The sequence below is a fragment of the Ornithorhynchus anatinus genome, chromosome 15, assembly GCF_004115215.2.
Source record: "Ornithorhynchus anatinus isolate Pmale09 chromosome 15, mOrnAna1.pri.v4, whole genome shotgun sequence".
NCBI classification, from domain to species: domain Eukaryota; kingdom Metazoa; phylum Chordata; class Mammalia; order Monotremata; family Ornithorhynchidae; genus Ornithorhynchus; species Ornithorhynchus anatinus.
Window position 1 is genome coordinate 15,421,203 of NC_041742.1, and position 138,576 is coordinate 15,559,778.

Below are 138,576 nucleotides of genomic sequence, written 5' to 3' on the forward strand. Positions count from 1 at the left end.
AGGTTCTGTTTGAGGGGAGATTTTTCCACATTGCGAGTGAAATGATGCTCCAATTGAAGAAGAATACGGAGATCCAATTTACCTCAGGGATGTAAAAGCAGGTCATTTAGGTTTCTAAAATATATGGCTGTTAAAAAACAAAAAAAAAAAGAGAAATCTGGGCTCCTGTGACTGCGAAACGTCGGCGACTCCGTTCCCCGCCGTGTCTGCCGGAATCTGGAGGTGTGCAAGATTGAATCGATTGTTAAAATTTTTACCACAACGAAGAGATGGCCCCTTAGACTCTTCCAGGTGGCAACAAGACGATCAAATCGGATTCTCCTGTATTTTGTTTGGGAAGCCCGATAGGTGTTGGATAAATCTACCGATGGATAGGTCGTTTGGAATTTTTCAAATCGTTTCACAAGATTCTGGCGTATTTTTTGGGCGGTTTGTTCCTCTTTCTCTTATCTGGGGCTGCTGGGAGGCGCGGCTCTCGGACCAACCTCTAGGCCGGGGGTGATGCTCGGCCTTAAATCTATATTCTCTCCAACACTGCTCCCTGCTGACCTCGCACTGAATTTCACCGTTGCCTCCTCGGACTCGTTGAACTCCAACGGGTCCTCTGGGCCTAAGTTTATTTTCTCAAGCCAACATCCGCATTTAGGGAGCCCCGACAGTGTGTACGGCGCGACCGTAAACGCGTCACGGTAATTAAAAAAAAGTCAAAGGGCACAAAGAAACTCCTCCTTGCCAAATCCAAAGGCCTCTTCTCCTTCCTAATCCCCCTCGACCGCTCAGCTGTCTCGGACGCCGTCGGCCACCTCGCCGACGCTGTCCGCTCCTGGTTCTCCTCCCGTCTCTCCCGCTGCTCCTTCTCGGCCTTTCTTCGCGGGCTCCTCCTCGGCCTTCCACCCCTGAACTGTGGGGGGTCCCTCAAGGTTCAGTTCTGGGTCCCCTTCTCTCCTCCCACCCTCTCGAACTCGTTCGCTCCCGTGGCTTCAACGACCACCTCTATGCGGACGATTCCCAAATCTCCATCTCCAGCCCCGGTGTCTCTCCCTCTCTGCGGTCTCGTTTCTCCTCCTGGCTTCGAGTCGCCTCTACTCGGATGTCCCGCCGTCACCTCAAAGATAACACGTCCCAAACAGAACTCGTTATCTTCCCACCCAAGCCCCGTCCTTCCCCCGTCTTTCCCAACGCTGTAGCTGGCACTTCCATCCTTCCCGTCTCACGGGCCCGTAACCTCGGCGTTCTCCTCCACTCATGTCTCCCTTTCAACCCTCCACCGAACCCTGGCTGTTGACCCTTCACAGCGCTGCTAAAATGAGCTCTTTCCTCTCGGTCCAAACTGCTTCCACATTAATCCAAGCTTTTATCCTTTCCCGCCTGGATTACTTACCGGCCTCCTCGCTGACCTCCCGGCCTCCTGTGTCTCCCCACTCCAGTCCATAGTGCACTCTGCAGACCGGATCGTTCTTCTTCAACTTATCAAAAACTCCAGGGGTTGCCCAACCGTCTCCACTCAAACAAAAACCCCTTACCGTAGACTTTAGAGCACATTGACCTAGTGGTTAGACCATGGGTCCGGGAGTCAGAGGGATCTGGGTTCTAATCCCAGCCTCCTCCCTTCCCTGCTGCCCGGCCTCAGGCCGGTTGCTTGACTCCTCTGGGCCTCGGTTCCCTCATTTGTAAAATGGGGATTAAGACTGTGAACCCCACGTGGGACAGGGCGGGACCCAGCCTTGTATCTACCCCAGCACTTCGCACAGTGCCTGGCACAGAGTAAGTGCTTAGCAAATACCATAAAAACCCCCCACAATCAGCTTTCCCCCTCGTACCTTACCGCCCTGAATTTCGACTCCAACCCAGCTTGCAGACGTCACTCCTCTAATGCCAACCTCCTCACTGTACCTCCCTCTCCCCTACCTCGCTGCCGACCTCTCGCCCGAGTCCTCCCTCTGGCCTGGAAGGCCCTCCCTCCTCAAATCTGACCCTCTCCCCCATTTAAAAGTCTTATCAAAGCCACATTATCATGATAATAGTATTTAAGTGCTCACTATGTGCCAAACACCGTCCTAAGCACCGGAGCAAATACAAGCTAATCCGTTGGGACGCGGACCCTGTCCCATCTGGAGCTCACACTCTGAATACCCATTTTACAGATGAGGTGACAGAAGCCCAGAGAAGTGAAGTGACTTGTCCGAGGACACAGAGCAGACGGGTGACGGGGTCAGAATTAGAACCCAGGTCCTTCTCCCAGGCCCGGGCTCTATCCACTGAGTGACACTGCTTCTCCACGCGCTGAGGTGCATACAAGCAAATCCCCTCCAAGAGGCCTGCCCCAGCGTGGCTCGGTGGAAAGAGCAGGGGCTTTGAAGTCAGAGGTCATGGGTTCGAATCCCGCCTCTGCCGCTTGTCAGCTGTGTGACCGTGGGCGAGTCACTTAGCTTCTCTGTGCCTCAGTTACCTCATCTATAAAATGGGGATCAAGACTGTGAGCCCCACGTGGGACAACCTGATTCCCCTGTGTCTACCCCAGTGCTTAGAACAGTGCTCTGCACATAGTGAGCGCCTAACAAATACCAACATTATTAAACCCTCATTTCCTCCTCCCATTCCCTTCTGGGTTGCCCTTCCATTTGGATTCACCCACTTCTTCATCTCTCCCTCTGCCCCACGGCACTCATGTCCCCACCTCTAATTTATATTCATTTATATTCCTGTCTCCCCCTCTAGACGGGAAGCTCCTCGTGGCCAGGGAATGTCTATCAATTCTGTTATATCGTCCTCTGCACATAGATGATCAATAAATTCAATTATTACTATTATTAATGATATTTGTTAAGCACTTACTATGCCTCAAGCACTTTACTAAGCATTAGGGTAGCTGCATTATCTTTTTTATGGTATTTGTCAAGCCCTTACTATGTGTCCAGCACTCTACTAAGCACTGGGGTAGATAAGATTATCTTTTTTTATGGTATTCGTTAAGCGCTTACAACCTCTGGCCTGGGGGTAATGCTTGGCCCTAAAATCTATTTCCGCTGAGCTCGCACCGAATCTCACCGTGGCCGCACGGGGCTCGTTGAATTCTAACTGGATTTCGGTCCCATTTCATTTTCTCCATCGATCGATCGGTGGTATCTATTGAGCCCTTACTGTAGGTAAAGCCTAATAACGATAATAATATTTGTTAAGCGCTTACCATGTGCCAAGTACCATTCCAAGAACTGGAGTAGAAACATTATCTTTTTATGGTATTTATTAGACACTTTCTGCGTGCCAGGCACTACTGAGCACCGAAGTAAACGCACAGTCATCTACCCCTGGAGCTCACCATCTTAGTTCCCATTTTACAGATGAGGTAACATTTGTAATTTATTAATTTTTAAGTTATTCTTATTTTTGGTCATGTATTTATATATGTTTCTAATGCCTGTCTCTCTCTCTCTAGGCTGGGAGCTCATTTCGGGCAGGAAATATATCTGTTAATTTTCTGTCGTCCTCTCCCAAGCTTTGCAGAGTGAGTGTTCAATAAATTCAAAAGAATGAAAAGTTAACTGAGGGGCAGAGCGGTTAAGTGACCCTCCTAAACCCACTCAGCAGACCAGCGGCACAGTCAGAATTAGAACTCGGGGCCTTTGGACATGCGGGCCTGTGCTTTTTGCACGAGGCTATGCTGCTCCTTCCCTATTTAGACCGTCATCCCCCTGTGGTCGTGGACAGTCCCTTCGCTCCAGCTGTTTAGTAGGGTTCAAGCTAGACTGAAGAGAGAAACGGGTGGGAGGGGTCCTCTACACTCTCCCCAGCTTCCAGCCTCCATCATCATCCTGACTGTGCTATTTGTTAAGCGTTTACCCTGTGCCAGGCACTGGAGCTCTGGGGTGGCCACAAGGAAATCGGGGCGGACGCAGTCCCTGTCCCTTGAGCGAACTCACCGTCTCAACCCCCGTTTTCCAGAGGAGGTCACTGAGGTCCAGAGAAGTGAAGTGACTTGCCCGAGGTCACACAGCGGACGCGTGGCGGAGGCGGAATTAGAACCCAGGACCTTCCGACTCCCAGGCCCGGGCTCCACCCGCTACGCCGTGTGGTTTCTTCTCTGCTCTGCTGCATACGCCTATCACTTTTGGGGACAGAAGGGCTGGATGATGATGATGATGATGATGAATGTGTTATCTAAGCGCTTACTTTGTCCCAGGCACTGTACTAAGCACTGGGGTGGATACAAGGAGGATTCTTCAGGAAGTCAACATGAGCTTTGGTTTGAGGGAGTTCTTTACTGCCATGTGACGGGAACAGTAAGAAGACAGATAATAATAATGTTGGTATCTGTTAAGCGCTTATTAAGTGCAGAGCACCGTTCTAAGCGCTGGGGTAGATACAGGGTCATCAAGTTGTCCCACATGAGGCTCACAGTCTTAATCTCCATTTTAGAGATGAGGTAACTGAGGCGCAGAGAAGTGAAGTGACTTGCCCACAGTCACACAGCTGACAAGTGGCAGAGCCAGAATTCGAACCCGTGATCTGACTCCCAAGCCCGGGTTCTTTCTACTGAGCCACGCTGCTTCTGCCTCTCAGGCCCATCCTCTAATGATCGCTTCGCCAATTGTCTGCTGGGTGACCTTGGCCAAGTCACTTCACTTCTCTGGGCCTCAGCTGCCTCATCTGTAAAATGGGGATGAAGACTTTGCGCCCCACGCGGGACAGGGACAGTGACTTAGCTGATGACCTCGTATCTACCCCAGCGTTTAGTACAGCTCCTGACGCATAGTACGAGCTAAACAGGTGTCATGAAAACCCAAAACCCCCCAAAGACAGTCCCGGAACGGAAGGACCCTGCCGACATCTATCTTTGCGTCGATCGGTCCGTGGTATTTTTTGAGTGCTTATTGAGTGAAGAGCACTGTTTAAGCGCTGGGGAGAGTACGCCGCGACTGAGTTGGTAGGCGCATTCTCTGCCCACGACGCACGCAACGCTTCGGTCGCAGTAGCCCCTCGATAGGCCCCGGCCCTCAGAAAGGGTACCTCTCACAAATTCAAGATACACGGACGCTTTGAAAGCTCGTAAGCTGTAGGCTCGTCGATAGACTGCAAGCCTGTTGTGGGCAGGACATGCGTCTGTTGCAGTGTACTCTCCTAAGTGTTTAGTACAGTGCCCTGCACGTAATAAGTCCTCGATAAATAAGACCGATTGCAAGCGGAAGAGCCGGAACAAAAATTACATCCACTCTGTCCTATTCGATCTGCTGGAATTTTGGAAGACGAAACCTATTGTACTTAGGCTAAGGCGTGATCCCTTTTCCCTACAAAACCTTATAGGATTCAGAGCTACCCAAAAAAACACCCCCAAAACCAACTTCGACTTTTCCATCACGCTCCTCTCTCCAGGTAAATTAGCAAGCGCCTTCTTGGTCGGGGACTCTGAGGGGTGCAGAAATCACCCATCCTAAATCGGTTCCTCCCCCAAACCCTCATTTCTCACGTACCCCCCGGGGTATCTTGGTCGCGTCTGTGCTTGGTCATTAAGAAGCGAAACCGGCCCCCTTACCTTTCCACAAAACTTACATCGATCTTCAGGAAATTTAGACAGGCGCTTAAAAAAGAACCCCGGGGACCGTCGAAAGAAAGGTACGTTCCCTCCTCCAGTGGGACACGGATTTTACGGGACCACCCCAACATAACGCCACGCCTGGTTATCTGTGCCCGAATCCTACATTCCGAGCGCTTAATACAGTGCTCTGCACATAGTAAGCGCTCAATAAATACAAAGGAATGAATGAACGAAGAGACGTGGGTCTCAGATCAATCACTGCCGCCCGCAAACAGAAGCAAAAGTCAGAATCACTCGCTGAAGAGACTGAACGAAATAAGACATAGGTCGGACCGGTCTTCAGACAAAGTTTATTCTTCTTAGAGTTCTTTCACCGGTGGAACAATCTTTGCAGCCCGGGAGACTTCAGAAGCAACAAGAAAATGATCATGGATACTTTTTTTTCAAAAAAACAAAATCTGGTTTCCCAGCTTCTTCTACAGCCAAGGTGGCTTAGGGGCTGGACTCATCTGGCCCTCTCTCTGAAACCCGCTAGGATGGGTGGGGTTTCAGGCTGATGATTCCTGCTGAAATGCCGATCCAACCCGCGAAGAAGCCAATTTTGTCGTCGGTAGCGGCCACCTTGTGAATTCTAGGGGGTGAACTTTTCCTCACAAGGAGAGAGAGAGAGCGAGAGAGCGAGAGAGAGATAGAGAGAGGGAGAGAGAAGGAGAGAGACAAAGAAAAAGAAGATGGTCAAACCGCTTCTCCTGAAGTTCAGGGAGGGAGAGACCAATTTCTGTTACTGCTCTGAAAAGAGGCTCCCGGATCTCTGGAGCGGAAAACCTCCTTGGCTTCTCTGTCTCTCCCCGGGGAGTCGGCCGGCCACGCTTCAGTCTTCGTCCACGGTGGGTTTGATGGTGACTCCTCTTCTTATCTGGCCCCAACCGATGAGACTGGGAAACCAATACGAGAGGTCACACACGAGCGACCGCCGGTGACGCGAGCTTCCAAGTTCACTGGAAGCTGGTGATTCCAAAGCCGGTTTTTCCAGGAGAGAAACGTTGGGGGGCGGGGGAGGGGATCCTATCACCTTGGATCCCCTGGATCCAGGCTCTATCATTTAAAGTACATTAAGCGCTTATCGTATGCCCCTGCTTTGAAGTTTCCCTCTTGTGAGGGGTCTCACTCCTCGTAGTTGGGGAGTATTCTCTTCTCTAGAGGAGGCAGCGGGCCTCGGTGGATAGAGCCTGGGCCTGGGGGCCCCAAGGACTTGAGTTCCCATCCCGGCTCTACCACGTGTCTGCTGTGGGACCTTGGATAAGTCGTTTCACTTTTCTGTGCCTCAGTTACCTCAACTGCGAAATGGGGATAAGAGTGTGAACCCCATGGGGGACATGGACCAAGGTGACTAAGGTGTGCCATCCGGGGGGCTCCAAACAGTGCTTGGCACAAGGTTAGTGCTTAGCAAATACCGTATATATATATATATATATACACACACACTATTTTTTTCCTATATGGGAAATCCTGCCACAGTTGCCCAAGTGAGAAAAGCAGCACAGTCTCCTGGATAGGGCCCAGGTAGTCAGAAGGATGTGTGTTCTAATTCCGGCTCTGCCACCTGTCTGCTGTGTGATCCTGAGGAAGTCCTTTATCTTCTCTGTGCCTCGGTTCCCTCGGCTGCAAAATGGAGATTAAGACTGTGATCCCCAGGTGGGGCAGGGACCGTGTCCAACTTGATTATCTTGTACCTACCCCAGCGCTTAGTACACTGCCTGGCACTGAGTAAATGCTTCAATACCACTAAAAAAACCAAAAACAACCAACCCAACATAGCTGTTTCTGCTTAGAGGAAGTGGTTGCGTTCTGGGAGAATTTTGATTTTAAATGGTATTTGTTAAGGGCTTACTATGCGCCGAGCACCGTTCTGAGCCCTGGGGTAGACGCAAGCCCCACGTGGGGCTCACAAGTCTTTAATGCTCATTCGATGAGGTAACTGAGGCACAGAGAAGTCAAGTGGCTTGCCCAGGGTCACACAGCAGACGGGCGGACGAGCCGGGATCAGAACCCACGTCTTCCGTCTCCCAAACCCGTGCTCTTCCCACAGAGCCACACAGCTTCTGCAACTTCCCCTCTGGGGAAGAGTGGGGGAGAGCGGTCGGCGATCGACCGGCCGCTCCGAGCCAGGGACAAGGCGGTGGTTAGCAGACGGGCTCGGCTGCCTGTCTCCGTCCCACCGGCCGGGTCGGTCCGAGGGCCGGCGCTGATTCCCGGCTTTCGGCCCAACCCCTTCGGGCCCGTCCGACACCCCCCCCCCCCCGATGCCTCACGGCTATTTCGCCCTAGAACGGAAGCCCCTCCGAGGGCAGGATGGGCGCCTTCTCCCAGTCTAAGAGGGAGGATTTAATCCCCATTTTCCCAGTGAGGAAAACGGAGAAGCGAAGCGACGTGCCTGAGGTGACCCAGCAGGGGAGTGGTGGAGCCGAGATTAGAACCCAGGCCCCTCCGATTCCCAGGACTGACCGGGACGCCGCCTGATGGGTTGGAGCTGCAGCAGGCTTTTTCCTTTTTCTTTTTAAACGCGCGGGGGGGAAAGGGTGAATGGGTGTGAGGCGAATTAGTACCTCGCCGTGGGGGTGAGGGGGGACGAGGAGGAGCCGGGACAGCTCCCGGGAAACCGTAACCTCGGCTCCCCGTCCTAGTGCCGGCTCAGTCCGACGGTGGCCCTTCTCTTTAACGGTAATGACGACGACGGTATCCGTGGCCCGGTCCCGGCAGCGTCGCGCTCACCAGGTTGCCGGGGCCCAGGCTGCCGGCGGACGGTCCGCGGGCCGGAGACTTACCGCCAGTGCTTCTCGACCCTCCGGCTGAGGGCTATCTTCTCTCCCACTTCGGTGCACACGGGGTTGGTCAGGACGATCTTGCCCAGGTCGGCCTTGACGGCGCTGACGCGGCCGCCGGTGGACAGGGAGCCGATGTTCACCATCAGCACTTCGTTCTTGGACAGCTTTTGCACCTGGGAGAGGCGGCGGGCCGTTCAGCGGGCGCGGCCGGGGAGGGAGGGGCGGCCGAACCGAGCCGCCACCCCCGGCCCCGGTCCCGCGGGCGGAGGGTCCGCGGGTCGGCCGCGTCGCTACCGCCCAGTCGGGGAAGTCAGGCGGTGAGGGACGACGGGTCTCTGGCCAAGCGGAGGGGGTCCCCGTCACATCCCAGTGCGTCGAGCGCTTACTGTGTGCAGAGCGCAGTACTGAACGCTTGGGAGAGTACGGCAGAACGCTAGAACAGACACATTCCCTGTCCACAGAGGGCTCACGAGTGGTAACTGGCTCTGACAGCTGCTGTCCCCGCCCAAAGCCTTACGGAGGGTCCGTCTCCTCCAAGAGGCCTTCCCTAAGCGCTCCTTTCCTCTTCTCCCGCTCCCTTCTGCGTCGCCCTGACTCGTTCCTTTTATTCATCCCCGCCCCCGGGCCCACACCGCTCATGTCCATAACCGTCATTTATTTATATTAATGTCCATCTCCCCCTCTAGACTGTCAGCTCACTGTGGGCAGGGAACGCGTCTGCTTATTGTTCTTTGGTCCCCTCCCAAGCGGTCAGTACGGTGCTCTGCACACAGTAAATGCTCCGTAAGTAGGAAGTGAACAAATGGATACGAGTGTACTGAGACCCAACTGGGTCGGGCCAACGCGAACCACCCCAGAGGCTACTGTCCGGCCCAGTCCTCGAGCGGCCACCTGCCAGGCTGTTGCAACCGGAGCCCCGGTTCCGAGGAGGCGGCGGTCCCCCATCCGTCCATCCCGGCCCGGCACTAACCTTGGCGGCCTTCTTGTCTCCTTCGGTGCGAACTCCGAGCAGCCTTCGCAGGAGGAAGTAGGAGATCTCCAGCTCGGTGAAGATTTCGGGGAGGGCGCCGACCGCCCCCAGCACCTGGCCCACCATCCGGTCCGCTCGACACAGCGTGGGGTCGATCTTCGTCCCGACCCCTACGAGGACAGACGGAGGACCGTGTCGGCCGAGAGCCCCTGGGCTAGCCCAACGCCGGCGGATCCCGCGGTGGGCCTCAGTCTTGCCCATCTCGCCGTCGGCCGCTAGTCTACGTCCTGCCCGTCTTCCAACGCCCTTCCTCCTCGTATCTGAGAGACGATGACTCTCCCCCTCTTCGAAACCTTACTGAAGGCCTCGCTGCCGGGCCATTAAACGACATCAGAGAGAGAAGGGGGGGGGGGGGGTCCACCTTGGGACCCTGGGAAACCTCCACTTAGGAATCCATTTAAAAACGGTTACGGGGCATTCGGCCCCATTCCGGTTCGGACCATCTTTTGCCCGCTGTGGAATTCTACGGGGTCTCTGCTGTTTTCCGGGGAAGAGTAACCAATCGATGGCATTTATTGGGACTTATTAAGTTCGGAGCACTGTTCTAAGCGCCTTGGGAGAATTCAACAGAATTAGTGGACACGTTCCCCGCCCGCAGCGAGATTACTCTCTAGGGGGAATCAAGGCCAAGAAGCATCCACGCTTGGCTCAGTGGAAAGAGCACGGGCTTTGGAGTCAGAGGTCATGGGTTCGAATCCCGGCTCGGCCACTTGTCAGTTGTGGGACCGTGGGCGAGTCACTTCACTTCTCTGGGCCTCAGTTGCCTCAACTGTAAAATGGGGATTAAGACCGTGAGCCCCACGTGGGACAACCTGATTCCCCTGTGTCTACCCCAGCGCTTAGAACAGTGCTCTGCACCTAGTGAGCGCTTAACCAATACCAACATTATTTTTATTATTATGCCGTCTGACTCTGGGCAAGTCACTTCCCTCCTCGGGCCTCGTTCTCTCATCTGGAAAATGGGGATGAAGACGGTGAGCCCCACTTGGGAAGTTATTGCGTCCCACCTTCTACGTACCCCAGTGCTTACTACGGTGCCTGCCACACAGTGAGCACTTTCTAAGTATCGTAAACAAAAAAATCCTTTTGACTAGCGCTTACTGTGTGCACAGCACCGTCCTACATGTCCGGGAGAGGATAACATAACAGAGTTGGCAGACCTGTTGTTTCCTGCCCAGTGGAAGCCGCCTCCATTCAGCCAATCGTATTTATAGAGTGCTTACTCTGTGCAGAACACTGTACTCCCGTGTTTGGGAGACTACAATATTCCTCCCTATATTCACTTATTATCCTTCTTTTATTCAACCCCGCTCCCAGGCTCACAGCACTTGTGTCCAGATCTGGTATTTACTCATTTTAGTCATGTCTCTCTCCCCCACTCGCGTGTAAACTCTTTGTCTGTCATATCCTTCTCTTGTCCTCTCCCAAGCGCTCAGTACAGCGCTCTGCACTCGGTGAGTGCTCAATAAATACCATCGACTGACTGGGGACTCACCGATGAGGCCTCCCGGGGCGGCGTACTGAAGGTCGTTGTGCTCGGCGAAGAGCGACACGATCTTGGAGAAGATGGGTTTGCACATGAGCTTCCCTTCGCTGTCCTTCGAGACGATCCCGGGCCGCACTTCCAGCTCCTGGCCCACCTGGGAACCCCGACGAGAGACACCCGACGTCACCGAGCGTTTCGCCCAGTGCCCCGCACGCAGTACGCGCTCCATAAGTACCGTGAGATGGGTCAGCGTCGCTGCCGGCCGGTCCCAGCCCACGTGCGGGCAACGGGAGAGGCCCGGGGCCACTGCTGTTGTACTTTACTTTCCCGAGCGCTCAGTACAGTGCTCCGCACACGGTAAGAGCTCAATAAAACCGACTGAACGAACACGACGGCCGCCCGAGCAGGCCGGCTTTAAGACGAGCGAAGGGGGTGTCTACGGAGCGAGTTGGAGCTCACCTTCAATACCCCCTTGAGGATACTACCACCGGCCACGCCCCCCTTGAGGTCGTCCACTTCACAGCCGGGCTTGTTGACGTCGAAGGACCGAATGACTGAAGAGAGAGAGAGCGCCGCGTGAAAAGCCGCCTCGCCCCGGGAGGCCCCGGGGGCCGGCTTCTCTCCCGCTTCCGACTCGGCGCGCGCCCCTCTCGGGGGCTTGAGACGAGAGGCTTTCGCACCGCCCGGCACAGTGCCTCGCACGCGGGACGGGCTCAATAAATACGACCGGATGACTGAATCCGAGGAGGCCGGGTGGCACAGTCCTCGTGTCCCCCCCCATCCGGCGGTGCCATCCCCCGACCCCGTCCTCCCACCGCGTGCGACCGCCTTCCGCCGCTTGCTCCCTCCGGGCGACCGAACGGACCCAGTCGACGGGGAGAGACTCGGGCCCGGGAGACGGGCGGCGCCGGACCCCGGGACCGCGCCGGCGGCGCTCACCGATGAGCCTGGGTTCCGACGTGAAGTCTCGGAGCGGGATGGGGATCTTCTTCACGATGTACTCGCAGACGACCTCGATGTTGTACTTGAGCTGGGCGGAGATGGGGATGATGGGGGCGCCCTCCGCCACGGTACCTGTCGGAGCCGACGACGCCCCCCGCGAGTCAGGATGACCCGCGGGGCGGCCGGACGCTCCCCTTTCTCCCCCCGGCGAGCCCCGGGCGGCCGACTGATCCCGCAGGAGGTTGAGTCGTGAGGCGGCCGGGGGCGGGAGGGCACATTCCGCCTACACCGTCAGCTCCTTGCGGGCAGGGAAGGTGTCGGTTTATTGTACTGTCCTCTCCCAAGCGCTCAGTACGCTGCTCCGTGCCCGGTGAGCGCAGTAAATACGACAATGCATGAGTGAAGGAGTCGCGCTCCCGGCTCTGCCACTGCTGTGTGACCCTGGGCAAGTCAGTTCCCTCATCTGGAAAACGGGGATGAAGAGCGGGAGCCCCAGGTGGGACGGGGACTGGGCCCAACCCGATTAGCCTGGATCTACCCCAGCGGCCGGAACAGTGTTTGACGCAGAGTTGGCATTGAATACTATCATCGTTACTGTCACTGACTGTAATGATAGCAATAATTCTGGCTCCGCCTACGTGGGTTTGGCTACGTGACTTCGCTTCTCTGGGCCTCAGTTTCCACATCTGGAAAACGGGCATTAGGATTGTCGTCAGCCCTGTGAGGGACAGGGACCGCGTCCAACCCGATCAACCGATCGACCGAGACCGGAAGCAGCAGCCGTGAGGCCTACGCAGAAATCCATCCACCGTGGATATTAATCGAATGCTGATTGTGCGCACGGCCTTGTACTAAGCACTTGGAACGGCACCTTTATGAAAGAATTAGGGGACAAAAAAATGTACCGTGACGGGTTGTTTGGACCAACCGCAGCAGAGCTTTGTCAAAGGACCTTATAAATGTTTCTGAAGCCCGGGAGGTGAGGTGTGTAAAATGACGAAGATAAAAGCCGGGATGGGTGGGAGAGTACACTCTCCGTGTAATTAAAGGCCTAACAAACGCGAGCCTGCACAATTAGTCATTTAACCCAAATCATCGTACGGGGTCCTAAAAAGAAAACCCCAGAGGCCTGGCTATTCAGAAAATGAAAGGGGATGAGTCTCGGTGAGACGGGGCGCTCTTCAAATTCTCCTCCCGTCCCCGTGGTTCTAAGAGTCTTCAGTGGCTTGGCATCGGCTATTAAAGACCTACTCTCACGGGGTCAACTGTGACCGCCCGAATTCACTGCTAAGTCAGTCACTCGCCAGTACTTATTGAGTGCTTACTGCGTGCAGAGCACTGTGCTGAGCGCTTGGGAGAGGACAACGCCGTAATAAACGAAATACGAGCTTCCAGTCTGGAGGACTCTAAGTCCCTGGCGCTCCTTGATGAGGCAGTTCTGGGTGAAGACTCTCTTGAGGAGCAGCGTGGCTTAGGGATCGGAGTCAGAAGGACCTGAGTTCTAATCCCAGCTCCGCCAAGTCTGCCCTGTGACCTTGGGCAAGTCATTTAACGTAGCTGGGCCTCGGTCACTTCATCTGGAAAATGGGGAAAGGAGTGTTTCCCCTCCCCTGAGGGAGGGGAACTGTGTCTAACCTGATTACCATGTATCTACTCCAGAGCTCGGCACAGAGTAAACCCTTAACAAGAACCATTTTTATTAGCAATTTTAATACTAATCTCAAACAGAAGGCAGTCGATGCCAGGAAGTATGTTTTTTTTTCCCCAAGCCCATAAATGTTCGTTTCTGCACGAGAGGGGTTGGGAATTTGTGCCTTGGGAGTTTTCTGTTAAAATGCTCGATAGTGAGAACGCTTATAGGACGTAGACCGTACGCTTGCTGCGGCGAGGGAATGTGTCTGTTTTTTTTGTTCTGCTGTCCTCTCCCCAGCGATCTGTCCTGGTAATGTGCTCGATAAATACGACCGAATGAACCGGGGAGCGCGTTGGAGGCTGTCGAAGATGCTTCCCCGGCTTTACCTTGGACGAACGCGAGGATCTGCTCGTACTGCTCCTTGGCCTGGCTTTCTTTCACCAGGTCGATCTTATTCTGTAGAATCAGAATGTGTTTCAGCTTCATGATTTCGATGGCCGCCAGATGCTCCGAGGTCTGAGGCTGAGGGCAAGACTCATTCCCCGCTGGTTGGAGAGGGGACAAGAGAGAGGAGGGAGGTGGGAGATCAAGACACGGGCAAAAGACCCGATACGGACGGAGACGATCGGAAGCCGTGCGTCTACTCGGAGAAAGTTTCTCAGGACACCGCTTAAAAAATAACTCACTGGGCCCCACTCCCCAATCTTCGCCTTAACAGCTGCCGTCAACCCACCCCGCAAAACACCGGCCCTAAAATCAGAGGCAAAAATGATGCCAGTCTTTCAATAATATCGATAATAATATTTGTTAAGCGCTTACTCTCTGTCAAGCGCTGTTCTGAGCGCTTGGGGTAGACACAAGCTAATCCAGCTGGACACAGTCCCTGTCGCACATGGGGCTCCCAACTTTAACCTCCCTTTTCCACAGGTAACCGAGGCCCAGAGAAGTGACGTGACTTAGGCCCGAGGTCCCCGAACGGACCAGAGGCAGATCCGGGATTAGAACCCAGGTCAACTGACTCCCGGACCTGAAAACGAGCACTCAGACTGTTGCACCCCGGTGATTTCAGGCTTTTATCGCCTTTAAATTTGCCGGCGAAACGATCGTACGTTCATCTGCGTCACTCAGCCAGCTCAGCGCTCCTCAAAATCCGAGATCCTTCCAGACAGAGAGCGGCGGAGCCTCTCGCTTATCATCACCGTATTGTGGGTTCCTCCTTGGGCGGTGCCCAGCCCAACGCCCACTCTCGAAGAGGGTGGGAAAAATTCCCTTCCGAGATCCGGCCCACCTCGGGGTGGGACTGAGCCTGGCGCTGACACCAAAGGGCTCCCTCGGCTTCAGAAGGACCCGAGTCCTTATCCCGGCTCCGCCTCTCGTCCGCTGGGTGTCCCTGGGCAACTCGCTTTACCTCTCTGGGCCTCGGTTACCTCATCGGCAAAATGGGGGTTAGGTCTGTGAGCCCCGTGAGGGACGAAGAATGTGTCCAAACTCGATACCTTCTATATACCCTTGCGCTTAGCATAGCGCCTGGCACCTAGTGAGTGCTTAACAAATACCACACAGAAAAACCCAAGAAACAACAATCAAAAAAACTACAAAGAACACCCTGCGTCCTAGGAGAGTGGGTGGCTTTGTGTCTTCCAGAGCGACGCTCCTGTCAACGTCACCTTCCCAGAATCCCCCGCCCCCCCGCCCCCGTTACCTATCAAAAGCAGAGCGGCGTCCATGACGGCGGCACCGTTGAGCATGGTCGCCATCAAGATGTCGTGGCCGGGACAATCCACGAAGGAGACGTGCCTGGGACGGCCGGAGGAAGACCATCAGTGACCGCCCACGGCTCCGGCCTTCGCCCCGACCCACAAACCGCCCCCCGGCCTCTGCGGGCAGGGAACGTATCCGTGCCTTCTGAGGCGGCGGCCTCTCCCAGGAGTTTAGGACGGTGCTCTGCCCACAGCGAGCGCTCAGGAAATACCAGAGACTGATTCGTCTATATCCGGGAATGGTGCCGGCCACCTTACGGTCCCTCTCCATTGCAAGCTCTCCGTGGGCAGGGAATGCGTCTGTTTACTGTTGTATTGGACTCTCCTGAGCAGGAGTACAGTGCTCTGCACACAGTAGACGCTCGAGAAATATTACTGACTAGCGAGCCCTCCAAAAGCAGGCCTATCCAACCTATCTTATGCCAACCTGCATCTGATTTGATTCGGGGCGTCACGGGGTGGGAAGAAACGGTTTTGTATCTGCCCCGGGTAAGGCGGTGAAGACTAAAGTCTGACTTCTCCCGGATGGTGAATTCTAAGAAACCGCCACCCTCATGCTGTGAGCGAGTCACTCAGCCAATCCTAATTATTTCATCATGGTATTTGTTTAAGGGCTAACTCTGGGCCAGGCACTGTAGTAAGCGCTGGGGTGGAAACAAGCTCATCGGGTTAGACACAGTCTCTGTCCCCTGTGGGGCTCACAGTCTCCATCCTCATTTTACAAATGGGGGAACTGAGGAGTAGGGAAGTAAAGTGACTTGCCCAAGGTCTCAAAGCGGACAAGTGGCGGAGCCGGGATTAGAACCCATGACCTGACTGCCAGGCCTGTGCTCTATCCACTACGCCATGCTGTTTCTATACTTTGTGCAGTCCACTGTACTAAGAGCTTGGGAGAGGACAATACAACGATAAACCGACACATTCTCTGCCCACGAGCTGACCGTTTATAGGGGGAGACAGCCAATAATACCTAGATTAAGGTGAGTAAATCACCGTATTATAGAACAAACACACCTGGCTCTAGAATACGATTTGAAACCAAATATCTCTTTGTAAGAGATGCTGGGGATGGAATGTTTTTCACCAAGGACCGTATTTTCGACTTGGGGAAAAAAAACGATAACTCGGTCTTTACTTATCTGTGAGTACAGATCTGTAATTTATTCTCTATATTCACATCTGCCTCCCGCTCTAGTCTCAAAACTCGTTGTGGGCAGGGATTGTGTCGGTTCTATCGTTACATCCTACTCTCCCAAGCACTTGGTTCGGCGACTCTGCCACTTGTCTGCCGTGTGACCTTGGGTAAGTCACTTCATTTCTTTGGGCTTCCGTTACCTCATCTGGAAAATGGCGAGTAAAACTTCAAGCTCTATGTGGGACAGAGACTGGGTCCAACCTGTCTCTCCCCCCAGTGCTTAGAACGGTGCTTGGCACATAGTAATCGCTTAACGAATCCGATTATTATTATTATTATTGTAGTGTTCTGCACACGGGAAGCACTCGATAAAACACGACTGATAGATTTGAGAGAATCTGAACGGCGAGTTCGGATCATCACCAAGGCCACATGAAATTGCACGTGAACAGGTTACGGGTGCCGAGGAATTGTTTCCTCTCCTTTTGGCCACCATATAGGAATTTAATCTTCACATACACGGGCCAAAAAATCCGTGCCGAAGTCGCTTCTCTAAGTTCCCTGCTTTCTACACTGTAACCTGGTTGTGGGCAGCAAAGATTTCTACCACCTGCTATACTGTGCACTCCCAAGCGCTTAGTACAGTGCTTTGCACACAGTAAGCGCTCAATAAATACCACTCACCGATCCATCTGGCCGACTCGTAAACTGTGGGCCCCGGGCGGGTCTCTCTGTCTTGTATCCACCCCAGTGCTTGGCATAAAATAAGCACTGAACTAAAGCTGCGACTGAGGAATTTGGCAAGTTTAATTCCAACCAAGTTCCCACTCGGGCCTGAAAGAACTGAGGAAGCTCCAGTGGGAAAAGGAGATACAGGACGAGTGAACGGGGCAGCCCGATTTGCCCGTGACATTTTTATATACGGAAATCCAAGTGGAACATAACCTAGATTCCCGGGACGCTCCTTTACTCCCACAGACCCAGAAGGCCCCGTAGACTGTAAGCTTCTAGAGGGCGGGGAGCGTCGTGTTATACTTTCCCAAGAGCTCGGCACACCGCTCTGCACAAAGGAAGCGCTCCATATACGTCGCCGTTGGAGGTGATGCATTTGTACACTGCTTCTCAGGCGGGGCAGGGGATTGCGTCCCATCTCATAAAACCTTTCACCTACGCCGGTGCCGAGCATATAGAAGACGCTTGATACGTGCTCTAATTATAATTATTAAAGCAGGGTGGTGACGGAAGGGAAATAACGAGAGGGAAAAAAAACCCCTGCTTCCTGAAGGAGGGGAATAATCCCGGGAGACTAGGGCATTTTCACGACTTCACTCTGGAAATGTACCCATTCGAGGCTATAATGACGATAATCTAATCTAACCACCGGACCGAGAAAGTTCCCAAGAACAAGGTAATCTCTGGGAACTGCCTTTCGGGGAAGCCAAACCGAACCCTTAATTTCGACGCACTGAATATATCCGCACATCCAGCTGGACCTAGCCAGGATTCAGCTATTTAACCGTCAGTCGACGGTATTTACTGAACGCTTACCGTGAGTACGGTGTAACCATATAACAGACCCGTTCCCTACCCACAACGGGCTCTCCGTCTAGAAGGGGAGACGCATTTTAATATACATAAATAATACCGGCCGGTGTTGATCGGAAGCCGGTATTTTCCCATCGGGGCCGGGGAGAGGGTGGACCCGAAGAAGACGGAAGAGGGGAAGGGCGTTGGGAGATCCAGGCGCTCACCTGACTAGCTTGAAGTTCCCTTTGGTCCCTGGAATGTCCGTGGGAAATTCGTCGGGGGTGCTACTGCCGCAAGACCGGTAACATTCTGGCCGGGAGCAACTGGGATCATCCAGTTGGTAGATCTAAACGTTTCGGGGCGGGATGGGGGAGGAAAAGAGCCTGGGGTCAGCTGCCGCCCGGGCCCGGGGAAAGCGGAAAGCGAAGCTCCGCGTGGAGGCCCGACCCCCTCCCAGGCGACGCCTCACCTTGGCATTGGCGTAGCCCAACTTGATGGTGATGTTTCTCTCCAGTTCGTTCTTGAATCGGACGGTGTGCACTCCCGAGATGGCCTTTACTACTGTCGATTTGCCGTGAGCCACGTGCCCAATTGTACCTAGACGGGAACGGGGTCGTATCCATGTCCCTCCGCCACGGCAAACGGAGTGACGAAAAGCCCCCCCCCACCCACTGGGACGGGTCTAATAATAACAATAATTGTGGCATCTGTACAGGGCTTACTGGGTGCCGGGCGCCATATTAATAATAATAATGTTGGTATTTGTTAAGCGCTTACTACGTGCAGAGCACCGTTCTAAGCGCTGGGGGAGATACAGGGTCATCAGGTCGTCCCACGTGAGGCTCACGGTTAATCCCCATTTTACGGATGAGGGAACTGAGACCCAGAGAAGTGAAGCGACTCGCCCACCGTCACACAGCTGACAAGTGGCAGAGCCGGGATTCGAACCCATGACCTCTGACTCCCAAGCCCGGGCTTCTTCCACTGAGCCACGCTGCTCCAGCCCTACTAAGCGCTGGAGCAGCCACGGGGTACTTGGGTTGGACCCAATCCCCGTCCCACGTGGGGCTCACCCTTTTAATTTTAAAGAAGAGGTAACTGAGGCACAGAGAAGTGAGGTGACTTGCCCAAGGTCACACGGAGCCGGGATCAGAACCCACGTCCTCGGTCTCCCAAATCCGTGCTGTCGCCCCTCAGCCGCGCTGCTTCTCTGAGCGGTGGGGCTTGCTTGACTTTACCTATATTAATAGTGGCTTGCCTGCTGATGACTTCGTGGGAAAGAGGCGTCAACTGGGTAACATCCTGTGGGGGAAACGCTCGGGAACTCAGTCAGTCAATCCTCCAACCCCCGGCCCACACCTTCCCTCCTCAAATCCGCCGGACACCCACTCTGCCCGCGCCTTCACAGCCTCGCCCAAGGCCCGTCTCCTCCAGGAGGCCTTCCCAGACTAAGCCCCATTTTTCCCCATCTCCCGCTCCTTTCTGCGTCACCCTGACTCGCTCCCTTTGCTCTCCCCCCCTCCCTTGGGCAATTTCGAACACGTCTGTCATTTTATTTATTTACAGTGACGTCTCTTTACTCGCGCTGACGTCTGTCCCCCCACCCCACACTGTGAGCTCATTGTGGGCCCGGTCTCACTTGATTGCCGCATTGTACTTTCCCAAACGCTCAGTACAGTGCTCTGCACACTCTAAGCGCTCAATAAATAGAAAGTAAATGAATGAATGGTATTTACTGAGGAGCACACCATCTGCAGAGCACTGCAGAAAGTGTTGCCTTCGCTGTCTTGTCTGGAAAAATTTCAGCTGCCCACCCCCCCCCCCCTCCACACCTGACTACACTCTCCCTCCGACTCGTGGGAAGGATGCAAGCGCTTAGTCCAGTGCTTTGCACTCATTACGCGCGTAAATAAATACGATTGAATGACGTGGCGCGGCCGCCGCTCCAGAATGAACTCGTTCATTCGTTCGATAGTAATTATTGAGCGCTTACTAAAAATAATAATAATGTTGGTATTTGTTAAGCGCTTACTATGTGCCGAGCACTGTTCTAAGCGCTGGGGTAGACATAGGGGAATCAGGTCGTCCCACGTGGGGCTCACAGTCTTAATCCCCATTTTACAGATGAGGGAACTGAGGCCCAGAGAAGTGAAGTGACTCGCCCACGGTCACACAGCCGACAAGTGGCAGAGCTGGGATTCGAACTCATGAGCCCTGACTCCAAAGCCCGTGCTCTTTCCACTGAGCCACGCTGCTTCTCCACTGTGCAGAGCACTGTACTGAGCGCTTGGCATCTACAATTCGGCAACAGATAAAGGGCATCCCTGACCGATGATGGGCTCGCTGACTCATAGGGGGAGATGGACAGCAGGGCAAAATAGAACGAAACAAAAACAGGACATTAACACGATAAATAGAATCAACGGGATGTAACAAAATAAATAGGGTAATAAATAACATGTACAAATGAGCACAGTGCTGAGAGAAGGGGAAGGGGGAGGAGCAGAGGGTGGAGTGGGGGAGCAGAGGGAAAGGGGGCTCGGCTGAGGGGAGGGGAATGAATGAAGGGGGCAGCTCGGCTGCCAACAGGGGGCGCTGTTGCTCCAGAATGAATGAAGGGGCATTTTGTCCACCAACAGGGGGCGCCGTCGGATTGAATGAATGAAGCGGGCAGTTCGGCCGCCAACAGGGGGCGCTGTCACCCCAGAATGAATGACGGGGGCAGCGCGGCCGCCAACAGGGGGCGCCGTCGGATTGAATGAAGGGGGCAGCTCGGCCGCCAACAGGGGGCGCCGTCGGATTGAATGAACGAAGGGGGCAGTTCGGCCGCCAACAGGGGGCGCCGTCGGATTGAATGAATGAAGGGGGCAGCTCGGCCGCCAACAGGGGACGCCGTCGGATTGAATGAACGAAGGGGGCAGTTCGGCCGCCAACAGGGGGCGCCGTCGGATTGAATGAACGAACGATGCCGCTCGGCCGCCAACAGGGGGCGCCGTCGGATTGAATGAACGAACGACGCCGCTCGGCCGCCAACAGGGGGCGCCGTCCCACCGCGTGCTCGCCCCCCCCGCCGGGCCCCAACGGGGCGCATGCGCAGTGAGGGCGGCCGGCTGGGGACTCGCTGCCCTCCCCTCCCCTCCCCTCTCTCTTTCTCTCTCTCCCCTTTGGCCCCCCCCCCCCCCGACCCCCCGGCGGCGCCGCTTCCTCCCCACCCCCCGCCGCCCCCGGGGGCTGCGGCCCGACTGACCAGGGTGGTGAGATCCTGGCGGGAGAGATGCGCCTGCCCCAGCGTCACTCCCGACTCGTCGCCCGCCATGTCGCCCGCGAGGAAGTGAGGCGGCGCGGCCGGCGCCTGGCGGTCGCCCTCCCTCGACAGCGGGCGGAGGGTCCGGGGGTCCCGGGGGGTCGGGTGGGGTCTCCGCTCTCCCGCGGCGGCCCGGACGTGCAGGGCGGCGGCGCTGTGCAGGCGGCGCGCGGGGCAGCCCGGGAAAAGGACCCGCCGGGGGGGGGGGAGGAGGGGGGGGCGGGGGCCGCGCAACCGCCCGCGCGCCACTTCCGGCCGCAGGCCCCGCCCCCTCCCTGCAACAACTTTATTGACAACCGAGAGGTCGCCACGCGGACAGGACGCCGCCCTGCCCCTCCTTTCTTACCTGGGAGGGGCATCTGCTTATTATTAAATAATAATCATCATGTTGGTATTTGTTAAGCGCTTACTAGGTGCCGAGCACTGCTCTAAGCGCTGGGGTAATAATAATAATAATAATAATGTTGGTATTTGTTAAGCGCTTACTAGGTGCCGAGCACTGTTCTAAGCGCTGGGGTAATAATAATAATAATAATAATGTTGGTATTTGTTAAGCGCTTACTAGGTGCCGAGCACTGTTCTAAGCGCTGGGGTAATAATAATAATAATAATAATGTTGGTATTTGTTAAGCGCTTACTAGGTGCCGAGCACTGTTCTAAGCGCTGGGGTAATAATAATAATAATCATCATGTTGGTATTTGTTAAGCGCTTACTAGGTGCCGAGCACTGTTCTAAGCGCTGGGGTAATAATAATAATAATAATAATAATGTTGGTATTTGTTAAGCGCTTACTAGGTGCCGAGCACTGCTCTAAGCGCTGAGGTGGACACGGGAATCACACGTGGGGCTCACAGTCTTCATCCCCATTTTCCAGATGAGGGAACCGAGGCCCAGAGAAGTGAAGTGACTCGCCCACAGTCCCACAGCCGACAAGTGGCCGAGCTGGGATTCGAACCCATGACCCCTGCCTCCAAAGCCCGTGCTCTTTCCACGGAGCCACGCTGCTTCTCACGCCGCTGGGGTAGACACAGGGGAATCAGGTGGTCCCTCGTGGGGCTCCCAGTCTTCATCCCCATTTTACAGATGAGGTAACTGAGGCCCAGAGAAGTGAAGTGACTTGCCCAGAGTCACACAGCTGCCAAGTGGCCGAGCCGGGATGCGAACCCATGACCTCTGACTCCAAAGCCCGTGCTCTTTCCACTGAGCCACGCTGCTTCTTCCTAATGTTAGTATCGGTTAAGCGCTTACTAGGTGCCGAGCACTGTTCTAAGCGCTGGGGGAGAGACAGGGTCATCAGGTGGTCCCACATAATAATAATAATAATATTGGGATTTGTTAAGCGCTCACTAGGTGCCGAGCACTGTTCTAAGCGCTGGGGGAGAGACAGGGTCATCAGGTGGTCCCACGTGGGGCTCGCAGTCTTCATGCCCATTTCGCAGATGGGGGTCACTGAGCCCCAGATAATAATAATAATCATAATGTTGGTATTTGTCAAGCACTTACTCTGTGCAGAGCGCTGTTCTAAGCGCCGGGGGAGATACAGGGTCTTCAGGTGGTCCCACGTGAGGCTCGCAATCTTCATCCCCATTTTACAGATGAGGGACCTGAGGCCCAGAGAATAATAATAATGTTGGTATTTGTCAAGCGCTTACTATGTGCAGAGCGCTGTTCTAAGCGCTGGGGGAGATACAGGGTCATCAGGTTGTCCCACGTGAGGCTCACAGTCTTCATCCCCATTTTGCAGATGGGGTCACTGAGGCACAGAGAATAATAAGGTTGGTATTTGTTAAGCGCTTACGATGTGCAGAGCACTGTTCTAAGCGCTGGGGGAGATACAGGGACATCAGGTGGTCCCACGTGAGGCTCGCAGTCTTCGTCCCCATTTTGCAGATGGGGTCACTGAGGCCCCATATAATGATGTTGGTATTGGTTAAGCGCTTACTATGTGCAAAGCACTGTTCCAAGAGCTGGGGGATACAAGGTGATCAGGTTGTCCCCCGTGGGGCTCGCAGTCTTCATCCCCATTTTACAGACGAGGGAACTGAGGCCCAGAGAATAATAATAATAATAATAATGTTGGTATTTGTCAAGCACTATGTGCAAAGCACTGTTCTAAGCGCTGGGGGGGATACAGGGTCATCAGGTTGTCCCACGTGGGGCTCGCAGTCTTCATCCCCATTTTGCAGGTGGGGTCACAGAGGCCCATATAATAATAATAATAATGTTGGTATTTCTTAAGCGCTACTATGTGCAGAACACCGTTCTAAGCGCTGGGGGAGATTCAGCGTCATCAGGTGGTCCCACGTGAGGCTCACGGTCTTCCTCCCCATTTTCCAGATGAGGTAACTGAGGCACAGAGATGTGAAGTGACTCGCCCACAGTCACCCAGCCGACAAGTGGCAGAGCTGGGATTAGAACCCACGACCTCGGACTCCCAAGCCCGGCCTCTTTCCACCGAGCCACGCCGCTTCTCAGTGTGCTTCTTGGCGCTTCCTCTGGGCCAAGGGCTGTACTAAACGCTGGGATCGACGGAAGCATGGCGTGGTGGATTGAGCCCGGGTGCCCGAAGGGCTTGGGTTCGAATCCCGCCTGGGCCACTTGCCTGCCGGGTGACCTTGGGCCAATCACTTTGCTTCTCTGGGCGTCAGTTTCCTCATCTGGAAAAGGGGGATGGGGACTGGGCCCAACCCCATCTGCTTGTGTCCACCCCAGCGATTACTACGGTGCCTAGTACATAATAATAATAATAATAATAATAATGATGGCATTTGTTAAGCGCTTACTATGTACCAAGCACTGTTCTAAGCACTGGGGAGGATACAAGGTCATCGGGTTGTCCCACGTGGGGCTCACAGTCTTCACCCCCATTTTGCAGATGGGGTCACTGAGGCCCAGAGAAGTGAAGTGACCTGGCCACAGTCACACAGCTGACGAGTGGCTGAGCTGGGATTTGAACCCAAGCCCGGGCTCTTTCCACGGACCCACAGACGTAGGTAGGCACTTGACAAATACCATTATTCGTAGTAGTAATAATGCTAATCAAGCTAATCCAGCGCTTAGAACAGTGCTTGACGATTACAATCATTGTTATTAAGTTAGACACAGAGAAGCAGCGTGGCCGAGTGGAAAGATCCCAGGCCTGGGGAGTCAGAGGACCTGGGTGCTAATCCTGCCTCTGCCATGTGCTTGCTATGTAATAAATAATAATGTTGGTATTTGTTAAGCGCTTACTATGTGCCGAGCACTGTTCTAAGCGCTGGGGTAGACATAGGGGAATCAGGTTGTCCCACGTGGGGCTCACAGTCTTAATCCCCATTTTACAGATGAGGGAACTGAGGCACAGAGAAGTTAAGTGACTCGCCCACAGTCACACAGCCGACAAGTGGCAGAGCTGGGATTCGAACTCATGAGCCCTGACTCCAAAGCCCGTGCTCTTTCCACTGAGCCACGCTGCTTCTCGCTATGCTTCTGCTGTGTGACCTTGGGCAAGTCACTTAACTTCTCCGTTCCTCAGTTTCCTCGACTCTAACTGGGGATTCAGTACCCATTCCCCCTCCTACTTAAGACTGGGAACCCCCATGCGGGACAAGGACCGTGTCCGACCCAATCAACTGGCACCTACCCCAGCGCTTAGAACAGTGTTTGACACGTAGAACCACCGAACAAAGTTACCCAGTCCATGACCCACTTGGGGTTCACGGTCTTAATCCCCATTTTGTAGATGAGGGAACTGAGGCACGGAGAAGTGAAGCGACTTACCCAAGGTCACACGGCAGACACGTGGCGGGGCCGGGATTAGAACCCAGGTCCTTCTGACTCCCAAGCCCGGGCTCTATTCACTAGGTCAGGAGTCTCTTCCATGGGCGCATTGGCCGGGAATTGACTCTGCGTCTCTCACGTAGAGAAGCGACGTGGCTCGGTGGGAAGAGGCCTCGGATAAGTCTGAGGTCGTGGGTTCTGATCCCGGCCCTGCCACTTATCAGCTGTGTGAGTTGGGGCGAGTCACTCAACTTCTCTGGGCCTCAGTTCCCTCACCTGCAAAATGGGGATGAGGACTGTGAGCCCCACGTGGGACAATCTGATCCCCTGGTAACAACCCAGCGCTTAGAGCAGTGCTCGGCACAGAGTGAGCATTTAACAGATACCAAAATGAATTAATGAATTAAGTGAGAATTCTACCACTAAACCACCCAGGAGACTCCCGGCTTTGCCTCGCTCCAACCTTCAGATGACAGTGAGGATAGGGAGAGGAGGTGGCGGGCATTTCGATGGTAGGAGGGCGAGTATTTATTAAGCCCTCACACTGTGCAAAACCCTCTCAGAACTGGAAAGAAGCACAGAGGTAAAGTGCAGACACACCGTCCCTGGCTCCCAGGGTTTACAGAGGTAGGCTATAACCCCCCGAGGAAATCGTGGCCGAAGAATAACTGAGGGAGAGGGGAGTTGGCCTAAGACAAGACGAAACAAAAAAATAAAATTCAAATGCAGTATGTCATCTAATGCCTCATAAGTGTACTTCTTTCCCAGGGCTTAGTACACTGCTTTACACACGACTGATGCCACTTGTGTAACCTTGGATAAGTCATTTAATTTTCCATGCCTCAATCTCCTCAACTGTAAAATGGGGAATGAAACGGCCGTTCTCCCTCTCTTTAGACTATAAGTCCCATGTGGGACAAAAATCTGTTTTTAATCTACTCATATCTACCCCAGCATTTCGTAACAGTTTAATCATTCATGCATCCGTTCACATTTATCGCGCTCTTACCGTGGGCAGAGCACTGTACTAAGCACTCGGGAGAGTGCAATACAACAATAAACAGGCACATTCCCTGCCCACCGCGAGCTTACCATTATGGAATTTGTTAAGCCCTGGTTACGTCTTTTGATATGGCATTTGTGTAGTCCTTACTGTGTTCCAGGCACTGTGCTAAGCGCTGGGGTAGATAGACGATAATCAGGTTGGATACAGTTCCTGTCCCAAATCAGGCTCACGGTTTAAATCCCCATTTTCCAAATGAGGCAACTGAGGCACAAAATAGCAAAGGGACTTGCCCAAGGTCAAACAGCAGACGAGCGGCAGAGCCGGGACCGGAATCCCGGCCCTCTGACTCCCACACCCGTGATCTTTCCAGTAGGCCACACTGCTTCCCGTATGCTAAACACCGTTATACACAAGATAATTAGGTCCGACGTTGTAAGCACATAACAAATACCACAGCTATTGATAGTCACTTAATAAATATTATCATCACTACAGGAAATTGGAGGGTTCTCCAGGGCAACTAGTTTTAAACCCCAAATCACCAGTCAGTCAGTCGATCGTATTGAGCGCTTACTGTGTGCAGAGCCCTGGACTAAGAGTTGGGGAGAGGACAATGCAACAATAAACAGACACATTCCCTGCCCACAGTGAGTTTAGAGTCTAGAGGAGGAGACAGACATCAATGTCAATAAATGAACGCTCCTAAAAGACCCTTTGATTGCAAAGGGTCTGGGCTCTGGATACACTCTGGGCCTGTCACCTCCCTCCTCGACAACCTCCAGTGGTTGCCGATCAACGTTGGCACGAAATAAAAACTCCTCAATCTAGGCTTCAAGGCCGTCCATCCCCTTGCCCGCTCCTACCTCTCCTCCCTTCTCCCTTTCTCCCGCCCAGCCCGCACGCTCCGCTCCTCTGCCGCCCACCCCCTCACCGTCCCCCGTTCTCGCCCGTCCCGCCGTCGGCCCCGGGGCCACGTCCTCCCGCCGTCCCGGAACGCCCTCCCTCCTCACCTCCGCCAAATTCACTCTCTTCCCCTCATCAAAGCCCTCCTGAGAGCTCACCTCCTCCGGGAGGCCTTCCCACACTGAGCCCTCCCTTTCCCTCTGCTCCTCCTCCCCATCACCCCAACTCCCTCCCTCTGCTCTACCCCCCCCGCCAGCACTTGTGTATATATATATATATTTATTATTCTATTTATTTTATTGATGTGTACATACCTATCATTCTCTTTATCCATTTTGATGCTTATCGATGCCCGTCTACTTGTTTTGTTGTGCGTCTCCCGCTGTGAGCCCGTTGTTGGGCAGGGACTGTCTCCGTCTGTTGTCGAACTGTACTTTCCAAGCGCTTAATACAGTGCTCTGCACACAGTAAGCGCTCAATCAATACAACAATGAATGAATGAACAAAATGTAATTAAGTATAATCCAGCCCCGGGTTAAAGCGTTTTGAGTGGAATTGGCTAGGCAAGAAGGACACAGTACTCGAGTCCAAAATAAAAATCGCAGACACGATCCCTCTTCACAAAGAAATTCAAGTCTAGACGGTCCCCCTCTAGTTCGTGAGCTCGGTGTGGGCAGGGAGTGTGTCTGTTGGTCTTTTGAACTCTCCCAAGCGCTTAGGACAGTGCTTTGCACCCAGGAGGCGCTCAATAAATACGACCGAATGACGGAATGAGTGAACGGGAGGCAGACACGTTAAGATACGTTAGAGGTAGGAGAAGCGGCGGAGCGTAAGGATGCAGACCTGAGTGGGGTGGGAAGTGATTATCCAAATGTTTAATAATGTTGGTATTTGTTAAGCGCTTACTACGTGCAGAGCACCGTTCTAAGCGCTGGGGGAGATCCAGGGTCATCAGGTCGTCCCACGGGAGGCTCAAAGTTAATCCCCATTTTCCAGATGAGGGAACTGAGGCCCAGAGAAGTGAAGTGACTCGCCCCACAGTCACACAGCTGACAAGTGACAGAGCCGGGAATCGAACCCATGACCCGTGACTCCGAAGCCCAGGCTCTTTCCACCGAGCCACGCTGCTTCCCCAAGGGGAACAGACCCAGAAGGGAGGGTGATGAAGTAGGAGGGAAATGTCCGGGGTCTCTGATTAATGGACCGCCCACGCGTACCCTGGCCTCCGGGAGTTTGCAGTCTAATGGGGGAGAAAAATTTCCAAAAGGGAAGACGGGAGAAAGGAGAGATCGATACGGGAATCAACAAGTGCTTCGATAATAGAGGTCAACGGATGTGTGCAAAAATTGGCCTAACGCAGAGGTGGTAGCTGGGAGGGAGATAATAGTAATAATAATTTTGATATTTAAGCGCTTTCTGGGTGCAGAGCACTGTGCTAAGCGCGGGGGTAGATCCAGGGTCATCAGGTGGCCCCACGCGGGGCTCCCAATCTTCATCCCCATTTTACAGATGAGGTCACTGAGGCCCAGACAAGTGAATAATAATAATAATAACGTTGGTATTGGTTAAGCGCTCACTAGGTGCAGGGCACTGTTCTCAGCGCTGGGGGCGCTCCAGGGTCATCAGGTGGTCCCACGTGGGGCTCCCAGTGAATCCCCATTTTCCAGATGAGCGAACTGAGGCCCAGGGAAGGGACTGGCCCACAGTCACACAGCCGACAGGGGGCAGGGGCGGGATTCGAACCCATGACCTCGGCCTCCCAAGGCAGCGGGAGGGAGGGCGGGGTCAGCGGGCTCCTCTCCTCGGGGGGGCGAAGGAGGCCCGGGGGGGCGCCGGAAGTGACGTCATGACGGGAGGGAGGGGGAGGGCGCCGGGGAGCGGCAAGATGGCGGCGCCGGCGGAAGTGACGCAGGCGGGGCCGCCCCGCCGTCCGCGGGCAAGATGGCGGCGCTGGCGAGGAACCAGGGGCAAGGTAAAGAGCGGGTAGGGCCGCCGCCCCGCCGCGCCCCGCCGGGGAAGGTCGGCGGCGGTGTCACGGTCCGGCCCGGCCCGGTCGACGGCGCCTCCCGGCCTCCTCCGCCCCCGCCGCCGCCGCGGGGAGGGGAGAGGGGAGAGGGGAGAGGTGGGAGCCGCCGCCCCCATCATCTCCACCCCCATCATCTCCACCTCCACCCCCCCCATCATCTCCACCTCCACCCCCGGCCGCATCGGGGACCGCCGCCCCACACCCACACACCCACCGCCCCGACGAGGGAACGAACGAACGAACGAACGAACGAGGGCCGCGCCCCGCTCCCTCCCCCTGCTCCCACCCCGGTCCGACCCTCCCCCCCCCCCAATCACTGCCCCCCTGTTCCCTCCCTGGTCCGCCCCGGCCTATCGCGGCGCCGCCCCCCTCCTGCTCCCAACCCGGTCCGCCCCGCCCATCGCCCTCTAATAATAGGAATAATAATGACGATGGGTTTTACTAATAATAATCATGTTGGTATTTGTCAAGCGCTGGCTACGTGCGGAGCACTGGGCTGAGCGCCGGGGGAGAGACAGGGTCATCGGGTCGTCCCACATAATGTTGGTATTTGTTAAGCGCTTACTACGTGCGGAGCACTGGGCTAAGCGCCGAGGGAGAGACAGGGTCATCGGGTCGTCCCACATAATGTTGGTATTTGTTAAGCGCTTACTACGTGCGGAGCACTGGGCTAAGCGCCGAGGGAGAGACAGGGTCATCGGGTCGTCCCACATAATGTTGGTATTTGTTAAGCGCTTACTACGTGCGGAGCACTGGGCTAAGCGCCGAGGGAGAGACAGGGTCATCGGGTCGTCCCACATAATAATACTAACGTTGGTATTTGTTAAGCGCTTACTACGTGCGGAGCACTGGGCTAAGCGCTGGGGGAGAGACAGGGTCATCGGGTCGTCCCACGTAATAATACTGACGTTGGTATTTGTTAAGCGCCGACTACGTGCCGAGCACTGGTCTAAGCGCTGGGGGAGAGACAGGGTCATCGGGTTGTCCCACATAATCGTGTTGGTCTTTGTTAAGCCCTTATTTTGTGCAGAGCACTGGTCTGAACGCTGGGGGAGAGACAGGGTCATTCATTCAATAGCATTTATTGAGCGCTTACTACGTGCAGAGCACCGGACTGAGCGCTTGGAACGGACAGATCGGTAACAGAGAGGGTCCCTGCCCTTCGATGGGTTTACGGTCTAATCGGGGTCATCAGGTTGTCCCACGTGATGATAACGATGTTGGTGTTAAGCGCTTACTATGTGCAGAGCACTGTTCTGAGCGCTGGGGGACATACAGGGGAATGAGGTTGTCCCACAGCAGGTTCCCAGTCTTCATCCCCATTTGACAGTTGAGGGAACTGAGGCGTCAAGAAGAGAAGTGACTCGCCCACAGTCACACAGCTGCCAGGTGGCAGAGCCGGAATTCGAACCCGTGACCTCCGACACCCAAGCCCGGGCTCTTGCCACTGAGCCCCGTGAAGCGCTTACCAAGTGCCGAGCAGTGTTGTAAGCACTGAGGTAGAGACAGGCTCGTCGGGTTGTCCCACTGGGGGCTCCCGGTCTCCATCCCCGTTTGACAGAGGAGGGAACCGAGGCCCAGGGAAGTGAAGCGGCTTGCCCCGGCTCGCACGGCAGATGAGTGGCGGAGCGGGGATTAGAACCCACGACCTGTGACTCCCGAGCCCGGGCTCTTGCCACTAAAGCCACGAGACGGGGAGCTCTCTGCGGGCCGGGATTGGCACCTTTCATTGCTGTATTGTACTCTCCCAAGCGCTTGGGACGGTGCTGGGCGCCCAGGAAGCGCTCAATAAATACGATTGAATGCATGAATCGCCCTCTCCCTCCCCGGTCCTTGGGTCCCCGCCTCCTCCCCTCAACCTACCGTCCCCCCCCCCGGGCCCCGGTCGATCCGTCCATTTCTTGAGCGCTGCCTGTGTGCACAGCCCCGTCCTAAGCGCTTGGGAGAGGACGATACGGCACTAAATAGCGGCCATCCCCGGCCCACCGGGAGCTCGGCGGCCTCCGGCCGTTGAGGTTCGTCCCCCGCCCCCGGGACCGCTGACCCGATCCCGTCTCTCCGCAGAACAGGTCCCGCCGCCGCCGGGGTAGCCGCCGCAGGCCGTCCGTCCGTCGTCCGTCGTCCGTCGTCCCCGATGCCGGCCCGGGCCGGGCCGGAGGGCCGTCCGCCGGGCCCCGGGGGCAGCTCCGCCCGGCCGGACCGCGGGCCCCGGCGGCCCCGCCCGTAGCCCCCGCCGGACCCCCCGCCCGCCGCCGAGCCGGGCCCCATGGCGCTTCTCCCGGCGCGGGCTCCCGTCCGCTAGGGGCCGGGCCCGGGCCCCTAAGGTGGGTACCCCGCCGCGCGCGCCGGACCCCCCCCCGCCCCGGGGCGCCCCTCCTCCCCACCACCCCCTTCGGGGTCGTGGCCCCCCGTTTCGACGGAGCCACCCACCCCCTTCATCGGTCGGCGGCATTCACCGAGCCCGCCGTGCGGGCCGAGCGCCGTCCCGAGCGCTCGGGAGGGTGGGACGACGATATATAGACTACGAAGGCATTTGTTAAGCGCTTACTACGTGCAAAGCACCGTTCTCAGCGCCGGGGAGATTACAAGGTCATCGAGTCGTCCCCCGTGGGCCTCACCGTCTTCATCCCCATTTTACAGTCGAGGGAACCGAGGCCCCGAGAAGTGAAGCGACCCGCCCAGAGTCACAGAGCTGACGAGCGGCAGAGCCGGGATTTGAACCCGCGACCGAAAGCCGTGGGTGCGGCGCCACAGAGCCGGTAGGCCCGTCTCCCACCCTCGACGAGCGCGTCGTCACCGTGTTTCCCGAGCGCTCGCTGCGGGCGGGGCACCCTCCTAAGCGCCGGGGAGGACGCGGTGCAGCGGGGTTGGCGGACGCAACCTCCGCCCCCCCCACGAGCCCATCGGCGGCGGTATCTCGAGCACTCGCCGTGTGAGGAGCGCTGTACCGGGCACTAGGGAGGGTAGAGCGCGACAGCCGGTAGACGACCCCCCCTCCCAACGGGGGCGTGCATCATCGGTGCTATTTATTGAGCGCTTACTGGGCGCGGAACACTCTACCAAGCGCTCGGGAGAGGCCAGAACAACAGAGTTGGCAGACACGTCCGCCTCCCACTAGGAGCTCATCGTCGGTGGCATTTATAGAGGGCTTACGGCGTGCAGAGCACTGTGCTAAGCTCTCGGGAGAGTACCGTTCAACAGAGGTGGTGCCCCGCTCGCAGCCAGCCCGACAGCGTCAGGGAAACCGATCGGGCGCTTGCCGTGCGCGGAGTGCGTACTGCGTGTCGAGCGCTGTTCTGAACGCTAGGGCAGATCCAAGTTAAAGCGGGTTGGACCCGCTCCCCTTTTTGCCAATGAGGTAACGGGCACAGGGAAGCAGAGCGACTCGCCCGAGGTCACGCAGCAGACGGGCGGCCAGAGCCGGGACTCGAACCCAGGTCCCTCTGTCTCCCAGGCCCGCGGGCCCCATCCACCGGGCCGTGCTGCTTCCCCCGGGGCACCTGTCCAGGTGCGCTCCGCTAAACGCCGGGCTGGGTTGACGAGAAATAAAATCGGCCCCCGGGTCTAGGAACGTTGGGGGATTTTGGCGGAGGACCGGCTCGAATCGCCAGCCTCGGGTTCCGGCCCCGAACCGGGAAGGCGGGTTTCCTTTTGACGAAAGGAAGTTGGTTTTTGCTTCGGCCGTAGCTCCGCCGTCACGGTTCCTTCTTACCCAGCCTCCTATTGATCGATTTTTTAAAATGCTTTTAAAAAAAACACGCACGGCAGACAACCTACGTGATTTTATTTAAGGAGGAGAAGGCTCCCAAAGATTGCCAGCCTTTAGATGTATACTGGCCGTGTTTCGTGGCCTCTCGAGTGGAAGCTCGTCGCGGGCGGGGAGCGCGGCTGTTACGTTACGTTGTACTCTCCTGAGCGCTCAATAAATGCCATTTACTGACTGGCCGGTTGCCTTTTCGGGACCGACATCCCTGGAGGGCGAAAGGTGAGGGCTAGAGGACAAGCGGCCCCGAGAAGAGTAGTTTTCGCTTTTGGCTTTGAGTCGGTGAAAGGGCCGATTTCGCCCTCAGATCGGTAAGCTCCTCCTGGGCGGGAAAGGCGTTTACCACCTCCTTTACACCGTCCTCTTCCCGAGCTCTTAGCGCAGTGTTCCGCGCAGAGGAATAAATACGATTAATCGACCCGCGGGGAGTGACCGAAGGCGCACGTGGCTTGATACGTCGGACCTCTCCTGTCCTTGCGGCGACGTATAAGACGTCCCGGTCAGTTTTAGCCTTCGTCGATTACCCTGCCGGTGAGTCGAAAGGCCCGTCCGCCGTGAGACGTGATTTAAGCTCCTCGAGGGTAGGGATTCATTCGTTCATTCATTCAAAAGGATTTATTGAGCGCTTACTGGGCGCAGAGCACTGTACTAAGCGCTTGGAATGGACAGATCGGCCGTGTCCGCCATATCTCTTCTCCCCTCCCAAGGGTTCAGTGCCGTGCTCCGCGTCCAGCATCGATAGCGTTCGTAGTCGTCTTGTCGCCCAGGATGAAGGGCCCGTGAGATGATTTGTCGCCCGTGGAGAGATGGGATCCCTCTTGGCTCTTGCCGGGGGCCTGGCAAGGGGTCCACCTCCTCCTTCCCACCTTCTCCCGGACGGGGCTCTGCCGAGTCCCGGCGGCCGGCAGGTTTCGGCGGGGTTCAGCCGTCCCGGGAGAAACTGGAGCTGCGAGCCACCCCTCCCTCCCCCCGCACGCACCCGTTGGAAAATGTGATATAAGAGGAGGGAGGGAAACGAGGTCACGGAGGCCAGAATAGGCCCCGATTGGAAATATCGCGGAATCTCTTATTCAGCGACGCTAGGACGGCGTCGAATCGTCGACGTCTACGGGGTGTTAGTGCAGTCGACGTAAAAGGACGCGAGGTACTGCTTTCTGTCTGCGGGATTTCGACAGAAAACCGAGCCGTGAGGGAGAGAGACGCGAAGGAGGGAGACCCTTTTTTTTTTTTTCGGGTTCCGATCTGCCTGTATTAAAAATTCCGAGTAATAAACTTTCCATTTGAGTTTGGAAGCTCAAGGAATAGTTGGAGAAATTCACCGTCTAGTCTGTGGTGTCATTTTTGAATGTCGTTTTCCTGAATCATAGGCTCCAAAAATCCACTCACGGCAGGTAGCGGTTCCACACGGAAGGTGCGTATCGGCTCGGAAAGGCACGACCGAAAATGTGAAATTGACTTTTATCCTTGGGGTACGGAGGCGATTATGAAATGATTTTCTCCATTTTCACCGGAGCACACAATTGGCGATCAGTTTTTTGGGGTTTTTTTTTTTTTTTTTGGAATGGTATTTGTTAAGTGCTTTGCTCAATCCATGGTATTTATCGAGCGCTTATTACGTGCGGAGTACTGTATTAAGCACTCGGGAGAGTAGAGTACAGCGGAATTAGCAGACACGCTCCCTGCCATAACGAGCTGGGAGATGTGACAGACACTGTACTAAGCGCTGGGGTGAGATAGAAGCTAATCAGGTCGGACACTGTTCACGTGGAGCTCGTCGTCTCAGTCCCCATCGTACAGATGAGGTCACGGGCAGAGAAAGGAGGTAACGGAGGCACAGACGAATGAAGTGAGTTGCCCAAGGTCACGCGACAGACGAGCGTCGTGTCTGGACTAGACAAGTCTCTGGGCAGGAATGTGTCCGTGGTTAGATCGTACTCTCCCAAGCGCTTAGTACAGTGCTTTGCACACAGTAAGCGCTCAGTAAATACGACTGAATGAACTCAGGTCCTCCCGCCCCGCGGGCTCTTGCTCTGTCCGCTAGGCCGGACCGTTTCTCGATCCGGTTCCCCCGGGGAGGTTTCTGTAGTCTTCCTGGAGCCGATTTCTGAAGGTGATGGGCGCCGCCGTTCAGCGGCGGCCCTTGAGGGCTTACCGGATACCATTTACAAATAAAAAATTGAGTCTTCTAAATGTATTGAGCACTGTAAGCGCTCAACAGATTCGATTGACTGAGTGACTTGCCCAAGGGCACAGGGAGACTCTAGACCGTTAGCTCTTCGTGGGCAGGGAATGTGTCCGTTCATTGTCGCATTATAACAATCAAAAGAATAATGACGGTACCCGGAAGTGCTTACTGTGTGCCAGGCACCGTTCTGAGCGCTGGGGTGTGTCTGCTTATTGTCCACTTGTACTTTCCCAAACGCTTGGTGTAGTTCTCCACACACCGTAAGCGCTCAATAAATCCGATCGCATGAATCCGGGTTAATCAGGTTGGACACGGTCCCTGTCCTACGTGGGGCTCACCGTCTGAATCCCCATTTTACAGACGAGGGAACTGAGGCGCGGAGAAGTGACCTACCGGATCACGCAGCAGACAAGTGGCCGGGCCGGGATTAGAACCCAGGTCCTTGTCCCTCCCAGGCCCGGGCTCCATCCACCGAGCCACGCCGCTTCTCTCCCAGGCGCTTAGTACAGCGCCCTGCACACAGTAAATATGACTGAAATGAAGCGGCGGAATCGGGATCCTTTCCAGGCTCCCCGACTCCCGGTGCTGAGGAGTTCTTCCCCTCATCCCCACAGTTCGCAGTTCCTAAGGAGCGATTTCCAGGATCCGGGGAGTCTTCCCTGGCTGACGGGTGTCGCCGTTCTTTGATTTCGTCTTCCAAGACGATCTCGTAAGCCCTCTAGACCGAAAGCTCATTCTGGGAAGGGAACAGGGCTGCGGAGCCCCTTGCATTATACTCTCCCAAGTGCTCAGTACAGTGCCCTGCGCATAATAAGCGCTCAGTAAATACCGCTGATTGATTCCAAGGTGTATTCCCACGCGTTCTCCCAGGTGCTGACGACCGTGATGATACAGAGTCGTCTTCCGGAGGTAAAATGGTGTCACTGGGGTCACGTCCAACCGTCCCACCATTTTTCCATTTCGATAAGTATCTCTAGTTCATTCAGTCGGTCGTATTTACTGAGCGGCTGCTGGGTACGGAGCACTGTACTAAGCATTTGGGAGAGTCCGGTACCCCCTCTCCGAAACAGGAATCTCCCCTCCCATGTGGAAGAGCCTCTGCTCCGGGATATTGTCTTCTCAGCCCCGAGAATCATTAGAATTTATGTCCGTGCCAGGCACTGTTCTGAGTGCTGGGGTACGTACAAGTTAGTCGGGTTGGACACAGTCCCCGTCCCCCGTGACGCTCACAGTAGTCATCCCCATTTTCCAGATGAGGTCACTGAGGCCCAGAGAAGTGAAGTGACTCGGCCGAGGTCACACAGCTGACACGCGGCGGAGGGGGGGATTAGAACCCAGGACCTTCTGACTCCCAGGCCCGGGCTCCAGCCACCAGGCCACGATCGAGGTCACGTGGACGCGTTAGGCCGGGCGTATTTTCTGCCAGATGTCAGGACGGTTCCAAACTGCCCCGATCCCGAGAACAGCTGTTAAAATCAGCCACGCGAGGAATCCTTTCCCACACTTCCCGCCTCGGTTCAGGTTTCGCGTAAAAACGTCCTCGCCCAAGCTAAGCGAAATCGACGGCCCTCAAGCCCGTTAGGCCGAAAGATCACAGTCCTGTCTGAGACGGTCTTTATCGGGCCGATTTCCCCGGCTTAAATCACACTTCCGTTTTCGGGTCGGTTCCATCCCGACTCCGGAACCCTTTTTTCTCCCCCCCGCCCCATCTCCGGTTGATTTGACGGCAGAAAAGATGGTGGTTGTAAAACTGTCCCGTTTTTTTTTACGTATTGGTTCCCTGGGGGTACGGCGAAGTTTTTCATTCGCCTCCGTTATTCGAAGGTGAAGGTTTCTTCCCAACGGCAGTGGATCTAAAGGGCTCGAATGGGCCGGGACGGAGACTTAGCGGGTCCCCGGGGACCGCGACGGTCGAGCGTCTTAAGCTAAATTTAAAGATCGTTCAGTCCCCCGGAGGTTAACGTGGGGGAGGTGGAAAGCCCGCCGGCTTGAATTAGAGGAGGCCCCGGCGGCAACTCGGTTGCGGCGGGGCCCGGTGGGAAGAGGCCGGGCCTGGGAGGCGGAGGCCGTGGGTTCTCATCCCGGCTCCGCCGCCTGTCCGCCGCGCGACCTGGGGCGGGCCGCTTCGCTTCTCCGGGCCTCGGCGACCTCGCCGGGAAAATGGGGACCGGGACCGGGAGCCCCGCCCGGGCCAACCCGACGACCTCGTATCTCCCCCCGCGCTTAGAAGAGGGCCGGGCACCCGGTAAGCTCTTAACAGATACGGTCGTTCTTATCGGCGCTCCGAAGAGCGCCTGGCGCATAGCAGGCGCTTAACGGACGCCGTCGTTTTGTTTTGTTCTTTCTTCTCTTCCGCCGCCGCCCCCCTCTCCCCTCCTCCCCAGGTGATTCATGGCAGGGGACGTGGAAGGATTCAGTTCCTCCCTCCACGACACCAGCGTCTCTGCGGGCTTCAGGGCGCTGTACGAGGAGGGCCTGCTGCTGGACGTGACGCTGGTCATCGAGGACCACGAGTTCCAGGCCCACAAAGCCCTCCTGGCCACGCAGAGCGACTATTTCCGGATCATGTTCACGGCGGACATGCGGGAGCGGGACCAGGACAAGATCCACCTGAAGGGGCTGACGGCCCCGGGCTTCAGCCACGTCCTGCAGTTCATGTACTACGGGACCATCGAGCTGAGCATGGCCACGGTGCACGAGATCCTGCAGGCCGCCATGTACGTCCAGCTCCTCGAGGTGGTCAAGTTCTGCTGCTCCTTCCTCCTGGCCAAGATGGGCCTGGAGAACTGCGCCGAGATCATGCGGCTGCTGGACGACTTCGGGGTCAGCGTGGAGGGGGTCCGCGAGAAGCTGGACGCCTTCCTCCTCGACAACTTCGTGCCCCTCATGGCCCGCCCGGACTTCCTGGCCTACCTGAGCTTCGAGAAGCTCACGGCCTACCTGGACAACGACCGGCTGAGCCGGTTCCCCGAGATCGAACTGTACGAGGCCGTCCAGGCCTGGCTGAGGCATGACCGCCGGCGCTGGCGGCACACGGACGCCATCATCCGGAACGTCCGCTTCTGTCTGATGACCCCGGCCAGTGTGTTTGAGAAGGTTGGTGCTTTTGAAAGCCATAGGCAGGACTCATCACTTAGCTAGGGCAGCGTTTGCCTTCGAATAGGTAAGATTCCCGTCCGCTCCTTCCCCTCCTCCCTCCCCCCCCGACCCCCCCCGGCCCCCCGCCCCGCAGCTCCCGGCCCGTCAGGATCCCAGAGAGGAAGCGAATAGGCCCCGGGACCCGTCGGAGACGCTCGATCCCGACAGCGGGCCGGCGTCGCGTTGTCCCGGCGGAGCGCGGCGGAGGAGGGACCAGGTAGGTGCGCCCGGGGAGGCCCGGTCGCGCTCGGCGCCGGCGGCCCGAGAAGCCCAACTCAGCCCGGTCGCGGCCCCGTCTGGTCTTGGATCTCTTCCTCAGAGCGCTCTCGTCTCACTGGGCCGGCTGTTTGGATCCCCCGTGAGCGGTCCCCTCCGCCCCCTTGACGTCCAGAGCCTCGCGAGGAAGCCAAGATACGTGTCGAGGTGTCTAGGCTCTCCTTTCTCCCCGGAAAAAACCCCGAATTCCTAGCGGTTTTTCCCCCTCGTTTCAAACCGGACCACTGGGTAGAAGGCTAAGAGGAGATCAGATATGTGTTCGCCCTCACTTCCTACCCCGTAAAACGAACGGGTCTCAGCTTTTGTCCTCCCCGTTTGAAGTTAGACAGTTGGGTAGAAGGCCGAGAGGAGGCCGGATACGTCTTTAGTTGTTTGCGTTCACTCCTTATCCAGTAAAAACGATTAGGTATCAGTTTCACCCACCCCCCCCCCCCCCTTGAAACTAGACAGTTGGGTAGAAGGCTAAGAAAAGATCAGATTTGTGTCGAGGTGTTTACCCTCTCTTCTTAGGCAGAAAAACCCCGAATACATGCCAGTTTTTGCCCCCCCGTTTCATTCATTCGTTTTCATTGAGAGCTCTCTGTGTGGCGAGGACTGTACTAAGCGCTTGGGAGAGCACCGTACAGCAGTAAACAGACACGTTCCCTACCCCCAGCGAGCTGACGGTCTCTGGCGGGGGGAGGAAGCGGACATCGGTACGAATAAATAAATTACAGAGACGTACCTGAGCGCTCTGGGGCCGGCGTTTGAGACTGGACAGTCGGGTAGAAGGCTGAGAATCGTGGCGGAGATGATCCCGTCAGCGAGATTTTTCCCATTCCGGTTGAAAATCCCGCGCTAGTGGTGGTTTGGGTTCCAGTAGCCCGGTGACCCCCGTGTGCAGATGCAGAATCAATTTGACTCAGAGGATGCAGCGTCAATTGCTGGTTACCTGTAGGTCACTCAGGGTTTCCAGCCTTCTGACAACTGCGTCATCTCGCGATTTCTCCGGAACCCTCTTTCCCAAACTTCCTCCTCCAGAGGAGCGGGGTAGGGGTAAATGCCTGCCACGCGGACACCGCCCGTCTTCACGGCGTAGCGGATGGGGCGCGGGCCTGGGCGTCGGAAGGCCGGCACTCGGTAAATCCTCCTGGCTAGCGCCGTCGCGGTGATGGAAGATCCCAAAAGAGTGGTTTGAAGAGAAGAAGTGACCCAAGCCACTCCGTAATCCTGATCCGGCCCCCGGCGGTTTTCTCCCCTGACCGAAAGTTAGAATCCGGGCCTGTTCTGAGAATGCATCTCTTCCTCGTGGCTAAAGTTTGGGGGTCTAGGTCATAGTCAGCGCAAATCATCTCCCACCGTTAAGATTAAAACGCAGTTTCACCCTGAGGCGGAGCGTCGTCGGTCGGATGGCGGATGGAATTGTCCAGGCGGGCGGGATTTCAGCGTGGCAGGCCGTACGCTCCTTCAGGGCGGGGGACGTGTCTGCTGTTCCTCTTGTGTTGTCCTCTGCGTAGCACTCTGCCCACAGAAAGTGCTCAGTAAATAAATCCTAAATAAATAATCGATGGCTCGCGTGAAAGGCTCTTTGTTCTGGGCTCGGTCTGGTCCCAAATAAGCAGCGTGGCCCAACGGCTAGAGCCCGGGCCTGGGAGTCAGAAGGACCTGGGTTCTGATTCTAACGCCGCCACTTGTCGGCCCTGTGACCCGAAGCAGGGCACGCATCACTTCTCCGGGCCCCGGTTCCCTCGTCTGGGAAAGGGGGGTTAAGACCGGGAGCCCCACGGGGTGCATCCAACCTGATCACCCTGTATCTTCCCCAGTGCCTAGAGCGGTGCTCGGCCCGTAGTAAGCGCTTAACAGATGCCATCGTTAAAGGAAGGGCTGGGGGTCCCAGGGGCCGAAAGTCATCTTGCTCGGTTCTTTTGTGCCTTTCGTGAAACCTCAGTCCACGATTATATTGTGACCGGCGTTATTCATCGGGCGAGTTAACCGGTTGGCGGTCTCAGTGGAGAGTCCAGCGACCGACCCACAGGACCTTCCGCTTGAGCAGCTTTTTTAGGAGTAGGGTGGGGGAAAAAACAATTTTATCGATAGTCTTGGGAGGAAAAAGTTGGTATGGATGTGCTCTGCGCTCTAAACTGACAAACTAGGAATGTGGAGAAGAATTTTATACGTTAGCCACTCGGTTGTACTTACCGAGCACTTCATTGTACGCGGAGCACTGTACTGAAGCCTGAGGAGAGCACACTATAATCCTGCATTTTTACTGAGCGTTCAGCGCGTGCAGAGCCCGACACTAAACCCTTGGGAGAGCACGTTAATCATACGTACTGAGCGCTTCCTGCGTGCAGAGCGTTGTACTGAGCACTAGGGAGTATACCAAAACAGAATCGGTAGATAGGTTCCCTGCCTTCAAGGACCTTAGAGTCTCAAGTGTAAATGAATCACATATAATAGTAATATCGATGGTATTTGTTAAGCGCTTACCACGTGCCAAGCACCGTTCTAAGCGCTGGGATAGATAGAAGGTGAGCAGGTGGTCCCAGATGGGGCTCACGGTCTTCATCCCCATTTTCCAGATGAGGTAACCGAGGGACAGAGAAGTGAGGTGACTGGCCCGAGGCCACGCAGCAGACAAGCGGAGGAGCCGGGACTGGAACCCACGACCTCTGAGCCCCGAGGCCGGGCTCTTCCCGTTAAGCCGCGCTGCTTCCCTGTCCGTACGTGAGCGCTGCGGGGCCGAGGGTGAGGCGAATAAAGGACACGCGCCCGAGTGCCCGGGCAGTGCAGACCGGGGGAGGAATTAGAGGAAATTAGGGTTCAGCTGGGGAAGGCCTCTTGGAGGAGAGGCGATTTTAATAAGGCCGTGAAGCCGGGGAGAGAAGTCGCCCGGCGGACGTGGAGGGAGAGGGCGTTCTGGGCCAGGTGCGGGCGAGGGGTCGGCGACACCGTGCGTCGGTCGACGTTAGAGGAGCGAAGCGGGCGGACTGGGTCGTCGTAGGAGAGCGGGGAGGTGAGACGGGAGGGGGGCAAGGTGGCGGACCGCTTTAAAGAAGAAAACGGGAGAAGATCCCTCACCTGGGAAAGAGCGAAGGCCCACCGTTGCCAACGCCGATCTGGGAAGCCAACTGGCACCGACCAGTTCTGAGATGGCGAGAGGGAGAGGAGGAGAGAATTGTCTCCCCCTCTAGACTGTGAGCTCATCGCGGGCAGGGGATGTGTCTGTTGGTTGTTGTACTCGCCCAAGCGCTCAGTACAGTGCTCTGCACACAGTAAGCGCTCGCTAGATACGCCTGAATCGAATCGAGAGAGGGAGAGGGGAAAAAGAAGCATTAGGAGAATCACTGCTACTCCCTTTCCCCCCAGGAGCGAGAAAATGAGGTTTTCGTCGCCAGAAAAAGAAGCTAAACTGAAAGATAAAGGACAGTAGACCAAAGATAACCCAGGAATCCACAAGATTTGTTTTTCCTTTCTCACACAGTCTTCAGAATGTCCTAGCTAGGGTTCTCAAATTACGTGGGGAGCCCAGCGTCCCGAGCAAGCGGTGGCCCAGAACACTTTGTAATCAAACTTCAGAGGAAACATGCTGCAATTTGTCCGGTTCTCACCTCGCTTTAAACCTCGGCGTAAAAGAGCCGCGTTCTCCCCCGTGGTAAAGAATCCTTCCCGGCCCGCCACGGCCCGCCTAGCCGCGCGGGAAATTGAGCGCGTTCGGACAGGGCAGGGCCTCGGAAACTTGAGATCCACGGTGGACCGTCCGTGTGCGGAGGAGAGCGCGAGAAAAACAGACATCTCGTAGACGTCTCTTCCTTTAAATAGCTCGGAACTTCTGTGTCTGGCACGTGCCGTTGGCTTATCTCTTCTTCTGGGACTTACCAGATGGGAATGCGGTCGGCTCACTCTCTTTCTCTCTCCGCCTTCGCCCCTGGACTCTGCCCCTCGGATTCATCCGGTCGTATTTACTGAGTGCAGAGCACTGTGCTAAGCGCTTAGGAAAGAAAAACGCAGTAATAGTGACGTTCCCTGCCCACGAAGAGCTCACGGTCTAGCTTCCCTCACCGTCTTCTCTAAGAGTCGTCGAAGCAGCCTGGCCTAGTGTTGAGCCCGGGCCCGGGAGTCGGAAGGACCCGGGATCTAATCCCGGCTCCGCCCCTCGTCTGCTGTGTGACCTTGGACAAGTCACTCCCTTTCTCTGTGCCTCGGTTACCTCATCCGGAAAACGGGGACCGTTCGTGAGCCCCGTGTGGGGCACGGGGATACATTTCTTTAGGTCAAAGATGGTATGATGCCTAGGGTACACAACAGGCCCGGGGTATGTAGTCACCAGAGGTCCGTGGTCTGATTCACTGAAGCTGAAGAGCTTGTTGATTTTCAGGTATTAACAATAATAGCAACAATAATGATGATAATATTTAAGTGCTTACTGGGTGCTGTGTCCCACGTGGGGCTCACCGTCTTAATCCCCGTTTTACAGATGAGGGAACCGACGCCCAGAGAAGCGAAGCGGCTCGCCCACGGTCACACAGCCGACGGGTGGCGGAGCCGGCATTAGAACCCAGGTCCACCCGACTGCCAGGCCCGTGTTCTGTCCACTGGGCCACGCTGCCTCTCCATTGAATCACTTAATGATAATAATAATAATAAGGATGGTATTTGTTAAGCGCTTACTATGTGCCAAGCACTGTTCTAAGCTCTGGGGTAGATACAAGGTCGTCAGGTTGTCCCACGTCTTCATCCCCATTTTCCAGATGAGGGAACTGAGGCCCAGAGAAGTGAAGTGACTTGCCCAAAGTCACCCGGCTGACGGGTGCCGGAGCCGGGGTCAGAACCCAGGACCTCTGACTCCCAAGCCCGGGCTCTTGCCACATGAGCCGCGCCGCTTGAAGAAGCAAGCCCTCACGTTGCCCGTCGAAGGGCACGGCGACCCAGTGAACTCGGCGGACCCCTCCCGAGGGCTTGGTTCGGCGCTTCGCGGAGAGCAGGCGCTCGAGGAACGCCGTGGACGGAGGGACCGACGGGGGCCCTTTAGGCACGGCGCTGTCGAATTCAGCGCTTCGATCCGAGCGGGGAAGATGTCGACAGACCAGATGGAGCCCCAGCGACGGCTTCACGCCGGAATCGAAGAGTCGGGAAGCCGGGCGCTTCTGAGTTTAGAATCGGGGTCCTGTCTCCCAGGCGGGAGCGTGGACGGGGGGCGGCCAATGGGGCCGTGGAGTTAGGGGTGAAACAATCGCTTTCCCATCGTGCGACGGAGCTGCAGCGGCACTGAAGGAGATGGAGCTCGCCGAGGGCGAGAGGACCCGCTGGTGCCGTTGAGTCTCGGCCATTTTTCAGTGGGCTTTCCCTCCCCGGCATCCCGAGGCGAGTCTCTGACTCGAGGCGACAAACCCTCAGAGTCTGGGCGCCAATTTTAGGAGCTGATCGAAAGGCGAAAAGTAACGTTTTCCGGTGGACCGGTGGTTCACGCGGACGGTTGTACTCGGATTCGTAAGTCGTTCAGACGTACGTCCCGCTGAAATCAAGGCCTCACCAACCGGCTTCCATGGTTTTCTCTTCCGCTAAACTGCGGGGGCGTCGTGGGCGGGGGATGTGTCCGTTTATTGTTCCGTGGTTCTCTCCCAACCTCTTAGAACGGTGCTCTCACCCAGCGAGCGCTCCTAAGCCCCGCTGATTTCAGCCGGCTTCCCCGATCAATCAGTGGTATTTATTGAGCGTTTACTGCGTGCGGAGCGCTGTCCTGAGTGCTTGGGGGAGAACGGGATCGGCAGACACGTTCCCTGCCCGTAGGGAGCTTCGCGTCTGAAGGCACCCAAATTGGGAGTTTCCAAATGTGCCGTGACGTCTTCCCTTCCTCGCCGAAGACGCTTCCTTGTCTCGTGTCCTGGCTTCTTGCGTTGGTGAGGGGGAGATCCAGGCGTCCATCTGGTGGGGCTGAACTGGATGTGGATTTCCACACCGCCTCGTTAAAAAAGCCGTTCCCTGCTCTCTTGGCCAATCGTCAGCGGCGAATTGGGCGTTAGGGCGTCCTCTCCGACGCGAGCCTACCCTCTGCCCGCTTGACGCCACGGCGAGAGGCTCTTACATTTGCCCACAGCGGGCCTGGCAAGTACGTGCGCTAACCGGCATTTCACTTTTCCCTAAATACAGGTGAGATGGCCCCCTCGCCGGTAGGGCCGATCACCGTCCCGATGGTCGAAGGCGTCGCTTTATTCCACGCGACTCTCCGGGAGGGAGGGCCGGCCGGTCAGGAGGTCGGTTCGGAAGTTCAAGGAGAGAGGGCGGCCCGTTGGAAAAAGCAGTTGGGCGTATCGGGGGATTCGACTCCGTCTCCCCGGCTCGCGGGAAGGGCGGGACGTTCGCCGGTACCGTTCTGCTCTCGTGCTTCGTTCCCTGCGTCGAACATTTTTAGACGACGATTCAGGTTTTTCACGTAGCGTCCCTATCGGAGTCAACGGGAGGGATCACCGACCCGGCGTGAAAATAACCCTCCTAACGGCATCATCTGGGGAGGGGGATTATAGCGCTCGCTTTTTAGAGTCGCGTTCCCTCGGTGGTCGCCCGTTGGAATCCCGACGCAATTGAGAACGTCAGCCAGAAAGCGTTCCAAGTCCGGGCCGCCTTTCAGAGGCAGATTACTCCTTGAAGGGTGCAAAAAAAAAAAAATACGTAAAATAAAATGAAATCATTTCTCCCAAGGTAGCGTTTTATTTTGTTTCCGCCAGGGCCTCCCTGTTCTTCCCAAATGAGGTAATTTTGAATCTTCTTTCCCCCATCCTCCCCGTAAGGGATGAGGAATCGTCCGCAAAACCGACAGGTATTTATGTCCACGTAGGCCACTGTCCATTTTAAATGGAGGAGTGGTAATGATAATCGTGGTATTTGGTATGGGCCGAGCGTGTGCCAAGCACTGTGCTGAGCGCGGGGCTCACGGCAGTCAGAGGAGAGAGTCTCCCCGTGCGACTCGCTGCCTCGGTCAGCAGGGGAGAGGTGGGGGAAAATAGGCATTGTTTGTTGCTTGTGTGTTTTCATTTGCTTTACGGTACCCGTTAAACGCCTACCGGGTGTCGTACGCTGTTCAAAGCGCTGGGCTAGGTGGATTAGGTCGGACACGGTCCCCGTCCCACGTGGAGGCTCACGGTGGTAAAGAGGAGGGAGAGAATGGAGGAGTGAATCCCCATTTTACGGTCGAGGAGACTGAGGCGCAGAGAAGTGAAGCGATTCGCCCTCCGGTCGCCCTGCGAGCTGTCGGCCGAGCGGGCGGCAGAGCCGGGCTTAGAACCCAGGTCGCCTGACTCCCAGGCCCGGGCTCTTTCATTCATTCACTAGTATCTACTGGGCGCTTACTATGTGCAGAGCACTGCACTAAGCGCTTGGAATGGACAATTCGGCAACGGATAGAGACGGTCCCTGCCCGTTGACGGGCCTCTAGGCCACTAGGTATCGAATCCCCATTTTACCTTGGAGGAAATGGAGGCACCGAGAGATCGAGTGACCTGCCCAAGGTCACCCAGTAGGCAGGCGGCGGCGCCGGGATCGGGACCCGGGTCCCCTGACACCCGCTCATGGGATCTTTCCACTGGGTCACGCTGCCCGGTAACGCCCCTGTTGGGCAAGAGTGGGGGGCAGTAGGTCGTTTGGCCGGTAAGTAGCATTTCTCGAGGGCCCGTTGGGTGTCGGGCGCTGTCCTGAGCCCGTGGGAGAGTAAGATGGCGAGCGTCGGTGACCCGGGCCCGCAGGAACTCTCCGGTTTCGCTGGGGAGACGGGCCCCGGAGTAGTTTACAGGTGGGAGGAAGAAGAAGGGGGCATCTGTTCATGATTTAGTTCTCACGTAATAGGAGCCGTAGAAATACAGGGCAGGACGAGCAGCGGGTCGCTGTAATGTTGCTATTTGTTAAGCGCTTACTATGTGCAGAGCACTGATCTAAGCGATGGGGTAGACACAGGGGAATCGGGTTGTCCCACGTGGGGCTCCCAGTCTTCAGCCCCATTTTACAGATGAGGTAACTGAGGCCCAGAGAAGTGAAGTGACTCGCCCGCAGTCACACAGCTGACAAGTGGCAGAGCCACGCTGCCGTGAAACGAGCACCTGATCGAGCAGTCTCACCCGGCCGGAGAATTTGGGGGTGAGGGTCGGAGAGGCGACTCCAACCCCAGCGGGGCGGGAAGCTCGCGACCCGGGGCGTATCCCAGATAGCCCGGACGACGGTCTCTCCGTCGCCCGGTGACGGACGCGGGGTTCCGATCCGGGGTTCGGACCGGGGCGTCCGGGGTTTCGCCGACGCCGTGCGGTGAGCCCCGGGTGCGGCGAGCCCAGCGGGGTCAGCGGCCCCGACCCCCGCCCGCCGGGAGCCCTCCGTCTCTTCGGTCAGCCGGTGGCGTCCGTGGAGCGCGTAGGGAGCACCGGGCCGAGCGCTTGGGACAGCTTGGTAGGGTTCTGCCCCGTCTTAAGACCCTGAGCCCCCGGAGCCGCGGTCACGGACGGGGGACGTTTCCGCTCGGGAAGAATGATAACAGCGAAGATGATGGATAATCCCGACGGTGGTGCCGGTTAAGCGCTTACCGCGCGCCAGGCACCGTACTAAACCCTGGGGCGGACAGGAGCGAGTCGGGTCGGACCCCGCCCCCGTCCCGCGTGGGGCTCGGAGTCTCCGTCCCCGTCTTCCGGATGAGGGAACCGAGGCCCGGCGAAGCGAAGCGACTCGCCCGGCAGACGGGCGGCGGAGCCGGGCCCGGACCCCCCCATCCTTCCGATTCCCGGCCAGCCGGCCGGTCGTATTTCCGGAGCGCTCACCTGCCGCGCGCCGAGCGCCGTCTCGGGCGGCCGGGAGGGTCCCGTCGGACCGTCGACGGCCACGTTCCCCGCCCGCGGCGCGAGGTCGGGCGGCGACCACCCGCGGGCGCTGCGTACGGCGCTCCGGCCGGCTCGCCGCGGGCGGGGGACGTGCCCGTTGACCGTCGCGGGCCGCTCTCCCGGGCGCCGGGCAGAGCGCCGAGCGGACGGTGAGCGCCCCGTGGGCGCGGGCCAGCGGCCGGGACCGAAGGGGGGGCGGCGGAGAGACGGTAGCCAGGGCCGAGGGAGCCGCCCGCCGGGACCGTAGAGCCGGGGGGTCGTCCGGGGCCCCTCCCCTCCGGCCGGAGAGTAAATGTTTCTCACTGTCCCCCCCCCAGGTTAAGACCTCGGAGTTTTACAGATACTCCCGGCAGCTCCGCCACGAGGTCGAGCAGGCGCTGAATTACTTCCACAGCGTCCACCGGCAGCCGCTGATGGAGACCAAGAGCAGCCGCATCCGGTCGGCCAAGCCGCAGACGGCCGTCTTCCGGGGCATGATCGGTCACAGCATGGTCAACAGCAAGATCCTCCTGCTGCACAAACCCCGGGTCTGGTGGGAGCTGGAGGGCCCGCAGGTCCCCCTGCGCCCCGACTGCCTGGCCATCGTCAACAACTTCGTGTTCCTGCTGGGCGGCGAGGAGCTGGGGCCCGACGGCGAGTTCCACGCCTCGTCCAAGGTGTTCCGCTACGACCCCAGGCAGAACGCCTGGCTGCGCATGGCCGACATGTCGGTGCCCCGCTCGGAGTTCGCCGTGGGCGTCATCGGCCGCCACGTCTACGCGGTGGCCGGGCGGACCCGGGACGAGACCTTCTACTCCACGGAGCGCTACGACATCCTGGAGGACAAGTGGGAGTTCGCCGACCCCTACCCGGTCAACAAGTACGGCCACGAGGGGACGGTCCTCGGCGGGAAGCTGTACGTCACCGGGGGCATCACCTCGTCCTCCACGTCCAAGCAGGTGTGCGTCTTCGACCCCAGCCGGGAGGGGACGGTGGAGCAGCGGACCCGGCGGACCCAGGTGGTGACCACCTGCTGGGAGAACCGCTGCAAGATGAACTACGCCCGCTGCTTCCACAAGATGATCTCCCACAACGGGAAGCTGTACGTCTTCGGCGGCGTCTGCGTCATCCTCAGGGCCTCCTTCGAGTCCCAGGGCTGCCCCTCCACGGAGGTGTACGACCCGGACGCGGACCAGTGGACCATCCTGGCCTCCATGCCCATCGGCCGCAGCGGCCACGGGGTGGCCGTGCTGGACAGGCAGATCATGGTGCTCGGGGGCCTCTGCTACAACGGCCACTACAGCGACTCCATCCTCACCTTCGACCCGGAGGAGAACAAGTGGAAGGAGGACGAGTACCCCCGGATGCCCTGCAAGCTGGACGGCCTGCAGGTGTGCAGCCTCCACTTCCCCGAGTACGTGCTGGAGCACGTCCGCCGTTGCAACTGAAGACGCGCCCCGCTCCCTCGCCCCCCGCCCCCCTCCCCCACCTCAGAAGAATCCCCTCCTTGGGCCCGCGGGGGAGAGCGCCCGGTTGGCGACGGGAGGCGGGGGAGAGCGGTGGTCTCGGTGCCGCGGGCGGTCCGGGGCTGGGGGGGGGGGGGGCGGCGGGCGGCGGGGAGGGTCTCGGGGCGGGGGGGAGCCCGAGCGGACCTCCCCGCGCCGCGTCGTCTCCTCTTCCCCGTCCGAGGCCGGGGGAGGCCGCGCGATGAGCTCCTTCCGGAACCGGCCGTCCGGCCGGCTTGGGCCACCTCGGGGGGAGGGGGTGGGGGCGGGAACGTCCGTCCACCCGGCTGGGAGACGGGCCGCCCGGACGCGTGGACGTTCTTCCCGATGCCGTCGGGCCTCCCCGTCCGGCGGTTTCCGACAGGGCTTCTGTACGGCGGTCTGCCGACGGACGCGGAGACCGGCCCTTTTTCTACCAAGTGGACCTTTTTCTCGTTTTCGTAGCCCGGCCTCGATTCCCACGCTGCCTTTTTCTTGTCCACGCCGTGTGCGAGAGGGACGGGTACCCTCTCGCGTCCATCTCCGGATCGTAGAGACGTCTGCGGGGCGTCTCTCTGTGGGCGGTCGGAATCCTCTCTTTTTAACTAGCGCCCGGTTCGTCAGCCGTACCGGTCGACTCGGAGAGGTGGTACCGTCTTCTCGTGTGTCGATATTTGGGGGGGAAAGAGAAAGAGAAAAGGGCGAGTGACGGGAGGCCTCGTTGGGCGTCCGAGAACGTAGCCTATCTTCGGTACAGGTGGATCGATTCGGGAACACGTGAACCCCGGACGTTCACGATCCGTAGGTGACGCGAGGAGAAATCAGTTTTTCTATTTTACCTAGGAGTAGATATCGATGTATATCATAGCCGAGAACCACCTTCCCTCTTTGGAACGATCCCGTCCCGCGTCCGCCGACCGTCACTCGGACGCGTCTCGGCCCGAGATTCCCCAGAGCGGCCGTTTGGGTTTTCCTCTCCGGAGGAGGTCGGACCCCGCGGTCCTTCGCCCCGACGGCAGCCGAGGCGTTCCCCGTAAGCCAAGGGGAGCGGGCTGGTCTCAACCTTCGGTCTCGGTCGGAAGAGCCGGACGTCAGAGGTCCAGATTTTCTCGCCGGGCTCTGTCCACCGTCTCTCCTCTCCCCTTAGGGAAAGTAAGGGAAGAGAAAGAAACGGATCCGATCGAGCGATGGTATTTATTGAGCGCTTATAGCGGGCGGGTCACCGCGCTGAGCGCGCGGGAGAGTCCGGTGTGACAGAGTCCCGGACTGTAATGTTTGCACGTGGTCGTCAAGGGCTTTTGTTTCCGTCGCACCTCGGGAGCTTGGGATATTTGGTGTCGCCTCTCTGTGAACCTTTAGTGCTTTCCCCACGCTTAAAACCCACTTCCCGCCAGGTCTCACATCTAGCACGCCGCGCCCCCCGGACCGCCGGTCTCGACCGGATGTGTTAAGGGGCGGGCCCGGGTGCGCCGGGGCTTTAGACTCCGACCCCCAGGCGGGCCGGGTTCGGTGTCCGCCCTGCTCGAGTTGTACCTACCCACCCCAGCGCTCAGAACAGCGTTGGACCCAAACCGGGCGCGCGCCCGCAACGGGCAGCGGGCGGTCGGGTACCGTAGCCGACGACCCTCCCCCCAACCGTGCCCACCCCCCTCCCCCGAGTCCACGAATGGAGCCGTTCGCGCCCCAACGTCCCCCGGGGGTGGCGGACGTCGGCCACTCGGGACGGCCGAAAGTAAGGACGGAAAATGCCGTCGTCTCATCCCGGAGCGTCGGCGGGAGGGGGGATGTAGATGATTCTGGCCGGGTCGGGTCCGGTTGTCTCGGGCAGGTCGGGCCTCGGGACGGGCGAGCCTCGGACGGGCAAGGTAAGTGACGGTCGTTGACGGCGGCCAACGGGGAGGATCGGGTGACGAAGCGACGGGGTGGTGGGCGGCGAGGCTTCCGAGGGGGAGAAAAGGAGGCCGGCCTCCATTTCGACCAACGGAGTTAGCCGCCGGCCACCCGGGTCACCGGGGGCTGAAAGTCGGGGCGGGGGGATGTTGAAAGAGCCCCTCGGTCGCCGCGAGCCGGAGGCCGGGCAAGGGTGGGCCTCGGGTTTCGCCCGTGAAAGGGATTTCTCAAAAGGAGACCATCCCGAAGACATTCTCGGTAAGTCGAATTCCTTGACGCCGCGCTTCCTCCCTCTCTCCCTGTCTTTCCCCTCGAAGAGCCGCTCCCTTCCCCGGGGCCGGACGGACCCATCCCCGCGGCCCCGGGAGGGGTCTCGGCGTTCCGGGTGACCCTCGCCCGCTTTCAGGATGGCCGTGGTTCCGAGGTGGGTGGAGAAGGAAGGGGCTGGGAAAAACCTTCAGTTTCGAGGCGCTCGGTCTTCCGTATTGAAGTCGTAAGGGTAAAGCCAGTCAGACTCGCCCTTCTGGGAAATCCTCACTCGACCTTGCTGGGGTCGTTGGGAGATTTAAAGGTATTGGAGATTTGCCTGGGGCTCTGAACGCTGTGGCGTTTCTGACATTTCCGATGAGTTTAAGTCTCTAATTAGCGGACATTCCCTTTTTTTAAATACGATTTACAGGTTGAAAGAGATTTATTTTTGTTCAAAGCTAGGGCCGTTCCCCCGCCCCTCCCCTGCAACCAGTTGGTCTTAGGGTGTATTTTTTCCCGCACCATTTCGTGGGCAGTTTCTTTGCCAGGACCTACCTGTCCTTAAAAGAGTATTTTTAAAAATTCACCGTCTGGATTCCCAACTGATGAATGAGCGAAGTGAACGTACGGTAGCCCCGTCAAGCTCTCTGTACGCATTTTCACGTTCCTCGGCGTTGGAAATTCCGAACCCCTTTTTAAAAAGGAAACCCAACAGTTCCTAACCGTCCTTTCCCAGAAACGTCGCCGTGCCTTGCCACCTCATCTCTCGGTTTTCGGCGACGATACGAGTGGCGATGGCTTGAGGGAAAACCCCTTCTTCTCCAGATGCACAGCCGTCCCGCCGGTTTGGCTTTTGTGGAAGGGAAAGTGAGGCGGGAGAGGGCGACCGTTGGGGAAAGCCAGAGATGGGCCACGACGGGAAGGCGACGTGATTTTCTTCTCCGTTCCCCAACCCCACGCTCTGCCGGCCCCGACGGGGCAGAACCCCCAGGGATCGGCTTTTTAAACTCCTCTTAGGTCTTCGTAAACCGGCATCTCGTGAAACCTGCAAAAGAAGTCGACGAATCTAGCGTCCGGGAAAGGGATGGAGGAAGAAGTCCGTGGAGGGCTCCTATCCGGATTCTGAGAAACTACACTTTGAAGTATTTTATAATAAATGAAGTGAGATTCGGGATGGTCTATCTAAAAACGGCAGACTTTCAGCGGGGCTCGGGGGGCGGGAGGAAGGGTAGGTGGGTCGAAACGTTTCCGTTCGCCTCGGCCGACCCGTCTCTTTTTTCGCTGTCAAACGCGTTGAGAGAACGAACTCCCGAGCGATCGCCGGCTGGCGGGCCCCCGACCCCTCAGGGGGTGAGAGCGCGGTCTTTAAAGCCCAGGCCCCCCGGCTCGACTCGATTTCCCCACCGCCGCGACGGTGACGTTCGGGTTCTTTATTTTTGGTGCTATTTCTTAGGGATCTTGAGTTGCACTTGCATCTTTGGGTTAGGGTCGATGGCCGGGGGATGCGGGCCGGGGTGGGCGGGAGGGAGAAGATCTTTTTCGGGAATCGAAGAAAGCCGCGGAAAAGGAGCCCGAGTGCGTCTCAAGTGCAATGTCAAAATGAAAATAGACTTGAAGAGTATATTCCTAGAGCGTCGTCATAGTCTTAGACCCCTAAGTAGTTAGCGGAGGGTATTTATTGAGCGCCTACCAGGTGCCAAGCACCGTACTAAAGCCCCGGGGGCTGGTACGGGATCACCAGACCCAATATCTGTCTCTCTTGCGCGGGGTGGTCACAGTCTACGTCCATGCAACTCTTATTCATTCCCTGCAAACTCTAGTAATGTATCCAGGGGGTAAAAAAAAAAAAATTCAACGATTTGGGGGTGGGCTCCGCTCCTGTCTGTGGATGATGCTGGACGCCGTTTGAAATATTTTTTTCCACCGGCGAAGGGGTTCTCTTCAGGTCACGTTACCCGTACCGTCACAGGGGTGGAGGCGGGTGGTTTTCCAAAGGAGCGTTCCGGAGACTTTTTTTTTTTTTCCGACCCAGACGGAATGCGCCGTTCCCTCGGGCCTCTCGTGTCTCTCGGAAACCATCTTGACCTCCTCCGTACGTTTCGGGCTAGTCTCCCCTCAATCCTCCGGCCGTTACGAAATCCTTAGACTCACTTAAGGTTTGCCTTTTATAACCGTTTCGAGAAGCCTCGACGCCCTTCGGCAGGGGATCGTCGCAAGCCGTGGGCTCAGTGCGTCCAGACCCGCGTACGTTGTCTCTTCTGTTTGGAAATGGGAGAACATGTAAAAAGTGTGTATAGAGAAAAGTGTAAATAAAATATTTTTAATCTTTAAACGTATTCCTTCGTCCTTGTTGTCAAGCGGTCTTACAGACACGCCATTACTCACACATTCCTTGCGTGCCATTGTTAATGTTTACGGTGGTTTTTTCAGTGTTCTGGTATTTGGTAAGTACTCGGTAGGTGCCGGACACTGTACTGAGCACTGGGGTAGATACACCTGTCTCCCCGCTTCTAGGCCGTGAGCCCCTCGTCGCGTAGGGATGGTCTCTGTTTCTTGCCCAATTGGACTCGTACAGTGCCCTGCACACAGTAAGCGCTCAGTGAATAGGAACGGAGGAAGCTGAAGAGGTCGGACACGGTCCCCGTCCCACATGGGACTCACAGTCTTTCAAATGGGGATCGTTATTATTTATAGTGATGATGTTAATAGTTGAGCGCTTACCGTGTGCCAAGCCCTGTTGTGATCGGTGGGGTAGATGATAGAAGTTAGGTTGGATCCAAGTCCCCGGTCCACACGGGGCTCACAGTCTCCATCCCCATTTTCCAGGTGAGGGAACTGAGGCCCAGGGAAGTGACTTGTCCAAGGTCACACAGGAGACGGGCGTCTCGCTCTGCACCCAGTGAGTGCTCAAGAAATACGAGAGATTGATTCATCAGAGATGAGAATGAATCCAGAGTAAAGGAGGGTGGAACAAAACACGGCGAGACCGGGGTGATGTTGCGGGAGAGTGGGGACGAAATAGCCTCTGATGCGAATGTCCAGGTAGCTCGTGTGGACCCCGGCGCCTAGTACAGTGCCTAGCACGTAACAAGTGCTTAACAAACACCACCTGACCGATCGCCGAATGGAATCGTAGCACGGGGCTCCGCACGGGGTCGGGGCTCGGCCGACGGGGATCGATGGATGGATCGATGATCTGTCGGGGAAGGGGGGGGGATTGGTTCTGCTGCTCCGAACCTGTTCCCTCGGAATCATTCGGTCGTGTTGATCGAGCGCTGACTGTGCGCAGAGCACTGTCCTGAGCGCTTGGAAAGCACATTTCGGCAACCCGACGCCCCGATCCACCTCGCCCTTTTAAATGGGACCCGAAATGGAAGAATCCCGGCGGAAGGGTAGTCGATGACCCCCGTCTGATTTTTATTTGCTATTTCCCGACCGATGACAGTTGCAAAGGATTCCGCGACCGGTCCCTGCCGCCCGGCCGTCGGCCCATCCCCGACCCGGGTGACATCGAGTTGAAAATGCCGGCTCGAAACCGTCCGCGGGCTCGTTCCGGCAAGGCGGCCAGGAGATGTCTCGTCCGGTTCGGGCGGAGCGACCGTGGAGAGTCGTTACCTTGCCGAGACGCTCTTCTCTCCCGACGCAAGCGTTCTCCCGTTTCCCCTCGTCGTCGTTCAGAACCGGCCCGTCCCAAGCTGGACGGAGACGACGACGCTCGGGCCGAAAGGGAGACCTCGGTGGGCTGGCTCAAGTTGGATTCTCTTTTTCCACCCGGTCGGCTGTTTAGAGAAAAATAAGAGGAGGGCTCAGTAGAATGAAAGACCACAGAGAGAGTCGCTCTGTAACCCGAGGACTGAGACGCTCGTTCCGGGTTCTGGTCTTTGGATTTGTTATTGGTTCAGATTTGAATCCTGACAGGGCGTCTGTGTCCAACGGCATTCGGGATGAGGATCGGGACGGTTCATGGCTCGTTCGCGTCGGGTCGGGAGGAGACTCGGCGTCCTTGCTGGCGGGCCGCTTGTCGCACGCTCATCTGAAGCCCCCAGGAGGGGTGGACGATGAATGGATCTCCGCCCCGATTGGCGCCGGGCTACGGGGTCGCGGCGTCTTCGAGACGCAGCCCCTGGGACCAGGCGTACAGTTCCGTGACCTCTTGTTCCCAGTCGTCGTCCGACGGGGCGGTCTGGACCCTCCTGGCGCCCGAAGCCGGACGGGCGACCGGACGGCGTTCCGCAGTCGGCGACTTTGGATGGGGAATAGGCTTTTGCCGTCTCTGAGGAGAGTAAAAGCACAAGGGGCCGAACCGTTACTCCGCCAAGGTGTTACAACCGCGCTGGACGACAGTGGCAGGTGATGACCTGTGCAGGCGGACCTGATTTTATTGCATCTCGGTGGTGCCGGAGCAGAAACCGCAAGCTCCTTATTGATAATAATAATCACTGTGGTATTTGTTAAGTGCTTACTATGTGCCAGGCACCGTTCTCAACGCTGGGGCAGGTACAAGCTAATCGGGTTGGACGCGGCCCCTGTTCCGCGCGGGCCTCACAGTCTTCATCCCCAATTATAGATAATAATAATAACGTTGGTATTTGTTAAGCGCTTACTATGTGCAGAGCACTGCTCTAAGCGCTGCGGGAGATAGAGGGTCATCAGGTCGTCCCACGTGAGGCTCACGGTTAATCCCCATTTTACAGATGAGGTAAGTGAGGCACAGAGAAGCGAAGCGACTCGCCCACAGTCACCCAGCTGACAAGTGGCAGAGCCGGGAGTGGAACCCGTGACCTCTGACTCCGAAGCCCAGGCTCTTTCCACTGAGCCACGCTGCTTCCCCAGATGGGGAACTGAGGCCCAGAGAAGTGAAATGACTTGCCCGGACAAGCGGCGGAGCCGGGATTAATAATAATAATAATAATAACGGTGGCATTCGTTAAGCGCTTACTGTGTGCAAAGCACTGTTCCAAGCGCTGGGGGGGGATACAAAGTGATCGGGTGTCCCACGCGGGGCTCGCGGTCTTCATCCCCATTTTCCAGATGAGGTCACTGGGGCCCAGTGAAGTGACTTGCCCACAGTCACACGGCTGACACGCGGCGGATTAGGACCCGGGTCCTTCCGACTCCCAAGGCCTGGGCTCTATCCAGTAGATCACACTGCCCCGTGAGGGCAGGGGACGTACCGGACTCTCTCACGCGCTCAGTACAGCGGCCTGCGCAAGGTGAGGGCTCCATAAACGATCGACTGACTGGTCGATTAGATTTCGAGCCCCAACAAGCGGCACGTGCCGAGCCGGGGCCGAGAGCCAGAAACATTTCCCCAGAGTCACCCCCCGCCACTGGCTCTTGGATCACTGGACTTGTCTCAGTTAATCCGTGGCCTTTCTCGAGCGCTCATGAGGCGCACGACACCGTGCCGGGCGGTCGGGGGCGTGCAGAACAACAGAGCAAGCCACTTGGCTTCTCTGCGCCTCGGTTTCCACGTCGGTACAATGGGGACGGAGGTCGTGAGCCCCACCTGGGACAGGGACCGCGTCCAACTCGATTTGCTCGTGGCCACCCCACCCCGGTCCAGTGCCCGGCACAGAATAGGCGCCTAACCAACACCCCGGTCGTTCTCTCTGCAGTGGATCGGGTGCCCCCCCCGCCGGTCCGCTTTACCTCCTGGTCCCGCCTAAAAGCTCTCTTCATCTTCGCGACCTTCTGTCGGGCTCGTCTGGACCGGCGGCCCAGGGGTCGGGGGGATTCCGCTCCTTGACGGTATCGTGGGGAGAAAGAGGTGCTCGAAGAAGGGGAAGAGCACCTAGAAAGTCGGGCGGAGAAAAACGAGAAGTCAGCTGAAGGATCCGTGGTATCTCCCGAGCGCCGACTGTGGGCGACTGAGCGCCCCGGGGGAGTCCAGTACAACAGAATCGACTACAGTCTAGAGGTTTCCCTCTCCTCACCTGGAGAGTGGGGATTCGGGATCTGTGTTCTCCCTCGAAAGCAGACTCGCGGTCTGGGAGTCGTGAGGTGACGGGTTCTAATCCTCGATCCGCCGCTTGTCTGCTGTGGGACCCTGGGCAAGTCACTTAACTCCCCTGGGCCTCAGTCGCCTCGTCGGTAAAATGGAGGCGCAGACTTGGAGCCCCACGTGGGACAGGGACTGGCCAGCCCGATTGGCTTGTGTCCGCCCCGGCGCTTAGGACGGTGCCTGGCACGTAGTAAGCGCTTGACGAGTACCACGGTTATTATCATTACGGATAAAGAGCACAGGCCCGGGAGTCAGGAGGACGCCGAAGAAGAATCAGCGTCCAATACGGCGCCTCAGAAGGCATAGTGATGATAACGTCGGTATTTGTCAAGCGCTTAATCTGTGCAGAGCACTGTTCTAAGCCCTGGGGTGGATACGGGGTCATGAGGATGTCCCGCGTGAGGCTGACCGTCTTCATCCCCGTTTTGCAGGTGGGGTCACTGAGGCCCGGAGAAGTGACCCGCCCACAGTCCCACAGCTGACAAGCGGCGGAGCGGGGATTCGAACCCATGACCTCGGACTCCCAAGCCGGCCTCTTCCCTCTGAGCCACGCCGCCTCGGACGCCTCCGCTAACCCGTGTAGACGACCCCCGCTAATTGCGCGTTGATCGACACCCGTTCTTAGCACGAGGAGTAGGTCCGGTTACAAAATGGTACTTTTGATGATTTATTTCGAATACTCTACTTGTCAGTGGTATTTATATCCGTCCACCTGGTAAGACTCCAAGCTCCTCGAGAGCAGGAATCGCGTCTAACGTGTGTTCCCAAACACCCGTTGTACAGTGCCCCGCTCGGAGTCGCGGCCGCCTCTCCCCCCGGACGCCCCGCTCTCCATCTGCGGTCGTTCCCGGGCTGGATCGATTTTTTCCAGAGGGTTTTCGTCGTCCAAAAATCCGGCAGCGGTTGAGCGTCGCCGCCTTCCGCGCCGTCAACGCGGGTCACCGCCCTCGGATTCTCTCCTTCTCTATTTTGCCCTTTTACGAGCACTTGGCAGCGGCGTGGCTCAGTGGCAAGAGCCCGGGCTTGGGAGTCAGAGGTCACGGGTTCGAATCCCGGCTCTGCCACTTGGCGGCTGTGTGACCGTGGGCGAGTCACTTCACTTCCTCTGTGCCTCAGTGACCTCATCTGTAAAATGGGGATGGAGACCCTGAGCCTCACGTGGGACGACCCGATGACCCCGTATCTACCCCAGCGCTTAGAACGGAGCTCCGCACATAGTAAGCGCTTAACAGATACCAACATTATTATTAGTACAATGTGTTGCACCCTCCGGGCGCTCAACAGATCCTACCCCTTCCGTCGCCGCTGCTCTCAACTGATCGGTCGTCTTCATTGGACCCTTACCGCGTGCCGCCCCAATGGGGCTCACTGTCTTAATCCCCATTTTACAGATGAGGAGAGTGAGGCCCAGAGCGGTGAAGCCACTTGCCCCGAGTCCCACAGCAGACAAGCGGCGGAGCGGGATTGGAACCCAGGTCCTCCTGACTCTCAGGCCCGGGCTCTTCTCCTCTAGGCCTTGCGGCTGCTCCTGAGAAGCAGCGTGGCTCGGTGGAAAGAGCCCGGGCTTAGGCCTCAGGTGACGGGTTCTGATCCCGGCTCTGCCACCTGTCAGCTGTGTGACTGTGGGCAAGTCACTTCACCTCTCTGGGCCTCGGTCACCTCGTCTGTCAAATGGGGATTAACTGTGATCCTCACGTGGGACGGACCTGATGACCCTGTATCTACCCCAGCGCTTAAAACGGCGCTCGGCACACAGTATGCGCTTAACGAATCCCAACATTATTATTATTATTATTACATCGGCTCCAGAAAAGTCGGCGCCGTCTTTTTTTACCTGATTTGAGCGACAAGGGCGGCCTGGTGTCGCTTCATCTCCTCATCGCTTGGCCTCTGGAGCAGAAACCTGAGTTCCTTTTGTAGGCGCCCGGAAATGCTCCCCGACTGCGCGTAGTTCATGATGTCGTACATGATCGTCGCCCGGGGGAAGTTTTCCAGCGACAGCCTCCTCCAGCAGTTGTTCCTGCCCCCGAGGTGCGCCGGCGTCTCGTCCAGGTAACTGACGTACTGAACGGCACAAATAATAACGGTAATGTTGTTATCCGTCAAGCGCTTCCAATGTGCCGGGCGCCGTACCAATCAGTGGGTTGGGCACAATCCCTGTCGCGCGTAGGGCTCATCCCCATTTTACAGGTGAGGGAGCTGAGGCCCAGAGAAGTGATGGGACTTGCCCAAGGTCGCACAGCCGACGGCTGGAAGAGCCGGGATTAGAATCCGTGACCTCCTGACTCCCAGGCTCTTATCCACTACGCCATGCTGCTTCCCAAACCCCAAATACGGATGTCCCTATGATGATGATAAAAATAATACTGGTGTTTGTTTAGCGCTTACTATGCGTCAAGCACCGTTCTGAGCGCTGGGGGAGACACAAGGTGATCGGGTCGTCCCGCGTGGGGCTCACGGTCTCGAGCCCCATTTTCCAGATGAGGTGACTGAGGCACAGAGGAAGGGAAGTGACTTGGCCAAGGCCACGCAGCAGACAGGCGGCGGAGCCGGGATTAGAACCCACGTCCTCTGGGTTCTTTCCACCGAGCCACGCTGCTTCGACCGGTTGTCCATTCCAAGCGCGTAGTACAGTGCTCTGCACACAGTAAGCGCTCAATAAAGCCGACTGGATGAATAAATGAACGAATAATAGTATTTGTTAAGTGCTTACTCTGTGCCAGGCAGTACATGAAGCGTGGGGGTGGATACGAGCTAATCGGGTCGGACACAGTCCGGGTCCCACGGGGGGGGGGGGTCTCGCCGTCTTACTTTCCATTTGACAGAGAAGAGCGGTGACCTGTCCAAGGTCACACGGTGGGCGGGAGGCGGAGCGGGGATCCGAACCCGTGTCTTCCTGACTCCCGGGCCGTGCTCTTTCCACCGGGCCACGCGGCTTCCCCTTGAGGGCAGGGAACGTGCCTCCCGAGCCAACTGGACCAGACCCTCCGAAGTGCTTAAAAGCAGTGCTCGGCTCACAGTCAACGCTCAGTCGATACCACCGATCGACTGACTGATTGATCTCCCGTATGGATCTCCTGAAGCTTTAGCCCGGAAGCCCGTCGTGGACGGGGAACGTGACTTGGACCGGACTCCCCTGAACCACAAGTACAGCGCTCTGCACGCGGAAAGCACTCAATAAAGACATTTCTCCCCGCCGGGCCACAGATTTGGAAAACGCTCCTTACTCGCATGTGATCTTTCAGAGTCACCACGTCTATTTCGTCGGCGATTTTATGTTTCTGGTACTGAAGTTGATCCTGAATCATTTGATTATAATATTTCCTGTTTCCCATCAGTCTGCGAGCATCGACCATAGCCTGTAGAAGAGAGCGGCCGAAAAGATTACTAGCGACGGCTCCGTCGTCGGGAGTTGGGCTCTTAATCACCTCAGCTTGCAGAGCGCTGTAATTCCCACAATATAGTTACAGTCCCCGTCCCGGAATTTGCAATCGACGAGGGAAAAGAACCCTAGGAATAGACGCGAAGAGGCTTATTCCGACACGGGGAAGGGATCTGGCTCGGTGGAAAGAGCACGGGCTTTGGAGTCGGAGATCATGGGTTCGAATCCCCGCTCTGCCACTCGTCAGCCGTGGGACTGTGGGCGAGTCACTTCACTTCTCTGTGCCTCAGTTCCCTCCTCTGTAAAACGGGGATTAAGACTGTGATTCCCCGGTGTCTACCCCAGCGCTTAGAACAGTGCTCTGCACGTAGTAAGCGCTTACCAAATACCAGCATCATTATTATCTCCACTCCACACACACTACTGAGCGTTTGGGAGAGTACTGAGCGTTTGGGAGAGGACAGCGCAACAGAATAACAGACACATTCCCTGCCCACTTATGTAAATAACTAGTAAGCCCGTCAAAGGGCAGGGACCGTCTCTATCTGTTACCGATTTGTACGTTCCAAGCGCTTAGTCCAGTGCTCTGCACATAGTAAGCGCTCAGTACTATGGAATGAATGAATAAATTCCAATATAACCCCCCCCCGGTTGGGTTCGGTCCTTGATGACTCAGTCATCTGAAACAAAATTGGACTAATAGTCGATTAGGGAAGGTATCTATCAATTCTGTTGTATCATACTCTCCCGAGTGCTCAGTACGGTGCTCCGCCCCCGGCGAGCACTCGATGAATCCCACTGGTCGATTAGAAGAACGTTGAACTTTCATCCTTCCTACCCTGGAAAGGTAGAGCTGAGGTAACTGAGGCACAGAGAAGTGAAGTGGCCAAGGTCACACAGCAGACAAGCGGCATGGCGGGGATTAGAACCCACATCCCCCCGACTCCCAAGCCTTTCCGTGACCCCACGCTGTTTCTCCAACATTATTTCCACAACATCTCCTGTACTTCTCTAGTTCTCTCCTGTCCCCTGTAAGATGTGGCCATAAGAACTGCATCCGTCGGCGGTATTTATTGAGCGCTTACTATGCGCGCAACACCGTATTCAGCGCTGGAGAGTACAGTAAAACAATCAGCAGACCTGCTCCCTGCCCCTAATGAGCTGACAATCACTCGATATTTATTGAGCGCTTACTGTGTGCAGGACACTGTGAGCCTGGAGGGTGGAACGGGGACTGTGTCCAACCCGCTTATCTTGAATCTCGCCCAGCGCTTACTACAGCAAGCGCACAGTGGGCGCTTAGCAGATACCATCGTCATTAGGATCGTTACCAAGGCATTATGTGTTCTAGGTCTACCGATCTGCGGCCGATCCGACTGCACTTTACGCCAGTGCTTAGCACAGCGCTTCGGGACGAAGGAAGTCGTGAACACCTCCCCCCCGGCCTAATTGTTGTCATCGTTATTATTATTCTTATCGTTAGGTGTAGGCAGTCCGTGGCGGTTGGAGCGTAACCAGACTCCGCCTTGGGTTTTCTTTTCTCTTTTGGTTATGCCCCTTTCCCCGGACTCTACCTGGTGCTGAAATCTAGGAGAGGAAGAAACGGCGACTTAAAAACCCATCGCACCTCACTCGTCGGCCGAAACGTTTTCTTCCCACTGATGTACTTGCTTCCGCAGCCTCCCGGGTGACGGAAAATTTTGAAGACGATGAACGGTGGAAAATTCTCCCCGCCAAATCTGAAACAGAGGAGCCGGAAGGGAGTCAGCGGTGCCTCAGTTGGACCTAGAGGATACACACGGTATTCAGCCTTTAAATGGGAGGTTTGTCCCTCGAGGCTGGGAGCTCCTCCTCTAGACTGTGAGCGTTTCTTCTAGACTGTAAGCTCGACCGCTAGACGTCGAGACAGAGATCTCCTCCTCCACGTTGTAAACTCCTCTTCTAGACTGTATGCTTGTCCCTCTAGAGGGTCTTGGACTGTAAGCTCGTCTCTAGACTGTAAGCTCCTCCTCTAGACGGTCAGCTCGTCCTTTAGGCTGTCAGCTCGTCCTCGAGACTGAGATCTCCTCCTCCAGTCCTGTAAACCTGTCCTTCTGGATGGTAAGCTCCTCCTCTGGACTGAAAGCTCCTCCTCTAGACCGGAAGCTCCTCCTCTAGCCGATCAGCTCGTCCTTTAGGCTGTAAGGTCGTCCTCGAGACTGAAATCTCCTCCTCCAGGCTGAAAACTCCTCTTCTAGATGGTAATCTTGTCCTTAGAGACGTTAAGCTCCTCCTTTGGACTGTAAGCTCATCTCTAGACTGTAAATTCCTCCTCTAGACGGTCAGCTCGTCCTTTAGGCCGTAAGCTCGTCCTCGAGACGGAAATCTCCTCCTCCAGGCTGTCAACTCCTCTTCTAGACTGTCAACTTGTCCTTCTAGACTGTATGCTCCTCCTCTGGACTGAAAGCTCCTCCTCTAGACCGGAAGCTCCTCCTCTAGCCGATCAGCTCGTCCTTTAGGCTGTAAGGTCGTCCTCGAGACTGAAATCTCCTCCTCCAGGCTGAAAACTCCTCTTCTAGATGGTAATCTTGTCCTTAGAGACGTTAAGCTCCTCCTTTGGACTGTAAGCTCATCTCTAGACTGTAAATTCCTCCTCTAGACGGTCAGCTCGTCCTTTAGGCCGTAAGCTCGTCCTCGAGACTGAAATCTCCTCTTCTAGACTGTAAACTTGTCCCTCTAGACTGTAAGCTCCTTCTCTAGACGATCTCCTCGTCCTTTAGGCCGTAAGCTCGTCCTCGAGACTGAAATCTCCTCCTCCAGGCTGTAAACTCCTCTGTTAGACGGTAAACTTGGCCCTCTAGACTGTAAGCTCCTCCTTTGGACCGAAAGCTCCTCCTCTAGACTGTAAGCTCCTCCTCTAGACGATCACCTAGTCCTTTAGGCTCTAAGCTCATCCTCGAGACTGAAATCTCCTTCACTAGGCTATTAACTCCTCTTCTAGACTGTAAGCTTGTCCCGCTAGACTGTAAGCTCGTCCTCTAGACGATCTCCTCGTCCTTCAGGCTGTAAGCTGGTCCTCGAGACTGAAATCTCCTCCTCCGGGCTGTAAACTCCTCTTCTAGGCGCTAATCTTGTCCTTCTAGACGGTAAGTTCCTCCTTTGGACTGTAAGCTCGTCTCTAAACTGTAAGCTCGTCCTCTAGACGGTCAGCTCGTCCTTTAGGCCGTAAGCTCGGCCTCGAGACGGAAATCTCCTCCTCCAGGCTGTAAACTCCTCTTCTAGACTGTAAAGCTTGTCCCTCTAGACTGTAAGCTCCTCCTCTAGACTCTAAGCTTGTTATGGGCAGGAAATGTGTCGGTGATATTGTTCTTTTGTACTTTCCCCGGCGCTTAGTACAGGGCTTTGCACACAGTAAGCGCTCAATAAATTCAACTGCACGAATGAATGTCTATTCAGGGTTACAGGGAGGCCCCAATGCCCAATTCATTTGTTTCCCGTGACAAGTATCGGTGGATCACGGTAGGATGTGACAGAGTATCAGTCGATCGACGGGCTGTATTTACCGAGCGCTTACTGTGCGCAAAGCACCGTACTAAGGTGTGACAGACAACCTCTTGTGCGTTTGGGGATCTTCTCACAGATATCCCATACTACCTAACAACAGATGATGGAGAGTGAGAAATCAATCCATTTTATTTACTGCACTAAGCAACTGGGAGAGAAGCAGCGTGGCCTGGTGGCTAGAGCCGGGCCTGGGAGGCAGAAGGACCTGGGTTCTAATCCCGGCTCCGCCACACGTCTGCTGCGTGACCTTGGGCCAGTCACTTCGCTTCTCAAGGCCTCAGTTCCCTCACCTGTAAAATGGGGATTAAGACCGTGAGTCCTACGCGGGGCAGATACTTTGTCCCACCCGACTTGCCTGTATCCACCCCAGCGCTTAGTACAGCGCTCGGCACGCGGTAAGTGCTCAACACGCTCCACAGTGATTATCGTTATTACACAAGATTTCCTGCCCTCGTGGAGCGGTCTAGAGGGAGTGGAAAATGGGCAAGGCCTCTCTGTGCGTCACTCGGTAAGGAAAAGTCAGCTCTCTCCACCTGTTCTGTCCGAAGACAGACCATCCGCAGGTTACGGTGGATGGGCGCGCGATTCGATTCCAGGGCAGGGGGTGCTGAAATGAAGGCGCCCGATTTCCTTACCTGAATCTGACCTTACACCGCATGCTGGGATCTTTGACGAGGTCAGCCTCCAAAGGACTCACTTTCTTCAATATTTCCTGGGTCACACAGTGCTCCTGAAGGAGAGAGCCGCGTGGGGGTGAGCAGGCGGCAGAGGGGAAGAATAATGGCGATGCTTGTTAAACTCTTACTATTTGCCACGCGCCGTTCTAAGCACCGGGGTGGATCCGAGCTCACCGGGCCTCTCCCACTTGGGGCTCACAGTCTTCGTCGTCGTTTTACAGATGAGGGAGCTGAGGCCCGGAGAAGTGAAGCGACTCGCCCAGGATCACACGGCGGACGGGTGGGGGTGGCGGGATTAGAAGCCAGGTCCTTCTGACCGTGGGCCCGGGCGCTCTCCCCTGAGCCTTGCTGCTTCTCGATCGTATCCCGCACAGGAGGGGTTGTGGATCCACCGAATCGTATGCTCAAAAAGGTCTGCCAGTGGCCGCCTTTCGATCTGTCCCTCTCGCGCCGCGGTGGTGTCTTTTTAAAAAAATTCCTACGTATTTTTTTACCGTGACCGGAATATCATTCTGTCCTGGGGCTACAGAGTCAACGGCTCAGGTTTTCCTAACTCCTTCCACATTGTCCTGGGTCGATGGTTTAAGAGTGAATGGGTCTCACCACTAACGTTTTCATGTCCCTTTCTTCCTCCTTTCACCGTTCCCTCCTTCGAAGCCTCACTGAAGGCGCATCTCCTCTAAGACGCCTTCCCCGACTGCGTCCTCCTTTCCTTTTCTCCCGCTCCCTTCCGCGTCACCCTGTTTGCTGCCTTTATTCACCCTCCCTCCCTCCCAGCCCTTATTTGTTCATTCATTCACCAAGATTTGCCTCCTTTATTCCCCTCTCCCCGAGTCCCACGGCATTTACGTCCCTAGCCGTGATTGATTTATTGATATTCCCGTCTCTCTCCCCCCTCTAGACGGTAAGCTCGCTGTGGGCAGGGAAGGCGTCTACCAACTCTGTGATACCGAACCCTCCCGAGGGCATAAAGCCAGCCCTCGATCCGTACCGTGGATGATGTTGAGAAGTTACTACGTGTTGAGCGCTGTTCTAACTGCTGGGGATCATCAGGTCAGACCCAGCCCCTGCTCCACACGGGGCTTCCAGTCTAAACAGGAGGAAGGACAGGCATTGAATCCCCATTTTTCAGTTGAGGTGACTGAGGCCCAGGGAAGTTGAGTGATTTGCCCGGGTCACTCGGCAGCCGGGATTAGAACCCATGACCTCCTGACTCCCAGGCCCGGGCTCTAGCCACTAGGCCACGCTGCTCCTTGGGACCTGCTCCTCAGTACGTGGCACCGGACGCTGTAATGAAGTATTTTCCGTTAAGCGTGATGATTCTCACCATCAGAGGAAGAGGTGGAACGAGCACGGCCCTGGGAGACAGAGGGCCTGGGGTCTAATCCCGCCACTCTGGTGTGTGACCTCGAGCAAGTCACTTTGCTATTCTAGGCCTCAGTTACTTCACCTGTAAAATGGGGATGAAGACCGTGAGCCCCCCGTGGGACAGGGACTGTGCCCCATCTGATTATCTTGAATCTGTCCCAGCGCTTAGTACAGTGCCTGGCACACAGTAAGTACCAGGCAGAGGGGAGTTACCTCATCTGTAAAATGGGGATGAAGACCGTGAGCCTCACGTGGGACAACCTGATGACCCTGTATCTCCCCCAGCGCTTAGAACGGTGCTCTGCACACAGTAAGCGCTTAAATACCATCATCATTATTATTATTATTAAAAGGTCATGGGTTCGAATCCCTGCTCCACCACTTGTCTGCTGTGTGACCCTGGGCGAGTCACTTTACTTCTCCGGGCCTCAGTTCCCTCACGTATAAAATGGGAAGTGAGGCTGTGAGCCCTGGTGTGGGCCAGACACTGTGCCAACCAGATTACCTTTCATCTACCCCAGTGCCGAGTACAGTGCCTGGCACGTAGTAGGCGCTTAACAAATATCAGTATTTTTATTCTTCTTAATAATGACGCTAACAAATACCGTGCGATAAAGGACCCCCACAACTTACCGCGGCACAGATCGTATGTTTTAAGAGCTGAAACAAGGATTGATCCCGGTAAGACCACCAGGCTCTTTGGATCACGGTAGCAGCCAGTTCTCTTTCAAGGCTGAAGGGAAAGAGAAGGGCATTTAGAATTGCAGGTACGTCAAGGAGTTCCCATCCTCTGCCCGGGATTTGGAAGAGGTAGGGAAAAGTTCTCCGGGAGGGAAGGCTTTCCTCACGGGGAAAAGTCGTCGGATGACTTTCGGGCCTCGACTCGTTTTAGCTAGTCTGGAATGACGCGAAAGGGCGTAACGCACTAATAATAGTTGGGGTATCTGTTAAGCGCCTACTACATTCCAGGCAGTGTACTAGGCGTTGGGTGGAAACAAGCAAATGGGGCTGGACGCACTCCCTGTCCCACGTGGAGCTGAGGGTCTCCGTCTCCATTTTACAGATATAGTAACTGAGGCCCAGAGAAGTGCAGTGACTTGTCCAAGGTCACCCAGCAGACAGGTGGCAGAGCTGGGATTGGAACCCATGACCTTCCATTTGCTAGGCCCTGCCGCGCCTTGGCTTAGGTACGGTGCTCTGCACGTCAAAAGTGCTAATAATATTTGAATATTAATAATAATACCTTAACAGTAATTTAAGGTAGCACTGAAATAATGAAAAGCCTGCCAATGAATCCTGGATCCGGACCTGAGGGCTGTGGGGCCGAGGGTGGGCTGGATGGAGGGTGCCCGCCCAAGTCCCAGGACGACAGAGAAGGGAGAGGGAGAAGGAATGAGGGCCCAGCCCGGGAAGGCCTCTCGGAGGAGGCGGGCTTTTTAATAAGGCTCCGAAGGCCGGGAGGGCGGTCGGCGGCCGGAGAAGAAAGGGGAGGGCGTCCCGGGCCAGAGGGAGGATGCGGGCGAGGGGTCGGCGGGCGGCGAGACGGACGGGATCGAGTAGGCTGGTGTTCGGGGAGCGACTCTTTCATTCAATAGCATTTACTGAGCGCTTACTATGTGCAGAGCACTGTACTAAGCGCTTGGAATCTGCAAATCGGTAACAGAGACAGTCCCTGCCCTTTGACGGGCTTAGGCTCACCTCCTCCAGGAGGCCTTCCCAGACCGAGCCCCCCCCCATTCCCTCTGCTCCCCCTTCCCCTCCGCCCTGTGCTCATTTGTATATATTATTTATCACCCTATTTATTCTGTTAATGAGGTGTATAGCTCCTGGATTCTATTTATCTTGATGACCTTTTGTCCCGTTCTCTCTCGCTCTGCCGTCCGTCTCCCCCGTTTAGGCCGTGAGCCCGTCGTCGGGCCGGGATGGTCTCTGTTGCCGAACTGTATATTCCAAGCGCTCCGTACGGTGCTCCGCACGTAGCAGGCGCCCAGGAAATACTAGCGAGTGAATGGACGAATGGCCGGGTTGGAGGAGGAGATGAGCGAGGCAAGAGAAGATGGAGGGGAGGTGTCCCCTCCGCGCCGGTCACGGGGACGACGGCGCCCAGCGATCCGCCAGCCGGATTCCTCGGCTCCCACCCCCCCCGAGACCCGAGGGTTTCCAGTCAAGACGACAGAGATCCAAAATGTTGGCCTTCCGAGCCTTTCGCCCGCGAGGCTCGTCAGCTCTCCCGCTTCCCGGCGGCTCTAAAATTCCTGCCCCTTGCCCTCTTTTCCCCCCTTTCCCTCTGCTCCTCCCCCTCTCCCTTCCCCTCCCCTCAGCACTGTACTCGTCCGCTCAACTGTATAGATTTTCATTACCCTATTTATTTTGTTCATGAGACGTACGTCGCCTTGATTCTATTTATTTGCTGTCGCTTCCATGAGATGTTCATCCCCTCGACTCTATTCGTCGCCATCGTTCTCGTCCGTCCGTCTCCCCCGATCAGCCCGGGAGCCCGTCAAAGGGCAGGGACCGTCTCTATCTGTTGCCGACTTGTCCATTCCAAGCGCTTGGTACGGCGCTCTGCACATAGTAAGCGCTCAATAAATACTATTGAACGAATCCCCGGCATTTAACACGAAAAACGGGCACTCGCTCATTCCCCGGGCTCTTGGCGACTTTCCACTCAAGGCTGAAAAGGCCCCAAATGGTGGCCTTCTGGTCTCTCAGCCTTTGAAGTGGGTCGTCTCTCCCAGTTCCCCTCTGATTCATTTATTAGTATTTATGGAGCGCTTACTATGGGCAGAGCACTGTACTAAGCGCTTGGAATGTCTAAAATTCCTACCTCCTTTTTCACCCCCGGCATTTAAAATGAGAAATGGGGACTCGCTCCTTCCCTGACAAAACCCGAGAGTTTCCAGTCAAGCCTGAAAAGACCCAAAATGGGGCCTTCTGGTCTCTCAGCCTTTGAAGTGGGTCACTCTTTCCTACTTTCCATCTGCTCTGCAATTCCTCCCCTTCCAATAATAATAATGGTGGTATCCGTTAAGCGCTTACCATGTGCAGAGCACTGTTCTAAGCGCCGGGGTAGATACAGGGTGATCGGGTGGTCTCACGTGAGGCTCACGGTCTTCCTCCCCGTTTTACAGATGAGGGAACTGGGGCCCAGAGAAGTGAAGTGACTCGCCCACAGTCACACAGCCGGCAGGTGGCAGAGCGGGGATTCGAACCCATGACCTCGGACTCCCAAGCCCGGGCTCTCTCTCTTCCCCAGCACTCACGATGAAAAGAAATGGGCCCAGGTTGAGGATTCGGTGGAAACTCCGCAGACAGGACGCAGATACGGGTACAAGGAAGCAGGTACTTACATTTTTAACGTGTTTGGATTTAAAAATCTCCCCAGATGTGTTTCTGGATGGAGGATTCCTGACGCGTTGCTTTCAGGCGAAGTAAGTGAGGACACCGGGGAGGTCGTCATTCTGAGCAGCAGAGCGATCTGGAAGAAACAACGGGACCAGAAAAACCACCCCAAACTGCATTCATTCATTCACTCGTATTTATCGAGCGCTTACTATGTGCAGAGCACTGTACTAAGCGCTTGGAGTGGACAGTTTGGCAACAGATAGAGACAATCCCTGCCCGGCGACGGGCTGACGGTCCAATCGACTCTAAGCTTGTTGTGGGCAGGGAACGTGTCCGTGAAAACGTGTTACGTCGTACTCTCCGGAGGGTTTAGCACAGTGCTCTGCACACCGTAAGCACTCGGTAAGAAACATTCTAGTGGATCGAGCGTGGGCGTGACAGCCAGAAGGACCTGGTGGACAAGGAATGTGTCTGTGGACAGCGCTTGGCACGTAGTAAGCGCTTAACAAGAACCATAATAATAGCGATTATTATGATTATTATGTGGCTCAGGGGCCGTGTCCAACCTTATTATCCCGCATCTGCCCCAGTGCTTAGAGGAGTGGTTGGCACATAGAAGCAGCGTGGCGCAGTGGAAAGAGCACGGGCTTTGGAGTCAGGGCTCATGAGTTCGAATCCCAGCTCTGCCACTCGTCGGCCGTGTGACTGTGGGCGAGTCACTTCACTTCTCTGTGCCTCGGTTCCCTCGTCTGTAAAATGGGGATGAAGACTGTGAGCCCCACGTGGGACAACCTGATTCCCCTGTGTCTACCCCGGCGCTTAGAACGGTGCTCGGCACATAGTAAGCGCTTAACAAATACCAACATTATTATTATTATTATTAAGCGCTTAATAAGAACCATAATAATAGCGATTATTATGATTATTATGTGGCTCAGGGGCTGTGTCCAAGCTTATTATCCCGCATCTGCCCCAGGGCTTAGAGGAGTGTCTGGCACATAGTAAGCGCTTAACAAGAACCATAATCATAGCGATTATTATGATTATTATGTGGCTCAGGGGCTGTGTCCAACCTTATTATCCTGCATCTGCCCTAGTGCTTATTACAGTGCTTGGCACATAGGAAGCGCTAAATACCACCATTATTATTAATGTCATCCCAAGTGCTGAGTAGAGTGCACGGTGTCCTGTATCTGCCCCAGCTTTTAGAAGAGCGCTTGGCGCATAGTAAGCGCTAAACAAACAGCACCATTATTATTATTAATATCATCCCAAGTGCTGAGTAGAGTGCACCGCACACAGTGATTATCCCGTATCTGCCCCAGCTCTTAGAGGAGTGTTTGGCACATGGTAAGCGTTAAATACCATCATTATTATTATTATTATTAATAATGTCATTCCAAGTGCTGAGTAGAGTGCACCGCGCACAGTCATTGTCCTTAGTTGTCCCAGCTCTTAGAGGAGCGCTTGGCACACAGTAAGCGCTCAACAAGGACCCCGGTAATAGCAATTATTAGTATTATTATTAGTCATACAGGGAGCAGGTCGGGGCAGTGCGGAGTGGGAGCGGGTTGGACTTTATTTGCCCAGTGTGGCTCAGTGGCAAGAGGCCGGGCTGGGGAGTCGGAGGTCATGGGTTCGAATCCCGGCTCTGCCACTTGTCAGCTGTGTGACTGCGGGCAGGTCACTTCACTTCTCTGGGCCTCAATGACCTCATCTGTAAAATGGGGATGGAGCCTGTGAGCCCCACGGGGGACCACCTGATCACCTTGTATCCTCTCCAGTGCTTAGAACAGTGCTCTGCGCCTAGTAAGCTTTTAACAAATGCCACCGTTATGATGATGATGATGATTCTCTGGGCCTCAGTTCCCTCATCTGTAAAATGGGGATGGAAGGCAGTGAGCCCCACGGGGGACCACCTGATCACCTTGTATCCTCCCCAGCGCTTAGAACAGTGCTCTGCGCCTAGGAAGCGCTTAACAAATGCCACCGTTACGATGAGGAGGATGATTTTCTGGGCCTCAGTGGCCTCATCTGCAAAATGGGGATGGAGCCTGGGAGCCTCACGTGGGACAACCCGATGACCCTGTATCTACCCCGGCGCTTAGAACAGTGCCCTGCACCTAATGAGCGCTTAACAAATACCAACATCATTATTATTAGTATGTGGGACCACCCGATGACCCTGTCTCTCCCCCAGCGCTTACAACAGCGCCGTGCACCTAGTGAGCGCTTAACAAACCCCAATATTATTATTATTATTATTATTATGTGGGCCCACCCGATGACCCTGTCTCTCCCCCAGCGCTTACAACAGCGCCGTGCACCTAGTGAGCGCTTAACAAACCCCAATATTATTATTATTATTATTATGTGGGACCACCTGATGACCCTGTCTCTCCCCCAGCGCTGACAACAGCGCCGTGCACCTAGTGAGCGCTTAACAAACCCCAATATTATTATTATTATTATTATGTGGGCCCACCCGATGACCCTGTCTCTCCCCCAGCGCTTACAACAGTGCCGTGCACCTAGTGAGCGCTTAACAAACCCCAATATTATTATTATTATTATTATTATGTGGGCCCACCCGATGACCCTGTCTCTCCCCCAGCGCTTACAACAGTGCCGTGCACCTAGTGAGCGCTTAACAAACCCCAATATTATTATTATTATTATTATGTGGGCCCACCCGATGACCCTGTCTCTCCCCCAGCGCTGACAACAGTGCCGTGCACCTAGTGAGCGCTTGACAAACCCCAATATTATTATTATTATTATTATGTGGGACCACCCGATGACCCTGAATCTCCCCCAGCGCTTACAACAGTGGCCTGCACCTAGTGAGCGCTTAAGGAGATTACGATCATGGTTATTATTATTACCCCGCAGCCGGGCAGACTCCTCGACCTCCCCCCCAGGGCCGGGGCGGGAGGGGCGGCCTCCCTGCAGCCGCGCAGGCGCCCCTCCCGTTGCCTAGCAACGCGCGGGGCGGGGCCCGCGCGCCCGTCCTCCCCGCGAGGGCCCCCGAGAGAGTGGGCCGTACGGAGGCCCGGAGGCGCCACGCCGCGTCGCCTGGGGCGGGGGGCGGCGGCGCGCGGCCCGGCCGAGCCGCCGTCGTGACGTCACCGCGCGCCCCAGCCGCCGTCGTGACGTCACCGCGGGGCGGGAGGGGAGGGGAGGGGAGGGGGGCCGGCCCAGCGCCATGTTGCAGGTGAGCGGCGCCGCGTCGACCTCGGCGGCGCCCGGCGGTCGGGGATCGGGGGCGCGTCCCCCCGGCGCTCGCCCTTCGCCGTCGAGGGAGCGGCCCCACGCCGCGCTAAGCGCTGGGGGCGGGAGGGGACACCGAGGCTCCGGGGACCCCCGGGGCGCGCCCAAGGTCACCCGGCGGGGGCGCTTACTACGCCGCCCCGCGCGCCCAGTAAGGGCCACCGGCCCCCACTCATTCTGTTCCTTGCTATTGTTCTTGCCCGTCTGTCGCCCCCCATTAATAATGATGTGGGTATCGGTTAGGCGCTTACTGTGTGCCACTTCATCATAATGATGATGTTGGTATGGGTTAAGCGCTTACTATGTGCCCCTTAATGTTGGTATGGGTTAAGCGCTTACTCTGTGCCCCTGAATAATGATGGTGGTATCGGTTAAGCGTTTACTATGTGCCCCTTAATGATGATGTTGGTATCGGTTAAGCGCTTACTCTGTGCCCCTTAATGATAATGTTGGTATGGGTTAAGCGCTTACTATGTGCCACTTCATCATAATGATGATGTTGGTATGGGTTAAGCGCTTACTATGTGCCACTTAATAATGTTGGTATGGGTTAAGCGCTTACTATGTGCCCCTTAATAATGATGGTGGTATCGGTTAAGCGCTTACTCTGTGCCCCTTAATGATAATGTTGGTATGGGTTAAGCGCTTACTACGTGCCACTTAATTATGATGGTGGTATGGGTTAAGCGCTTACTCTGTGCCACTTCATAATAATGATAATGTTGGTATCGGTTAAGCGCTTACTATGTGCCACTTAATAATGATGATGTTGGTATGGGTTAAGCGCTTACTATGTGCCACTTAATAATAATGTTGGTATGGGTTAAGCGCTTACTATGTTCCCCTTAATAATGATGGTGGTATCGGTTAAGCGCTTACTATGTGCCACTTCATAATAATGATGATGTTGGTATGGGTTAAGCGCTTACTATGTGCCACTTAATAATAATGTTGTATGGGTTAAGCGCTTACTATGTGCCCCTTAATAATGATGGTGGTATCGGTTAAGCGTTTACTATGTGCCACTTAATGATGATGTTGGTATCGGTTAAGCGCTTACTCTGTGCCCCTTAATAATGATGGTGGTATCGGTTAAGCGTTTACTATGTGCCACTTAATGATGATGTTGGTATCGGTTAAGCGCTTACTCTGTGCCCCTTAATGATAATGTTGGTATGGGTTAAGCGCTTACTATGTGCCACTTAATTATGATGGTGGTATGGGTTAAGCCACTTCATAATAATGATAATGTTGGTATCGGTTAAGCACTTACCATGTGCCACTTAATGATGGTGGTATCGGTTAAGCGCTTACTATGTGCCCCTTAATAATGATGTTGGTATCGGTTAAGCGCTTACCATGTGTCCCTTAATAATGATGGTGGTATCGGTTAAGCGCTTATTATGTGCCGAGCACTGTTCTAAGCGCTGGGGATGACACGGGGTCATCGGGTTGCCCCACGTGGGGCTCCCAGTCTTCATCCCCATTTTGCAGATGGGGGTCACTGAGGCCCAGGGAATAATAATCATGTTGGTATTTAAGCGCTTACGATGTGCAGAGCGCTGTTCTAAGCGCTTGGGGGGATACGGGGTCATCAGGTTGTCCCATGTGGGGCTCACAGTCTTCATCCCCATTTTACAGATGAGGGAACTGAGGTGCAGAGAAGTGAAGTGACTCACCCTAAGTCCCACAGCTGACAAGGGGCAGAGCTGGGATTCGAACCCATGACCTCTGACTCCCCAGCCCGGGCTCTTGCCACTGAGCCACGCTGCTGTAAGCCCGTGAATGGGCAGGGACCGTCTCTTGTCTGTTACCGATTTGTCCATTCCAAGCGCTTAGTACAGTGCTCTGCACATAGTAAACGCTCAATAAATACTAACGAATGAGTGAAAGTGGTGGCGGCGGGATTAGAAGCCAGGACCCGGCCCCCGGGCTCATCCTCCCCTGGGTCAACGTTGTTCGACTCTCCCCGAGCGCTGAGTACGCGATCGGTACGATCGACTGAGTGTGAATCCAAAATTCCCCTTTGACAGACGCGGGAACTGAGGCCCAGAGAGGTGAAGTGGCCTGCCCAAGGTCTTCCAGGAGACAAGTGGCAGAGGCGGGATTCGAACCCAGTGCCTTTTGACGCCCAGGTCACCAACTAGCTACTAGGCGACGTTGCTTTTCCTGGGTGGCCCAAGCAGGGGTGGGAGGTAGGAAGTGGGTCTGCCAAGTGGCCCGTTTGACTCTCCCGAGCGCTCAGTACAGTGCTCAGCGCACAATCAGTGTGATCGACTGAGTGAATTCAAAATTCCCCTTTGACAGATGGAGAAACTGAGGCCCAGAGAAGTGAAGTGAACTGCCCAAGGTCTCCCAGCAGACAAGTGGCAGAGGCGGGATTCGAGCCCAGGTCCTTCTGACGCCCAGGTCACCAACTGGCTACTAGGCGACGTTGCTTTTCCTGGGTGGCCCAAGCAGGGGTGGTAGGTAGGTAGCGGGTCCGCTGAGTGGCGCGTTCGACTCTCCCGAACGCTCAGTACAGTGCTCAGCACACAGTAAATACGATCGACTGAGTGAATCGAAAATTTCCCTTTGACAGATGGGGGAACTGAGGCCCAGAGAAGTGAAGTGACCTGCCCAGGGTCTCCCAGCAGACGAGGGCCAGAGGAAGGATTAGAACCCAGGTCCTTCTGACGCCCAGGTCACCTCCTGGCCACCAGGCAATGGTGTTTCTCTTCCGTGGCCCAAGCGGGGGTGGTGGGCAGGGAATGTGTCTGCCGACTGGCGTGTCCGTGTCTCCCGAGCGCTTAGTACAGTGCTCGGCACACAGTAAGTGCGATCGAATGAGTGAATCAGAATTCACATTTGACAGATAGGATGATGTTGGTATTTGTTAAGCGCTGACCGTGTGCAGAGCGCTGTTCCAAGCGCTGGGGTAGACACGGGGTCATCAGCTTGTCCCACGTGAAGCTCACGGTTAATCCCCGTTTTACAGATATGGGAACTGAGGCTAGTGAAGTGACCTGGCCAAGGTCTCCCAGCCGACAAGTGGCAGAGGCGGGATTCGGACCCAGGTCCTTCTGACGCCCAGACTCACCCCCTGGCCACCAGGCGCCGCTGCTTCCCCTCCGTGGCCCGGGCAGGGGATGTGTCCGCCGATCGGCGTATTATACTCTCCCGAGCGTTTAGTACAGCGCTCGGCACACGGTAAGCGCTCAGTAAATACGATCGAATGAACGAATCAAAATTCCCCTTGGACAGCGGGAACTGAGGCCCAGAGAAGTGAAGTGACTTACCCGAGGTCTCCCCGCAGACAAGTGGCAGAGGTGGGATTCGAACCCGGGTCCGTCTGGCACCCAGGCCGGGCGACGTTGCTTCTCCTAGGTGGCCCCAGCAGGGACGGTGTCTGGGTAGTGGTCTAGTATACTCTCCCCAGCACTTAGTACAGTGCTGTGCACACAGCAAGCACCCAATAAATACGATTGAATGAATATTTGTTATTATTGTGGTGTTTGTTAAGCGCCTACTACGTGCCAAGCACTGTTCTAAGCGCCGAGGTGGATCGTTTAGACTGTGAGCCCGTCGTTGGGCAGGGATGGTCTCTAGCCGTGGCCGTATTGTCCATTCCAAGCGCTCAGTACAGTGCTCTGCACATAGTAAGCGCTCAAGAAACACTATTGAAGGAATGAATTACAAGGTAGGCAGGTTGTCCCACGTGGGGCTCATAGTCTTTATCAGCGTTTTACAGATGAAGTAACTGAGGCCCAGAGAAGCGAAGCCACTCGCTCGAGGTCACACGGCAGACACGTGGCGGAGGCGGGATTCGAACCCAGGTTCTGACTCCCGGGCCCGGGAGCTACCCAATAGGCCCCACTGCTTCTCCCTCCTGACCGGGCGGTGACTGTAACCTCCTGTTTGAAACGTTTGAGAGACGTTTCCCGGCTGGGCCGTGGGACTGGGGGGCTCCGGCCCCACCCGGGCTGTCAGCTCGCGGCGGGCAAGGAACGGGTCTCCCGCCTCGGTTATATCGTCCTCTCCCAAGCGCTTAGTACAGCGCTCTGCACCCAGTCAGCGCTCCGTAAATATCACCGCCTGTAAGCTCGATAGGAGCGAGGAGCGTGCCCTCTGATTTTGTCGTCCACTCTCAGGTGCGTGGGGCGGGGCTCTGCACATAGTAAGCGTCCACCAAATAGCACCGAGTGATTCGAACCCAGGTCTTCTGACTCCCAGGCCCGTGCCCTTTCCCGTAGACCGGGCTGCCGAGAAAAGGGCCAAGGCGGACTTGCGCCCAGACCGACCTCTGCGCTTACCGTGGCTCGGTGGAGAGAGCCCGGGCTTGGGAGTCAGAGGTCATGGGTTTGAATCCTGGTGCTGCCACTTGTCAGCTGTGTGACCGTGGCCGGGTCACTTCATTTCTCTGGGCCTCAGTCCCCGCATCGGTAAAATGGGGATTAACTGTGAGCCTCACGTGGGACGACCCGATGGCCCCCGTATCTCCCCCGGCGCTCAGAACAGTGCTCTGCACATAGTAAGCGCTTAACAGATACCAGCACTATTATTATTCTGTGTGGAGGCTGAACTGTATGAGGTCAGTCCTCCGGAAAGATTGCCACTGTCCTTGGGTAGAAAACTTTTTTTAAAAATGTCTTCTTTTCATTTAAACACCATTTCCGCCAAAAAGCTGCTATTTCACTTACCTCCCCGAGACGGAAACCAGCTTCGTCCTGTCTGCTGACGTTTCCCAGACGGGTTCAGCGGCTGGAGCCCCGGCCTGGGAGTCAGAGGTCGAGGGTTCGGATCCCGCCTCCACCTCTCGTCCGCTGCGTGACCTCGGGCAAGCCGCCTCACCTCTCTGGGCCTCAGTTCCCTCATCTGCAAAAGGGGGAGGAAGACCGTGAGCCCCACGTGGGACAACCCGATCACCTTGTAGCCTCCCCGGCGCTTGGAACGGTGCTTGGCGTGTAGTAAGCGCTTAACAAATGCCATCGTCGTCATTATTCTCTGGGCCTCAGTTCCCTCATCTGTCAAATGGGGATTAAGTCTGTGAGCCCCAGGTGGTTCAAGGACTGTGTCCCGATTCACCTATCTGTTGATATATTCATTCATTCATTCAATAGTATTTATTGAGCGCTTACTATGTGCAGAACAGTGTAGTAAATATATCTAACTGTTGGATAGTTTGTTACCGATTTGTCCATTCCAAGCGCTTAGTACAGTGCTCTGCACATAGTAAGCGCTCAATAAATACTATTGAATGAATGAGTGGAAGTAAAGCCTAAGGAAGATGGTGTGGCCTAGTGGACGGAGAGCACGGGCCTGGGAGGCATCGGGTCACGGGTTCTAATCCCGGCTCTTCCACTTGTCTGCCGGGTGACCTTGGGCAGGTCACTTCACTTCTCAGGGCCTCAGTTCCCTCATCTGGAAAACGGGGATGAAGAGCGTGAGCCCCACGGGGGACAGGGATCGTGTCCAGCCCGATCGGCTCCTTCTCTACCCCAGTGCTTAGAACAGTAAGCGCTCAATAGATACGACTGAATGAATGAACGGTGCTTGACCCCGAAGTAAGCACATAAGCAATACCGTCATTTCTGTTATGATCGGCGTTAATAATAAAGTTATTTTTCCCGTTTCTTATTCCTCCTGAAAGTCTTTGAAGTTTGGAGCGATCGAGCAATCCGTATATATTTGCAAATTTCGGTTTTTTAGGTGATTCGTCACTAGCGGATCAACGTTGAAACGTGGCCCTGTAGGGGACCCGCTTATACAGTCCTACTAAGAATCGATCCTATTTATTGAGCGCTTACTCTCTGCGGAGCACTGTACTAAGCACGCGGGAGAGCACGGTACAACAGAATTAGCAGACGCGCTCACTGCCCAAGGTGAATCACAGCAATAATACGATTTGCTTGTCTCCACCCTAGGCTTAGTACAGTGCCTGGCACATAATAAGCGCTCAACGGATACCACAGTTAGTAGTAGTATTAATCCTGCCTTTGCCACTTGCGTGCTGTGTGACCCTTGGTCAAGTCATTTGACTTCTCTGGGGCTCAGTTTCTTCCTCTGTGAAATGGGGATTCACTCCCCGTTGCCCCTCCCACTTCGATCGCGACCCCCGAGTGGATCTAGGAACGGTGACTGTCCTGATTTAGCTTGTACTTACCCCAGCATTCAGCAGAGTACTGGACATTTAGTACGTGCTAAACGAATATCCTAGTAATTATTATCATCGAGATATTTGCTAAGCACGTACTAAGTGCCTTACTAATTAATAATTATTACTGAGTAATAATAATTACTATTATTATTATTCCTGCTCACCTTGTGCCTGAGACCTCTGCAGTACGAGAAGTCCGTATGGGCCTAGGAAATGTCACACTCTTTCTCTTCATTCTCTGATAGAGTACAAAAGGGAGAAATCTAGGACCCCAGCGTTTAGTACAGTGCCTGGCACATAGTAAGCACTTAAACAGAATTATTGTTATTATTATTATGGAAAACATCAACACTTTCTCCCGCTCTGTTCTATGCCGCACTTCCCCACACCAAGCAGAACCTTATTTATGATTCTCTGAGTCGATTTTGGGGTTTGGACGAGAGATGTTTTCGGAACGGAAACTAAGTGCTGAGGAGAGAGCAGTACAGTGACACAGAGACCCATTGTATGGGGGAAAAAGGAATACGGCAGTCTCGGATCTTCTTGGAAACAAGGGGAAGATGTATTTAAGAAATGGAATTCGTTATTTAAAAAAAAGAAGAGGGGGAGAGGGGTGTTGGCATTTTCTTGTCACCACAGTCACACGTGCCATCCGTAGACCGGATTCTAAAGCGGATGAGTTGCGGGTTTTCTTGGGAAACAGCCGATCGGCTTGTCAGAAATACCTTGGTGAGTGTTTCGGAGCTGCTCTGCCAGACGGAGCTGGGAGCCTTCTATGGAAGAGGTCGACGGCTTCGTGGCCCTGGCCTCTCGACACGGATCGTCTGGGCGTTGGACCTTCTTTGGTTGCATTCGTATCGCAGCCGGGACCAAGTGCAATTTTCTGTTTCAGTGGTATTCGTTCAACACCTACTGTGTGCCGGGCACTGTTCTAAGCGCCGGAGTAGATCGAAGCTGATCAGGTCGGACACGGTCCCCGTCCCACATGAAGCGCGCAGCCTTATTCCCCGTTTTCCAGAGGTGGTAACTGAGGCACAGAGGAGCCAAGCGACCTCCCCCCGGTCTCAGAAATGGCAGAGCCGGGATTAGAACCCAGATCCTTCTGACTCCCGGGTCTGGAAAACTAGACCACGCTGCTTCTCTGCCATCGCCCTGAGACTATTCAGGGTGCCGATGACACAATCAGGATGTAGCCATTTTTCACGTTTACGAATTAATCCCGTCTTTCCCGGCTCTTCTCCTAATGGGTGCCATCTTACTCGGGAGAAGTGGGGTGGCCTAGTGGAAAGGCCTGTCGTGTGACCTTGGACAAGTCACTTCATTCTGATGCTATCGATGCCCGTCTACCCGTTTTCTTGTCTGTCTGCCCCCTTCTAGACCGTGAGCCCGTCGTTGGGTAGGGGTTGTCTCTTTCTGTTGCCCAGTTGTACTTTCCTAGTGCTTAGTACAGTGCTCTGCACACAGTAAATGCTCAGTAAATGCGACTGAATGAATGAATGGGCCTCAGTTCCCTCATCTGGAAAATGGGGATCAAGACTGTGAGCCAACACGTGGGAAATAGGCCGTGTCCAATCCGATTAGACTGGACCTACTCCAGTGCCCGTCACGGAGTAAGTGCTTAACAGATACTATAAAACAGAAAAAGGGGTCCATCAAGAGAACTGTACTAAGCACTGGGAAAAGTACAATAGAACAAAAATAACGGACACATTCCCTGCCCACAGTGACCTTACGGATTAGAGGGGGAGAGAGTAATAGAAATAAATAAAATTGCAGGTAAGTACGTAGGTGGTTTGGGGCTTGCGGCGGGGATGAAGAGAGGGAGCAAGTCAAGGGGACGCAGAAGGGAGTGGGAGAAGAGGAAAGGGGGGCTTAGTCAGGGAAGGCTTCTCGGAGGAGACGGGCTCTCGCTAAGCTTTGAAGAGAGTCGTCGTCTGTCGGATTAGGGGGGGGGGGGGCGTTCCGGGCCAGAGGGAGGACGAGAAGTCGGTGGTGGGATGGGGGGAGATGTTCTCTGCGACAGAAACGAGGTTCCTTAACGGCTCCGCCTTTCTCGCCTAACGTGTGCTCTGGTCACTCAGGTGGTACGGTGGTCTGCTGGGCCCGCCAGCCTCAGTCTTCTGTCTTTCAAGGTCCACGCCGCCTCCAAGAAGGAAACCCCTCCCAGGGTCACCCTGAAACTGGATGAGGTAAATGACAGCCCCTTTCCCGCCTCGCTCAGCGCACAACTCTCTGACCAACTTGCCGTGCCGTAGTACTTATTAAGCTCCCGGAGGGCCCGGCGCAGCAGTGCGGCTCAGTGGGAAGAACACGGGCTCTGCCTTCTGTCTGCTGTGCGACCTTGAGCAAGTCCCTTCACTTCTCTGGGCCTCAGTGAACTCCTCTGTAAAACGGGGATTAAGGCCGTGAGCCTCAAGCGGGACGGGGACTGCGTCCGATCCCGTCGGCTTGTAGCCACCCCGGTGCTTAGTACAGCGCCTGGTACATGGTAAGCGCCGATAAAGACCATTTAAAAAAAAATAATTCTGTCGATGGAGAAATGCCTTCAAACGCGGCCTGTCATCGGACTTGCCAAGAACATAATTCCGCGCTTATTCCCGAATCCAGCCTCATTTGAAAGCTCAGAAGCTCCAACTCTAGAATTGCTAAGACGAAATGGCCTTTTTTTTTAGCCCCCTGAGCTCAAATCCAAAGTAAAGGCCATAAAAGATGTAGAAAGAGCCCGGGCCTGGGAGTCAGAGGACTCGCGTTCTAATCCCGGCTCTGCCAGTTCCTTGCTGTGTGACCTTGGACAAGTCAGTTAATTTCTCTGTGCCTGAGTTTCCTCCACTGTAAAATGGGGTTTCAGTACCTGTTCTCCCTCCTACTTAGACCCCGAGCCCCATGCGGGACAGGGGCAGAGTCTGACACAATTAACTTGTACCTATCCCGCCTCTTCGAGCAGTGTTTGACACTTAGTAAGCAAGGGCTTTACAAATGTCGTAAAAAAGAATTCACAAGGTCTTAATTTTTCCTGACTTATATGTGCCTGAGAGAGAGCACTTAGTTATCTTGGACAAACTTCTTCTGGCGTGACACCATTTTTCCATCCGGCATCTCACCCTTCCCTCTCAGGAGAAAGTGGAAAAAGTTTTAGTAGTTGGCATTTATTTCCTCTTTTCCTGAGCAAGGAAATTCAGAGCGCCGGCGTCCCTACTAAAGCAAACGCCTGAGAAGGGGGGGAAATGCAGTATAATCGTAGCCGGTCTTCTTAAAGACATTCAGCATCCCTGAATGTGAGGCAAGAGATTATGAGTTGTATTTATGGAGCACTAGCTGAGTACAGAGCACTGTACAGGTGCTCAGGAGAGGACACTAGACTAAGAAGACACAATTCCCGCCCTCAGGAGAGTTTACGGTCTTAGAGGGAGAGGCAGATCCAGAGTAATTATAGAGGGGAGGAAGAAGACAGTGGAAAATCGCATATAGTTATGGTATTTAAGTGTGTCTTTTGGACTGTGAGCCCGTCGTTGGGCAGGGATTGTCTCTATCTGTTGCCGAATTGTACATTCCAAGCGCTTAGTACAGTGCTCTGCACACAGGAAGCGCTCACTAAATACGATCGAATGAATAGTCTATGTGAAACACTTTCTAAGGGCTGGGGTAGGTAGAAGATAATCAGATAGTCCCTGTCCCGAATGGGGCTCACAGTCTGTTGGAGGAAAAACGGAGATTCAATTCCCATTTTAAGGATGAGGAACAGAGAAGTAAAGTGATTTTCCCGAGGTCAGGAAGCTGGCAGAGTCAGGATTTAAAATGGAGTGTGCTTCGGTTGTTTTACGGTATTCGTTAAGCGCTAACTCCGTGCCAGGCACTGATCTGAACACTGGGGTAGATACAAGCTAATCAGGTTGGACCCAGTCCCTGTCCCACATGGGGCTCCCCGTCTCAATCCCCGTTTGACAGAGGAGGGAACTGAGGCACAGAGAAGTGAGGCGACTTGCCCAGGGTCACCCAGCAGACACGTGGCGGAGCCGACATTAGAACCCAGGTTCTTGGACTCCCAGGCCCGTCCTCTTTCCATTAGGCCGGGCTCCTTCCCGTGTATGTGGATGGATAAGAGCTTATTCGGTAGAATAAATGATAATTGCAGACACATAACTCCTACACGGTCCTACAGGACGGAGTCTTCAAAAACAAGCCGAAGAAGCCCGCTAAAGGCTTCGGTTTGAAGCTTTGCATTTTCATTTTAGTGGCCCCCTTAGTTAAAAATGAACAACATCCAAATTCGCTCTCGCCAGAGAAGAGTTCCTCCTGTTGGAAAGATCTCTCACATGCTGGAAACTCTTCCCGGCCTTCTTGTAAGCGGACGGTCCCTTTGCTCAGAGCCCAGCAGAACAATGTTCTTTGTTCGGGCTGGCGGTTTGACTCAGCCTTGGGAAATCTCAAGCCAAAAGGAAAATCCCCGGGTGAGTGACAAAGGGAGGTATGGACTGGATTCTTCTCGGACCCATCTGGCCGGGAGGTTATTCTGGCCGAGGAGGCGGGAAGTCGCTCAGCCAGATTCCTCGGGATCTGGGGGGAGTCGTGGGCCTCGCCGGGGGTCTGGTGTCGACGGTAATTAACATTTCGCTCTTTTGGACCCGCTCCTCTACGCCACGGGAATGCAGCTCTGCTGTCACGGAGAAGCAGCGTGGCCTAGTGGCTGGGGCCCGGGAGTCGGAAGGACCTGGGTTCTAATCCCGGCTCTGCTTCTTGTCTGCCGGGTGGCCTTGGGCAAGTCGTCTCACTTCTCCATGCCTCAGTTCCCTCATCCGTCCAGTGGGGATTGAGACTGTGAGCTCCACGTGGGACAGGGACTGGTCCGACCCGATTTATTTGCATCCTCTCCAGCGCTTAGTATGGTTCCTGGCACATAGTGAGCGCTTAAGTACCACAGTTATTATCATTATTATCTTCAAAGACGAAGGACAGGTGTCGGAGTGTGTGTGACTGGTGTGCAATAGTGAGTGATGATCATGGCGTTGATTAAGCCCTTAATCTGCGCTAAACAGTGGGATGGATACAAGATAAGCAGCTCGAACCCAACCCCCGTCTCACGTGGGGCGCTCAGTCTAAGATTATTTTTTTCTGTGGTACTTATTAAGCGCATACCATGTGCCAGGTGCTCTACTAAACGCTGGGGTAGATACAACCTAATCAGGTCAGATACAGTCCATGTCCCACCCGGGGTTCACAGCCTTCATCCCTGTCCCTTCGTGCCTGTCCGCTTGTTTCGTTGCCCGTTGTTGGGCAGGGATTGTCTCTGTCTGTTGCCGAATTGGACTTTCCAAGCGCTTACCACAGTAGCTCTGCACACAGTAAGCGCTCAATAAACACGACGCTGAATGAATGAGTGATTCCTCATTTTACCCACGAGGTAACTGTGGCCTGGAGAAGTGAGGTGACTTTTTCTTATGGTATCTGTTAAGAGCTTACTCCGTGCCACGCACTGTCCTGTAGATGGAAGCTGATCAGGTTGGACACAATCCACGTCTCGGGGCTCACCGTCTTCTTCCCCGTTTTCCCGATGAGGTAACTGAGGTCCAGAGAAGTGAAGTGACTTTTTCCTATGAGCCGGGCTCTGTACTAAGCGCTGGGATAGATTCCAGCCGGTCGGGCCGGACACCGTCCCTGTCCCACACGGGGCTCACGGTCTTCATCCCCATTTTACCGAGGAGGTAACTGAGGCCCAGAGAAGTCCGTCAGTATTTATTGAGCGCTGCGGAGAGCACGGTCCCACGACAAACCACCACGTTCCCTGCCCACGACGAGCGAGCGACTCTCCCGCGGTCCCACAGCGGAGTCGGGATTCGAACCCAGTCACCTCGGAACCGGACGTGGTGGCCGCTAAGCCTTTTCTTTTTCCAAAATCCTTTTCCCTCTTTCTAACCCCGCAGCTTTCCGTGTACTCGACTCCCGTCGGCAGCCCGCAGCATGTGGAGAATCGGCAGAGCCCGCTGGAGGAATACGTCTCACACGTTCGGCATTCTGCGGAACCGTATACAAGCTGGTGCCAGGTACACGTCTCTGTACCCCAGCGCTTAGAACGTACCTTAATTATTATTTCACGCCACGGACCGGGCCTCGTTTAGAGTTCTCCCCACTAGGCCGTGCTGGCAGTTAACCAGGTTGGACACGGTCCCTGTCCCACGTGGGGCACAAAGTCCTAACCCCTGTTTTACAGGTGAGGCATCTTAGGCACAGAAAAGTGAAGCGACTTGCCCGACGTCCCACAACCGACCGGTGGCGGAGCCGGCATTAGAACCCGGGACCGGGGGCCGCGCCGCTTCTCACGTCCGCCGGTCGCTTCGGCATCTCCGCTCACCAGAACTTGACGGTTCACCCTCAATCTTTTCCTCTCTCTAGGACGTTTACTGTAAAACCAAGCCTAAAGTAGACATTGCTGTTCAACAAGGAAAAGGTAAACTGATTCCCAGTTAGGCACTAAAGGCCGGAATGGGGAACCATACTATCAATACCTCTTTTCTTTGAATCGATGATGGTATTCATCGAACGCTCGGGGGTCCAGGGCACCGTACGAAGCACTTGGGAGAGTCCTGTGCGACCGAGTCGGTAGTTTGGATCCCTGCCCGTAGAGATCTTACGGTCTACAGGGGAGACGGACGTTAAAATATACACATTGCAATCTAAGAGGGAGGAGGATTAAATCCCCATTTTACAGATGAGGTAAGCGAGGCGCGGAGAACCCAAGTGACCTGCCTGAGGTCGCGCAGCAGAGGGGGGGCAGAGCCGCGTTTAGAACCCAGGTCCTCCGACTGCCAGGCCTCCGTCCATTAGGTCACGCTGCTTCGCCTCGCCTTTCTCCTCTTACTGCTGCTGCTTCGTCGCTAGGAGCCCGGTGTATTTTTTATTTTTAGAAAGCACACCGGACGCTTGCTCTGTGGGTGTTTGCCTAGTGCTATCGAGGGCACCTGACGGGCCGCTATAAAACCGTTCTGTTCACGTTCCGGAGTCGGCGGGGCTCGCTGAAACGGGGAAAGGAAAGTCCAAACGAAGAAGGCCCTTGGGTCTTCCCTTTCGAGAGCTTTTCCTTTGTGGTTCCGAATCTAAGCCGTGTCAAATCGATGGATTCTGAGACCGTCGACCCGTTTGGTCCGTTAATTCAACCGACCCGAGCTATTCAGACTTTGTAGCCATGTCTGAGCGCTGTATGAGGAACAGAAAGGCCATCTGCCTTCTACTAATCGATGGTATTTATATAGGGCTTACTATGCGCGGAACACTGTACCAAGCGCTTGGGAGAAGACAGAACAGCAAAATTAGCCATTCGCTGCCTAGAATGAGCTTACAGTCTAGAGGGGCAGACACACCGTAATATGAATAAATAAGCAGTTTATAATATATAACTTGTTATTAGTAATAGCAGTATTTAAGCATTTACTATGTGCCAGACACTGGGATTAGAGACAAAATAATCAGTTGGGACGCGGCCCCTGTCCCCCATGGGGCTCCAAGTCTACGTAGGGGGGAAGACGGATATTGAATTCCCATTTTACAGTCAATCGGCGGCATTTATTGGGCGGTTACTATGTGCAGAGCACTGTACTAAGCACTTGGGAGTGTACAATATAGCAGAGTTGGAAGACAAGCTCCCTAACCACAACCAGCTTCCAGTCTAGAGAGGAGGCGGACATTAATAGAAATAAACTCCGGCAAGGTCCGCAATTTGGTTGTATTGAGCGCTTCCTGTGTGCGGCGCACTGTACTAATCGCTTGGGAGAGTGCAGTATAGCAATAAACAGAGAGATTCCCCGCCCGCAGCGAGCTTACGGCCTGGGGCTGAGGGAGGGGTGATTAAAGGGAGCGAATCCAAGCGCGGTAATTCATCGGGGCGCCCCGAGTGAAGCGGGGTGCCGGAAGCCACAAGATGGCTTTTAAACGGCGCGAGTTAACTTCTCGAAGATGGCAGGGAGCCCTCCCGAGAGCCCTCCGTAAATTCCGCTTTTTCTCTTCCTTTCAGATGGTTACGAGTTCCTCTGCAATGCCCCGCCGGGTTTTTATCCAAGACTCGGTGTGATCGGTTTCGCCGGGGTCGTCGGACTCTTCCTCGCTAGAGGTGGGTGTCTTACTTACTGCCGCCAAGAGGGAATCAATCGGCCGATCGGCGGTCCTTATTGAGCCCTTACTGAATGCAGAGCACTGTACTGAGCGCCTGGGAGAGTCCAGTCGAACAATATACCGGACACATTTCCCGCCCAGGACGAGCTTACGGTGTAGACGGGGGCGGGGGATGGACATTACGGCGCTCTACGTAAGTGCCGAAGGTGGGGTGAATAAAGGGGATAAATCCAAGTAGTGTGGATTTGGAGGGGCATTGCCTTGGTCATAAAGCATAGAGAAGCAGCGTGGCTCAGTGGAAAGAGCCCGGGCTTGGGAGTCAGAAGTCATGGGTTCGAATCCCGGCTCTGCCGCTTGGCAGCTGTGTGACCGTGGGCGAGTCACTTCACTTCTCTGTGCCTCAGTTCCCTCATCTGTAAAATGGGGGTGAAGACTGTGAGCCTCACGTGGGACAACCCGATGCCCCTGTATCTTCCCCGGCGCTTAGAACAGTGCTCTGCACATAGTAAGCGCTTAACAAATACCGACATCATTACTATTATTATTATTATTATTAATAATGGTGCCTGTGTCTTTTTCATCCCCTAGGTTCCAGGATAAAGAAGCTGATCTACCCCTTGGGTTTCATGGGACTCGGCACCTCCCTGTATTACCCCCAGCAGGCCATCACCTTTGCTCAGGTGAGTGACCGCCTCTCAGCAGCTCAAATGAAGCAGCGAGGCCCAGTGGACAGATCACAGGCCTGGGAGTCAAAAGGGCCTGGGTTCTAATCCCAGCCCCGTCACTTGTCTGCTGGGTGACCTTGAGCAAGTCACTCAATAATAATAATTATAATAAAATAATAACAGTGATGGTATTTAAGCGCTTACTATGTGCCGGGCACTGTACTATGTACCGTAGAGTAGGACCATCTACCCTCTCCGCCATGCTGCTTCTCTGGGCCTTCACTTCTCTGCGCCTCAGTTCCCCTGTCTGTAAAATGGGGATTAAGAATGTGAGCCCCCTGTGCCACCCGATTATCTTGTATCTACCCCAGTGCTGAGAACAGTGCTTGGCACAGACTAAGCACTTTATAATAATAATAATGTTGGTATTTGTTAAGCGCTTACTATGTGCCGAGCACTGTTCTAAGCGCTGGGGTGGACATAGGGGAATCAGGTGGTCCCACGTGGGGCTCACAGTCTTAATCCCCATTTTACAGATGAGGGAACTGAGGCACAGAGAAGTGAAGTGACTCGCCCACAGTCACACGGCCGACAAGTGGCAGAGCTGGGATTCGAACTCATGAGCCCTGACTCCAAAGCCCGTGCTCTTTCCACTGAGCCACGCTGCTTCTCATGTACTTAACATGTACCATAATTATAATTACTATTATTATCGTTAAATGTCCCTTTGCCTTTGGGTGACAGATGTTGTGTAGGGTCACCATTTCATCTGCTAATTTCTTTTATTCCTTTATTGTATGGTATTTGTCAGGCGCTCACTACGTGGTAAACACCCTTCTAGGCGCTGGGGTAGGTCCAGGTTCATCAGGTCTGACACGGTCGCTGTCCCGCCTGGGGCTAGAGTCTAGGGAGGAAGGAGAACGGGTATCCCCCTTTTAAAGTTGAGGAAACTGAGGCCCAGAGAAGTGAAGTGACTTGGCCGATGTCACATAGCCAGCACGGGGCAGAGCTGTGTGACTGTGGGCAAGTCACTTCACTTCTCTGTGCCTCAGTGACCTCATCTGTCAAACGGAGATGAAGACTGGGCGCCCCACGTGGGCCAACCCGATTACCCTGTATCTCCCCCAGCGCTTAGAACAGCGCTCTGCACATAGTAAGCGCTTAGCAAATATCAACATTTTTATTATTATGATTAGATTTTTCCCCACCTCCCTCAGGAATCAAGACCTTTGTCTCACGGGGGTTGATGTAACACACGGTAACGTGGCTCTGAAGTAATCTGTTTCCCTTTGCTTGGCATAAATCTGACAAGTTGCCTCCCGGCCGGATTCTCTTTGAAGGGTCCTTTAGCTGGTTGGCCGTTTTTTCGGCCCTCTCCTCCTGCCTCCAAGACATCTCTGCTTAGCTGTCCGCCATCACCTCAAACGTAACTTGCCCGAAACGGCACTCCTTACCCTCCCACCCAAACACCTGTCCTCCCCGTGACTTGGGCATCGCTGTAGAGGGCACCACCATCCTTCCTGTCTCACAAGCCTTAAACCTTGGCGTCATCCTTGACCCCTCCCATTCAACCCACACCGAATCCCGTCAGATCAGCCTTCACAGTATTGCAAAACCTGCCCTTTCCCCTCCGTCCAAATTGCCACCGCGGGAATCCAAGCACCTCTCCTATCCCACCGTGATTAGCCTATCAGCCTCCTCGCTGACCTCCCCACCTCCCGGCTCTCCCCACCCCAGGCCATACCTCACTCCGCTGCCCGGATCATTTTTCCACAGAAGGGTTTGGTCCACGTTTCCCCACTCCTCAAGAACCTCCGGTCCATCCACCTCCGCATCCCGCCAGTTCCTTACCGTCGGCTTTAAAGCCCTCGATCCCCTTGCCCCCTACCACCTTACCTCCCTGCTTTCCTACCACGCGCACTTTATTCCTCTAAATGCCAACCTCCTCGCTGTACTCCTCTACCTCGCCACCGACCTCTCGCCCCGTCTTACCCGTGGCCTCCCTCCCTCTTCCTATCCGGCAGGCAGTTACCCTCCCCACCTTCCGCACCTCACTGAAGGCACCTCTCCTGCCCACGAGGAGCTTACGGTCCAGCCTAGCTGTTTTCCTGCTGTCCGTTGGTCGGAAAACGTACCCCGGAAGGTGCTGGTTCAAACCCAGACTGACACCCTCCCTTAATATTCTCCCGAGGGCATTGAGAACTCATTCTCTTTCAAGCAACAGCGCTCTGCACGGTGTTGGGCACGTGGCCCGGGTTGAAGAAAGGGCGCTGCTGTTGCTTTTATCGTTATCGTGTGACTTGCCCGGGATCGCACGGCAGGCCAGCCGCAGAGCCGGAATTCATAGCCCAGTCTTGTGACTGGAGGCCCTGGGTTTTTTCCACACAATCAGCACGTTGACTCATTCCCTGGCCGGCCTCACTTTCCCCGTGTTTCATGCGTTCTGCTCATTTGTATATATTTTTATTACCCTATTTATTTTGTTAATGAGATGTACATCCCCTTGATTCTATTTATTGCTACTGTTTCCGTCCGTCTGTCTCCCCCGATTAGACCGTAAGCCCGACGTTGGGCAGGGATTGTCTCTATCTGTTGCCGAATTGTCCATTCCAAGCGCTTAGTACAGTGCCCTGCACATAGTAAGCGCTCAATAAATACGATCGAATGAACGAATAAAAGCATTTTAGCCCGCGTCTTCCGAGTGTCGACGAGACCCGCCGACTCGGCCACCCGCTAACCCTGTGGGCTTTACTGCTAAATTCTGGAAAGAGAAACAGAAACTTAGGAAGTTCTGCAAAGTCGATCTAAACCCCCGAGTCACTTGAGGAGACCCAAACCAAAAATTCAGCCTTCTGCACCGCAGTCTTTTGGAGCGACGGTTAATTAATTTTGTATTGTCTTTTTGTGTGCGTGTGTTGAAGATAAGCGGGGAGAAGCTGTACGACTGGGGCCTCCGGGGATACGTCACCCTGGAATACTTTTGGAAGGAGACTTTAAAGAAGAAACCTGGAAAGGAAGCGGGGGAGAAGGGCAAGGTAAGTTCCTCGCCTGCCTCTTCTGAAGTCTCTCAATAAAAACAAGCAGCGTGGCTCAGTGGAAGGAGCCCGGGCTTGGGAGTCGGAGGGCGTGGGTTCGAATCCCAGCTCCGCCACGCCTGCTGTGTGACCTTGAGCAAGTCCCCTAACCTCTCTGGGTCTCAGTGACCTCAGCTGTACAATGGGGATTAAAAGTATGAGCCCCACGTGGGACAACCCGACTCCCCTGCATCTACCCCAGCGCTTAGAATGGTGCTTGGCACATAGTAAGCTCTTAACAAATACCATCATTATTCTTATAAACTTGTTTCTACGCCGGGGCTTAGAAGAGCGCTTGGCACAGAGTAAAGCGCTTAACGAATGCAGTGGAAAAAAAGAGTATCTAAAAACGTAGACGGCCGGACAGAATTTAGAAACAGCACAAAGGGCAGAGGGAGATCAGAGTCTTTAAAAAGCACAGCAGGCCACAAACAGAGGACCGTGTTTTAAGTGACTGTGGTATTTGTGAGGCGCTTACTATGTGCCAAACACTGTACCGAGACCTGAGGCAGATACGGATAATCAACGCCACAGGAGAGTTTAAGTACCTACTGAATCCCCATTTTGCAAATGAGGGAACTGAGGCCCAGGAAAGCGAAGCGACTCGCCCAGGGTCACCCAGCAGACAGGCGGTGGATGCGGGATTAGAACCCATGACCCGTTGACCCCACAGGGGCTCTATCCACTAGGCCACGCTGCTTCCCCGAGCACAGAGCGCCGCATTAAGAACAGAGCACAGCGCATAGAGAAGCAGCGTGGCTCAGTGGAAAGAGCACGGGCTTTGGAGTCAGAGTTCAAATCCCGGCTCGGCCACTTGTCAGCCGTGTGACTTTGGGCAAGTCACTTAACTTCTCTGTGCCTCAGTTACCTCATCTATAAAATGGGGATTAAGACTGTGAGCCCCACGTGGGACAACCTGATTCCCCCGTGACTACCCCAGCGCTTAGAACAGTGCTCGGCACATAGTAAGCGCTTACAAATACCAACATTAAGTGCTCGAGAGAGTCCACTTCAACAGAAGTAGCAGAGACGTTCCACATGGCAGTCGGGGGCTGTGGTTGGGCTCTGCTGGGTGGCACAATGGCCGGGGTGGTGGGGGTGGGGGTCCCACAGCCAGCCGCGTGGCTCAGTGGAAAGAGTCCGGGCTTGGGAGTCCGAGGTCATGGGTTCGAATCCCGGCTCTGCCATTTGGCAGCTGTGTGACTGTGGGCAAGTCACTTCATTTCTCTGTGCCTCAGTGACCTCCTATGTAAAGTGGGGATGAAGACTGTGAGCCCCTCGTGGGACAACCTGATTACCCTGTATCTCCCGCAGTGCTGAGAACATCAGCTCTGCACATAGTAATCACTTAAATACCAACATTATTATTATTACGTGGGCACTCGGTGCCGGGCAGGCCGACGGAGCCTCCCGTTCCCAGAGGGGTCTCGGCCGCCGTCCGTGAGGCGGGGGCGACTGCCTCCAACTTCTCGGTTACTCAGTCATTCATTTCTTTCTCTGTACCTTTTTTTCTTTTTGTCTCTCCAGACCGGAGAGAAAAACGGCCCTCCGGCCGAACTGGGACCCAAGTGAAACACTCCAAGGTCTGCCTGCCTGGGAGAAGCAGGTAATCGGGACGCCACCCTCCCTCTCCCTCCCCGCCGGTCCGTCTCCTTTGAGAAGCACTGCGACCCACTGTTCATTTCCTCACGGCCTAGCGGACGGAGCGCCGAGGGGACAAGCGGGAGACCCCGCAACCTAATCCCTGCCGGGTGACCTTGGACAGGTCACTTCCCCCCTCTGGGCCACAGTTTCTTCCTCTGTGAAATGCGGCTAGCGGACAGGAACTGTGCTTAATCTGATTTGATATTTTTTCCAACATAGTACTGAGTGCGTTGTAATTATGAAATAAATTCGCTCACCAGTATTATCATTATAGTTGTAGACAGGTATATATCTGTATGGATATAGACATGTATATACATAGATATACATATATATGTGTGTATAATGTATATATTTTAGACTGTGAGCCCACTGTTGGGCAGGGATTGTCTCTATCTGTTGCCGAAATGTACATTCCAAGCGCTTAGTACAGTGCTGTGCACATAGTAAGCGCTCCATAAATACTATCGAATGAATGAATGAACGAATACAGGGCCTGGCACATAGTAAGGGTTTAACAAATACCTTTACAAGTGCTCAATAAGTGCTCGATAAATACGATTGAATGATATATATATATATATCTCAACATATATATATATATCTCAACGTATATATATATCTCAACATATATATATCTCAACATATCTATGTGTATATATGGTGTTTAAGCACATACTGTTTGCCAGGGGTCAATACAAGCTAATCAGGTTGGACACAGTCCCTGTCCCACATGGGGCTCACCGTCTTCATCCCCATTTTCCAGACGAGGGAACTGAGGTGTTGGTTGAACACTTCTGAGGTTCTGAGCCCCGTTCTAAGCGTCAGGGTAGAGAGACGATAATCAGGCCGGTCACGGTCCTTTTCCCACCTGGAAAAGGCTCAAGTAGGAGGGAGATTCGAGGTTGAATACCCATTCTACAGGGCAGGAAACGGAGGCCCCGAGAAGCCAAGTGACTTGCCTGAGGTCACCCAGCTGGCGAGTGGCGGGTGCAGGAAGAGAAGCCGGGTCCTCTGACTCCCAGGCCCGGGCTCTTTCTCCTAGGCCACCCTGCACACTAGTGGCAGACAACCCAGGTTTCTTGACCCGAAGGCCACGGATCCTCTCTCAGGGGCCTCTAGCCTTCTTATCCGTGTTTTTTTTTCCCCCTTTTCTTCTGGTTGTAGGGGAAGCCTGCAGATTCTACGCGGCAAGCCATGCATCTCGCAATGCGTCCGAGACGGAATACACAATCCTCCCCCGCCCCCGCCCCGTCCTCAGGAAAGCTTCATCCGAGCCCTTCGAGGATCCGGGTGGAAGCCACGTGACCGGGAATGGACTGGTTTGAACTCCTTTCCTGCCGAGACCCCCTAAGGAACCTCCGATGTCTCCCGCCTCCCCCTTGCTGCTCTTTATGTACATAATTAAAATTCCAACTAAGTCCAAGCCACCGGCATTTTTTCCGCTTCCTCCCGATGTCCTCGAGGCTGGAGCCTCAGCCCTGTCTTGCCGGTGAGGCTTTGAGGCAGAAAGAAAATGGGGGACCCGGACGGTCCCCTGGGAAAAATCCTCTTCTCTTGAGCTTCTCTGTGATCAAACATTCTGCCTCACCACCAGCACCCGGGGAGGTAGATAATGGATTGCCCTCCTGCCCTAGGTGGATAGACTAGGGGATAGTGCCCGGGCCTGGGAATCAGAAGGTCATGGGTTCTAATCCTGGCCCCGTCACTTGCCTCCTGCGTGACCTCAGGCAAGTCGCTTCACTTCTCTGGGCCTCCATTCCCTCATCTGTCAAATGGGGATTGAGACTCCGCGCCCCACGTGGGACAGGGACCGTGTCCAACCTGATTTGCTTGTATCCACCCCTGCGCTGAATACAGTGCCCGGCCCAGCGTGAGCACTGAACAGATGCCGCGGTTGTCATCATTGTTATGGATGGGAAACGTTGGCGGAGATCCTTTTTCTGCCCGAACGCCCCGCGCATCGAAAATAAGAAAGTGGTGTCGGGTGGGAAACCATTTAGAGCCCAGAACTTCAACATCGTGTGTGTGTCTGTGGACGTACGCACGCACACAACATGAACCCACATCCCGCACTGACTTTCACGCCCTCACGGGGGAACTGCATTCATTCATTCGCATCTATTGAGCGCTTACTATGTGCAGAGCACTGTACTAAGCACTTGGGAGAGGACAGTGTAACAGACACACTGTGCAGCCACAGTATCCTTTTTGTGGATCTATCCCCAATCGACACTGGGATTTTATGAGGAGCTGGGGAGACATTTTGAGCGCTTTAGGAATTGAACAGTCTCTCACATCCCAGCCTTCCTTTTCATCCACTTTTTTCCCCCGCAAACGTTTTTGTGAATCCTAAATATCCGTGTAACTTGAAAAGCACAGACTGAGTTGTAAATCTCCCCTCCAGGCCCTGCGACTGTATGCCTTCAGTAATAAAGTGGTTCCTGACTTGGGCCGTTCCTTATGATCCTAGCGATCTTCTCATTCACACTCTTCAAGGAGAGTCTACCACTTTCTAGCTCTGAAAACGCCTTTCTCGTCGAATGAGAGATTCCAAACAGTCCCCGTCTAACGTGGGGCTCGCAGTCTAAGTAGGAGGGAGAAAAGGTACTCTGTCCCCCTTTTCCAGATGAGGTAACTGAGGCCCAGAGAAGTGAAGTGACTTGCCCAAGGTCACACAGCAGACACGTGGCAGAGCCGGGATTAGAACCCACTTCCTCTGACTCCCAGGTCTGTGCTTGGTCCGCCAGCCCACGCTGCTTCGCTACATGTGATATCCAGCAGACAGTCATCTTAATATTACTAACTGTGGTGTTTAAGTGCTTACTATGTGCTGAGCACTGGCACAGAAACAAGATAATTACCTTCAACACCACATTTCGAAAGAAAGGGAGAACACGGGCATGGAATCTCCATTTTACAGATGAGGAAACAGAAACCTCTAGACCACAAGCTTGTTCCCGGCAGGGAACGTGGTGCCGATTCTGTCGAATCATACAATTCCATGCGCTCAGTACTGCGCCCTGCACATAGTAAGTGCTCGATAACTACCACCGATTGATAATCTGACTTGCCCAAAGCCACCGAGCAGGTGAGTGGCAGAACTAGAACCCAAGTCTCCCGATTCCAATCCCCGTGATCTTTTTCAGTAGGCCAGACTGCTGCTTTTATACCGCCCGGCACAGCGGTTCAGGTTTGGCCTGGTGGGTGGGGGGAGGTGGTGTCCCAGGGAATGGACCACGGGGTGTAATTGATCAATCAATGCCATTTATTGACCGCTTACTATGTGCAGAGCACTGTACTGAGTGCCTGGGAGAGCACAATCTAACAGAAATAGCAGTTGCTGCCATCAGATCAGGGGCCACCAAGAATCCAGAATGAGCGGGTGGCATTAAACAGGAAGATTCGGCCAAAAGCTCAATCATCTGATTGTATTTGAGTGCTCCAAGTGTACAGAGCGCTGTACTAAACGCTTGAGAGGGTACAATATAACAGACACTTTCCCTGCCCACAATGAGCTTCCAGTCTAGAGACGAAAGCTCCTTAAAGGGAGCTTAGATTGTACGCTCATTATGGGCAGGGAATGTGTTGGTTATACTGTCCCAAGAGCTTAGCACAGCACACACAGTAAGCACTCAGTTCATTCATTCATTCAATGGTATTTATTGAGCATTTACTATGTGCAGAGCACTGTACTAAGCGCTTTCGGCAACAGAGACAATCCCTGCCCAATGACGCGCTCACAGTACGATGGAACCAACCACTGAATTACAAGAGCTTTTACTGAAAGCTCCTTATGTCTTGCTTGACAGGCGCTCAGTAAATGCCCCGATGGATGGACTGAACAAGGAAGAAGTTAGCAGTGCCCTTCAAAGTGAGACTCAGTTGTAAGTTCGGTTCTCACAGGGGATATATTATCGCCAGCCTTTGTGTCCCACTTGAATAAGATTCCTGTGATTCAGACGTGGTTTCGGTTTCCCACCACCGAGCCGCTTGGTTTCCTCACAACAGGACGCTGACTCAGGCGCTCCGAAGCGTTTTTCCCGAAGCTCCGGAGCCGTACCACAGCGGCAGTGGCGCACCGGCAACCACGCAGTTAGGGAAGAGACCTTGGCCAAGTCACTTCACTTCTCCGGGCCTCAGTTACCTCAAGCGTGAAATGGGGATTGAGACTATGAGCCCCCCGTGGGACAGGGATTGGGTCCAAACCGATCTGCTTGTGTCCACCCCAGCGCTCGGTACAGTGCCTGGCACGTAGTAAGCACTTGACAAACACCACAGTTATTATTGTTAGTATTATTCACGCAGCAGCGGGATCCCACCTTCCTTAGCGCTTTATAATCTGAAGCAATGAGATCACAACACGCCTCACTTAAATGACCAGGGTCCCTGGTCAGTCAGTCATATTTAGTCCCTGGTCAGTCGGTCATATTTATTGAGCACTTACTGTGTGCACAGCACTTTACTAAGCGCTTGCGAGAGGACCACATTACAATAATTGGACACGTTCCCTGCTCACAACGAGTTCAGTCTAGAGGGGGAGACAGAAGTTAATAGAAATAAAGAAATGAGGGATATGAACATAGGCGCTGTGGGCCTGAGGAGGTGATGAATAAAGGGAGCAAGTCGGGGCGACGCAGGAGGGAGCGGAAGAAAAGGAGAGGAGGAGACGGGCCTTCAATAAGGCTTTGAAAGAGGGGAGAGGAATTATCCGTCGGATAGGAGGCAGGAGGGCGTTCCCGGCCGGAGGCAGGACGTGGGCAAGATGTGCCCCTCTCCGATGCCTCAGATGTTTTCATTGTCTTTTCCCTTTCCTCTTCCTCGGCCGGCAGAAGGGCCAACTTGGAAGCGAGGTGGGAGGAGATGGGGCTGCCGGGGGGGGGGGGGCGGGGCAGTCCTGCTTGGGGGCTGGGCAGCTGGAAGCCAAGGCATTTATTAGGTGGAAGTTTTGTCAACAGGAAGCACGGGTGATGACTGGCTGATTTAAAAATAATCTTCTCTCGATTTCGCCGTCGGTTTAGTAAGATGTCTATTTCCACGTACGTCAAGGGCGGTGGGTATTTTTAGCCGTTCTTGGGATTGTCGTGGAGTGCCCCGTTACTGAATTTGAGTAGAGCCGTGTCAATCAGTGTATTTATTGAGCTCTGTGTGCCCAGCAGTCAGTCTATTGTGTCGTTCGAGGTCTTACTGTGGGCAGAGCACTGTGCTAAGCCCTTGGGAGAGTACACTGTAACAATATTAACATACCCCCTGCTTACAACGGGCTTATAGACTAGAGGGACTGCACTAAGCGCCTGGGAGAGTACAATCAATCAGTGGTATTTTTGAGCACTTACTATGTGCCGAGCACTGTACTGAGCACCTGGGAGAGTACAACAGAATTGGTAGATATGTTCCCTACCCACAACAAGTTTACATTCTGAAGTTCTAGACTTTTTTATGGTATATGTTAATCGCTTACTATGTCAGGCAGTGTACTTTGTGCTGGGTAGATACAAGCTAATCAGGTTGGACAGAGTCCCTGTCCCACATGGGGCTCACAATCTTAATTCCCATTTTACAGATGAGGTAACTGAGGCACAGAGAAGTCAAGTGACTTGCCCAAGGTCACACAGCAGACAAGTGGCAGAGCCGGGATTAGAACCTAGGTCCTTCTGACTCCCAGGGCACCCCAGCTCTTCTTTTCCACCTTAAGCATTTAGGTCTCGAAGGCCTGTGAGGGAAATTTAGACTGGAAGAATACAGGCCACGAAGACTTAACTGAGAAAATTTAGCAGAAGAACTGAACAGGTCTTTACAGCCCTAAAGTGGAGAATAAAAGAAGCCATCAAGATGTGAATGAAAGAATTAGCCAAGCTGGGAAAACCTAAATGAGGAACTTCAACAGGCCAGGAAGACCTGATTGGGAGAATTTGATGGGAAAATTATCCAGGCCATGAAGAGCTACGTGGGGAGAATCAAACGGGCCGTGACGACTTAGATGAGGAGGATCAAATGGGCCGTGAAGACCTGACGGAGAGAATTAAACAGGAAGGTCAAACAGACCGTGAAGACAGGAATGGGAGATTTTTAAAAGGCCGTAAAGACCGGACCTGGAAAATTAGAATTAGCCATGAAGAACTATATGGGATTATTAAAGGAAGAATTAAACAGGTCGTGAAGAGCAGAATGGGATAAGCAGGCCGTGGAGACCTAAATGGGAAAATAAAACAGGAAAATCAAGCAGGCCGTGAAGACCTGCGTGGGAAAACCAGTTAAATCCATGAAGACCTGAATGGAAAAATTAAATGGGACAATTATCAAGGCCATGATGACCAGAATGGGAGAATTAGATGGGAAAATGACCCATGTCATTAAGACCTAAATAGGAGAATTAAACAGGAGAATCAAACAGGCCATGAAGATCTGAAGACTAGGAGAAATATATGGGTAATTTATCCAGGTCATAAAAACCTAAATGGGACCTAAACTGGAGAATCATACAGGCCATAATTCTCCCAGGCTGGGAGAAATAGAATGGAAAAATCTCCAAGGCTGGGAGAAATAGAATGGAAGACCTAAATGGGAGAATTAAACCGCACAATCGAATGAGCCATGATCAATTGTCTCTCTCTCAAAGGGAGAATTAAACAGGCCACGGCCAGGAAAATAAGTGGGGAAAGTTATCCAGACCATGGAGACCTAAATCACACTACTACACTTGAGAATCAAACGGGCCACAAGGATCCAACTAGAAGGTTAAGAATGGAAAATTATAGAGACCATGAAGACTTAACCAGGAGAAATAGGTGGGAAAATTAAACTGGAGAATTAAATACGCCATGAAGATCTGACCGGGAGTATTAGTCAGGAAAATGATTCAGGACATGAAGACCATAATAAGAGCATTAAAGCGGTGAATCAGACAGGCCCGAAAGACCTGAAAGGCCCATTAAAACAGGCCATGAAGACCTGACTGGGAGAATTAGAAAGAAATAGTAGCCAGGCCATGAGGCCTTAAATTGAGAGCATTTATGAAGCCATAAGGGTTTCAGAGGGAGAACTGACCAGACTTTTAAGACCTGAGTGGGAGAATTAAACAGGCCCCGAATACCTGATGGAATGAACTGAAGAAAATGAAACCCGCCATTAAAACTTGGAGGAGAAAAATTCACCTGGAAGTTTGGCCTAAAGCCAAAAATATTTCCTTTTCTTCTTCAAATATTCAATTCTTTGCTCCTGGTTATAATAATGATAATGGTATTTGTTAAGCACTTACTCTGTGCCAAGCACTGTTCTAAACACTGGGGTAGATACAAGATAGGTTGTCCCACTTGGGGCTTACAGTCTTAATCTCCATTTTACAGATGAGGTGACTAAGGTGCAGAGAAGTTAAGTGACTTGCCCAAAGTTACACAGCTGATAAGTGGCGGGGGCGGAATTAGAACCCAAATCCTCTGACTCCCAAGCCCGGGCTCTTTCCATTAAGCCACGTTGATTCTCTAAAGGCACAGACATGAAGTGCTTACAAGCCTCTGAGAAATAGTTTGAGCTCTGATGGCGTAGTGGAGAGAGCCTGGGGCCTGAGGATCAGAAGGTCATGGGTTCTAATCCTGGATCTGCCACTTGTCTGCCATTTGGCCTTGGGCAAGTCACTTCACTTCTCTGTGCCTCAGTTACCTCATCTGCAAAATGTGGATTAAGACCGTGAGCCCTATATGGTCCAGGGACTGTCTCCAACCTGATTATCTTCTATCTACCCCAATGCTTAGAACAGTGCTTGGCACATAGTAAGCGTTTAACAAATACCATTATTATTAGCTAAAAGAGTTTTCCTTTATTCATTTCTTGCCCACTTGTCTACAACCTGACCCACTGATACATTTTCCTCCAGCTTCACTGTCCCGATTTTCTTTCTATTGGAGCATCTGAGCCTTCAGAAGTTTTGGAATTCTCATACCTTATTTTGGATGGGAAAGCCAAAAACTTAATTTTCTTTTTGTTGCTCGTTAAAGCTAGCGATTCAGCACTGCCCTGTCATTTTTTTAAATCAATTTTCTCCATTTACTCTTCAGTCAGTAATTCATTGCCCTGTATGTTGGTTATAGGTAACTGCTTTTGACACTTTATTGCTATCGTTTTTGTCTGTCTGTCTCCCCCGATTAGACTGTAAGCCCGACAGAGGGCAGGGACTGTCTCTATCTGTTGCCGATTTGTACGTTCTAAGCGCTTGGTACAGTGCTCTGCACATAGTAAGTGCTCAATAAATACTATTGAATGAATGAATGAACTTTATCCTATCTAGTCCAGAATCCCACCTTTGCCAACTTATACCTCAGGTCTAACTGGAACAACACACACAAGCAAAAAGGTAAAGAATTATAATTACTCTGCTATAAATTATTTATATTTTTCTTCCCGCCTGGGCCTAACATAGGCCTAACATATACCTCTAGATTATCTCGCTTGTCTGTTTCCTTATCCTTAATCTCTTCCAGTTTCAGATCTCAACCTGCCTCGGTTACTGGATCTCCAGAATAATAATAATAATAATAATAATAATGATAATAATAATGGTATTTGTTAAGCACTTACTATGTATCAAGCACTGTACTAAGAACTGGAGTTAAAACAAAATAATCAGGCCCCACAGTCTAAATAGAAGGGAGTACAGATGCTGCATAGACTGTGAACTCACTGTGGGCGCGGATTGTCTGTCTTTATTGCTGTACTGTACTTTCCCAAGTGCTTAGTACAGTGCTCTGCACATAGGAAGCGCTCAATAAATACGATTGAATGAATGAAGATGCAGGACAGTCAATAAGAGACCATCAGGTAGTCGAGAGGGTTGAAAGTCTCATTTCACTCCGTTGAGGGGTGAAAGAGGGAGAAGTTCATGGCATCAGACGACACAAACCTATCCTTTCATCCCCAGAAAATAATAAAAACAACAACGCCTTGGGCTTGTAGAGCAAGCTGAGCGATAAGAACAGAGGTCTGAAATTTCTCCAGTCCGCTGTGTTTCTGTGAGAGTTCCCGCTAGGGAAAGAAAAATTACATTCTGGCCCTGAAAGTGCAACACCGCTCTCGTATCACAGAGAATCCGGGATGAAGAGTAACCCACTCCGCTTCTAACTGGAATTCCAACTGTACAGTCTTCATTGGGCAAATTTCAATTTTAGTTGGAATTAAATTCAGCAAACTGCAGCTCGTTTTATCCACTGCGAGCTGTTCAAACATCGCTGAGCTGGGACTTGCATGTTTTAGAATTGGATCTAAGGAACCTCAAGCACCCCCACCCCCAAAGGGACCGGTCTTCTTACCTGCTTCGTTGGCTCAGGGATCGAGGGCCTGGTCCTTCCGTCCCCCTGTTGAGGACAGAGCAGGGCAGGGCGAGAGGATAAAGATGAAAACTCTTTCCGGGCTCGTTGGGGAGAAACAGCATGGATGTCCCTAAGGCCACAAACATTCTCTTTCTTTCTCCAGCAGCCCAAGCCATGAAGAGAAGCAGCTAGGTTTAGTGGGAAGAGCACGGGCCTGGGTTCTAATCCCGGCTCTGCCAACTGCTTGCCGGGTGACTTCACTTCTCTGTGCCTCAGTTCACCAACTGTAAAGTGGGGATTCAACTCCTGTTCTCCCTCCTACTTAGACTGTGAGCCCCAAGCGGGACAGGGACCATGTCCTATTTAATGGACCTATACCTACCCCAGCACTTAGAAAAGTATTTTACACATAGTAAATACTTAACAGATACGATTATAAAAGAGACTGGGGCTGATAGCCGTCTTTGATTTTGTTCAAAATTTTTCTAAACGCGACCTATCTCCTTTTCCCACCCAAATGTTACCTGTGTTCTCTCAAGCATATAGATCTTGAAGAACTGAGTGGAATAATTAAGCAGGCCAAGGAAACTTGACTAGGAGAATTAAAAGGGAAAGTGATTCATGTCATGAAGACCTAAACGGGACCACCGAACTGGAAAATTCAACAGGCCAAGAAAACCTGAGTGGGAGAATTAAACAGGCCACATAGGCCTGACTGGGAGAATTAGAATGGCAAATTATCCTCATCATGAAGTTCTAAATGGGAGAATTAAACGGGAGAATCAAACAGACCGTGAAGATCTGAATGGAAGAATAAAACAGGAAAATCAAACAGACCGTGAAGGCTGAGTGGGAAAATCAGGTGGTCCATAAAGCCCTGAATGGGAGAATTAAATGGGACAACAAGCAAAGGCCATGAAGACCTAATTGGCACGTTCAAAGGGGTGAATTTAACAAGTCGCGAAGACCAGAATGAGAGAATTAAATAGGAGAATCATTCGGGCCGCGAAGACCCGAGCGCGAAAACATCAATCAAAAAGTATCCAGTTCACGAAGACCTAAATGGGAGAATTAAACTGCAGAATCACACAAGCCGTGAAGACCTGAAACAAGAGAATTATGTGGGAAAATTACCCAGACCTTGAAGACCTAAATGGGAGCTCCATTAAAGAGGAAAACAAACGGGCCGTGAAGACCAGAATGGGAGAATTAATCAGGCTGTGAAGACTTTCCTGGGAGAATTTGAATGGAAATATATCCAAGCCATGTATGCACAAATGGAAGAACAAGCTGTGAAGAGCGCAAAAGGAGAATTATACAGGCCGTGGAGACCTGATCAGGAGACTTGGAGAGGAAAATTATTCCAGCCATGAAGGTCTAAATGGGACAATTAAACTGGAGAATCAAACAGAGTAAGATCTGCCTGGTAAAATTAAAAGGGAGAATTAAACCAGCCATGAAGACCTGACCAAGAGAATCAGACCAGAAAATCACCGCCAAGACCTAAATGGGATAATTAAACTGGAGAATCAAATAGACCATGAAGATTTGACTGGAAGAATTACACAGGTCATGAAGACCTGACTTGGAAAATTAGAACGGAAAATTATCCAGGTGAATGGAATAATTAAATGGGAGAATTAATCAAATGGGAATCCTAGCAGGCCATTAAGACCAGATAGAGTGAGTTAGACAAGAGAATTAACTAGGGCGTGAAGCCATAATTGCGAGCATTAATGAAGCCATCACGACTTCAAAGGGGAATTAAGCAGACTTTTAAAACCTGAAAGGGAGAATTAAATAGGTCCTGAAGACTTGAGTGAAAGAATTCAGCAGGAAAACTGAAGTAGCCATGAAGACTTTAAGGAGAAAATTAACCACGAATCTTGGCATGAAGCCAAAATTTCTCCTCTTTCCTCCTTAAATATTCAATTTTTCTTTTTGCTTCTCCCTGCCCATAAAGTAAGGTAGAGTACCTAAAAGTTTCAGGGCATCAGTTTGGGAACTAAAAGAGTCTTCCTTTATCCATCTCTTGCCCAACCATCTGCAACTTGATTCACTTACATTCTTCATCGCCATCTTCAGTCTTCCAATTTCCTTTTCGTTGGACCAGCTGGGCTTTTTGAAGTCTAGGAGTTGTTGGCGTAGACCTTTGATAGGAAACACAAAAAACCAACCTCATTATGACTCTCTCTTAACACTAGTGAGACAGCATTAGCACGGCATCTTTTATCACCTTTCCCCAGTTACTATTCAGTCGCTATTTCATTGTCCTAAATGTCTGCGAAGGCAAGATTTGCTTTTGGCATTTCATCATTACTGGGCTACAATTTTCATGTTACGGTTATTATGGTACTTGCTAAGCACTTCCTAGGTCCAATACAATAGATTCCTGGCAATTCCATTATGATGATGTGTTGATGTTATTAATAATAGTAATAGTAATGGTATCACCATGTACCAAACCCTGTACTAAGCAGTGGAGTAAGATACAAGATCATCAGGTCCCATGTGGGATTCCCAGTCTAAGTAGGAGGGAGAACAGAGGGGCAATTTTTCCACTCCCACCCTCAATGTCCCCCTCCCCATCCTGTCCTTGCTTTCCCCACTGAAAGAAGGGGCTTTGAGGGACTGCTGCCAGACCACCGATGCAGACGCAATTAATTACGGGACCCCCTCCGTGAATGAGCACGGCTCCGTCTGGGAGAGAAGAAAAGGCAGGATAGAGAAAAGAGAGGAAGGTGAAACCAGGAGTCACCCCCCAATCCTCTCTTCCCGGCCTCTGTCCCCTCCTGCCACGAGAATCCTATTGAGGTTTTGAGGATACCGAGTAGCGGGGTCCCCACCCCCTCTCACTTCTACTCTCCCGCAATATGGGGCTTGGTGTGACAACCGACACGGACGCAACCAGGGGATTCCTCCGTTATCCAGGGACACTCTAACTGGGAGAGAAGAGGAAAAACCGGGAGTTACCAGTCTAACTCCCTGGTCCCCGCCACAGTTCCCCCTTCAGTGGTGTATCTCATTGAGGTTCAGGGGGTAGCAAGTAGCAGAGGTGTCCCGTCCTACTATTCCCCCTCCCATTGAGGCCCTGCTCCGCCCGTCCATTATGGGAAAGTCATCAGGTCACCAATGTCATCACAACCATTGTACCTTGCAAGCGCTTAGTACAGTGCTCTGTACAGAGTAAGCGCTCAATAAATACTATTGAACGAATGAACCATAGGCTCTGGGATGCTCTAAGTCGGAGAGAAGAAAGGGAAGGGTCAAGACGAGGAGGGAGGTGTCCAAATTGATCCCCAATTTCCCCATTTTCCTGCCCTCCCTCTCTGCCCTGCCACTGTTCCCCATATCCTGGGCTTCCCACTGAGGAACAGAGGGCATCAAATGGCTGTGTTCCTTCTCCCTGCTGCACCTGAGGTCGTGGGTTCTAATCCCGGCTCCGCCGCTTGTCAGCTGTGTGACCTTGGGCAAGTCACTTGGCATGAGGTCATGGGTTCGAATCCCGGCTCTGCCATTTGGCAGCTGTGTGACTATGGGCAAGTCACTTCACTTCTCTGGGCCTCAGCGACCTCCCCTGTAAAATGGGGACCAAGACTGTGAGCCCCACACGGGACACCCCGATCACTTGGTATCCCCTCAGCCCTTAGAACAGTGCTTTGCACGTAAGAAGCACTTAACAAATACCATCATTATTATTATGACGCCGTCAGGTCACGTTTTAAGTCAGTACTGTGCGATACCTGTGCTCATCAGGGTTGCTCTCTTGCTGCACTTATCGTCACCCCGGTTTTTCCTGGACAAAGGAAGAGGGCTGGATCTCTGCTGCTGTAGGGAAAAAGAAGTGTAAGCCTGGACCTGGGAGTCAGAAGGACTTGAGTTCTAATCTTGACCTCAGTTCTAATGTTTGAACACATTTCTGTGGAAAATTTTCCTCATATAGATGTTAAGAAAAAAGGCTTGAGATTTTTTTCCAATTGGAATGAAATAATAATAATGTCGGTATTCGTTAAGCGCTTACTATGTGTAGAGCACTGTTTTAAGCGCTGGAGTAGTAATAATAATGTTGATATTTAAGCTCTTACTATGTGCAGAGCACTGTTTTAAGCGCTGGGGTAATAATAATAATGTTGGTATTTGTTAAGCGCTTACTAGGTGCAGAGCACTGTTCTAAGCGCTGGGGGAGATACAGGGTCATCAGGTTGTCCCATGTAAGGCAAACAGTCTTAATCCCCATTTTACAGATGAGGTAGCTGAGGCACTGAGAAGTGAAGTGACTCGCCCACAGTCACACAGCTGCCAAGCGGCAGAGCTGGGATTCAAACCCATGACCTCTGACTCCCAAGCCCGGGCTCTTTCCACTGATCCACGCTGCTTCTGTAACGAATGAAATATTCTCTAAGTCACCTTGGAGGTATATATATATATATTTTAAAACTAAAACCTGCCTTATATAGATCCTCTGCCTTAGTGTTAGCTTCATGTTTATCTAAATTTTTCTTTTACTTTCAATTAATTCTAACCTAATCCCTGTTTATTATCTTATGCTGTCGCAAGCGCTTAGTACAGTACTTTGCACACATTAAGCACTCGATAAATATGACCGAAGGAACGAATGAATCATTCCTTTAAGGCTGACTTTCGAAAGCAGAACCTTAAATTAGAGAAGCAGTGTGGCTCAGTGGAAAGAGCACAGGCCTAGGAGTCAGAGGTCATGGGTTCAAGTCCCGGCTCCGCCACCTGTCAGCTGTGTGACTTTGGGGAAGTCACTTAACTTCTCGGTGGCTCAGTTACCTCATCTGTAAAATGGGGGTGAAGACTGTGAGCCTCATGGGGGACAACCTGATTACCCTGTATCTACCCCAGTGCTTACAACAGTGCTCAGCACATAGAAAGCGCTTAACAAATACCAACATTATTACTGACACTGTGGAGAAATCTCTCTCATCCTGACTCATCCTGGCCTAGGAAAGGAGAAGAACAGGGGGCTGCTCTGAGTCCTGTGACCCTAGCAAGTCGGTGGTAACAGATTTTATCAAAAATAATCACAAAAACGGTTGAAATTAGGTAGAAATCTTGAATAAGGGAAAATTTCTAGAGACAAACTGCCCCCAAATAGCCCCCTCCCCAGTTAGGGGCAGTCATTTTTCTTTCATTTATTGAGCGCTTACTGTGTGCAGAGCACTGTACTAAGCGCTTGGGAAGTACAATTCTTTGTGCCACTACGTCTCTCATCGTATGTCATAGCCTTAAATTAGATATGATAAATGATTTATATTAATATGTCTCCCCCTCTAGACTGTAAGCTCCTGTGGGCCATGTGCCTGCTAATTCTGTTGGACTCTCCCAGGCGCTTAAGACAGGGCTCAGCACACAATAATCGATCAATAAATAGCACTGATTGATTGACTGATTGATGGCAGGGAATTTTCAGGCCACCATCGCCCCTCCCTTCCTTCCTTCCCTCAGGGTTCATTGCTGAAGGTTACGCTCCCTCAAGTGGGAACCAACTGCGTGATCGCCTCCTGCGCCTGCGCGGCGACCAGGGGGCGGGGCCGAGCTCTTCCCCCGCTTTTGCTCCAAGAGTGAACGCAGTCTGCGCCTGCGCGCTGAGAAGGGGGCGGGGCCAAGCTCTTCCCGCGCTTTTGCTCCTTCAAGCGTCAACGCAGCGCGTGACCGCGGTCTGCGCCTGCGCGACCAGAAAGGGGCGGAGCCAAGCTTTTCCCGCGCTTTTGCTCCGAGCGAGTCTCCCCCTTCAAGTGACCGCGGTCTGCGCCTGCGCGACCAGAAAGGGGCGGAGCCAAGCTTTTCCCGCGCTTTTGCTCCGAGCGAGTCTCCACCTTCAAGTGTCAACGCAGCGCGTGACCGCGGTCTGCGCCTGCGCGACCAGAAAGGGGCGGAGCCAAGCTTTTCCCGCGCTTTTGCTCCGCGCGAGTCTCCCCCTTCAAGTGTCAACGCAGCGCGTGACCGCGGTCTGCGCCTGCGCGACCAGAAAGGGGCGGAGCCAAGCTTTTCCCGCGCTTTTGCTCCGAGCGAGTCTCCCCCTTCAAGTGTCAACGCAGCGCGTGAGCGCGGTCCGCGCCTGCGCGACCAAAAAGGGGCGGAGCCAAACATTTCCCGCGCTTTTGCTCCGAACGAATCTCCCCCTTCTAGCGTCAACGCAGCGCGTGAGCGCGGTCTGCGCCTGCGCGACCAAAAAGGGGCGGAGACAAACCTTTCCCGCGCTTTTGCTCCGAGCGAGTCTCCCCCTTCAAGCGACAACGCTGCTTGTGACCGCGGTCTGCGCCTGCGCGACCAAGAAAGGGGCGGAGCCAATCCTTTCCCGCACTTTTGCTCCGAGTGAGTCTCCCCCTTCAAGCGTCAACGCAGCGCGTGACCGCGGTCTGCGCCTGCGCGACCAAAAAAGGGGCGGAGCCAAGCCGTTCCCGCGCTTTTGCTCCGAGCGAGTCTCCCCCTTCAAGCGTCAACGCAGTGCCGTGATAGCGGTCCGCGCCTGCGCGACGAAAAGGGGGCGGAGCTAAGATCTTCCCGCGCTTTTCTTCGGACCCAGTATCTCCTTCGCTGTCGACTATTTTGCACCTCAGTTATCTCATCTGTAAAGTGGGCATTGCCACCTTGAGCCCACTATGGGACGGGGACTGTGACCAAGGCGATTTGCTTGCGCCTGACACACAGTAAACGCTTAATAAATAAGTCACTGAGGCCCAGAGAAGTGAAGTAAATAAAGTAAATGAAACATTTGGTGTTAATTGGGTGCCGACTATGTACTAAGCGCTTGGAATGTACAATTGGGCAAATAAAAATACTAATAATGGTGATATTTGTTAAGCACTTACTATGTGCAAAGCAGTGTTTTAAGCACTGGGGGGAATACGAAGCTCACCGTCATTCATTCATTAGTATTTACTGAGCGCTTATTATGTGCAGAGCACTGTACTAAGCGCTTGGAATGGACAATTCGTCAATAGATGAAGAAAATCCCTGCCCAGTGACGGGCTCGCAGTCTAATCGGAGGAGACGGATGGCGGAGCAAAATGGAACAAAACAAAAGACGTTATCACAACTAATAATAATAATAATTATGGCATTTGTTAAACGCTTACTATGTGCAAAGCACCGTTCTAAGCGCTGGGGGATACAAATAATAATGTTGGTATTTGTTAAGCACTTACTATGTGCCGAGCACTGTTCTAAGCGCTGGGGTAGACATAGGGGAATCAGGTTGTCCCACGTGGGGCTCACAGTCTTAATCCCCATTTTACAGAACAGGGAACTGAGGCACAGAGAAGTTAAGTGACTTGCCCACAGTCACACAGCTGACAAGTGGCAGAGCTGGGATTCGAACTCATGAGCCCTGACTCCAAAGCCCGTGCTCTTTCCACTGAGCCATGCTGCTTCTCCAAAGTGATCAGGCTGTCCCACGTGGAGCTCAGTTTTAATTCCCATTTTACAGATGAGGTCACTGAGGCCCAGAGTAGGGAAATGACTTGCCCAAAGTCACACAGCAGGCAAGTGGCAGAGTGGGATTAGAACCCATGACCTATGACTCCCAAACCAGGGCTCCTTCCACTAACCCACGCTGCTTCTCCAAATGGAATCAAGGGGATGTATACCGCATTAACAAAATAAATAGGATAACAAATAATATCTACAAATGAGCCACCATCATTATCAAGCAGCGTGGCTCAGTGGAAAGAGCCCAGGCTAGGGAGTCAGAGGTCCTGGGTTCAAATTCCGACTCCGCCGCTTGTCGGCTGTGTGACTGTGGGCAAGTCACTTCACTTCTCTGGGCCTCAGTGACCTCATCTGGAAAATGGGGATGAAAACCGTGAGCCTCACGTGGCTCCCCCAGTTAGACTGTGAGCCCGTCACTGGGCAGGGATTTTCTTTATCTGTTGACGAATTGTCCATTCCAAGCGGTTAGTACAGTGCTCTGCACATAATAAGCGCTCAGTAAATACTATTGAATGAATGATGGTGAGTTTTGTATCCTCCCCAGCGCTTAGAACAGTGCTCGGCACATAGTAAGCGCTTAATAATAATAATAATAATAATGTTGGTATTTGTTAAGCGCTTACTATGTGCTGAACACTGTTCTAAGCGCTGGGGTAGACGTAGGGGAATCAGGATGTCACACGTGGGCTCACAGTCTTAATCCCCATTTTACAGATGAGGTCACTGAGGCACAGAGAAGTGAAGTGACTTGCCCAAGGTCACACAGCTGACAAGTGGCAGAGCCGGGATTCGAACTCATGACCTCGGACTCCAAAGCCCGGGCTCTTTCCACTGAGCCACACTGCTTAACAAATACCACCATTATTTTTATTATTATTTGATTCTATTTGAGATCATGGGTTCAAATCTCCACCTCATGTCCGCTGTGTGACTTTGGGCAAGTCACTTCACTTCTCTGTGCCTCAGTGACGTCCTGGGTAAAATGGGCATTCAGTCTGTGATACACAATGGGCATGAGAACAGTGCTTTGTATATAGTAAGCGCTTAACACACGCCATCATTATTATTATTATTATCAGGATTAAGGGGAGAGGCGAGATTAGAACCCAGGACCTGGGACTCCCCAATCCGGGCTCCTCCCGCGACGTCTCCCTACGTCAGGGCAGGAAGAGCGGGAAGGGACAGGCCACGCCCCTTTCCGTTGCGCATGCGCAGACCGCGCTCACCACGTCAGGGCGGGGTGGTGCAAAAGCGCGGGAAGAGTAGGCCACGCCCCCTCACATCGCGCATGCGCAGACCGCGCTCTTCACGTCAGGATGGGTTGGAGCAACAGCGCGGGAAGAGGCCGGCCCCGCCCCTTTACGTGGCGCATGCGCAGACCGCGCCCTTCACGTCGGGATGGGTTGGAGCAACAGCGCGGGAAGAGGCTGGTCGCGCCTCTTTACATCGCGCATGCGCCGAACGCGCTCTCCACGTTAGGACGGGTCGGCGCAAAAGCGCGGGAAGAGGCAGGCTCCGCCCTTTTTCGTTGCGCATGCGCGGGCCGCCCTGGCGAAAGGGCGTGGACTCTGAGGGGAAGGGTGGAGGGTGGAGGTCATCGCCGTCGGCCGCTCTGACGAGAAAAGCTCAATTCGCTGTAAGGGAGACTAGTTTCCCTTATGAAAATCATTCAGAATAATCCTCCAGCCCTCGCTTTAGGGCGGTCGGGTTGCATGTGTCTCTCGGACATTTCTACCCCATTGCAAACCGTCTCTGAGGTGGAGGAAATGAGTCTCTTTAGTCGCTCGGGGAAAAATGACTAGGATTAATGGCGAACCTGGCGCCGTTGGGGTGAATGTGTTTCTCAAACATGCCCACCTCGGTTCAGACATTGGTCTGACGGATAAAAATCCGTCTGCCTACTTTTTTTTTTTTTTTACCTCAATTCGAATATTTCCATGACTGAAAAAATCCGTCTATATAGTCGTACAGAGAAAAATTATTAAGATTAACCTTGTATTCCTCATTCTGGGGCGGTTAGGGTGAATCGGGCCGAAATTTTTACCTCATTTCGAACATCTCTGGGACTGAAAGAATCCTTCTATGTAGTCACACGGAGGAAAAGTCTTAAGACTAAACGTGGACTCATCATTTTGGGGCGGTTGGGGTGTATTGGGCTAAAATTTTTTACCTCATTTTGAACATTTCTGTGACTGAAAAAAATCCGTCTTTATACTCGTAGAGAGAAAGAATATTAAGATTTAACCGTGTATTCCTCATTTGGGGGCGGTGGGGGTGAATTTGGCGGAAATTTTTACCTCATTTCGAATATTTCTGTGACTGCAAAAATCCTTCTATGTAGTCACACGGAGAAAAATTATTAAGATTAAACGTGGACTCATTTTGGGGCAGTTGGGGTGAATTTGGCCGAATTTTTTACCTCATTTCGAACATTTCCGTGACTGAAAGAATCCTATGTAGTCACACGGAGAAAAATTATTAAGATGAAACGTGGGCTCATCATTTTAGGGCAGTTGGGGTGAATTTAGCCGAATTTTTTACCTCATTTCAAACATTTCTGTGACTGAAAAAAATCCGTCTATATAGTTGCACAGAGAAAATATTAAGATTAACCGTGTATTCATCATTTTGGGGCGGTGGGGGTGAATTTGGCCGAAATTTTTACCTCATTTCGAACATTTCTGGGACTGAAAGAGTCCTTCTATGTAGTCACACGGAGAAAAATTATTAAGATTAATCGTGGACTCATCATTTGGGGGAGTTGGGGTGAATTTGGCTGAATTTTTACCTCATTTCGAACATTTCCGTGACTGAAAAAATCCGTTTATATAGACGTACAGAGAAAAATTATTAAGATTAACTGTGGATTCATCATTTTGGGGCGGTTGGGGTGAATTTGTCTGAATTTTTTACCTCATTTCGTACATTTCCGTGACTGAAAAAAATCCTGATATACAGTCACACGGAAAAAAATTGTTGATTAACCGTGGATTCATCATGTTGGGGTGAATTTTTCTCAAATTTTTACTTCATTTGGAACATTTCTGTGACTGAAAAAATCCGTCTATATAGTCGTAAAGAGAAAAATTATTAAGATTAACTGTGGACTCATCATTTTGGGACGGTTGGGGTGAATTTGTCTGCATTTTTTACCTCATTTCGAACATTTCTGTGACTGAAAAAATCCGTCTATATACTTGTAGAGAGAAAAAATATTAAGATTAACCGTGTATTCATCATTTTGGGGCGGTTGGGGTGAATTTGGCTCACATTTTTACCTCATTTCGAACATTTGTGTGACTATAAAATCCTTATGCATACTCACACAGAGAAAAATTATTAAGATGAACCGTGGACTCATTTCAGGGCTGTTGGAATGATTTTGTCTCAAATTTTTACCTCATGTCGAACATTTCTGTGACAAAAATTCCATCTCTATAGTCGTACAGAGAAAAATTATTAAGATTAACCGTGGATTCATTATTTTGGGGGGTTGGGATGAATTTTTCTCAAATTTCTACCTCATTTCAAAGCTTTCTGTGAGGGAAAAAATCCGTCTATATAGTCATACAGAGAAAAATTAAGATTAACCATGAACTAATCATTTTGGCACTGTTGGGGTGATTTTTGTCTCAAATCTTTACCTCATTTCGAACATTTCTGTGACAAAAAATCAATCTCTATAGTCGTACAAAGAAAAATTATGAAGATTAACTGTGGATTTATCATTTTGGGGCAGTTGGAGTGATTTTGTTTCACATTTTTACCTCATTTTGAACATTTCTGTGACTAAAAAAATCCTTATATATAGTCACAAAGAGAAAAATAATTAAGATTAACCCTGGACCCATGATTTTGGAAGGGTTCAGGAGAATTTGTCTCAAATTTCTACCTCATTTCAAACATTTCTGTGACTGAAAAAAATCCATCTACATAGTCGTACAGAGGAAAATTATTAGGATTAACCGTGAACCCATACTTTTGGAGTGGTTGGGGGAATTTGTTTCAACTTTCTATCTCATTTCAAACATTTCTGTGACTAAAACAATCCTTCATAGTCGTACAGAGAAAAATTATTAAGATTAACCCTGGGCCCATGATTTTGGAAGGGTTGGGGTGAATTTGTCTCAAATTTCTACCTTTATTTCAAATATTTCTGGGACTGATAAAATCCGTCTACCTAATCGCACACAAAAAAATTATTAAGATTAGCCATGGACCCGTCATTTTGGGTCGGTTGGGGTGAGATTCTCTCTTAAAAATTTCTCCCTCATTTCACACATTTCTGCGTCTGATAAAATCCGTTTAACCTAGTCTCAGAGAGGAAAATTATTAAGATTAAGGGATATTTGGGGGCTGTTGGGTTGAATTTGCCTCTCAAAAACTTCTATCTCGTTTCTAACAATCGCATGACGGATAAAATCCGTCTACATAGTCGCACAGGAAAAATTATTAAGATTAACCGCCGACCCAACATTTTGGGGGCGTTTGGGTTTAATTGGTCTCTCAGATCTCTCAAAAATTTCTTCCTCCTTTCAGACGTTTCTCTGAAGAAACCCGTCCACCAACTCTGTCGTGTCCTCTCCCAAGCGCTTAGCACAGTGCTCCGCACACAGTAAGTGCTCAGTAAATGCATTGATTTGTTACCACAGATTAGCAAGATTCAGAGCAGCTCTGCAGTTCTCAACTCCCCTTTTTCTTATTTCTGTTTCAGTGATTTAAAGGTTTGGCTTAAGGAAGTCATCTTTTAAAGGAATAAACATCAGATAAAGGGCAAGCCAAAGTGCAAGACAAACATCAAGCTAACACTAGGGAAAAGCCCTGCATGGTCTTTTTGAAATTTTATCTCGTCATCAGTGGTTTTTATTGAGCATTTGTCTCCCAGGCAATTCGGTGAATATTTAATTCAAAAAAAAAAAAAATCACAAGGCAGGCTTTGTTTTTTTCTTTAGGAAGGACATTGGTTTGATTGGTAATTTTCATAGAAATTTCTTGCTTGCTGGAAGACAGTAAAACTATTCAAAGAACCGCAGTCAAATTATACTGATTGCTAATAATCGCAATAAAATTGGAGACAGAATTAAAATGAGGTCAAATGAAATTTTAAAAAAATTAGATGAAAGCTAACAAAAATCTCCTAGCCTCAGGAAAAAGCCCTCCTTTAATTGGCTAAAGTATTTTGGGGAAACTTTACTAGGATATGTTTTCAAAACCTCCCCCTTATTTTAAACAATTATGTGAATATTTTTGATAAAATCCTCTCAGAGTGCTACCATTTTTTTCATCTCTTAAAGATCAGGTAAATTAATCCTAAAAAGATTTCCTCACAGGCTAATCATTCAGTCATTTTTATTCAGCGCTCACTGTGTGTAGAGCACTTATTGACCCATATTCGGTTACAAGGATTTAAAGGTTTCAGTGATTTAGGAGTTGAATTTCAGAAAGTCACCCTCAGGGGAATTACTGATAGGAAATGTGAAGCTTAAATGATGAGAAAAGGAATCATGAGTAAAACAGAAATAAATGAAGTGTAGAAAAGCATTTATGTGCCAGAGCGTGGTAGGAATTTGTATTTAATAGCTTTTCTGTGGAGAAGGGAATATGCTCATTCCCGAATGTGTGACTAATGTACAATAATTGTTCTGGAAGCAGGTTTAATGTGGAGAAATTAAATGTACTGCTCTACCGTCAACATTTCCACTCAAGAAATGAAAAAGAGAATCTTTTCTCTACTTCTGTGGAAAAATTCTGAGGTCTTTAGAGTTTAAAAAAATGAGAACTTCCTGAAAAATCTCAAGGAAGGCAGTTGTCCCACTGAGGTCCCCGGGAGATGAATTGATCCCTCTGTGGTGGATGAGGCAAATTATCAAGGGCTTCAGAGGAAAGGCTGAGTTGACATAGTTTCAGAATTCATATCAGTGAGACATTAGCCCTTCAAATGTCTGCCCCAAGGCAAGGTAAAAAATGCCTAGAAATACAGGCACCACAACAGAGGGAGAAAATCATAGCAACAACATTTATTGGGCACCTACTTATAAAAATACCTTTGTCTTTAGGAAAAACAATGTGTAGGAGGCAAAGGGCCCCATAGGAGAGGGAAAACACCCTTGAAGTATAAAGGACTCCTTTAATTTGACCTCACTCCCTAATGACTAAGATAGAGATGGATTTATGGATACCTTGGAAACTATTCACTGTTAAACATCTTTTTTTTTTAATTTTCAGAAGGTTATCTGTAAAAGATTAAGAAGAAAACGACGTTTCTGACAGGAAAAACAGGTGGGAAAATTATGGCCTTTGCCCTGCTGTTTTATTTTTTTTTATGGTATTTTATTAAGAGCTGTTTGTGTGCTAAAGTATTTTTCTAAGTGCTGCGGTGGATAGGATAGGTACCATTCAGATAACTTCTCCTTCATGTCCTAAGGGGATATTGTGAGTTAGGGATCTCAGTGAATGTTGGAGAAGTTCCCGCTGACCTATGGCGACCAGGATATGTAGAAAAGAAATATCTGCCCTACTGACAAAAATAAGAATTCCTAATTATTTGTGGTGTTGGGGAAAATTGTATCTTTGTGCTACCCAAATTACCCTGTGAAAAATTGCCCACGTAGCTGGTGTATTCTTTTTATCCCTCTGAAACTTTTATTTTTATATATATAAGAAGAGATATATTCAAATATTTTCCTCACAAATATTTATCCAACCCATTTTCAGTAGAAGTGACTACTGCCACTATGATTTTATACCTTAAATGTTCAGTAAAGCCTGAGGATAATTATCACTAATTAAATGGAAAGCAAAATGAGCTGAACTAGAACTAAATATAACATGTGAAAACTAGGTAAAAGCCTGAGTGTGAATTCATTTCTGAGGAAAATGTTTGAATTTTTTTATAAAATATAAAATTTCAACTCCTAAAAGTCTCTGCTTTGCAGCCATTCTCTCCACTGATGAATGACCTGGGCATCATCTGAGGATTTCGACTAACTTTATATGAAAGAAAATAGTTTTCATTGCTTGTAGTTAGAAATATATTATCTGTGGCCGAATTGTCCATTCCAAGGGCTTAGTACAGTGCTCTGCACATGGTAAGTGCTCAATAAATACTATTGAATGAATGAATAGGAAGAAATTCCGGTTAATGTCTAATAAAGTTTTTGGGAGCCTAAGTTTTGCCCCTCTTGCACCTTCCTACCGCACCGTGATGTTCTTCTACTACACCCCAGCCCGCACGCTTCACTCCTCTAATGCTAATCTTCTCCCTGTACCTTGATCTCGTCCATCTCGTCCTTTACTCATCTCCCCTCCCAGCCCCACAGCGCTTATGTCTATATATGTCCTTTATTTATATTAATGCCTGTCTTTCCCTCTAGATTCGTGGGCAGGGAATGTGCCTGTTCATATACCGTACTCTCCGGAGCGCTTAGTACAGGGCTCTGCACGCAGTAAGAGCTCAAATATGACTGACTGATTGGAGAAGCAACAGATTTAAAGGATAGGTACTAATTGGTGAGGGTGGGATGCTTATCTAAAGGTTTAATAGGTGGGTCTAAATGCACGGGTGACTCAGGAGGGAGGGAAAATACGGTGGATTTATCAGGCAAGGATTCCTGGAAGAGGAAGATTTTAGTAAGGCTTTAAATAGGGAGGAAGGAGATGGGTCGTCTGATAAAGAGCATCAGGAGTGCATACTTGAAAGTACGGACTAGTGCAGGAGCTATGTGATTGTGTGTGAATCGATCAGTCAGTCAGTGGTATTTTTGAGCACTTACAGTGTGGAGTAATTGATTATGGCATTTGCCCCTGCAGCCCCTTATTAAATGTTAGTATTTGTTAAGCACTTGCTATGTGCAGAGCACCGTTCTAAGCGCTGGGGGAGATACAGGGTAATCAGGTTGTCTTCCTCCCCATTTGAAAGGTGAGCGAACTGAGGCACAGAGAAGTGAAGTGACTTGCCCACAGTCACACAGTTGACAAGTGGCAGAACCGGGATTCGAACTCATGACCTCTGACTCCCACGCCCGGGCTCTTTCCACCGAGCCACTAGTGGGGGGATACTCCATCATTCAATACCCCCTGAACCTCAATCCAAACCCCTTTTAGGCAGGGAGAGCGGCAGTATTGCGGGTCACGGAGCGGCAGGGAAGAGAGAATTTAGGGCCAGGTAATATGGCCTAGTGGTAAGTCAGGGGACTCTGGTTCTCATCTCTGCTCTGCCACTTGCTTGCTCTGCCATTCTAAGCAAGACACTTTACTCTGCCTCGGTTTCCTCGGCTGTAAAACAGGAATCGGGTACCTGTTTTTCGTATTAGACTTACAGTCCTGTTTTGGGCAGGAGCGTTGGACACTGGTCGGCAGATGGTAAGCATCAAAGAAATATCATTGTTATTATTATTATTAGTTGCTCCTGGTTTCTCTTTCCTTTCTCTTTGTTTTTTCCTATCCAGATAGAGAATCCCTGGCTAATGGAAGAATCCCGCGACTCTGTCCGCAGAAATGGCGTGACCGCCGTCCCTGCATCCCCAGGAAAGCAGGGGTAGCATATGGATGGGAGGGGAACCGTACCACTTAGTGCCCCTTGAATGCTGTTTTAGGGGGGAAGGGCAGGGAAAAAGGGTTTGGGGAAGGGTGGGGTGTTCTCCTGGTCTCTTTTCTGCAGGTTACTTCTCTTTCGAAGTAAGGCAAAGTTGAAACCGTTCTCCCTAACAGTTAAAGATCTGTTGGCAGGAGCCCGGACAACTGCCTATCCGTGGCTTCCGGAAGTTCCAAGAAATGTTCCAGTAAGTTTCCAGACCCGTCGCGTGCGGGATAGCGGATCTCGAACGGAAAAGGGGAGGGTGGAAGGGTTGGGTGGGCAGGTAACACAAAACGGGCAGCGCCAAAGGTAAGGCAAAGGAGGGAAGGGTTTAGGAGCGGGATGCCATGAGGGATGATGGGTAGAGAGAGGGTCAAGTTGGGATTTTTCCGTCCCTCGGTTAGTCTCGAGCAATTACTCGGCACTAGTTGCGTGGCACATTCTCCCTCAGTGACCCACAGAACCGAAATCTGACCTGCAGCTCTCGGCAGAGGAACGCAGGGTTGTCCCCCCGTCTGAGGGCAGAGTTCGGAGGTGGAAGTTTGACCGTCCGCGATCTCCCTTCCACATTTGTTCCTGCTCTGTCCCCGAGGGGTCCTTGGCCGCCAGAACTACCGCCTGGGCAGGAGGTAAGAGAGGGCGGGGTCGGGCACACGCTCCTGGGCGTTAGGTAGTGGAGACCGGGAATGTAGACGACAAGATGACTGGGGGATCTCAGACTCGCTGTGGGGCCGGTTGCGGCTGGGTGGTGGGGCTGATTCGATAGACTTGATGTGTTCTGCAGAGAGGCAACAAACGCGACTCTCCTCACCACTTCCTCTAGAGAAACTTGGATTTTTGTTGGATTTACAGGTGTCTCGTTATTCTTTCCTACTAGCCCCCTCTCCTCCCGCCACCCCCCGCCCTTCCTCTCCACAAGAGAACAGATTTAAGCGTGGCCTAACGGACCCGGGAGTCAGAAGGACCCGGGTTCTAATTCCGCCACGGCCACTTGTCTGCGGTGTGACTCTGGGCAACTGGTTTCGCTTCTCCGGGCCTCAGTCCCCTCATCTGTGAAGTGGGGATGAAGACTCTGAGCCTCAAGGGGGACAAGGACTGGGTCCAACCTGATTAGCTTGTATCTACCCCAGGGCTTAGAACGGTGCTTGACACATAGTAAGCGTTCAACAAATACCCTGATTATTTCACAGGGCAAGGGAAGCGAGCTCCTGACGCAGCTCTTGGGGCTGCTGTCGGGGGTCGGAGAGGCCGGGGGCTCTTGGTTGTCACAGCGGGATGGCCAGCAGGATCTCAACCCCTAGTCTTCGGGTCAGCTGATCAGCTGAGGAGCTGGGCGGAGCCGGTCGTACTCGTCGACCTGCGTAGTTATTAAACCTTCAAGAGGTCCCCTCTGGCCCCTCGCGCCCTCTCGCCCGGAAACGGTCCCATCTTTCACATTCAGGTAACCTCAGTTCATTCGAATCCCTTCCCCGATTAATTTCTAATACTACCTGTATACGTACCCTGTAAACGATTTTTAAGGTCTCCCTCCTCCGCTCGTCTTTATGTCCTCCTTAATTGTCCCGGTCGGGTCTTCATGACCTGAAGGGTTATCCTGTGTAATTCTCCCCGTCAGGTCTTCGTAGCCTGGTTAATTTTCACATTTAAGCCCCTCTCTCCAATTCCCCCCATTCTCTCCTATGTCGATCGTCTCTGGGTTCTAATCCCGGCCCCGCCACGTGTCTGCAGTGTGACCTTGGGCAAGTCACTTCACTTCCCCGGGCCCAAATTACCTCATCTGTAAATTGGGGGTGAGTGTGAGCCCCCCGTGGGACGGGGACTGTGTCCAATTTGATTACCTTGTATCTACCCCAGTGCTTAGAACAGTGCTGGGCACATAGGAAGCATTTAACAAGTACTATAATTATTATTGTCCCTCGCTAATGGAGTCTTGAGTCTTGCCAGTTGTCTCTGCAGCCCCGTAGTTCAGGGGGAAGTGTGGGGAGGGAGAACGGTATCGCCGGGGTGCGAGAGTACTGCTCCCCGGTACCCGCAGAACCTCAGTGGGATCGCCGTTGCCGGAGGGCGGAAAGGGAAGAGAAAATGTGGGGGTCGACGCCGGGTTTCCCTTCTCTGTCTTTTCCCCCTCCTCTCTCCCATTTCGTGCACCCTTGGCAAATGGAGGAATCCTGCGATCTTTGTGTGCAGCCGTGGTCCGGGAGCCTAACCCGCAGTCCCACGTTGGTGTCCGTCGATCAATGGATCCATCGCGGGGGCGTGGTGATAGGAGGACCGGTAGTGGCCGGCGGAGGGCCGGGGGTGTTCCCTGTACCTCAGTGGAAAGCTCCCTGAGGGGGGACGGTGGCGCCGTACGGTGGGGAGGAGCAGAGACGATGGGGGGAGTGATGCCGGGTTTCCCTTCTCTCATTACCGTCATTATTATTACCATTTTTTCCCTCCTTTATCTCCCAGTTAGAGCTCCTGAATTTAACGGAGCAAACCTGCGATCGTGTCTGCACTGACCGTCTGCCAACGGCCCCCGCAACCTTATGGGGTAGAAGCAGAGGTAAAATGGGGAGGGGAGCAGCAGTTTGAGGGTGGGAGAATATTGCCACTAGGAGCCCCCCTGAACCTCAATGGGAACCCCATTGCAGGGGGGACAGTGGCAGGGGTGGGTTGGGGGGCAGGGAGGGGGAATCTTTGCTTTTAGAAGGCTGGAGATCTGCAGAGGCGTCCCCCTCAAGAACCTCACGAGATCTTCCCGAGGTCAGAAAGACCTGGAATCGCCAGAGGAGCGAGAGGGGTCCGGCAGACCCATACACACCAGGACATACAGGAGATGAGTTGGTATCCTTACAGAAAAAGAAAAAAATAAGTATCCTGAATTGTTTCCGGGTTTAGAGGAATTTTCCAATAACGTTCTCCCCAACGGAACTTGAAAAAAGCTATGTCTTACCCCTAAGGTATTTAACTTGAGAAATAGTTTTTCTTAAACTTTGTTTCAGAGAAATAGGAGAAAATACGTGGTTCGTTTCATCTCGGAATACTTCCTTAATCCCTGATGCAGTGGAAAGACAAACTGGAGTCCCTAGGGTTAATCCTTTTAAAATTCAGCCTGGGGTGAAAAGTTGTAATTAGGCTTAGATGAATAACCATAACTAGATGGAAATTTAAAAGAAGATTAAATAGTAAATAAAAGGTAAGACTGAGCTTTAATGTAAATTTTCCCGGGAAGTTTGCATAATAGCTCTTTAAAAACCCAGTAATGTCTCTTATAAAGTTCTCTGGTCACTGTTTTCTCCATTGGTTACTGGCAGTGAGGATGTGTTTCAAGTGAGGATTGGGATTTGGGTCAAGAGAGAGCACAATGGACACTCGATAAATAATAATAATAAATATTAAAATAATAAAAATAAATATTTATAATTATCATATATTTATAAATCATATTGATTGGGGCTCCTAAAGGGCTGTAGTAATATTGATACGTCTTGGTGTTGGAAAAGCATAGCTGTCGTAGCCAAGAAAAATTGCAGTGCGGCTTTGTGTTAACATCCAGCTTGAATTCCTTTCAGAAACATACTACCCGGTTGACCCGCCTGGGAGGGTGCCCGTCTGTTCACCGAAAGGTCCAAGAAATGATCCCGCGATTATTTGGAGGCAGACGCGGACTCGAGGACTGTAGCCTTTGGCCGTGGGGCGGAGGGCAGGGCCAGATCGCGTTGCTCTCACAGCACTGAAGGTAAGATGGGTGAAGAAGGGCTTGGGGGCAAAAACCCTTGAGGGGTGATGGAGAGAGGGGAAATTAGAGCCAAGGTCGGATTGGATTTCTTCCTCTACTCAGTGTGTAGTAATTTCCGAGCCGGAGTTGAGAAGCAGCACGGGCCTGCGAGTCAGAGGACCTGGGTTCTAATCCCGGATCTGCCAATTGCTTGCTGCTTACCTTGGGCAAGCCGCTTAACTTCTCTGCAACTCAGTTTCCTCATCCGTAAGATGGGAATTAAATACCTGTTCTTCCTCCTCCGTAGGCCGAGCTCCATGAGGGACAGGGATGGAATCCAACCTGATTAATGGGTACCTACTCCGGTGTTTAGAACAGTGCGTGGCACATAGTAAGTGCTTAAATGCCATTATCATCATCATCCGTCGTCGTCGTCATGGTACTGTACGGAACAGTATCCCAGAAACGCAAATCTATCCGTCGGCTCTCAGGGAGGACAAGAATTCCGGATGATTCCCCCAACTGGGTGCAAATCTAGGAGACAGCGGGGGAAAAGGGAGTTAGTTTGTGATCGTGTGTCCCTTCCTCAGACGCTGCCATTCCTGTCCCGGAGGGTCACTGGGGGCCAAAACCACGATGTGGCAGAAGGTAAGGAAGGGCAAGACTGGGCCCACCGTCTCTGGAGGAAGAGGGCAGGATAATTTGGGAAAAGGAGAGTTCCCATTCATGCTCCTTCACCCAGGGAATTAAGGCAAATAAATGCAGGTCAAAATGTTGCTCTTTGGCTAGTTACAGGTGGATGGTCCAGCTGTCTTGGACGTAGACTCTTGAGTTGTTCTGCCTAGAGGTAGGGGGGAGCAGGTCGCCCCTGCTGGCTTCCCTTTAGAGGAAGAGCTCTGGTCGTCGTCGTCGTTATTCGGGGGCTCCGCTGTCCCTTCCATTCCCTTTACTGGTTCCTCATTTCCAGCAGGGACGGGAACTGGCAGGGGAACACGGAGCCCTGGGGGGATTCTCCGTTCACTCTATGCGGGGGACACACCTTGCATCACACGTTGCTTCTTGGCCTGCTCTGACATTATAATCCTCAGGAATGATACCGAAACATGGAGCCAAAATGTCTGGCCATTCGAAACAACCCCATTTGAAGGGAAATCCCATTCCAGAGGTGGAGTCTGTGTCTTTTCATGAAATGTCGGAAGTCAGATACAAGACGGATAAGGGTGACGTTAAATATCCAGTTCCCGACCAGCAGGGAAATGATCTCCATAGTACGGAGCCAGGTAACGTTCAGCCATTTGTTCGCTCAATCTTTTTGATTGAGTGTTTACCGTATGGGACGGTACGATATAAGACTGAGCCGACACGTTCCCTGCCCACAGTGAGCTCACAGTCTGGAGGGGGAAACAGATATTACTATGAGTGAATAAATAAATTACAAATATGTATCTAAGTGCTACGGGGCTGGGAGGGGTGAACGTTAAACGCTCGGTACAGTGCTCTGCGCGGGTAAGTGGTAAATAAATACCGATGAGCGAATAAAGGGAGCAAGTCAGGGTGACGCAGAAGGGAGTGGGAGAAGAGGAAAGGAGGGTTAGTTAGTCGGGAAGATGTCGTAAGGTGTCACAGGTGGAAATCTTGCCCATGTAATGATGAAATGCTAAAAGTAAAACCTGCTTGTCGGTCAGTTGTCATTATCGAGCGCTTACATGTGCAGAACACTGTACTAAGCTCTTGGGAGATGCAATATAACACTGCAGCAGACACATTCCGTGTTCACAGTGGGCTTACGAGTCTACAGCCTTTTGTCAAACATTCCCGAAAACGAAACAGTGACTAAATAGTAAATGGGCAAAACAGTAAAAATGCTCTGCTGATGCTAACTCAGCTGTGATAAATAACGCTAATAAGGTCGTATCCTTTCCTCATCAAGGGATTGAACAAAGAACTCGAAGACTTGAGAAAGATTGGCTGCCGCAGCAGGCTGAAAATAGGAAGGATGAAGCCGGAGAGGAGGAACATATATATCTGTGGATGAAACCGTCGACAGTCGGACAGGACGTGAGTAAAGGAAAAATCTTTCCGGTCCCAAACCGATGCCGCGAGACTTACGTCAACCTGCGTTACACCGAGAAGGACTAAGAAAGAAATACCATTTGAGAAGGGGAGAGGGAAATTTTGGTTTAATGCCCAGTTTCCTGGTACATTTTTTTCTGGAGTTTTTCTGTTTCATTCCTTCCATGAGACCTTCATAGCCTGTTAAATTCTCCCATCGGAGTCTTCAAGGATGAACAGTTCTTCCACTCAGGTATCCCCAGCCTGCTTTGTCCTCCCTTAATGGTCTTCGTGGCCTAGTTAATCATCCCTTAAATAAATTCACCACTCGCTCACTCCCCCCTTGCAGATCTTCAGGTCCTGTTCAGTCCCTCCCTTGCTGACCTTTAGGGCTTAGCTCGAGCCCTTCCTCTCTTTCAGGTCTCCAGGGCTTCCCGAGTCCCTCCCTGGCGTATCTTCCTGGCCTGCTCCCTCCCTCCCTCTCAGGTCTTCAGTGTGAGCTCAGTCTATCCCCTGCAGGTGTTCAGGACCTGCTTTCTCCCTTATTTGCAGAACTTTATGGCATGCTTCCTTCCTTCCTTGAAGATGTTGAGGTCCCGCTCGCTCCCTCACTCCCTACTTTTCTCTCTCCCTGGCACGTTTCCATGGGCTGCTCCTTCCCTCCCTTGCAGGTGTCAGGCCCTGCTCATTCTCTCCCTGGCAGGTCTTCAGGGCCTGCCCGTTCCCTCCCTGGAAGTATTTCGTGGTCTGCTAATTCCCTACCTTGCACGTCTTCAGGCCCTGCTCACTCCCTCGCTTGCAGGTCTTTATGGCTCGTTGTCTCCCTTGAAGGCCTTCATGGCCTGCCCCCTCCCTCCCTAGTAGGTCTTCAGGGCCTGCTCATTCCCTCCATTGCAGGTCTTCAGGGCCCGCTTTCTCCCTCCCTGGTAAATCTCCAAGGCCTGTTTATTCCCTCCATTGCAGGTCCTCATGACCTTCTCCCTCCCTCCCTCCCTAGCAGGTCTTCAAGGCCAGCTCATTCCATTCCTTGAAGGTCTTCAGGGCCAGCTCACCCCCTCTCTAGCAGGTCTTCAGGGCCTGCTCATTCCCTCCCTTGCAGGTCTTCGTAGCCTGCTCACCACCTCCCTTACAGATCTTCAGAACCTTGTAATTCCCTACCTTGCGGGTCTTCATGGCCTGCCCACTCCCTCCCTGTAGGTCTTCACGGCCTGCTCACTCTCCCCTTACAGGTCTTCATGGCCTGTTTATTCCCTCCCTTGCAGGCCTTCATGGCCTGCTCACTCTCCCCCTTACAGGTCTTCAGGGCCTGTTTATTCCCTCCCTTGCAGGTCTTCATGGCCTGCTCACTCTCCCCCTTACAAGTCTTCATGGCCTTTTTATTCCCTCCCTTGCAGGTCTTCATGGCCTGCTCACTCTGCCCCTTACAGGTCTTCATGACCTTTTTATTGCCTCCCTTGCCAGGTCTCCATGGCCTGTTCACTCTGCCCCTTACAGGTCTTCAGGGCCTGTTTATTCCCTCTAGGCCTCCTGACTCAGTCCCTTGCAGGTCTTCATGGCCTGCCGTCTCCCTCCCTTGCAGGTCTTCATGGCCTGCTCCCTCCCTCCCTTGCAGGTCTTCATGGCCTGCTCCCTCCCTCCCTTGCAGGTCTTCATGCCCTGCTCCCTCCTTCCCTTGCGGGTCTTCATGGCCTGCTGTCTCCCTCCCTTGAAGGCCTTCATGGCCTGCTCCCTCCCTCCCTTGCAGGTCTTCATGGCCTGCTCTCTCTCTCCCTTACAGGTCTTCATGGCCTGCTCACTCTCTCCGTTCCAGGTCTTCAGGGCCTGCTCATTCCCTCTCTTGCAGGTCTTCATGGCCTTTATTCCCTCCCTTGCCAGGTCTTCATGGCCTGCTCACTCTCCCCCTTACAGGTCTTCATGACCTTTTTATTCCCTCCCTTGCCAGGTCTTCATGGCCTGCTCACTCTCTCCCTCACAGGTCTTCAAGGCTTGCTCACTCCCTCCCTTGCAGGTCTGCAGGGCCTGCTCCCTCCCTCCCTTGTGGGTCTTCATGGCCTGCTCACTCTCCCCCTTACAGGTCTTCATGGCCTGTTTATTCCCTCCCTTACAGGTCTTCATGGCCTGTTTATTCCCTCCCTTGCAGGTCTTCATGGTCTGCTCACTCTCCCCCTTACAGGTCTTCATGGCCTGTTTATTCCCTCCCTTGCCAGGTCTTCATGGCCTCCTCACTTGGTCCCTTGCAGGTCTTCAGGGCCTGCTCTCTCCCTCCCTTGCAGGTCTTCATGGCCTGTTTATTCCCTCCCTTGTAGGCCTTCGGGGCCAGCCCACTCCCTCCCTTGCAGGTCTTCATGGCCAGCTCACTCCCTCCCTTGCAGGTCCTCATGGCCTGTTTATTCCCTCCCTTGCAGGATTTCATGGCCTGCTCACTCTCCCTCTTACAGGTCTTCATGGCCTGTTTATTCCCTCCCTTGCATGTCTTCAGGGCCTGCCTATTCCCTCCCCTGTAGGTCTTCATGGCCTGCTCACTCCCTCTCTTTCAGGTCTTCATGGCCTGCTCCCTCCCTCCCTTGTAGGTCTTCAAGGCCAGATTATATCCTCCCTTGCAGGTCTTCATGGCCTGCTCCTTCCTTCCCTAGCAGTTTGTCAGGGCCTGCCCACTCCCTTCCTAGCAGGTTTTCAGGGCCAGCTCATTTCACCCCCTGCAGGTCTTCATGGCCTTCTCATTCCCTCCCTTCAGGTCTTCATGACTTGCTGTATCCCTCCCTTGAAGGCCTTCAGGGCCTGTTCCCTCCCTCCCTAGTAGGTCTTCATGGCCTGTTGTCTCCCTCCCTGGCAGGTCTTCTGGACTTGCTCACTCCCTCCTTTGCATGTGTTCAGGACATGCTCAATCCCTTCCTTGAAGACTTTCCAGGCCTGCTCACTCCCTTCCTAGCAGGTCTTCAGGGCCAGCTCATTCTATCCCCTTGCAGGTCTTCAGGGCCAGCTCATTCTATCCCCTTGCAGGTCTTCAGGGCCTGCTCATTCCCTCCCTTGCAGGTCTTCAGGGCCTGCTCTTTCCCTACCATGCAGGTCTTCATGGCTTGCTCATTCCCTCCCTTGCACGTCTTCAGGGCCTGCTCATTCCCTCCCTTGCAGGTCTTCATGGCCTGCTCACTCCCTCCCTTGCAGTTTGTCAGGGCCCACACACCCCTTCCTTGCATGTCCTCAGGTCATGCTCAATCCCTCCTGTGCAGGCCTTCAAGTCCAGTTCAGTTTCTTTCCCTGCAGGTCTACAAGGCCAGCTCATTCCCTCCTTTGCAGCTGTTCATGGCCTGCTCACTCCCTCCCTTTCGGGTCTTCATGGCCTGCTCACTCCCTTCCATACAGATCTTCAGAGCCTGGTAACTCCCTCCCTTGCAGGTCTTCCTGGACTGCTCACGCTCTCCCTTGCAGGTCTTCATGGCCTGTTCATTCCCTCCCTTGTGGGTCTTCAGGGCCTGCCAGCTCCATCCCTACCAGTTCGTCAGGGCCTGCGCACTGTCCCATGTACAGGTCTTCATGGCCTGCTCGCTCCCTCCCTTGCAGGTCTTCAGGGCCTGTTTATTCCCTCCCTTTCAGGTCTTCAGGGCCTGCTCACTCCCTCCCTTGCAGGTCTTCAGGGTCAGCTCCCTCTCTCCCTTGCAGGTCTTCACGGCCTGCTCTCTCCTTTCCTTTCAGTTCTTCAGAGCCTGGTAACTCCCTACCTTGCAGGTCTTCATGGCCGGCTCATTCCCTCCCTAGCAGGTCTTCATGGCTTGCTCACTCCCTCCCTTTCAGGTCTTCAGGGCCTGCTCACTCCCTTGCAGGTCTTCAGGGCCTGCTCATTCTATCCCCTTGCAGGTCTTCAGGGCCTGCTCACTCCCTCCCTTGCAGGTCTTCACGGCCTGCTCGTTCCCTCCCTTACACATTTCAGAGCCTGCTAACTCCCTACCTTGCAGGTCTTCATGACCGGCTCATTCCCTCCCTAGCAGGTCTTCATGACTGGCTCATTCCCTCTCTAGCAGGTCTTCATGGCTTGCTCATTCCCTCCATGCAGGTCTTCATGGCCTGCTCCCTCCCTCCCTTGCAGGTCTTCAGGGCCAGCTCATTCTCTTCCTTGTAGGTCTTCAGGGCCTGCTTTCTCCTCCTTTGCAGATTTTCATGGCCTGTTTATTCCCTCCCTTTCAGGTCTTCATGGCCTGCTGTCTACCTCCCTTGCGGGTCTTGAGGGCCTGCTCACTCCCTTACAGATCTTCAGGGCCTAGTAACTCCCTCCTTTGCAGGTCTTCATGGCCTGTTCTCTCCCTCCCTTACAGGTCTTCATGGCCTGTTCCCTCCCTCCCTTACAGGTCTTCAAGGCCAGATCATCCCCTCCCTTGCAGTCTTCAGGGCCGGCTCACTCCCTCCCTTGCAGGTCTTCAGGGTCAGTTCATTCTATCCCCTTGCAGGTCTTCAGGGCCTGCTCACTCTCTCCCTTACAGGTCTTCGTGGCCTGTCTCCCTCCCTTCCAGGTCTTCATGGCCTGTTTTTTTCCCTCCCTTGCAGGTCTTCAGGGCCTGCTCACTCTCCCCTTTACCGGTCTTCATGACCTGTTTATTCCCTCCCTGCCCGTCATCAGGGCCTGTTTATTCCCTCCCTTGAAGGCCTTCACTGCCTGCTCCCTCCCTCCGAAGTAGGTCTTCAGGGCCTGCTCCCTCCCTCCCTTCTAGGTCTTCATGGCCTGCTCCCTCCCTCCCTTGTAGGTCTTCATGGCCTGCTCACTCTCCCTCTTACAGGTCTTCATGACCTGTTTATTCCCTCCCTGCCCGTCATCAGGGCCTGTTTATTACCTCCCTTGAAGGCCTTCAGGGCCTGCTCCCTCCCTCCCTTGTAGGTCTTCAGGTCCTGCTCCCTCCCTCCCTAGCAGTTTGTCAGGGCCCACACACCCCTTCTCTAGTAGTTCTTCAGGACCTGCTCACTCCCTCCCTTGCATGTCCTCAGGTTATGCTCAATTCCTCCTGTGCAGGCTTACAAGTCCAGGTCAGTTTTTCTTTCCCTGCAGGTCTTCAAGGCCAGCTTATTTCCTCGTTTGCAGATGTTCGGGGCCTGCTCCCTCCCTCCCTCCCTTGCAAGTCTTCATGGCCTGCTCACTCTTTCCCTTGCAGGTCTTTAGAGCTAGCTCCGTCCCTCTCTTGCAGGTCTTGAGGGCCTGCTCACTCCCTCCTTTGCAAGCCTTCATGGCCTGCTCTCTCTCTCCCTTGCAGGTCTTCATGGCCTGCTGTCTCCCTCCCTTGCAGGTCTTCAAGACCTGCTCCCTCCCTCCCTTACAGATTATCAGGGCCAGTTCATTCTATCCCCTTGCAGGTCTTCATGTCCTGCTCACTCCCTCCCTTGCAGGTCTTCATGACCTGCTGTCTCCCTCCCTAGCAGGTCTCCATGGCCTGCTCTCTCCCTTCCTTTCAGTTCTTCAGAGCCTGGTAACTCCCTACCTTGCAGGTCTTCATGGCCGGCTCATTCCCTCCCTAGCAGGTCTTCATGGCTTGCTCACTCCCTCCCTTTCAGGTCTTCAGGGCCTGCTCACTCCCTTCCTAGCAGGTCTTCAGGGCCGTGCTCATTCCATCCCCGCAGGTCTTCAGGGCCGGCTCACTCCCTCTCATTCGGGTCTTCATGGCCTGCTCAGTCCCTCCCTTGCAGGTCTTCATGGCCTGCTGTCTCCATCCCTTGAAGGCCTTCAGGGCCTGCTCCCTCCCTCTCTAGCAGATCTTTATGGCCTGCTCACTCTCTCCCTTGCAGGTCTTCATGGCCTTCTCTCTCCCTCCCTAGCAGGTCTTCATGGCCCGCTCCCTCCCTCCCTTGCGGGTCTTCATGGCCTGCTCTCTCCCTCCTTTGTGGGTCTTCAGGGCCAGCTCATTCCCTCCCTTGCGGGTCTTCAGGGCCTGCTCCCTCCCTCCCTTATGGGTCTTCATGGCCTGTTTATTCTCTCCCTTGCAGGTCTTCATGGCCTGTTTATTCCCTCCCTTGCAGGTCTTCAGAGCCTGCTCCCTCCCTCCCTTGCAGGTCTTCGTGGCCTGCTCACACTCTCCCATACAGGTCTTCATGGCCTGTTTATTCCCTCCCTTACAGATCCTATGAGCCTGCTCACTCTCTCCCTTGCCAGGTCTTCAGGGCCTGTTTATTCCCTCCCTTGCCAGGTCTTCACGGCCTCCTGACTCGGTCCTTTGCAGGTCTTCATGGCCTTCTCGCTCCCTCCCTTGCAGGTCTTCAGGACCTGCTCACTCCCTCCCTTGCAGGTCTTCAGGGCCTGTTTGTTCCCTTCCTTGTAGGTCTTCAGGGCCTGCTCCCTCCCTCCCTTCTAGGTCTTCAGGGCCTGCTCAATCCCTCCCTTACAGGTCTTCATGGCCTGCTGTCTCCCTCTCTTGAAGGCCTTCATCGCCTGCTCCCCCCCTCCCTTGTAGGTCTTCAGGGCCCGCTTCCTCCCTCCCTAGCAGTTTGTCAGGGCCCACACACCCCTTCTCTAGTAGTTCTTCAGGGCCTGCTCTCTCCCTCCCTTGCAGGTCTTCATGGCCTGCTCACACTCTCCCTTGCGGGTCTTAATGGCCTGCTCACTACCTCCCTTGTGGGTCTTCAGGGCCTGCTCTCTCCCTCCCTTGCAGGTCTTCATGGCCTGCTCACACTCTCCCTTTCAGGTCTTCACGGCCTGCTCCCTCCCTCCCTTTCGGTTCTTCAGAGCCTGGTAACTCCCCACCTTGCAGGTCTTCAAGGCCAGCTCATTCCCTCCCTAGCAGGTCTTCATAGCTTGCGCTCTCCCTCCCTTTCAGGTCTTCAGGGCCTGCTCACTCCCTTCTTATCAGGTCTTCAGGGCCGTGCTCATTCCATCCCCGAAGGTCTTCAGGGCCGGCTCACTCCCTCTCATTCAGGTCTTCGTGGCCTGCTCAGTCCCTCCTTGCAGGTCTTCAGGGCCTGCTGTCTCCATCCCTTGGAGGCCTTCAGGGCCTGCTCCCTCCCTCTCTAGTAGGTCTTCTGGGCCAGCTCATTCCCCTCCCTTGCAGGTCTTCGGGGCCTGCTCCCTCCCTCCCTTACAGGTCTTCATGGCTTGCTCACTTTCTCTATTACAGGTCATCAAGGCCAGATCATCCCTTCCCTTACAGGTCTTCATGGCCTACTGTCTCCCTCCTTTACAAATCTTCATGGCCTGTTTTTTCCCTCCCTTGCAGGTCTTCAGGGCCTGTCTCCCTCCCTTCCAGGTCTTCATGGCCTGTTTTTTCCCTCCCTTGCAGGTCTTCAGGGCCTGCTCACTCTCTCTGTTACAGGCCTTCAAGGCCAGATCATTCCCTCCTTTGCAGGTCTTCATGGCCTGCTCACTTTTCCTCTTACAGGTCTTCACGACCAATTTATTGCCACCCTGCAGGTCTTCAGGGCCTGTTTATTCCCTCCCTTGAAGGCCTTCAGGGCCTGCTCCCTCCCTCCCTTCTAGGTCTTCAGGGCCTGCTCCCTCCCTCCCTTGTAGGTCTTCAGGGCCTGCTCCCTCCCTCCCTTACAGGTCTTCATGGCCTGCTCACTCTTTCCCTTGCAGGTCTTTAGAGCTAGCTCACGCTCTCCCTTTCAAGTCTTCATGGCCTGCTCACTCTCTCCTTTGCAGGTCTTCAAGGCCTGCTCACTCCCTCCCTTGCGGGTCTTCAAGGCCTGCTTATTCCCTCCCTTGCAGGTCTTCAGGGTCAGCTCCCTCTCTCCCTTACAGGTCTTCACGTCCTGCTCACTCCCTCCCTTACAGGTCTTCAGAGCCTGGTAACTCCCTACCTTGCAGGTCTTTATGGCCGGCTCATTCCCTCCCTAGCAGGTCTTCATGGCTTGCTCCCTCCCTCCCTTGCAGGTCTTCAGGGCAGCTCATTCTCTCCCTTGTAGGTCTTCAGGGCCTGCTTTCTCCTCCTTTGCAGATTTTCATGGCCCTCCCTTTCAGGTCTCATTGGCCTGCTGTCTACCTCCCTTGCGGGTCTTGAGCGCCTGCTCACTCCCTTACAGATCTTCAGGGCCTAGTAACTCCCTCCTTTGCAGGTCTTCATGGCCTGTTCCCTCCCTCCCTAACAGGTCTTCATGGCCTGCTCACTCCGTGACAGGTCTTCAAGGCCAGATCATTCCCTCCCTTGCAGGTCTTCATGGCTTGCTGTCTCCCTCCTTTGCACATCTTCATGGCCTGTTTATTCCCTCCCTTGCAGGTCTTCAGGGTCAGTTCATTCTATCCCCTTACAGGTCTTCATGGCCCGCTGTCTCCCTCCCTTCCAGGTCTTCGTGGCCTGTTTTTTCCCTCCCTTGCCGGTCTTCAGGGCCTGCTCACTCTCCCCCTTACCGGTCTTCATGACCTGTTTATTCCCTCCCTGCCCGTCATCAGGACCTGTTTATTCCCTCCCTTGAAGGCCTTCACTGCCTGCTCCCTCCCTCCCAAGTAGGTCTTCAGGGCCTGCTCCCTCCCTCCCTTCTAGGTCTTCATGGCCTGCTCCCTCCCTCCCTTGTAGGTCTTCAGGGCGTGCTCCCTCTCTCCCTAGCAGTTTGTCAGGGCCCCCACACCCCTTCTCTAGTAGTTCTTCAGGACCTGCTCCCTCCCTCCCTTGCAAGTCTTCATGGCCTGCTCACTCTTTCCCTTGCAGGTCTTTAGAGCTAGCTCCGTCCCTCCCTTGCAGGTCTTCAGGGCCTGCTCACTCCCTCCTTTGCAAGCCTTCATGGCCTGCTCTCTCTCTCCCTTGCAGGTCTTCATGGCCTGCTGTCTCCCTCCCTTGCAGGTCTTCATGGCCTGCTCTCTCCCTTCCTTTCAGTTCTTCAGAGCGTGGTAACTCCCTACCTTGCAGGTCTTCATGGCCGGCTCATTCCCTCCCTAGCAGGTCTTCATGGCTTGCTCACTCCCTCCCTTTCAGGTCTTCAGGGCCTGCTCACTCCCTTCTTAGCAGGTCTTCAGGGCCGTGCTCATTCCATCCCCGCAGGTCTTCAGGGCCGGCTCCCTCCCTCTCATTCAGGTCTTCGTGGCCTTTTTATTGCCTCCCTTGCCAGGTCTTCATGGCCTGCTCACTCCCTCCCTTGCAGGTCTTCAGGGCCAGCTCATTCCCTCCCTTGCAAGTCTTCAGGGCCTGCTCTCTCCCTCCCTTGTAGGTCTTCAGGGCCTGCTCCCTCCCTCCCTTGTGGGTCTTCAGGGCCTGCTCCCTCCCTCCCTTGTGGGTCTTCATGGCCTGCTCACTATCCCACTTACAGGTCTTTATGGCCTGTTTGTTCTCTCCCTTTCAGGTCTTCATGGCCTGCTCAGGCTCTCCCATACAGGTCTTCATGGCCTGTTTATTCCCTTCCTACAGATCCTATGAGCCTGCTCACTCTCTCCCTTGCAGGTCTTTACAGCCTGTCCATTCCCTCCCTCGCCAGGTCTTCACGGCCTCCTGACCCAGTCCCTTGCAGGTCTTCATGGCCTGCCGTCTCCCTCCCTTGCAGGTCTTCATGGCCTGCTCCCTCCCTCCCTTGTAGGTCTTCAGAGCCTTTCACTGCCTCCCTTTGCAGGTCTTCAGGGCCTGTTTATTCCCTCCCTTGCAGGTCTTCAGGGCCTGCTAACTCCATCCCTATCAGTTCGTCAGGGTCTGCGCACTCTCCCACCTACAGGCCTTCATGGCCTGCTGTCTCCCTCCCTTGAAGGCCTTCATGGCCTGCTCCCTCCCTCCCTTGCAGGTCTTCATGGCCTGCTCCCTCCCTCCCTTGCAGGTCTTCATGGCCTGCTCCCTCCCTCCCTTGCAGGTCTTCATGCCCTGCTCCCTCCTTCCCTTGCAGGTCTTCATGCCCTGCTCCCTCCCTCCCTTGAAGGCCTTCATGGCCTGCTCCCTCCCTCCCTTCAGGTCTTCAGGGCCTGCTCCCTCCCACCCTTGCAGGTCTTCATGGCCTGCTCTCTCTCTCCCTTACAGGTCTTCATGGCCTGCTCACTCTCTCCGTTCCAGGTCTTCAGGGCCTGCTCATTCCCTCTCTTGCAGGTCTTCATGGCCTTTATTCCCTGCCTTCTAGGTCTTCATGGCCTTTATTCCCTCCCTTCTAGGTCTTCACGGCCTGCTCAATCTCTCCCTTACGGATCTTCATGGCCTATTCATTTCCTCCCTTGTAGGTCTTCATGGCCTGATCCTTCTCCCATACAGGTCTTCATGGCCTGTTAATTCACTCTCTTGCAGGCCTTCAGGGCCTGCTCACTCCCTCCCTTGTAGGTCCTCATGGCCTGCTCACGCTCTCCATTCTAGGTCTTCAGGGACAGCTCATTCCCTCCCTTGCAGGTCTTCGTGGCCTGTTTTTTCCCTCCCTTGCAGGTCTTCAGGGCCTGCTCACTCTCCCCCTTACGGGTCTTCATGGCCTGTTCATTCTCTCCCTCGCAGGTCTTCATGGCCTGTTTATTCCCTCCCTTGCAGGTCTTCAGGGCCTGCTCACTCTCCCCCTTACGGGTCTTCATGGCCTGTTTATTCTCTCCCTTTCAGGTCTTCATGGCCAGCTCATTCTCTCCCTTGCAGGTCTTCATGGCCTGTTTATTCCCTCCCTTGCAGGTCTTCAGCGCCTGCTCACTCTCCCCCTTACGGGTCTTCATGGCCTGCTAACTCCATCCCTATCAGTTCGTCAGGGCCTGCTCACTCTGCCCCTCACAGATCTTCAAGGCCTGCTCACTCCTTCCCTTGCAGGTCTTCATGGCCTGCTTTCTCCCTCCCATGCAAATTTTATGGCCTCTTTATTCCCTGCCTTGTAGATATTCATGGCTTGCTGACTCCGTCCCTTGCAGGTCTTCAGGGCCTGCTCCCTCCCTCCCTCCCTCCCTCCATGGCAGTTCTTCATGGCCTGCTGTCTCCCTCCCTTTCAGGTCTTCAGGGCCTGCTCACTCCCTCCCTTGCAGGTCTCTAGGGCCTGCTTTCTCCCTCCCTTGCAGATTTTCATGATCTGTTTATTCCCTCCGTTGCTGGTCTTCATGGCTTGCTCATTCCCTCCCTTCCCGGACTTCAGGGCCAACTCATTCTATCCCCTTGCAGGTCTTTGTGGCCTGCTCACTCCATCCCCTGCCGGTCTTCAAGTCCAGTTCATTTCTTCCCTGGCAGGTCTTTAGGACCTGCTTTCTCTCTCCTTTGCAGATTTTCATGGCCTGTTTATTCCCTCCCTTGCAGGTCTTCAGGGCCTGCTCCCTCCCTCCCTTAGAGATCTTCAGAGCCTGGTAACTCCCTACCTTGCAGGTCTTCAGGGCCTGCTCACTCCCACCCTTGCAAGTCTTCAGGGCCTGCTCACTCCAACCCTTGCAAGTCTTCAGGGCCTTGCTCAATCCCTTACTTGAGGGCCTTCAGGGCCTGCTCACCTCCCTATCTAGCATGTCTTCAGTGTCAGCTCATTCGCTCCCCTGCAGGTGTTCATGGCCTGCTCCCTCCCTCCCTGACGGGTCTTTAGGGCCTGCTTTCTCCCTCTCTTGCAAATATCATCGCCTGTTTATTCCTTCCCTTGCAGATTCTCATGGCCTGCTCACACCCTCCCTTACAGGTCTTCAGGGCCTGCTCACTCTCCCCCTCGCAGGTCTTCATGGCCTGCCGTCTCCCTCCCTTTCAGGTCTTCAGGTGTCTCCCTTGCTTGCAAATCTTTATGGCCTGTTTATTCCCTCCCTTGCCGGTTGTCATACCTGGCTCATTCCCTCCCTTGCAGGTCTTCATGGCCTCCGCACTCCATCCCCTGCAGGTCTTCAAGGCCAGCTCATTCCCTCCCTTGCAGGTCTTCAGGGCCTGCTCACTCCCTTACAGATCTTCAGGGTCTGCTATATCCCTCCCTTGCAGGTCTTCAGGGCCTGCTTTCTCCCTCCCTTGGCCTTTTAATTCATGGCTTTCATGGCCTGTTGCTTCCTTTGTAGGTCTTCACGGCCATCTCCCTCCCTCCCTAGCAGTTTGTCAGGGCCTGCCCACTCCCTTCCTAGCAGGTTTTCAGGGCCAGCTCGTTCCATCCCCGCAGGTCTTCATGGCCTTCTCATTCCCTCCCTTGCAGGTCTTCATGGCCTGCTATCTCCCTCCCTTGAAGTCCTTCGGGGCCAGCTCCCTCCCTCCCTTGCAGGTCTTCATGGCCTGCTCATTCCCTCCCATTCAGGTCTTCATGGCCTGCTCCCTCCCTCCCTTGTAGGCCTTCAAGGCCAGATTATATCCTCCCTGGCAGGTCTTCATGGCCTGCTCCTTCCTTCCCTAGCAGTTTGTCAGGGCCTGCCCACTCCCTTCCTAGCAGGTTTTCAGGGCCAGCTCGTTCCATCCCCGCAGGTCTTCATGGCCTTCTCACTCCCTCCCTTGCAGGTCTTCATGGCCTGCTATCTCCCTCCCTTGAAGTCCTTCGGGGCCAGCTCCCTCCCTCCCTTGCAGGTCTTCATGGCCTGCTCATTCCCTCCCATTCAGGTCTTCATGGCCTGCTCCCTCCCTCCCTTGTAGGCCTTCAAGGCCAGATTATATCCTCCCTTGCAGGTCTTCATGGCCTGCTCCTTCCTTCCCTAGCAGTTTGTCAGGGCCTGCCCACTCCCTTCCTAGCAGGTTTTCAGGGCCAGCTCATTTCACCCCCTGCAGGTCTTCATGGCCTTCTCATTCCCTCCCTTCAGGTCTTCATGACTTGCTGTCTCCCTCCCTTGAAGGCCTTCAGGGCCTGCTCCCTCCCTCCCTAGTAGGTCTTCATGGCCTGCTGTCTCCCTCCCTGGCAGGTCTCCAGGACTTGCTCCCTCCCTCCGTCGCATGTGTTCAGGACATGCTCATTCCCTTCCTTGATGGCCTTCAGGGCCTGCTCACTCCCATCCTAGCAGGTCCTCATGGCCAGCTCTCTTCCCTCCCTTTCTGGTCTTCAGAGCCATCTCATTCCATCTCCTTGCAGGTCTTCAGGGCCTGCTCATTCCCTCCCTTGTAGGTCTTCATGGCCTGCTCCCTCCCTCCCTTACAGGTCTTCAAGGCCTGCTGTCTCCCTCCCTTGAAGGCCTTCAGGACCTGCTCCCTCCCTTGCAGGTCTTCAGGGCCTGCTTTCTCCCTCCCTTGCAGGTCCTCGGGGCCTGTTTTGTCCCTCCCTTGCAAATCTTCAGGGCCTGTTTATTCCCTCCCTTGTAGGTCTTCAAGGCCAGATGATAACCTCCCTTGCAGGTCTTCATGGCCTGCTCCCTCCCTCCCTAGCAGTTTGTCAGGGTTTGCCCACTCCCTTCCTAGCAGGTTTTCAGGGCCAGCTCATTCCATCCCCTGCAGGTCTTCAGGGCCCGCTCACTCCCTCCCATTCAGGTCTTCGAGGCCTTCTCCCTCCGTCCCTTGCAGGTCTTCAGGGCCTGCTGTCTCCCTCCCTTGCAGTTCTTCAAGACCTTCTCACTCCCTTCATTGCATGTCTTCAGAACCTGGTCATTCCCTACCTTGTAGGTCTTCATGGCCTGCTCCCTCCCTCTGGTTCTAGGTCTTCAGAGCCTGCTCCCTCCCTCCCTAACAGTTTGTCAGGGCCTGCACACCCCATCTCCCCCGATTAGACCGTAAGCCCGTCAAACGGCAGGGACTGTCTCTATCTGTTGCCGACTTGTTCATCCCAAGCGCTTAGTACAGTGCTCTGCACATAGTAAGCGCTCAATAAATACTATTGAATGAATCTCTAGTAGTTCTTTATGGCCTGCTCACTCCCTCCCTTTCAGGTCTTCAGGGCCAGTTCAATCCCTCCCCTTGCAGGTCTTCAGGACCTGCTTACTCCCTCCCTTGCAGGTCTTTATGGTCTGCTTATTCCCTCCCTTGCAGGTCTTAATGGCCTGCTCACTCCCTTCCTTTAAGGCCTTCAGGGACTGCCACTCCCTTCCTTGCAGGTCTTTAGAGGCTGCTCACATTCTCCCTTGCAGGTCTTCATGGCCTGTTTATTCCCTCCCTTACAGATTCTATGAGCCTGGTAACTCTCTCCCTTGCAAGTCTTCAGGGCCTGCTCAATCCCTCCCTTGCGGGTCTTTAGGGCCTGCTCCCTCCCTCCCTTGTGGATCTTCATAGCCTGCTCACTCTCCCCCTTACAGGTCTTCATGGCCTGTTTATTGCCTCCGCTGTAGGTCTTCATGGCCTGCTCACTCTCCCCCTTACAGGTCTTCATGGCCTTTTTATTCCCTCCCTTACCAGGTCTTCATGGCCTGCTCACGCTCTCCCATACAGGTCTCCATGGCCTGTTTATTCCCTCCCTGACAGATCCTATGAGCCTGCTCACTCCCTCCCTTGCGGGTCTTCAGGGCCTGCTCACTCTCTCCGTTACAGGTCTTCACAGCCTGTTTATTCTCTCCTTTGCAGGTCTTCATGGCCTGTTTATTCTCTCCCTTGCAGGTTTTCAGGGCCAGCTCATTCCCTCCCTTGCGGGTCTTCAGGGCCTGCTCACTCTCCCCCTTACAGGTCTTCATGGCCTGCTCATTTCCTCCCTTGCAGGTCTTCATGGCCTGCTCATTCCCTCCCTTGCAGGTCTTCAGGGCCTGCTCACTCCCTCCCTTGTGGGTCTTCATGGCCTGCTCGCTCTCCCCCTTAGAGGTCTTCATGGCCTGTTTATTCTCTCCCTTGTAGGTCTTCAGGGCCTGTTTATTCCCTCCCTTGCAGGTCTTCAGGGCCTGTTTATTCCCTCCCTTGCAGGTCTTCGTGGCCTGCTCACACTCTCCCATACAGGTCTTCATGGCCTGTTTATTCCCTCCCTTACAGATCCTATGAGCCTGCTCACTCTCTCCCTTGCAAGTCTTCAGGGCCCGCTCACTCTCTCCCTCGCAGGTCTTCAAGGCTTGCTCACTCCCTCCCTTACAGGTCTTCATGGCCTGCTCACTCCCTCCCTTGCAGGTCTTCAGGGACAGCTCATTTCCTCCCTTGCAGGTCTTCAGGGCCTGCTTCCTCCCTCCCTTGCGGGTCTTCATGGCCTGCTCACTCCCTCCCTTACAGATCTTCAGAGCCTGGTAACTCGCTCCCTTGCAGGTCTTCATGGCCTGTTGTTCTCTCCCTGCAGGTCTTCAGGGCCTGTTTATTCCCTCCCTTGCAAGACTTGAGAGCATGCTCATTCTCTCCCCTTGCAGGTCTTCAGGGCCTGTTTATTCCCTCCTTGCAGGTCTTCAGGGCCTGTTTATTCCCTCCCTTGCAGGTCTTCAGGGCCTGTTTATTCCCTCCCTTGCAGGTCTTCAGGGCCTGTTTATTCCCTCCTTGCAGGTCTTCAGGGCCATCTTATTTCCTCCCTTGCAGGTCTTCATGGCCTGCTCACTCTCCCTTGCAGGTCTTCATGACCTGCTCACTCCCTATCTGTAGGTCTTCGTGGCCTGCTCATTCCCTCCCTAAAGGTCTTCAGGGCCTGCTCACTCTCACCCTAACAGGTCTTCATGGCCTGTTTATTCTCTCCCTTGCCAGGTCTTCATGGCCTGCTCACTCTCCCCCTTACAGGTCTTCAAGGCCTGCCACCCCCTCCCTTGCAGGTCTTCAGGGCCTGCTCATACTCTCCCTTGCAGATCTTCATGGCCTGCTCACTCTCTCCCATACAGGTCTTTGTGGCCCATTTATTCCCTCCCTTACAGATCCTATGAGCTGCTCACTCCCTTGCAAGTCTTCAGGGCCTGCTCACTCCCTCCCTTGCGGGTCTTCAGGGCCTGCTCCCTCCCTCCCTTGTGGGTCTTCGGGGCCTGCTC

At 53.6% G+C, this 138,576-nt stretch overlaps 4 protein-coding genes and 3 long non-coding RNA genes across 16 annotated transcripts; 4 read left to right on the top strand and 3 right to left on the bottom strand.

Annotated features, from left to right (window-relative positions):
• Positions 1-5,860: 5,860 nt before the first annotated feature.
• Positions 5,861-21,302, bottom strand: EIF2S3 (eukaryotic translation initiation factor 2 subunit gamma). Its single transcript, XM_029079911.1, has 12 exons — positions 21,119-21,302; positions 19,110-19,173; positions 18,341-18,468; positions 18,096-18,217; positions 15,152-15,246; positions 13,836-13,994; positions 11,814-11,948; positions 11,334-11,428; positions 10,884-11,028; positions 9,329-9,498; positions 8,359-8,531; positions 5,861-6,468 (listed from the first exon to the last, which is right to left on the bottom strand). The coding sequence occupies exons 1-12, from the start codon at positions 21,185-21,187 to the stop codon at positions 6,405-6,407; spliced, it is 1,419 nt and encodes a 472-aa protein (XP_028935744.1). The 5' UTR covers positions 21,188-21,302; the 3' UTR covers positions 5,861-6,404.
• A 9,805-nt stretch (positions 21,303-31,107) lies between these two features.
• On the top strand, positions 31,108-48,623 carry KLHL15 (kelch like family member 15). Of its 5 annotated transcripts, XM_029079842.2 has the most exons (5): positions 31,110-31,194; positions 31,511-31,629; positions 34,001-34,044; positions 37,203-37,914; positions 47,384-48,623. In XM_029079842.2, exons 4-5 carry the CDS (start codon positions 37,210-37,212, stop codon positions 48,491-48,493), a joined length of 1,815 nt encoding a protein of 604 aa, XP_028935675.1. In that variant the 5' UTR covers positions 31,110-31,194; positions 31,511-31,629; positions 34,001-34,044; positions 37,203-37,209; the 3' UTR covers positions 48,494-48,623. The 5 variants fall into 5 exon arrangements, with proteins under 5 accessions (XP_028935676.1, XP_028935675.1, XP_028935671.1 ...); XM_029079838.2 differs by lacking the exon at positions 34,001-34,044; XM_029079843.2 differs by lacking the exons at positions 31,511-31,629; positions 34,001-34,044 and having other exon boundaries at positions 31,108-31,194.
• A 5,424-nt stretch (positions 48,624-54,047) lies between these two features.
• Positions 54,048-71,972, bottom strand: C15HXorf58 (chromosome 15 CXorf58 homolog). Its single transcript, XM_029079734.2, has 9 exons — positions 71,873-71,972; positions 68,993-69,120; positions 66,276-66,375; positions 64,233-64,327; positions 61,682-61,793; positions 59,900-60,031; positions 58,507-58,736; positions 56,321-56,462; positions 54,048-54,941 (listed from the first exon to the last, which is right to left on the bottom strand). Exons 2-9 carry the CDS (start codon positions 69,100-69,102, stop codon positions 54,759-54,761), a joined length of 1,104 nt encoding a protein of 367 aa, XP_028935567.1. The 5' UTR covers positions 69,103-69,120; positions 71,873-71,972; the 3' UTR covers positions 54,048-54,758.
• Positions 71,973-72,155: 183 nt separating this feature from the next.
• On the top strand, positions 72,156-93,306 carry APOO (apolipoprotein O). 2 transcript variants are annotated; one of them, XM_029079736.2, is made up of 9 exons: positions 72,156-72,201; positions 80,526-80,582; positions 84,312-84,431; positions 84,781-84,835; positions 86,396-86,491; positions 87,082-87,173; positions 90,080-90,193; positions 91,760-91,838; positions 93,044-93,306. In XM_029079736.2, exons 1-8 carry the CDS (start codon positions 72,193-72,195, stop codon positions 91,802-91,804), a joined length of 588 nt encoding a protein of 195 aa, XP_028935569.1. In that variant the 5' UTR covers positions 72,156-72,192; the 3' UTR covers positions 91,805-91,838; positions 93,044-93,306. The 2 variants fall into 2 exon arrangements, with proteins under 2 accessions (XP_028935569.1, XP_028935568.1); XM_029079735.2 differs by having other exon boundaries at positions 72,161-72,201; positions 80,475-80,582.
• A 7,487-nt stretch (positions 93,307-100,793) lies between these two features.
• Positions 100,794-105,084, bottom strand: LOC103171256. 2 transcript variants are annotated; one of them, XR_003764765.2, is made up of 3 exons: positions 104,922-105,084; positions 103,243-103,328; positions 100,794-101,223 (listed from the first exon to the last, which is right to left on the bottom strand). It is a non-coding gene; the product is annotated as an uncharacterized LOC103171256 (long non-coding RNA). The 2 variants fall into 2 exon arrangements; XR_486684.3 differs by lacking the exon at positions 104,922-105,084 and adding an exon at positions 104,152-104,242.
• Positions 105,085-110,113: 5,029 nt separating this feature from the next.
• On the top strand, positions 110,114-119,825 carry LOC114817045. Of its 2 annotated transcripts, none has more exons than XR_003764884.2 (7): positions 110,114-110,269; positions 113,173-113,248; positions 114,859-114,912; positions 117,081-117,413; positions 117,660-117,837; positions 118,399-118,649; positions 119,372-119,825. It is a non-coding gene; the product is annotated as an uncharacterized LOC114817045 (long non-coding RNA). The 2 variants fall into 2 exon arrangements; XR_003764885.2 differs by having other exon boundaries at positions 117,690-117,837.
• An 81-nt stretch (positions 119,826-119,906) lies between these two features.
• On the top strand, positions 119,907-121,250 carry LOC120638860. Of its 3 annotated transcripts, none has more exons than XR_005660869.1 (4): positions 119,907-120,034; positions 120,193-120,386; positions 120,747-120,929; positions 121,216-121,250. It is a non-coding gene; the product is annotated as an uncharacterized LOC120638860 (long non-coding RNA). The 3 variants fall into 3 exon arrangements; XR_005660868.1 differs by having other exon boundaries at positions 120,763-120,929; XR_005660870.1 differs by having other exon boundaries at positions 120,255-120,386; positions 120,763-120,929.
• The last annotated feature ends 17,326 nt before the right edge of the window (positions 121,251-138,576 follow it).

What these genes read in the sequence shown, in the direction of transcription:
- EIF2S3 (XM_029079911.1), bottom strand. Translation starts at nt 21,187, where the DNA reads ATGGCGGGCGACGAGTCGGGAGTGACGCTGGGGCAGGCGCATCTCTCC. An exon ending in GATCCTCGCGTTCGTCCAAG is followed by an intron (nt 11,949 to 13,835) that starts GTAAAGCCGGGG and finishes CGGCTCCGACAG; the next exon opens with GTACCGTGGCGGAGGGCGCC. An exon ending in TCCTCAAGGGGGTATTGAAG is followed by an intron (nt 11,029 to 11,333) that starts GTGAGCTCCAAC and finishes CGGGGTTCCCAG; the next exon opens with GTGGGCCAGGAGCTGGAAGT.
- KLHL15 (XM_029079843.2), top strand. Translation starts at nt 37,210, where the DNA reads ATGGCAGGGGACGTGGAAGGATTCAGTTCCTCCCTCCACGACACCAGC. An exon ending in CGGCCAGTGTGTTTGAGAAG is followed by an intron (nt 37,915 to 47,383) that starts GTTGGTGCTTTT and finishes TCCCCCCCCCAG; the next exon opens with GTTAAGACCTCGGAGTTTTA.
- C15HXorf58 (XM_029079734.2), bottom strand. Translation starts at nt 69,102, where the DNA reads ATGACGACCTCCCCGGTGTCCTCACTTACTTCGCCTGAAAGCAACGCG. An exon ending in AATCCAAACACGTTAAAAAT is followed by an intron (nt 66,376 to 68,992) that starts GTAAGTACCTGC and finishes CTTTCCCTTCAG; the next exon opens with CCTTGAAAGAGAACTGGCTG. An exon ending in CTTTTAGGCGGGACCAGGAG is followed by an intron (nt 54,942 to 56,320) that starts GTAAAGCGGACC and finishes TACTCTCCTCAG; the next exon opens with AGACGGCAAAAGCCTATTCC.
- APOO (XM_029079735.2), top strand. An exon ending in CGGACTCTTCCTCGCTAGAG is followed by an intron (nt 86,492 to 87,081) that starts GTGGGTGTCTTA and finishes TTCATCCCCTAG; the next exon opens with GTTCCAGGATAAAGAAGCTG. An exon ending in AGGCCATCACCTTTGCTCAG is followed by an intron (nt 87,174 to 90,079) that starts GTGAGTGACCGC and finishes CGTGTGTTGAAG; the next exon opens with ATAAGCGGGGAGAAGCTGTA.